At 48.0% G+C, this 144,179-nt stretch overlaps 1 protein-coding gene across 5 annotated transcripts; it reads right to left on the bottom strand.

The window, feature by feature from the left end:
- Window positions 1-30,256: 30,256 nt before the first annotated feature.
- LOC119373336 (zinc finger protein AEBP2) lies at window positions 30,257-94,738 on the bottom strand. Of its 5 annotated transcripts, XM_037643363.2 has the most exons (8): window positions 94,617-94,737; window positions 88,447-88,506; window positions 66,968-67,126; window positions 55,838-55,996; window positions 49,193-49,351; window positions 43,252-43,410; window positions 36,611-36,769; window positions 30,257-30,391 (listed from the first exon to the last, which is right to left on the bottom strand). In XM_037643363.2, exons 1-8 carry the CDS (start codon window positions 94,654-94,656, stop codon window positions 30,375-30,377), a joined length of 912 nt encoding a protein of 303 aa, XP_037499291.1. In that variant the 5' UTR covers window positions 94,657-94,737; the 3' UTR covers window positions 30,257-30,374. The 5 variants fall into 5 exon arrangements, with proteins under 5 accessions (XP_037499291.1, XP_049276431.1, XP_049276429.1 ...); XM_049420474.1 differs by lacking the exon at window positions 43,252-43,410 and having other exon boundaries at window positions 94,617-94,738; XM_049420472.1 differs by lacking the exon at window positions 49,193-49,351 and having other exon boundaries at window positions 94,617-94,738.
- Window positions 94,739-144,179: the final 49,441 nt, after the last annotated feature.

Genomic DNA, 144,179 nt, shown 5'->3' with positions numbered 1-144,179 from the left:
GCATAGAATTACTCGCTGACTGCTTCGCATGAAGCAGATTCCCACAACGCGTGAGATCTGCCGATTTTTTCTGTCTTTTCACTTTCTTAGTCTTTATTTCCATAATTTCTCTCTATTTTTCTCTTCGTCTTTCTGCCTATGGCTGCTGTCTTTCACTGTCTTCCTTGCTCTCTATTTTGGCTTGTCTCTTTCTCGCGTGTTTCTTTTTTCGTTTGACACTCGCAGCTGCTGAGCATGGTTGTTAGTTTTGCCCAGTCCCGCCCGAGAAGTTTGCGCGACGGGGCACAAGTTACCGACAGCTTTAACAGTTTTACTATAAGTACATTGATGCGAGCAGGTGCCGGTTCATAGTGGTGACAGTTTTTACGCCGGATCACAAGTTATGCACAACCTAAAGAGCTTCGCTGTTAAAATTCTGTTGTTAACAAGGACCAAATTTATTGTCGACGATGGCGTGTTTTTTTCGCTGTTGTGGCAGGACGAGCTTTAAAATACGCGAAACAAAAGTTCGTCTTGCTCCGCATGCGCAAAGGCGCCGAATGTTTCGGCGTGGAAACGAAGCAACCGAAAATACGTCATCGTTCATAGCTTTGGCGAATTGAGCAGACACGAAACTATGCTTACACATTTAAAGTCATTTTTAAGTGCTTCAGCTTCCCTTCAAACTCGACGCAAAGTGTCTGAATCATTTTCAATGTCTCTTTCTGCTCTTCCAGTGTGATAAAGACTGTCAACCAGCTGTGGTACATACACGCATATTATTTCTCGTGGTATGTACGTTATCTGTCAGCGAAATAATCGCCTGAATAGTTTCCTGAAAAAAACATCTCCTGAACAAATGCCAATTCGGCTTCCGTTCTGGCAGTTAAACCTCCTCAAGGTAATCTAATTAACAGATAACATTAGGAATTCCATTTACAAAGACGTTGTTGTTGGTTCCGTATTCTTTGATTTCTCTGAGGCTTTTGATACAATTAATAAGGGCATATATGTCACTAAACAAGTTAGAAGCGTGAGCAATAACATGTCCAGCGTTATTATTTTTGGGAAACTATTTGTGAGACAGAAGCTAACAGTTTCTTTATCTCGCAAGTTTTCAGACAGTAAAATAATTAATGAAGGTGGTGTTCCACAAGCCTCCATCTTGGAACCATCATTATTTATTCGCTATATACTTGACCTTCCCCAACACGCCTCACCCTCACAGTGCATGTTATACGCTAAATGCACCACTGTCCCAGACACGGATGCATTTTTATCATTGTTAAGAAATAAGCAAACAGTGCATTGCTGATTGGTGTCACAATAATTATTTGATTTTAATCCATACATTTACATTTTCCGTTCTCAAAGACGACTACAATTTTCACCTCAGCTAACCCTGACCTTCCCACTCCTTTTCGACTTGCGACTGCTACATTTATCCCTGTCTATATCGATGGACAACTAAAATTTCGCAAACAGATTTCAGAAGTTTTCTCAAGTTTCACATTTCTGTGCCATCTGGTACAATGGTTGTACAGTGGTGCCCTCGAGCTTTGTTAGTGGGGCAGCGCGTACAAGTGCCACATTTGGCAATACATAAATCCCAAGGTCCGTAAAATGACCCAAGAAACGCCTGAAGAAAATTTCTATACCGCAAATGCATTAAATAGCTATTCCCGATCAATTTTTACAGTTGATGACGGAAAACATCTTCAGGTAGAAATTAGAGACGAGAAATCTATTCGTATTATTCGTATCAGAAGCGGGAGCCTAACTTACTATTGAAGTTGGATGGCAAAAAAACTTCCGGCCCGGACAACGTACCTAACACTTTTTTAAAAGCTCATGCCGAGTTGATATCCAAATACCTGTGCCTGCTTTTTAATCGATCATTGTCCTTGCGTACCCTACCAAGAAATTGAAAAACAGCAAGACATTTTTATACATAAGTTCGGAAATAAAAGCGAACCTTCCAATTATCGGCCCATCTCATTAACATGTACGGTTCGTAAACTGATCGAACACATAAGCTTAAAGCACATAACGGAACACTTTGAAAAACACAAAATGCTATCCCCTTTTTAACACGGCTTCCGCCAGGGCATGTATACAGTAACAGAACTCATTGAAATGGTCCATGACGCCTCATTAAGAATCGATCATCAAAAACAAGTTGATCTTATTCTCCTAGATTTCTCCAAAGCATTTGATCGGGTGTCGCATAGCAAACTCATCATGAAACTCCCACTTACTCTAGGCAAGGGCCAAATTCTTGACTGGATTACTAACTTCCTCGGAGACAGGTCACAGTTCGTGGAAATGATCCATGTCCCATCTTCAATCGTACCGGTGACCTCTGGCGTAGCGCAAGGCAGCGTTTTGGCGCCGGTAATATTGTTACTTTGTATTAATGATCTGCCTTCATCTGTTAATGTTGGATGCAGGTTATTTGCAGGTGACTGCATCCCGTACAAAATATCAACTCACACGATGACCACATCGCCTTAAACACGGCCCTAGAGGCGGTTTGAGCTTGGTACAGTGACTGGCAAATGAACATCAAGGAAAAAAACTCCGCGCTCTTATGCATAAATAGAAAAACAGCATTCATTCGAATTCAATGGCGTCACCAATTCAGCTACCCTCAGGTCTTAAAGTCAGAGGGGTCCGGGTGGGGGGCGGCCCCTCTCCATTTTTTAAAGTGCCCGCCCCCCCCCCCTTTCGTAAGCCCATTTGATAAGCGCTGGTGCTTATTTTGTTTACCAGTAGTAATTTGTGCGGGGAAATTATAACTCCTTAATTGTCCGAATGATGATTGAATCGCGAATATTTGGTTGACTAAACACGTATTCTCGTAGAGCTGAATGCAGTTCCCTGAGGCACTGCACACCACAGGCTAGCTCCCTGCTCGAGTAAGCTCCTGGGCACAGCATACTGTTTCACGAGGCACCTGAGCGTGGAGCTACCTCGTCATGAATCAGTGAAGGTTCTCATTGGTCTCAGCGGGTTACCAGTCAATTTTCATTCCTTTAGTTGTGCATTACCAGCCTGGTATAATGGCAAGGACACATGCATTTTGCCTATTTTTTATGCAAGTAGGCGTGAAAGAAATATAGTGCTGTGGTGCCTGGGGTTCTCAGTGCAGTCAGTCAACTAATGTATGTTTTGCGTTGCAGCTAGAGAGCTAGAATTATCTGCTTTCACCTCATATATCTTTAAGTTATGAGGCCAAGAGTTGAGAAAAATGGTTTTAAAAGTGATAAGCACTAGAGACCACATTATAAAGCACACCTTTTTAGCAAATGTGAGCATTACAATGCAAGTCCTATTTTTTGTTATCACGAAGGTCGCGGGATCGAATCCCGGCCGCGGCGGCTGCATTTCCGATGGAGGCGAAAACGTTTCAGGCCCGAATACTTAGGTTTAGGTGCACGTTAAAAGACCCGACGTGGTCGAAATTTGCGGAGCCCTCCACTACGGCGTCTCCCATAATCATATCGTAGTTTTGGGACGTTAAACACCAGATATTATGATATTTTTGGTTATTTTTCACAATTGAAAATTTCATTAGAAATGGGCCTCACGCGAGCACTCCTAACACAAATTAATCTCAATAAAAACCTAATTTTTGTAGCGGTTTAATAGAAGCTGTGTTCCGTGCAATCAAACCAAACAAATGAGATCAGATAAGTATTAAACACATAGTGATTAAGTAACCAAAAAATATGCACTATCACTAAGGGCACCTGCGTGTAACAGGCAGCCATATTTTTTTTTCTTTTTGCACGATTTCGCCTATTAAAGTTAATTGAACGCCTACTAATGTGATGAAGAAGTGTGCTATGTTTGAATAAAAAAATGTTTAGCAGAAAGTTATCCTTCGCGTACGGAAAAATGCAAAAAGTATCAGCTCTGGGAAAATCAACAAAAAAATTTGAAGCAGTTGCAGCGCTAAAAAAAGATGATCAGGAGCGCTAAAATCCTTGATATTTGTAGCTAGTTCGATCCTGGACCTTGCTCTCCTCTGTCTTTGCTCGAGCGGCAGTTCGCCATGTTTTTTAGCCCGCTCTGCAGCATCAGTGCTGGGATGGAAGGTTTTCGCGATGCGGTGCCAATCATTTGTGAGGCAAGCATTAGCAGTATAGAGGCCAGGCTGGATATGCCAACTTGCTTCAAAATATCAAATGTGCTTCTGGTGCCATTACTGAAATAACACACAGCGTCATACAAAGCAAATTTGATTACTGACAGGCATGTACTGGTCCTTGATCTTAAAGAACACATGTACGATGCTTCAGGTCCATCTCGTTGATGTACAACTATTATGATAAAACGTTATGTGTTGACAATGCTATTAGAGCATTATTACATGCTCGCACTTGATATATGATTGTTAAATAACCAGCAAAATATTACGGATCTAGCTAATATTCTGATCCACACAAACTGGCACTTTCAGTTTCGGTTTCGTAGATGACGCGTGGTCTGAAATTTTTGCTTGTTTCTTTAGGAAGAAACTGCGTAAACAGATGCTTTATGAAGCAAAATGATGGGCGATAAAATGTACATATAAGGAAACCAAACCTAAATGATGGCGCTTTGAAAAAAATCGCTTTTTCTACTTGCCCTCATACTGTAATGATATACATCCCGAGGTATTTTTAAAAAATCGTATCCACACACCAATGGTTTTAGTGCTTGATTCCATCGGCACATTGAATAAATGCTGGAAATATGCTACGAATAATAACTTCATTTGTATAACCTTCGTATGCGCTTCTTTTGTTCTAGAGACAGTTGGCACCTTCTCTACACTGTGATCGTCCCAGACAAAATATCTGTGGCCTGTCAGAATGGCGACTACACACGCACGCACACACACACACGCACGCACACACACACACACACACACACACACACACACAAACACACACACACACACACACACACACACACACGCAAGCACACACACACAGGCGCGCGCACGCATCAGGCGTTTCAGCTGAATTGTGCGAAGGATTAAATTATACAATATTACAGGCAGTGGAGTCAAATCAGTTGCATATTGCTGACAGCCACCTTGCGCACTGCAGATTTTTTTTTGTAATTATTAATTTGCTAAAATGGGTTATTCAACTAAATTTCTAAATATTGATTTTAGGCGAGAAATGGGATTTGCTAGTTTGAGAGCGTCTTCCCACCCCCCGGTGCATTATATGCAATGAAGAAAGTGTCACGTGTACCATTTTCCAAGCTGCGAAGAAAGCCCTCGACATACAAAAAGAACACGTGACCAGCACATACACACACACACACACACACACACATATATATATATATATATATATATATATATATATATATATATATATATATATACATATATATATCCGAACCACACACATAGGTTCGTTTCGCTGTTTGTTATTTATTTCGTGTATGTTCTGACCCCGCCTATACTCTACTCTTCACAGAGTGCAATGCTGTGAGTGTCACATTGTATGCGTGTCGCTCTCTCCCTGGGATTTGTTTGCTGTTGTTGTTCTGGCCCCTCCCATGTCATGGTCCAACGAATCACGATGGTGTGTCTACATCTATGTATTGTGGGCATTTATTATGCACATCTTCATCATGTGTACATTATCATCATCATGATGCATTTGGTTATGCATCCTCATCTTCGTCGTGTATCATCATCATCAGTGTGGGTTGGTCGTGCCTGTTCGCTGCCGGGTCTTCGGGCCAAATAAACGTCTGCCCTACCAAGACCTCATACGTGGTGGAGGTTGCTTCTGGATCCCCCGTCCTCTACTCGTCCGCTCTACCTCCTGAAGCTTCGCTCAGGTCGCCGTTTGCGCCAGCTGTGCAGCAATATGTCACAGCACGAGCAGGTCGCTGCTGCTGCCGTCCCCACTCTGGCACGCAAGCTACGCCTTCACACGTCGTAAACAGCCCCCAGCGCGAACCCCATCTCTTCGCTGGTCTGCGCGGAGAAGATGTGGAGGACTGGCTGGACGATTTCGAGCGTGTCAGTTCTCCTTCTACCTTACCGGTGTGGCGAAGACGTGGTTCTTCAACCACCTGATTGACATCCCCGACTGGGCTACCTTCAAAGAACAGCTGCGCCAATTCTTTGGCACACCGGCCGTTCGGTCGGCTCTCGCCAAGAAAACCCTCGAGGCTCGGAAACAACATCTCGGCGAGTCGTACACGTCCTACATCGAGGATGTTCTTGCGCTCTGCCGACGTGTCAATCCATCAATGTCAGAGTCGGACAGGGTACGCCACATTCTCAAGGGCATTACAACTGTCGCATTCAATGCTCTTGCCATCAAGAATCCGGCTACCGTTGCTGAAGTTGTCACAACGTGTCAGCGCCTCGACGAACTCGAGTCTGTTCGCCTCCCACCGGACAGTGACGAAACACGTTCTACTACGGACGCAGACCTACGAGGCATGATAAGGGCACTGATACGTGACGAATTGCGATCCATGGGATTCTCAGTGCCTACACTGTGTCCCAGTCAGCCTTCCGGCACGGCCTTGCGTAATGTCATCAGGGAGGAGCTAGCGTCCTTGACTCACTCGGCGCACATTCAACCCGCTGCGTCTCGCCTCTTACCAACATTCGCGCAAGTTGCTGCCACACCTCTAGGGAACGCCAACTCGACGTTGCAGCCATCAACATACGCGTCGGTTGCTGCCGCGCCCCTGCGAGCTTCCCGTCACCGCCGGCTGAGCCCTCCTCTGCCCATCTGACTGCGCTATCGCCCGGTGCCCCAAACCCTGCCTACTACCCGCCTTGGCGATCATCTCGCCCTACGTGCTACTATTGCGGCTATCGCGGCCACATCTCACGCTTTTGCCGCAAGCGCCAGCAGGATGAGCGTCGAGGATACGACATGTGCGAGCGTGACTTCCCCGGAGGAGCCTTTTACCAAGGCCGCCGTTATTCGTCACCTCCGCGTCGATCACCATCTCCGCCCGCATCGAGTGAAGTGCGCAATAGTTATCGGCCAACCAGACGCCGTTCACCTTCGCCCTTCCGTCGCTCCTCGTCTCCGCTTCGGCCTGCCTCCCTCACCTCTGACCACCGTCCGGAAAACTAAGCGATGCAGTTTTTGGAGGAAAAACTGCATTCACACACAGGACTCAAATTCCTCCAGCACGCCCTTGCAATATGATTTCTGTAATAGTTGAAGGAGTGCACGTCGATGCCTTGGTGGACACTGGTGCTAGGTTTTCTGTTCTTCGTGCTGATTTGTGTGCCCGTCTCAGGAAAGTGATGACGCCTTACGATGGACCTACACTGGTTGCAGCCCAGGGGAACACAATTCGCCCTTCCGCTCTGTGTACTGCCCGCGTGCTAATCGATGACATTCTTCACCACATAGAGTTCGCTGTGCTGTACCCGTGCTCTCACCAACTCATTTTAGGATGGGATTTTCTGTCGTCTGCTTCCGCGGCTATTTGTTGTGGCCAACGTGTCGTCCACCTTACCGGCACAGACTACTCGCTCGGCGACGACATCTACAAGCCACTTCGCCTCGTCGCTGCTGCAGATACCGAGCTGCCACCACGTGAACAGCGAACCGTAACGGTTGTGTCCAACGACGTCGACTCTGGTGACGTATTCGTCACCCCGTCACCCCGCTGCCTTAGTAAAGGCATAGCTCTTGCATCGGGTGTCGTTCGCTTCCACAATGGTTCAGCTCTCGTCGCCGCCACGAACGCAACATAGGAAAAGATTTTACTTCCGCGGGGCACCACGGTAGCCTGCGTTGCCGATCCGGAGCCTGTATGCGTCGTGCCCCTTACGCCTGTCTGCTCCTAAGGCCACTCTACTGCTGATCGTACTTCTTCCTCCGCCCTTACAGCAGTCATCAGCAGTGACTTGACAGATGCGCAGAAGCAGCAGCTGGTTGCTTTGTTGAACAAGCACGCAACCTCTTTCGATGCCTATTCGTCCACCTTGGGCCAAACTACCGCTGCAGCACATCGCATTCAGAACGACGGAACAACGATTGTGCACCGCCGCCCATACCGCGTGTCTCTAGCCGAGCGAAAAATCATCGAAGAAAACGTAGCCGACATGCTGCAACGGGACATAATCCGCCCCTCAGCCAGCCCTTGGTCGTCTCCCGTTGTTGTGGTGCGGAAAAAGGATGGTTCCGTAGGCTTTTGCGTAGATTACCGGGCGCTCAATAATATCACTAGGAAGGACGTATACCCTATGCCACGGATTGACGACGCCGTTGATTCCCTACAAGGCGCGGAATACTTTTCGAGCCTCGACTTGCGTTCCGGCTACTGGCAAATCCCCATGCACGAAGATGACAAAGAAAAAACAGCGTTTGCCACTCCGGACGGCCTATATGAGTTCAACGTGATGCCTTTCGGGCTATGCAACGCACCCGCGACTTTTGAGCGTATGATTGACACCGTGCTGCGTGGCCTGAAATGGAAGACTTGCCTGTGCTACCTAGATGACATTGTTGTCTTTTCATCAACGTTTTCTCAACACCTGCAACGCTTTGATGAAGTTCTGACGTGCCTTGCGGGCGCTGGTCTTCAAATTAACACCAAGAAATGCCATTTCGCCAGCAAGTCCATTAAAGTCCTCGGTCATGTCGTGAGCAAGGACGGAATACGCCCTGACCCCGACAAAACCGCTGCTGTGCTTCGCTTTCCTCGCCCTGAGAAACCTAAAGACTTGCGAAGTTTCCTTGGCCTCGCGTCTTACTTTCGTCGATTTATACGAAACTTTGCCTCCATAGCTGCACCACTACACAAGCTACTTGTCTCCGGTACGCCCTTTGAGTGGTCTCAGGAATGTGAATCGGCTTTTGACATGTTGAAGGATGCCCTCACGACCGATCCTGTTCTTTCCCATTTTGACGAGGCCGCTCCGACTCTCCTGCACACAGACGCTAGCGGCCGCGGTTTAGGCGCCGCTCTTCTGCAGCGCGACAACTCTTCGCGAGAGCGAGTCGTTGCATACGCCAGCCGCGTACTCTCTCCAGCCGAGAGGAACTACACGATCACCGAGCAGGAATGTCTTGCCGTCATCTGGTCGGTGCAGAAATTTCGTCCTTATCTGCACGGCCGTCATTTTACTATTGTCACTGACCACCACGCGTTATGTTGGCTTTCCACACTCAAGAACTTATCGGGACGCCTCGGTCGCTGGATTCTGCGTCTTCAGGAGTATGAGTTCGATATCATCTACAAGTGTGGCAAAAAACATCAAGACGCCGACGCTCTTTCTCGCTGCCCGCTACCTACGGCCTCGCTCGGCGCTTCCGCAACCTCCTCGCATACCAAACACTGCGAGCCCACTTTTACATCGGTCCCCTCTCTGGCCTCTATAGACCACCTGCCTCCGGACAACGACCAAGAATTTGCCTCTCGCCAGCTGGCTGACCCGTACTGTCGACGGATCATGGGCCATCTCTCTGGAACTTCCTGTCCACTTAACGCGCGGCTACGTCGCCAACTCTCGCAATTTAAGCTCGACAACTCCGTGCTGTACCGCCGAATTTACCATCCTGACGGTCAGCGCTGGGTGGCCGTTCTACCTCGCTCTCTCCGCTCTCACGTCCTCACAGCCTTCCACGATGATCCGACTGCAGGTCATCTCGGTTTTCATAAAACCTACGACCGCCTTAGAAGTCGTTTTTACTGGCCTGGCATTACTACTAGCGTAGCCAGGTACGTCGGGTCCTGCACTATCTGTCAGAGTCGAAAACTCCCGACATCTGGTCCTGCCGGTAAACTGAAGCCTCTTCCGTGTCCCGCGACACCATTTGAAGTTGTAGGTGTCAATCTTTTCGGCCCCCTTCCAGTCACTGCCGCCGGCAAACGATGGATCGTGACAGCTGTGGACCATTTGACCCGCTACGCTGAGACATCTTCTGTGGCTACTGGTTCTGCTTCTGAAGTTGCCGATTTCGTTCTCCAAGCCATTATACTCCGCCATGGTGCTCCGCGTGTTCTGATCAGTGACCGTAGAAAGGCTTTCCTCTCTCAACTATTGAATGAACTTCTCCGATCCTCCGGCACCACTCACAAGACCGCTTCCAGCTACCATCCTCAGACTAACGGCCTGACCGAGCGATTTCATCGCACACTTGCCGATATGATCTCCGCCTATATTCAACCAGACCACAAAAACTGGAACGCGATTTTACCATTCGTCACTTTGGCCTATAACACAGCCATTCAGCGGACAACCGGCTATTCACCGTTTTACCTGGTTTACGGACGTTCCCCTACTTCCCTTCTGGACGTTTCTTTCTTTACCTCCAACGTAAATCCGTCGCCATCCTCTGCCGAGGAATACGTTTCACGACTCGCCCAGTGCCGCCAGCGTGCTCGCCTGAATACCGAAGCCAGACAGCAAGACAGGAAGATTGTTTATGATGAAGCGCATCGTGCTGTCTCTTTCCGACCCGGTGACGAGGTCCTGCTCTTGACGCCTCTTCGCACACCTGGTTTGTGTGAGAAGTTTCAGCCACGGTTTATCGGGCCGTACACAGTTCTGGAACAGACTTCACCTGTGAATTATCGCGTGACGCCACTTGTAACCCCAGCAGACCGCCGTTACCGTACTACCAAGATTGTTCACGTCTCCCGCATCAAGCCCTTCATACGACGTTCCTCCTCTCCTTGACCTCCAGCGGCCAGGCTGGCCGCTTTCACGTGGGGGGAATTAGTGTGGGCATTTATTATGCACATCTTCTTCATGTGTACATTATCATCATCATGATGCAATTGGTTATGCATCCTCATCTTCGTCGTGTATCATCATCATCAGTGTGGGTTGGTCGTGCCTGTTCGCTGCCGGGTCTTCGGGCCAAATAAACGTCTGCCCTACCAAGACCTCATAGTATTGACAAAATCTGCACTGAAACCCGTACGCCATGTACGAAGGCATTCTTTGATAAAGGCTGGTCCCCGGCCGAAAGCTCAGAATAAATATTATGTTTTTCACTGTGACTAGTTTTCTTTCATATAATTACACCAATAGCCAGGAGCATTCTTTCGATATATTCTACCTGACCGGCGTTGCCAAAACGTGGTATTTCAACCACGAAACTGACTTCGTCGATTGGTTGACCTTTGCCACCAAGCTGCGACAAATCTTCGGATGCTCATCAGGTCGCTCCGAAACCGCCAAACAGAAGCTGGCTACGCGGGTTCAACTTGCACACGAGACATACACTTCATATATCGAGGATGTTTTGGCCCCCTGTCGCCGTGCGAACAGCGATATGACGGAAGCCGAGCGCGTTCGCCACATCCTTAAATGAATTGGCACGATTGCGTTCAACGCCTTGGCTGTTAACAGTCCAACTACGGTTGAAAACATCATTTCCACATGCCAGTTGCAGTCCCTCCGCCTTCAACAAGACAGCGTCCCTCGCCTTATGCCTCCCTCTGATTTGAAAGCTATTATCCGCGCCATCATCCGTGAAGAACTTCGAGACCTGGGACAGCAGCGGCCCACTGCCGTCTCAACTCCACCCGCACCGTTCGACCTGCGGAATCTTGCGAAGCATGAGTTGGCGGCCATGACAACACCGACAGCGCCGGTCGCTCCACCAGCAAGCCCGCTGCCCACATACGCTGATGTGGCCTCCCTGACGACACCGACAGCATCAGTTGCTCAAACACTGATGCCCACATATGCCGATATAGCTGCAATTCCGCCTGCTGCGGTCACATCTGGGCCTGCTGACATTACTTGTGGCCATTTGGCTTCTGTGCGAGGTGCGGTACCTTCTCCACCCTCGTCTCCTCAGTGGCGTCCGTCCCGTCCTGTTTGTTTTTACTGCGGTATCCGAGGCCACATATCCCGTTACTGCCGTCGCCGCCAGTAGGATGAACGACGAGGCTATGCTGAGTTCGAGCGGGACCGGTTTCGAAGACCCGATCATTTTGGTCCAGACTCCTACCCATTCACGCAGTACCGCTCTCCGTCTCCTCCCGCGTCCCCGCGTCAACATCAGGACTACCGCTCCTCCAGACGACGCTCTCCATCACCCTACCGCCGCTCGGCATCGCCGCTTCGCCCCCTCTCCCGCACTCTTGAACAACATTCGGAAAACTAAGGATTGCAGTTTTTGGAGGGAAAACTGCGTCCCGTCGATCATCAAAAATGCCTCCCGTTTCCCCGGCTAACCTGTTGTCAGTGACTATTGAAGGTGTTCCTGTGCAAGCGCTTGTTGATACCGGTGCCGCTACTTCTGTTATACGTAGTGACTTGTGCTCGCGGCTCCGTAAAGTCAGAACACCTTATGTAGGACCTGTGTTGCGTGGTGCAAATAACGTACTCATCCAACCTGATGGACAGTGTACGGCTCGCGTTTTCATCGACGGCATACGTCACCACATCGAGATGATTGTGCTACGCACGTGCGTTCATGAGCTTATCATGGGTTGGGACTTCCTACATTCTGCCTCCGCTGTCATATCATGTAAAGAACACGTCGTTCACATCACGGATACATCGGATGCATCTATGTCAGCCCCGCCTTCATTGATCTTCAACTTGGCTGTCGCTGAAGACTGTGTTTTGCGCCCTGGTCATGAACACGTGGTAGCTGTTGCATCTAGCCAAGTAGCCGATGGTGACGCCCTAGTTGCCCCTGCTCCTCGCTGCACCTCTCGTGGAATTCTCGTCGCCTCCTGTCTCCTGTGGTTGTCCCATGGCCGCGCGCTTCTGCCCATTTGCAACACAGCGGCAGAATCTATGATGTTGCCCAAGGGGATGACTGTAGCGACGATACAGTCATCCCCGAGCAGTAATCGGCTCCGATCTAACCTCTGCACAATCCACAGCGTTATTGGCGCTTTTGGCTAAGCATAAGGCCTGCTTCGATAGCTGTGCCACGACACTGAGTCAGACTCCCGTGGCCGTACACTGCATTGAAACGGATGGTTCTGGTGTTATACGCCGTCGGCCTTATCGTGTCTCAAAATCGGAAAGAAAAGTCATTGAAGAACAAGTTGATGATATGCTATCACGCAAGATAATACGGCCATCTTCCAGTTCCTGGGCTTCTCCGGTCGTCTTAGTGAAGAAAAAAGATGGCTCCGTTCGTTTCTGCGTTGATTATCGAGCGCTGAATAAGATCACGCGCAAGGATGTATATCCTATCCCTCGAATAGATGACGCCTTGGACACACTACAAGGAGCGCAGTATTTTTCCAGTCTGGACCTACGATCGGGGTATTAGCGAATCCCTATGAATGAGGCTGACAAAGAAAAAACCGCCTTTGCTACGCCGGATGGACTCTACGAATTTAAAGTAATGCCATTTGGCCTGTGCAACGCTCCGGCAACATTTGAGCGAATGATAGATACTGTTCTTCGTGGCCTAAAATGGAAGACATGCCTCTGTTATTTAGATGATATTGTTGTGTTCTCATCTACCTTTGCCCAACACCTTCAACGATTAGACGAAGTACTTCAGTGCCTTTCAAACGCTGGCCTTCAGATAAATACCAAAAAGTGCATGTTTTCCAGCAAAAGTATGAAAGTCCTCGGTCACGTCGTTTCCAAAGACGGAGTCCGGCCAGATCCCGACAAGATAGCCGCTGTATTGCAGTTTCCTCGGCCTTCCACCCAAAAGACGTTGCGCAGTTTTCTTGGCCTGGCGTCATACTTTCGCCGCTTTATACGCAACTTCGCGACTATAGCGGCTCCCCTAAATAAGCTATTAGTCGCTGGTGCTCCTTTCGCTTGGTCCGACGACTGCGAGATCGCATTTGAAGTCCTTAAAGAACGCCTGACTTCCGGGCCAGTGCTTCGCCACTTTGACAAGAGCGCGCCTACTATCCTCCACACTGACGCAAGCGCGCAAGGTATTGGAGCAGTACGTTTGCAGCGTGATGCCGCCTCTAAAGAGCAGGTTGTGGCATACGCCAGCCGGACTCTGTCGACAGCGGAGAGGAACTACACGATCACGGAGCAGGAATGCCTGGCTATTGTCTGGTCGATACAGAAATTCCGCCCGTACCTCTACGGTCGGCACTTCACTATCGTCACAGACCATCACGCACTGTGTTGGTTGTCCTCGATGAAGAATATGTCAGCACGTCTAGGGCGCTGGGTCCTGCGCTTGCAAGAGTATGACTTTACCATCACATATAAGTCTGGCAAATGTCATCATGATGCCGACGCGCTGTCCCGATGCCCACTTTCACTCACTCTTCACAATACGTCCTCCGCATCGCCTCCTGAGAGCTCCGACATCCCGCCTGCCTCACGACACCTGTCGATCACCTCACTGGACCAAATCCAACCTTCTTCGCAAGCCGGTTTCCGTTCACTTCAGCGGGCCGACTCCTACTGTCGAACTTTCCTTGACTACCTTCGGGGCATCACTAAACCACCTAACAGCCGCTTGAGACGCCAGCTTAGACAATTCCGCCTCGACGACGGTGTGCTCGAACGCTATATTTATCATCCCACGGGTAACAAGTGGGTGCCGGTCCTTCCCCGCTGCCTTCGTCTTCGCGTTCTAGAAGCATTTCACGATGACATTGCTGCTGGTCATCTAGGTTTTCGAAAGACCTACGACCGCATCAGGACCCGCTGTTTCTGGCCCGGCTTGTCCACGTCGGTAGCCAAATACGTGGGCTCGTGCGCGTCATGTCAGCACCGTAAGCGGTCCACGTCCCCACCCGCCGGTTTTCTGCAGCCTCTTCCCTGTCCGACAACACCTTTTGAATTTGTCGGAATCGACTTGTATGGTCCCTTGCCGTTGACGTCTAACGGTCACCGTTGGATCGTAACTGCAGTCGATCATTTGACAAGATACGCCGAGACTGCGTCTCTTCGGTCCGGTACTGCTACAGAAGTCGCCGACTTTTTCTTGCAGTCCATCGTCTTGCGCCATGGAGCTCCTCGCGTTCTTCTGGGTGACCGGGGCGAAGCCTTCATTTCGCACGTCCTCGAGGAAGTCCTACGGGCCTGTAGAACGACGCATAAAACCACTTCTACGTACCACCCACAGACGAACGGTCTTACTGAGCGCTTTGACCGAACGCTCTCTGACATGATCTCCATGTACCTACGTACGGATCACAAAAACTGGGACAATATTTTGCCATTTGTCACCTTCGCACATAATACCGCGACACAAAGATCTAACGGCTACAGCCCTTTCTTCCTTGTGTATGGACGATCTGCATCATCAGTCTTCGACACGGCATTCTCTTTTGGTCCAGCTCCGTCTCGCGCAATGCCGTGAAATTGCTCGGCGCAACACGGAAGCCACTCAAGAAGAACGAAAACGTCGCTGCGATAGCAAAAGACGCGACGTGACATTTCATTCCGGAGATAAGGTCTTACTATGGACCCCGACTCGAGCGTCAGGGCTCTGCGAGAAATTTCTTCACCGGTACGTTGGCCCATACACCGTTCTACGACGAACTTCCCCAGTGACCTATCTCGTCACCCCGCTTCACTCCGTCACTGACCACCGTCGTCGCTGCACAGAAATTGTTCACGTGTCACGCATGAAGCCTTTCATTACTCGTTCAGCTGATCTTTGAGTTGCGGCCAGGCATGCCGCTTCGAATAGGTGGGGAAATTAGTGTAAACACATTTATCGTACTTCATCGTTCTCACTTGTACATATCCATCATCATCGCCATTGGGTTGGTTGGTTGCTCTTCTGAGCCGAGGCAGACATCGCGGAATAAACGCTGCTGCTGTCCCTGCCTGGTGAAGTCTTCCTGCGTTTTTCAATATATATATATATATATATATATATATATATATATATATATATATATATATATATATATATGTATATATATGTCGCCGCCCTAAGCGGGCAGCCCCCCCCCTTCAATGAAGGGCGACTGGATACTTTAAGCCCTGACTAACCTTTCAGAAGTCACGCAACATAAGTATCTAGGGGTCATTCTGTCACATGACCTACGGTGGGACGCTCATATTCATTACATAACATCATCTCCGCTAAAAAGACAGTTATTTAAAACAAGGTGATTACAGCAAGCACCACCACACGCAAAGTTACTGGCCTATAATATACAATATTGTTGAGCACTAACAGACACTAATGCCAAGGAAAGTATACGGGATGGTATTAGTGGTAAATGTAAGGTAAATATGAAGAATAAAAAGTGGACGAAAAGATAACTTGCCGTTGGCAGGGACCGAATCTGCGACATTCGAATAATGCGTCCGATGCTCTACCAACTGAGCTACCGCGGTGGCCACCCTCCCCCCCACCCCTCCACTTTATAGGGTATATAAGAACATTTAAACGTAGGAGCGTCAATCAGCACCACCAGTAGCCATGACGGCGAGTGTGGAACACTCTTTTATTGCCATAGCAATATGGACAGCCTCGGCTGAATTTACCGTCGCCGTCGCCATTCACCGTATATGTGTAAGTATGTATGAGGCGTTTTTTTTTTAAATGGGTCAAATCCATCCAAAGAGAATTTGAGAAAACGGCAAAAATTTGCTATGCAAACTAAATACAACGCTGTCAAAGCTATTCTATGATATGTTTTACATGTCGGCTAGGGGAAGTTTCTGGCCACAATCAATTAAAAAATATGCAGGGATTTTACTATTATTAGCATGATAACTTTGGATTTGGCTCATTTCGAATTGAGACATGGAATTCAATGCGGTATTCTTGAAAAAAACTTTATTGAAATTCGGGCAGTGGCACATTCTTGCTTCGTCGGCGTCGACATTGCTTCTGTTCACGATGTCGTCGACGTCTCGGGACCGATCTCTTGCCGATCTCTTCACTTCCACCAGAATCCATGATAATCCAGCTCCGAAAGGGCAAAAAAAACTTGCACAAACACCCCGAAAACAGGCAGAGTAGTCAGGCTAGGCGGGAAATCACACGGAGGCTTCCACGTTCGCCGAATCACGGGATCGCCGAAGCGCTCTACTATCGGCATACTGGATTTGACTCATTTAGATCCATACAGCGCATGGATCTGGCTCAATTTCGTTTTGAAACGGGATCTGTGAGCACACGTAGCTGTTGGTATTTCACTCATTTCGTTCAGATCTCTCTTTTAGAGGAAAGTTGAGGGAATGTACTTGCCAATGAAGCAACATTTGAGCTAGTTTCGGTTTCTGGATTTAGCCCACGTATGTATGTATATATATATATCTATATATATATATATATATATATATAAAGTATGAGAGGTGGCACTTCAAGAAAACTGCATTTATTACGTCGACGGAATAAATGAAGTTTTCTTGAAATGCCACCTCTCATACTTACACGGCAACCAATGGCAACCACTCCTTCAACTATGCATATATATATATATATATATATATATATATATATATATATATATATATATATATATATGCCCCAAAGAAAAATACCTCAGAAAATGCCTCTGAAGCGCGGAATCGAACCAGGGACCTCTTGCTACGCTTCGAGTGGCGCTAACCACTACGCCACGAAACGCAGATCCTCCACGTAGCTAACGGCGAGCGTTATATGCACACCCTTTGCCACTGGACGGACTCACAGACGGCGGGCGCTTATAAGCGTTTCTTCATTACCAGCGAGATGGCGCTAGGAGCGCGAGGGATGTTTCAAGCTATCACCGTGATGTCCACGCTCATGTTACGAAGCGTACGAAAGTCACTCGACCTGAAGGACGCCGCTAAACGAACAAACAGAAGATGAGCGCGAACAATCAAGTGTCACAGCTCGACACTTGAAGCACGCTAGTTTCCTTCGAACCATTAGTTTCTTGCTATCGCATTCATTGATTCGCCTTGCAGCGAAACTGTGACTTTTTTTCTGCCTATTGGCAGAAAAAGTGTTCCATTTAGTGGTTTGCTCCAACGTAAAGGTTTATGTTTGCGCAGCTAAATAAGTTTACTAAAACTCGAGTTCCCGTAAAACGGTAAACGTAATTCGTTAGCGGTAACGTAAAGAAGTATACGCTCAAGCTAAAACTCCCTATTAACTAAGCTCGTATATAAAAGTGAAGACCTTCCCTTAAAGGCAATGCTCTCCATGGAAGCTCACAAACACGAATGACTTTTCAGGGTGATGATATCGGAAAAAGGCACATAGCAGAAGGCGCTTAGCGGTCTTTAGGATGTACTCTGCATAATTCATATTGATGAGCCGGTAGTTCCCAAATTTCGAAAGATGTTCAACAATTCTAAAGAACGCATACTGACACAAGTATTTCGGCCTGCTATAGTGACGAAAAGAGTTATATTACTCCATGCCCCAGAAACTAGTTTTACAGTGTGTGGAATAAACTCACCGTTTTCCAGTAGTACCCTGTGAAACGAAGACAGGTAGCATGTTCTTGAGCGTGTTACTTTTAACTAAGGTCAGCCTATTTTGAATGTGATGAAGAGATCTACCGTGAGGAAGAGGGAGTCTAATTTGGTATTCTGTGGTGCCCATTTTAATTGACGTCTTGGCCCACTATAACAAACATATCGAAGCGTGCATGTGAGTGGTGAAACTCACCAAATTATTCAGATATGTAGACAATTAACCTGTATTGATTCACTCCCCTCAACATGTAGGTGGTTTAATTGACCTTTTACTCATTTCCTTGAGAAACTGGGGATAACACGTTACCTGCCTGTTAATATTGTAACAGAGTTTTTAGACTTAAATTTTTGTTTTCTGTTTGAAAATTATGTTTGTTGTAATTAACACAAGATGCTGCTTCCGTATCAATCATCTCACTCGAAGCTTGTGAAAGAAGCAACTGCTAATCTTTGTTTTGACAACGCGGTTGGCAAATATTGTGCACATGAAATGTCTTCTAGTTTTCATAAATAAAATAAGGGCCTTTCGCTGATCACGTTCTTAATTCAATGGTAGAAAGAGCCTTTAAAATGTAAACAGAAAGACGGGCACGTGTGCGAGCATTTCTGACAGTATGACGGAGGTTGTCGAGCCGCACTTGCAAAACATGCCACATGCATTAAATAAACTCGAAAGAAGGGAAAGGTACATGGCCTGTCATCTGCTTCACAGAAATTATTTAGTATTCGCAACATCCCGGACACGTTAGATAAGAGACGCGCAGGATGTGTAAACGAGCATCTGCGTATATTCAACCTATTGACGTCTGGGCTAAGGCGAACACATGAGAGAAGACAGGACAAGTGTTCATCTTCCTTAGTGCAAAAATCAAGATGCTATGTTTTCACCAACTCGCCCAACCACAAGTTGTTATTATCTCGATTTCTTTCATGCATAACGAAGGTGGTGTACCGCTTCTGTTTTCATGCGAGAAAGTTTGCATTGGGCATGTTGCAAAATAGTGCGGAACGGAGCAACTTGGACCATGCCGGACTCTATCGAAGACGAGAAAACCGAGGCGGATCGAGGGCGCGTGCACGTGGCCGGTGCAGCAGTTCGCCTTTAGTATTACCATTAAACGGACGTCTCTCTTTCACGTCTGGGGAACCAGTCATTTCGTGTCATTTGGTGCTGCGAAACCCGGGACTGCCCCTCGAGAGACGCCTTCACGTCACGGCCATGGCGAACTCGGACCAGCTGCGCAAAAAGCGTGGTGCCATAAGGACTGGCGTCACGAGAGCGCTCACGCTTTTAACGGACCTGCTGCAGCAACCGGATCCTGACGCCTCTCAGATTAGCGGCCACATGGATTACCTCAAGGACAGGGAGAAAGCACTGTCGCAGCTCGACGACGTCATCCTTGCGACCACAGACGAACAGAACCTCGACCAGGAAGTAGGAACGGCGCAGGAATACAACGAGAACATTCTGTACGCAGTATCACGCGCCAAGTTCTGGCTTCAAGAACGTGTGAGGAATGCCGGTACTCAGGCTCGAGCAACTGAACCCGGGCCTAGCTACCTCGGATCTCCGAACTCCGGCGACGCAGCAGGCCAGGTGAGAGAGCACCGTCAGCGTTCAGTTCAACTACCGAAGCTACAGATACCGACTTTCGATGGTAGTCTGCGTGGATGGCAGTCTTTTTGGGACCATTTCGACGCCACCATCCACACGAACGCTGAGCTACCGCGGATTGAAAAGTTCAAGTACCTCCTCACCTACTTAACCGGCAGCGCGAAGCGGGCTATCGAAGGCATCCGCTTAGCCGAACAAAACTATGACCTTGCGATCAAGACGCTCACGGACCGCTTCGGACGCCGGGATCTGCTCGTGAACGAACATATCGATCATCTTCTCGCGCTAAGCCCAGTGAAATGCTCATCAGAGGTCCAGAAGCTTCGTCTGCTGCACGACAATGTCCAATTTCACGTCAGCACCTTAGAAGGGCTTGGAGTTTCGCCAGACCAGTACACCGTGGTGTTAAACCGTGTCCTGATGCGATGTCTGCCAGAGGAACTCGCCATCATATTGTTACGTGAAGAGACGTAGACTAGAGGCTGCAAACAAGTGTATATACAGGAGAGTGCTCGGGCAAGGCAGCGGCACACAACAGTCTCCAAATCGTCGTCGTCGTCTTCAGCCTAATCGTCTTTTGATGGCTGTCCGCAGCATGACCCCCGGCGGTAAAAGCGCCGTCCCGGAGCTTTTAAAGTTAAGGGTCAGATACACTGGAGTAGGCCTTGTGTCGACTGACGTGCACGATGTCACTTGACACCGCGGCAGAGGGTGAAGGAGGACTGACCAGAGTAATCTCGTAGGTTACGGGTGTTACTTGGCGGATGACGCGGTAGGGTCCTGTGTATCTAGACAGGAGCTTCTCCGAAAGTCCCACATGACGGGAAGGCGACCAGAGCAGCACGAGCGCGCCAGGCGAGAACTGTGCGTCGCGGTGGCGGGCATCGTAGTAATGGCGCTGTGTGTCCTGCGAGGCAGTCAGCCGAGTACGGGCAAGTTGGCGCGCATGATCGGCAAGTGCTATGGCATCACGTGCGTACTCGGTAGTTGGGGTGGCAGCCGAAGGAAGAACAGTATCAAGGGGCAGGGTGGGTTCACGACCGTACAGTAGATAAAACGGCGAAAATCCGGCAGTGGCGTGTCGAGAAGAATTGTATGCGAACGTGACGTAAGAGAGAGCAATATCCCAGTCATGGTGGTCATTTGACACGTACATCGACAGCATATCCGTGAGGGTTCTGTTGAACCACTCCGTGAGACCGTTCGTTTGCGGATGGTATGAAGTGGTCAATTTGTGCTGAGTGGCGGAGGAACGCAGAATGTCGGCGATAACTTTAGAGAGAAAGTTACGGCCACGGTCAGTGAGTAGCTGTCGTGGAGCACCATGGAGCAAGATGATGTCATGTAACAGAAAGTCCGCGACGTCGGTGGCGCAGCTGGTGGGGAGAGCCCGTGTTATGGCATATCGGGTAGCGTAATCAGTCGCGACGGCTACCCATTTGTTCCCGGTGGATGACGTAGGAAAGGGGCCGAGAAGATCAAGTCCAACACGGAAGAACGGCTCTACGGGAACGTCGATTGGTTGGAGATGACCAGCAGGGAGCATCTGGGGCGTTTTGCGACGTTGACAGGAATCACAGGCAGAAACGTAGCGTCGAACAGAACGGAGGAGACCGGGCCAATAGAAGCGACGGCGGATGCGGTCGTACGTGCGCGATACACCTAGGTGTCCTGCAGTTGGAGCGTCATGAAGTTCAAAAAGAACAGTTCGGCGTAATTGTCTCGGTATGACTAGAAGAAGTTCCGGCCCGTTTGGATGGAAGTTACGACGGTATAGGACACCATCCTGGAGGACGAAGTGCAGCACTGAAGCGTCATTGGGCGATGTCTGCAGACGGTGGATGAGGTCTCGCAGCGAAAGGTCGCGTTGCTGCTCGTCTGAGATGTTCTCGAAAGGAGACAGAGAAAAGATGCCATTGGGTGCCTCGTGGGCGGTGTCTTCGGCCTCATCTACCGGATAACGGGACAAGCAATCGGCGTCCATGTGCAAGCGACCAGACTTGTAGATGACCGTATAAGAATATTCTTGAAGGCGTAACGCCCAGCGACCAAGTCGTCCGGTAGGGTCCTTCAGTGAGGACAACCAGCAGAGCGCGTGGTGGTCCGTTACGACTGAAAAGGGTCGGCCGTATAAGTATGGGCGGAATTTCGCAACCGCCCAAACTAGGGCCAGACACTCACGCTCCGTGATAGAGTAGTTGCGCTCCGAAGTTGTGAGGAGCCTGCTGGCGTAGGCGATGACGCGATCAGTACTGTGCTGTCGTTGTGCTAGTACTGCGCCTATGCCGTGCCCACTGGCGTCGGTACGAACTTCAGTCGGCGCAGAAGGATCAAAGTGGGCCAGAATGGGCGGCGTTGTAAGAAGCCGGATGAAATGAGCGAACGCGGAAGCTTCGGCGTCGCCCCATATAAATGGCACCTCTTTTTTCAGAAGGTCAGTAAGTGGTCGTGCTATGTCCGCGAAATTTTTCACAAAGCGGCGGAAGTACGAGCATAAACCAATGAAGCTGCGTACATCTTTTACACACTTAGGCATCGGAAAATTCGTAACAGCGCGGATTTTGGATGGGTCCGGCTGTACTCCATTGGAATCAACGAGTTGGCCAAGCACTGTAATCTGGCGACGACCAAAGTGGCACTTCGATGCGTTAAGTTGCAAACCGGCTCGGCGAAAAACTTGCAGGATTGCAGATAGGCGCTCTAGATGACTCTCGAAAGTTGGGGAGAACACTATAACGTCATCCAAGTAGCAAAGACATGTGGACCACTTGAATCCTTGAAGGAGGGAGTCCATCATGCGTTCAAATGTGGCCGGTGCGTTACATAGTCCGAATGGCATCACCTTGAATTGATAAAGACCATCAGGTGTGATAAAAGCAGTTTTCTCGCGGTCCATATCATCCACAGCGATCTGCCAATAGCCAGAGCGTAGGTCAATAGACGAAAAGTAGCGAGCACCATGTAGGCAGTCAAGGGCGTCGTCTATACGAGGTAAGGGGTAAACGTCCTTTTTTGTTACTTTGTTGAGATGCCGGTAGTCCACGCAGAATCGCCACGAGCCGTCTTTCTTTTTCACTAAGACAACGGGTGACGCCCATGGGCTGCAGGATGGCTCGATGATGTTCTTGGTGAGCATCTTCTTGACTTCTGCTTGAATCACTTGACGCTCTGCGTGTGACACTCGATACGGACGCCTATGAACAGGAGCGGCATCGCCAGTATTTATGCGATGTTTCACGGTCGTAGTTTGTGCCAAAGGACGGTCGTGAAGATCAAAAATATCGCGGTACGAAAATAGAACCCGGTAGAGGTCCTCAGCATTCTTTGGGGGTAGATCTGGCGCAATCATTCTCTTCAGGTCGTCGAGAACAGATGCGGCGGACTGCGAGTGGTCGGTGTGCTCGGTAGTACCATCCTCCAACGTAACTGATGCTATCGAGGGATCGTCGAAGGCGCTGATATGTGCCAAGGATATCCCTCGTGGCAGCACTTGCATTGTCAAGCCAAAGTTGACCACTGGCAAACATGTGCGATTGGATGTAATAGATAATACAGAACGAGGCACTCTACCCTGGTAGAGAAGAACATCCTTGACAGGAGTCGCAATGTACTCCCCGTCGGGCACTGGTGAGGATGGTACCAAGTCAACGTAGGTCAGAGCTGTGGGTGGTAAGCGAACGAAGTCTGCGGCGGTTAGGCGAATGGGAGGCGGCGCAGGGTGATCTGGAAGAGGAAGGTCAAGGCGGAGAGTACCGGTAGAGCAGTCGATGAGCGCCGAATGAGCAGAAAGGAAGTCCAAGCCAAGAATGACGTCGTGGGGGCAGTGGGCGAGTACGGTGAAAACAACGATGGTAGAGCGATCGGCGATGTCGACTCGAGCTGTACAAATGCCAATTGCACGAGCTGTTCCGCCGTCGGCGACACGAACAACTGGCTTCGCGGCTGGGGTTAGAACTTTCTTCAGGCGAGTCCGAAGAGTAGCACTCATCACAGATAAATGGGCGCCCGTGTCGATTAGAGCACGAACAGCAACACCGTCGATGTGTACTTCAATGAGGTTCATATTGGTCGAAAGGGTCAGTAGAGGATTTGGCAGCGTAGGGAGCAATGCAGCGGCACCTCCGGGCGCTGCAATATCTAGTTTTCCGGTTGGGAGCGTGCGTTGAAGCTTGGCGAATTGGAGCGACGGGGCTGGGGTGAGCGGGACTGCCGGCGTAGGGGCGAAGGTGAGCGTGAGTACGGGCGGCTAGGAGCAATAGATTTAGTGGCAGCGTGATCTGTACGTGCTGTAGAGGGACGGTAAGAGCCATAGGCCGGTTGTAGTCAGTGTACGTGTACTGTGCAGGAGAGTTCCAGCGATTGCGACAATGCCGAGAGATGTGTCCAATCCGGTGGCAGATGAAACAGATGGGCCTGTCGTCAGCAGTGCGCCATTCAGCGTTGCGGAAAGGTGGTTGGAACTGGGTCGGTGAAGGGGGTGCAGTCGGAGGATACGGCCGAGAGTCCACGTGATTTACCGAGCAGACAGAGTGGAGTCCCATGCTTGCAATCTCCTGACGGACAACTGCCTGGATCATCGAAACCGGAACTGCAGGGGGAGAGCAGGTGCTGGGCTCGCAGGTAGCCGGATAAGCAGCTTCAATTTCTCGTCGCACAATTCGGGTAACGTTGGCCTCGTTGCTTGTAGAACGGGGAACATCGGCACAGGACGACGTCGGCGCTGTGTTAGGCAAGCGAGCAAACTGCGGAAGAATGCGCTTGCTTTTAGCGAGTTCCAGGCGCCGGCATTCTTTGATGACCGCATCAACAGTGCACACGTTATTGAAGACGAGCAGGTTGAACGCATCATCAGCGATACCCTTGAGAATGTGAGCAACCTTCTCCTGTTCCGTCATGTGCGAGTCAACTGCACGGCAGAGAGCCAAGACGTCTTGCATGTACATAACGTACGGCTCTGTTGACGTCTGCGCGCGTGTCGACAACGCCTTCTTCGCAGCGAGCTGGTGACCGTCAGGGTTGCCGAACAACTCTCGTATCTTATCTTTGAATAGATTCCAACTTGTCAGCTCAGTATCATGCGTCTCATACCACACTCGCGGGGTGCCGTCGAGGTAGAATAGCACATTGGCAAGCATGAGAGTAGGGTCCCACCGGTTACCTGTGCTGACGCGTTCGTAAAGGCTGAGCCACTTGTCGACGTCTTGCCCATTAGCGCCAGAGAAGACACCAGGGTCACGAGGAGCGGTGACGTTGAAGTACGTCGCGTTGGCGGCAGGTGTTGGAGCCGGAGTGGGCGGCGCATTTTCTAGAGCCATGTTCGAAGGCTCCAGGTGGCGTCCACTGCGAAGCTTCGTGACGAAGGGAGGTACCCAGCACGTCCACCAAAATGTTACGTGAAGAGACGTAGACTAGAGGCTGCAAGCAAGTGTATTTACAGGAGAGTGCTCGGGCAAGGCAGCGGCACACAACAGTCTCCAAATCGTCGTCGTCGTCTTCAGCCTAATCGTCTTTTGATGGCTGTCCGCAGCAATATACAGGCAGAAGACCAAGGAAACAAACTGCGCACCCAGTATCGCCGAAACTCCTGAAGACAGAACGCGGCTAGCCAAGGATATGCTAACCTTCCTTCGCGTCCAAGTGGAAATCCGGGAGGAAGGCCGGCAGCTGTCGCGTCGTGCACTGCAAGACGAACCCAGGACCCACATGCCTGAAGAAATTTATGGCGCGGAACCTATACCATCAGCGTCTGCTCTAACCGGGTCCACCTTGCCTGTCAGACCAGCGTGTCCGCTATGCCAAAGCAAGGATCATACGATCGCTTTGTGTAACGCTAACTTATCGGCTGAGGAGAAGCGTGCAAGGCTGCAGTACGCTAATTGCTGCTTCCGCTGCGGAACACGCAATCACATCGCCAGATTGTGCAGAAAATCCATCAACCTCAGGTGTGGTACCTGCCATCGACGCCAGCTGACGATTCTCTGTGAATTATCGAGGCCAGCCGAAGACCTTCAAACAAGCAGTGGATCCCCGGCATTTCATGAACCACCGCCCCAACCAATGCGAAACGTCACAACCGTCCAGAGTAGTCCCGTCGAATCTACGCTTGTATTGTTGCAGACAGGCCGAGTTTGGGCAGAGTCTGGAGACCGACGACTACTCGTGCGGATACTGCTGGACAGCGGCAGTCAGCGCACATACATTCGTGCAGACGTGGCAAAGATACTTACGTGCTCGGTCGTGGGAAAAGAAGAGCTCTCCATCGTCACATTTGGTGGCTCTAAGTTACGAAGACGAATTTCTGCAGAGCGTGTCAATGTGCGACTCCGCAGCCAGTTCGGCGCCTCGCCAGTAACTCTGGAAGCCTTAACGATTCCTGAAATCTGTTCTGTAACAAGCCCACCGCTCGACCCCAACATTTTGCACCTGCTAGGTGAACGGGAGTACAACGTGGCCGACAGCTTTCAACCAACCACATGGCAATCAGAAGAAATAAGTGTCCTCATCGGGTCCGACGCCTATTGGCAAGTTACCACAGGGAAAATTGATCGCATCAACGAGAGGCTAACAGCGATCGACACCACCTTTGGATGAATGGTGCAAGGCCCTATTCAGTCCGACATCCACTTCGCATCAAGTGCACTGCTCGTCTCGAGCAGTAATTCTTCTGCAGTGGACCTCGATGTACCTTCGATGTGGTGTCTTGATGTCATCGGGATAGATGGAGCGCATTCACGAACCTTAGAGGGCAGCCACCACATGTTTGGATCGGAGCTAGGCATTTCCAAGCGCAACAAGAATTATTCAGTTGACAACGCCGTCACCAGCGGCAGGAAGGTGGAAGAGGGTGAGACGGCAGGCGAGCATGTCGACGCTCATCTTGGCCGCGCGCGTCGTCGTCACTGGTGGCAGAATGGGGGTGACGCCGCACTTGCGCAACTTGTCTCAGATCGGCTACTTTATGTGTGAGCACCACGACGAGGATCGCATCTTGGAAATTTTACACGCCGAGGACATCGTCATCAAGCACGTAAAGAACGCCCTGCACGCCATAAGAGTCGGTCCCAAGGATGGGAAGGGGTGCGACAGCCGCAAATCAATGACCGCAGTGAAGAAGCACTGCCGAAAGCAAAGCAAGCGGCGCGCAGGAATTCGTGCGCTGTCTACCGATTGCGAAAGTCCGCCCAAGAGCGTTTCGACCGCACAACACAGATGGAACGCAAGCATGGAGTTCATGAATGCAAGGGGCGTAACAGTTCCTTCGATGGCAACGTCAACGCAATGGAGGACAACTTGGCGCAAGTCAATGATCTGGACCACGTGCCTCTCTTTGAGCTTCTGCCAATCAGCGGAGAGGACACGTCCGTGGTTTCGCTGGATGAATCAAATGAGGCTTCTAAGCTTCTCGTTTGAACACTAGGACTGGAAGGGACGTGCATGGAACCTTCGCAACAATCATTCCCGAAAACTACGGAAAGTATCAGCCAACGAAAGCGAATGCCCTTAGAGGAACTGGAATCTGTGGAAAAAATGTTCGACTCAGCGAACCAACCGTTCCATATATTACCCAAGCTAACAGAACCAGGGAACTGCCAAGTACTTCCCAACAAGAATTGCGAGATTGGCATGGACACGAACGTCGTCCACGTTTACGAGAGAAATGAGAATGCGGTTGCTGAGAAGGCCATGAACTCCACATACGTCAGCCTGCCGCAGTTAATCAACGACGTCAACAACATAGGCCTCATGATCACGGACAGACCGCTTAAACCCTCCCGCTACCACTGGCTCAGTTGGAAGAGCATTAGACCACGAAGACGTCTAGAGAGCAAGCTCGACGAGCTCCAGCAATTGAACCCGTCCCAATTCCTACTGGGAAGTCGACACATCTCGGTGCCACAACGTGCTTCCGCCTCGGGGCTCGCGAATGCACTTCCATTGCAACGCAAGGCTCGTCATCGCAAGCGCCTATCAACTGAACTGAGGAAAAGACGCCAGCGAGCCTACCTATTTCTTTTGCGGCCACGTTATCGCTGCTCAAGCTGCACCACGGACGCGTGCGATTCATATTAGCCCCCCTGGGAGGATGTTGCAAAATAGTGCGGAACGGAGCAACTTGGACCGTGCCGGACTCTATCGAAGACGAGAAAACCGAGGCGGATCGAGGGCGCGTGCACGTGGCCGGTGCAGCAGTTCGCCTTTAGTATTGCCATTAAACGGACGTCTCTCTTTCACGTCTGGGGAACCAGTCATTTCGTATCAGGGCAGTCGGGGAGACTTCTGAAGGATAGGCTAAAACAACATACAAAGAAACTTAGCCACATCAGAACGATCAAGTGTGTGTTCATTGTAGTGACTGTGGATGCGATGCCTTGTTTAAAGAGTGCAGTGCTGTGATAGGAATGACGACCAAAATAAGCAAGGGATTACTGAAACTGCCCTTACAGCGTGGTTCCGTGATTACTATGTCAGCTGCCAACTACAAAAATGAATTCACATTTCTGGACACGGCATGTTTTCATCTGCGGTGATGGGGCCTTTTTTCGGGTACGTATCTACTTATTTTATTGTTTCTGACAATTAAGATTCAGTTGAAAGTTAGGAGTTTTCCATGTCTGCTAGCGCTATGCCACGTTTTCGCGCTTTCTTTTCTTTGTTTCACAATGTTTCCACCGATCAGACGGTATACTTTAAACGGCTCGCATCTAAAGCAGTAGCACTTTCGTGCTACGTAGCTCACAGGTATTGCTTCTCCATGGGCCGAGAATATGCCTCTGTCCCAAGCTCGAGTCCCGTTAAGGTGGAATTCCGACATCAGAGATCGACTCTCAAATGCCTATCACCTATATTCACACAGAACCTGTTTCAGGTCTTCTTCTCGGACGTTACATTTCAAGTCTTCTGGGACGTTACAGCTTAATTTTGCTCTTGAAGCAATTCGTGTAGGCGACGTTTAATCTGATGCGATGCAAGCATGTTTCCTCATGTCTGTTAAAGTCTCGTGGAATGCCGAAGTCACACGATGGACCAATTCTGTGAAGAGGCCCATACTGATGACTGGCATCTGTCCAGAGGGATCCAGAAAGGTATCTCGAGAAAGGTATATCGAGCATTCCGTGCGAGGCGTGTAATTATCATCCAGCAACTGGAGTGGCATGTGAGGCTAGTTGCCAGGCTATCATCTCCAGCTTTGCGTTGAAACATGTATCTCTCTCATCTCAACCCTAAAGTATTTGTCTTCTTACTTTTCCTGGTAACGTCCACCATCTCGGCCACCAAGGAATACTCTTACAAGTGCAGGAACGCAGGTCCTTTCGAAGTTGAGCAGGATGCCTCGCGTCTACTTGTATACAGTACACAACCTCTGCAAGATATATGTCGCTGCGCCTTTTCTTTTATACCATTCCTTACCACAGTTCTATATTATAACAAGATAGAGAAAAATAACTGTGATGTGAGGCTAAAGAGATGGCGCCGATGTGTCCGGGTTGCTTGAGTTCAAGCCAACTGAAGATAATGAGTAATGAAGCTGCGCAAACAGTTGCGGAAGTTCATAAAATTATTCGGGAGCATAATACACATGATGTAGGAGGAATTGTTGTAGAAGAAATAAAAATCCATGCATATCCACGAAGTGTATGATGATGAGTGGGCGAAGCACTGGGGATCAATCGGTAACCGTGAATCTCCCGTGACATTGCCCACTCGCGCCCGTAAATGAGTCAAAACGCGTGGGTACAGTTATATATACACAGTGTATTCTATTGGTCGTAAGTCGTATGTCGTGTTCAGTTACGGATTCCGATTCCCCTTCATTAATACTGCTTTGTGGTCCAAGAAATGTAGAGGCAATGGGTTTTGATCGGATCTAGCTTGAAGTTAGCAAAGACGAGATCGAGCGGCGCCGTGCCCGAGAATGATCTATTTTGGGACTATGTGCACGCTACGCGCGCTCTGTAGACCGTTTTGCTCATGTTGACAGCTGTTAATCGGTGCGCTTGATTTCGAGCAGCTTTAGAGCGGCGCCGCGCCGAGTGCGGTCTATTTTTGAGCCATATTCGCCCAATGCTCGCTCTTGCGCATGCGCTTCGATGGAAGGACGCACATTGTGAGTTTTTAGTGTTTCGCCTGTAAAAACAACACCCTGTCGGTGCGAGCTGACGGGAATATATCAGGCTAGAGCGTAAACACAACAGGACACCATAATTTCCGTTACTCTGTGGCGAAGCTGAATAGCCGCAAAACTCTGCAGCCGTTTTTCTTGTTTATAGTATAGATGAAGAACTGATAAATACACGTATGTTGACGATGCAGATAAGCACACTACATTTGGCATGCACACCAATACTTGAATTTATTTTGAAAGCACTCCACCGAATATCTTGGCAAATTGTTTCTTTATTTCTATTTTTGCCGAGTCATCCAACTTCTAAGGCTCCATTGTATTCATCGGTGATGTAAATCTGCGAGAACAAAAAATTTACATTTTCACTCATGAAATTCAAAAGCAGAATACCGAGTGCATTGCTGCAATTAACTGAATTTCAAGCAGTTCCTTATTCAATTAAGGCAACTCGAAGGTTAAAGTCAATCATTGTGGCTATTTAACCCCCGCTTTATATTTACAGCTCACGCTCACAACTTAGCGAAACTAACAAACAGTAAATACTATCATTTCAACAAATCAAGTTTATACTCAATTGTCATGATTGCATTATTATATGGTTCCTTTGATTATAATGTACACGCACAGGGTGTTTCAAGAAATGCGTCAAAGGTCCTCGACAACAAAGAAAAGAGAATATTTGTTCGATACCTGAAATTTTACTTTTTCTCTTGCGGCAGACACCTTAAGGTGCCTAGTTACATCAATTCCAGCGGAAACTGAGGTCGTTAAGTTAATTAGTTAATAATGAAGAGAGACGGTCAAGTTAGGTAGGAGAATTTGAGCCCTTCGTGTGAAGAACCCATCGGCGTTTAAAATTTCTTCCAGGGAAGCTTGTATCGACTGATCTTTGAAGCTGGTAGTGTCAAAGTTGGTGCTAGTGTTAAAAAAATACAAAGGTACAAGAACAGCCTCGCGCAGGCGCTCGCGCGTGGCGGGAAAATCATAAGCTGCGCATAACTGAAGAGGAAGCAAAACGGCATAGTCGGGCTTACCCTGCTGTCCGTGAGGCCGAGATAAGAAACATCACCTTTAAAGCGAACAGGGGTGTGCGCGAAGTGGCCCAACCCAAATGTGACCAACGCTTAACCAAGCCCCGGATTGTCCACGCTTAACACCAACCAAACCCAAGAAAGAGCAAGCACAACTCACTGGCTGACCTGGGCGTGAGATTAAATTCATACCCCACTAAAATCAGGGAAAGAACCGCTCCACAGTGCCGTCACTTAGGGTACGATTTCCATTTAATAGGGCGAAAGAAAGTGAAACGCATACGCAAAGCTTCGCATGGCCCTGTTTGGCCGGTAGCGGAAGGGTTCCTATGTTGTCATCACGTGGCCGCAGGGTAATGAAATCTGAGTAATTTTGCCACTGAAATCGAAGCTTAAACGTGAAAAAGCGCAAAAGCCATATTCTTCGGACAGACCTAGAAACACACCGAGTGCAGCGACACTGTATTTACAACAATTTAATCTCAACTTTAAATCAGCTGTCCCATAAAAATCACGCGAGAAGAAATCATATTGTGCTCTCTAATCATTTTTAGTCTTCGATAATATAAACCCTATCCACACCATCGCTTTTGTTGTATCTGCCTACAAATTTGGTGCTCAAGCTAAAAGACGAGGCTACATTTTGTACTATTACTTTGAATTGCGTCTCGCTTTGATATTTTCCAAACGACAACCCTGTTGCGCATAATACATAAGAGAGGGTAAATAGAGTCGAGCGAGTTTGCTCCTTATATAGGCCTTCTTGTGTCTATCAGAATGTTTGGAAACGGTAAACAGATCCCAAAAACTACAAATTCAATGTTGCCCCATGGTGAAAATTCTTCACCTGTTATTTCGCCATATATTGACCGGTTACTTGTGCACAGGAAGTTATTTTATCAATTCAATTTATATTTGCACTTGTTTATTATAATAATGCGATATGTTGAGGTCAGTAGCCGCGTTTCCACTAAGCTGCAGTGTAAAAATTTGCTATTGCCCCAATAATTACTTCAGTTATAGCATTCCGTACGAAAACATATTCCATTGTAATACAGAAAGATGGGGGCTATATTCAGGGTAGGTTATTACGGCGTTCCGCACAAAGGTGTACTTCTAATTACGAGTCCTCGAAGTTAATTCAGCAAAAAACCTCAGCGAACCTGTATTGTTTGCCCGAGCAGGTATTACAACGTGTTATTCCGGATTTATAAAATCCTGCGAACAATTAGCTATTTGGTTTCTAAATGTTCCATCGTATTCTGTAAATACACAGCTCGCCATTCGAATTCCGGGATATTTTCAAAGCCTCCACCTCCACAATTACCACGTGGCATTTTTGGTTTAGCAACCTCACAGTCGTCGTGGGCACCATTTTTATTGCCCTCCTCGCTTTCATAATCAGTTAGGGCAGCGTCAGATCTGCCTTGTAGTCCTGGGTAAATTCAAGCGTAATAATAATAATAATATCTGGGGTTTAACGTCCCAAAACCAAGATATGATTATGAGAGACGCCGTAGTGGAGGGCTCCGGAAATTTCGACCACCTGGGGTTCTTTAACGTGCACCTAATGCTAAGCAAAAATGCAAGCGTAAATTGTTATCATGGCCTCTTTCACAGAAGTATCTCTATTATTCACCATTATATCCGGAAAGAGGATCCAATAAAAAACGTTCGATTATACTATTTTTCGTACCGTACCTGTCGAAAAATGGCCGCGTTCGCAATACTATTTCATTTGAAAAGAGTCTCACAATCCTACGTCATTGTTCTTATTGCAATATATATTTTTGCCGTAAACGCCATATTCTAGCTTCACATATGTGGATGAGTTGCAGTGTGGGAGTTTATTTTTCGAACGTTTAGGCGGTCATTTTCGAGATAATGACTTCTCGGGCGCCATATTCTTACAGTGGCAATATACAGTGAAGCCTCGGTGATACGATCACAGCTCATAGGAATTTCGGGATGATACGAATTTTTCGTTGCTCCCGGCCAAGGCCCATTAACCTGCAATGTAATGGAGTACAGGTGTTGCGAACCGATTTTCACCCAGCGACGTTTGATACGAACGTACGCTACCGTCCAGGTACGAAGAGGTGCTGTCCGCGCTGTCGCGGAAGGCGCGCCAAGCACGTGTGAGCGCGGGAACGCAAACGTGGGCATGCGCGCCGCACCGCCAAATCATTAGAATCACGTTGTAAGAAAAACACTTTTCTTACGGTCAGAATAAACCTTCAGAGACGCGTCACGGCCTCCGAGATTGTGTGCGCGAATCATTGAGGCTCTTATACTCGCGGACAACTTTTCTTGGCAATGAAGGGAAAGCTACGGGGGCGGAGCGTCTGCACACGTACTGCTACGCGAAGTAGTCCGGTTTGGCGCGCGTCTCGTAACGCCGTGGAAAGTAATGGCTAGCGTTGCATTTCGACGCAAACGCTGCTTAGCGTCTAAAGTACTGGTAAAGGGCGTGACTTTTTCACGCTCGCAAAAACGCAAAGTGACAACGTATAAAGTAAAGAAATGCAAAGATCTGGCTTGTGTGCGCTGCGTTCCTTCTCAAAAAGCTACATGTAGAAAATGAAGGAGTATTTTATATATCTCACGCACAAAATACGGACGCAATTGTGGGACTACATTCATTAGCGGTAGGATACGTGCATTGTGGCTCTGTAGCCTTCGCTTCATTGCCAAGAAAAGTTGTCCGCGAGTATATGTGCCTCCGTGTGCCTCCGCATTTAGATTACAGAGGACATTCGCACCATGTTTTTTTTTTTTCTAATTCGTAGACGCGGGCTGCGGTCATTGTACTGTGTTTACGCGTGCCTGCCTCGTGCATCAGAGATCCCATGAAAGGTGGACGAGGACCGAAAGAAGGCGAGGACGGTCTTGTCGAAAGAGTCAGGCCTCACAACGTCAACATGCGCGACCACTGAGGTCGCACTTGTGTGGGCACGGCCGTAAATCTCCGCAAAATATCCCCAACACCTCCGCGATAAAAAAATCATAACACAGGACCGTGGTTCTGTAATTTTGGGGCCTTGATTCATCGCGTCAAAGCGCTTCTTTTGTTACTTTCGCTGCAGTACTCCGGTCTCATGCAAAAAGCCTACTAAAATTTGATAGGGGCTCCTGCTGTCGCGGGTCACAACGCACCTGGTTTATTAATTAAATACCCGCGTACGGGCGGCATATTTGAAAGTGCTGGTATGATTACCGACATCTAGGAACTTCACTGACAATCATTCAGGGTTCTTCCTAACGTTGCTTTGGCCTTGAAAAACAATAAATGAAAATGTACGCCAGCTTTCTTTTGTCGCAGGCTAATTTCCCATGCTTTCTGGTGATACGAATTTCGGATGGTACGAATATTTTTGGTGGTCCCGTGAGATTCGATCACCGAGGTTTCACTGTATTATGCGTTCATTTTACGCGAAATGTGCCTACAGAACCCATAGTGTTACGTGTAAGCTTGGCACAACCTCTCTCTTCGAAGGTAAATTGTGAACATCGCACGTTGTAGCCTATCCTAAACACGACAGTTTATATTGACGTTGGGCAGTGTGTGCAGAAGTTAAATAGCGTCTTGTGGCGTACCATGGTTGACGTGCTCATCATCATGCTTGTTAGCCTTGGTAATGGCAGGCGGATGACCTCTCCCGATGATCTCCTTTCCAAGCTGCTCCTCCGCGAGATCATTACATTGCACGCTTCCAATTTTCTTAGTTTCGAAGATCCTACGTAACCGTTTGTCGTTCAATGCTGCGCTGCCCATTTATTTGTATCCATCACGACGTTCTTATAGACAATGTGTTACCTGCCTTTCTCACGAGGTGCTCGGCTTGACTATGTTTTTTTTTTTAGATGCGAAACAGCTTTTGCTCGGGACTGTGTCCGGCGGCAGTGGTGGCGTCTGCGCTCCATTGTGCATGCGCCTACTTTATCTCCCATTCTGCACACTTCCGCAGAAGTTCAGTCACCTCTTCTCCTTTCCTTTCCCGCACTGCAGCCGCGGCGCAGCCTCTCCTCCCACGTGAAGCAGCCGCGCCGCAGCCATTGAGAGCCTGTAACCCACTCTTTCCTCTCCTTCCAACATTCCTTGTGGGCCGCGACGGCAAGCGCCCGACGCCCTACCGACTAAGCTAACTCGGCAGTTGCGACATACGGCGCGAACGCGCCTTATATCCTTCACACATTCTCTCTTTCGTACGGTGGTCACTGTCGGCGATATAGGTAGGCGGGGCGGAGCGGGGCGCTGTCGCCGTCTATGAGAGGTGAAAAGAAGTAATGCTTCACGATCGGCACTTACTAGCGCTTACTGCAAGATTGCGCGCGACATCGGAGGTCATGGTTAAAACGTATGGATACCAGCGAGGTACACTGGCCGCGCTGGCGTCGCCGAGGCACCCTTGACGCAGTTACGTCGTTACGTGTTGCGTTCTTTGGCTTTCGCTTCGTGTTAGCGTGTGTCGGCTCGTCGTAATAGTGCAGCTTCCACATGCCCTAACGAGATTTCTCCACCGCCGACTGCTTAGATTGGGAGAGCACCGACTAACAAAACTGCTGCAATACGCGGTGCAGAAAGACGCGATTTCGACGGCCGAATGTGGTGCCTTGGTGGAGCGAGACCAGCGCCTGCGAGACAGGTTACGAACTCTACCTCCCGTGTTGCTGAAGCGCAGTGTGTGGTAGTGTATACATGAGCGCAGGCGTCGGTCACCCATTGCTAGAAAGCGCACACTGTGTCGTTTCTCTCCTTAATTGACGACGCTTTGAAGAAGTGCATGCCGGGTACCAGTGTTGATTGTGAGCTTGTTGATATCATTCTTACGCGGGGTTCACGATTCGCTGTGTCCAAATATATGTTCACAAAGTCAGCTACCACAACGGTTTAATCATGATCATGGGCGTCAGTCGTCGCGATAGAGACATGCCGTCAACGTAGGTGCATGAAGTCAAACGGGGCTCTAGCTGCCCAACACGAATATACATTGTACAAGCTCTCATATATCACTACACTACACAATAAGCACTACTTCTATGAAGGGACGTTTCACTTTCGTGTTATACCGATTCCTATGACGGAGGGATCAGCCATGTTTTTTGTATTTACACTTAGTCAATTAGCTCACTCCGATATGCTGACGTCAATGGCTGCATTTTATCTGTACTGTAGCAGCGTAAGAAATATTTCATTGTATAATTCGCAATTTTCACCCACAGCGTTCCGTAAAAAAACATACTAAGTGGCAATACAGAAAGAAGATGTCTGTATCCATGGAATTTGCGGTATGTACCTCACCAACTGATACTCTGTATTCAGCGTATGTAATATTTATTACGTTGTTCTACGCAAGGGTGTGCTCGTAATCATGAGACCCAATAGTAGCTTCCGCACAGAACTTCAACGAAACTGTTTTGTTTGCCCAGGAGGATCTACGAAGGGCAATTCAGGATTTATGAATTGCTGCGAACAATTCGCTATTTTGGTTTCCGATGTGCCATCGTATTCTATAAATGCTCACCTCGCCGTTCGACTTGCGGGATCTCTTCGAAGTCTCCACCTCCTCCATTACCGCGTGGCATTTTTGGTTTAGCAACCTCAGAGCCGTTGTGGCCACCATCGTTATCGCCCTCGTCGCTTTCATAATCAGCTGGAGCAACGTCAGATCTGGCTTGTAGTTCTGGGTAAGTTAAAGCGTAAATTGTTATCATCACCTCTTTCACAGAAGTATCTCTATTATTCGCCATTATATCCGGAAAGAGGATCCAATAAAACGTTCGGTTATACTGTCATTTTTCTCACCGTGCCCGTCAAAAATGGCCGCGTTAGCATTACTATTTCGTTTGATAAGAATCTCACAATCGTACGTCATTTTTCTCATTCCTTTATATATTTTTGCCTTAAACGCCTTATCCTAGCGCCACATACGTGGATGAGTTGCGCGGCGGGAGGTTATTTTTCGAACGTTTAGGCGGTCGTTTTCGACATATTGACTTCTCGGGCGCCAAATTCTTACATCGGCAATATACATATTATGCGTTCATTTTACGCGAAATGTGCCTACAGAACCAATAGTGTTACATGTAAGCTTGGCACAACCTCTGTCTCCGAAGGTAAATTGTGAACATCGCGCGTTGTAGCCTATGCTAAACACGACAGTTTATATTGACGCTGGGCAGTGTGTAGAGAAATTAAATAGCGTCTTGTGGTGTACCATAGTTGATATCCTCATCACCATGCTTTCCGGCGTGCATTATGGCCACTGCAGGCGGATGGCCTCACCCAATGGTCTCCATCCAATCTGCTCCTCCGCGAGTTGATTACATTGCAGGCTTCCCAATTTCTTTGTTTCGGAGATCCTACCTAACCGTTTGTCGTTCAATGTTGCGCTGCCCATTTATTCGTATCCATTACGACGTTCTTATAGACAATGTGTTCCCTGCCCTTTTCACGAGGCGCTCGGCTTGACTATATTCTTCCTTTTACATGCGAAGCAGCTTTAGATCGGGGCAGTTTCCGGCGGCAGTGGTGGCGTCCGCGCTGCACTGCGCTTGCGCCAACTCTCTCTCCCATTCTCCACCTTTGCGCAGGTGTTCAGTCGCTTACTCTCCTCTCCTTTTCCTCGCTGCAGCCGCGGCGCAGCCTCTCCATTCACGTGATGCAGCCACGCCACAGCCACTTACAGCCTGTAACCCGCACTCTCCTCTGCCTCCACCATTTCTTATCTATATAAGCGCTTGGCTCGGTCGGATTCCTTCATTCTTGCTTCGCTGTTCAGATGAGTTGTAACGTCAACGTCGGCGCCACTCGTTCACTCGGCCCTAACGGAAAGCAAGGCACAAGCACAACGTAATGATAGCACAAACACTAAACACAAACCTCACACAATAACAGAAACGCCGATGGAACGTAACGGAAACTTAATGTGCGCCCACAATGCTGCTTCGCACCCCTTCATGGTTCGCTTTTTTGGGACGTGGTCTAATTTTTTTCCTACCTACTACCTCATCACCTACCACAGTTTCTTAGCTGATTGACGCTGCTGCCTCACTAGTAAAACCTATTAGTTTTTGTTCCAGTGAGTACTGGGTGGTACTTATGGCGAATTCCATTGGGAGAGCAGGAGCACTCAAAAGCACGCTGAAAGTGCTCTCTTGAGAGCCGGCGTGTTTCAGTGGTCGAACAGGAGTAGGAGCACCGTCATCCAATGGTAGAGCGAGAGCGCTTTTGCTGCGCCGAGAGCAGCGAAGAGCAGTTCAGTCTGCTCCCCGTTGAAAAGCGGAGTGAGCGGAGAACGCAGGAAGTCACGTGACTTGTTAACGTCATATCTGGTCATACCCTCCCAACAATCTTCCTCACTTGTTTGTATTTCGCTTCCTTGTGTACGGCGGCAATTGCGGCAGCGAAGCGTGTGTGGTGCTCTGGCTCCGACAATTTTGACGTCGTTGCGGTAGATTCTGGTAGTGTTCGTCCACCTTGCCTGTCGTCAGATGCACGGGGGATGGAGGCAGCAAAGCGTCGCCGTCTTGCCGAAATCCTTGACTATCTTGAATTTCAGTCCGGGACAAGCAAGCTCGGCATTTTCTGGCAAGACTAGTAGGCTAGGGTCTCTGCACACAATCGCTAATCTCGTGGCTACGCGAACAAGAATGCATGTGCGACGTGCGCGCTCAAACAAGCAAAAAAGCAATCAAATTCACTTTAGCTTCTGTAGTAGACAGTGGCTGGCGTTGCATCAAAGAAAGCAGGATGCGCTGAGCTTGCGATTCCATCATGTAATAGTAGGAAGCGGCAACATTGCAGGATGGCGAGCAAGCGAGTGCTTCCTACAGATCACCGCCACATGTGCTTTCCCCGACCGCCCGGCTCAGATCACACGAGCTTCGCAGCAGAGGATGCTGGGATGCATAACTTTTCTCCTCACTCGTTTTTTACTCTCTCCCACCTGCTATCCGGAAGCTTGCCGCATTCCAGTGGCAGATCGAGTGACACTGCTCTCAGTGCTCTGCCCCCACTCCTCACTGCACGACGCCCCTACTCCTGTTCTCTCAATGGAATTCGCCATTAGCTCCTTTAAGTGGTTCTCTGCTATTATCCAGGTTTCTGGCGAGTACGTCAGAACTATCAAAACACAACATTCGCACACTTTCCGTTTAAGTGATCGTGGCCAACTTGCGGTTTTAATGTATTCGAATATATTAGGTGTTTGAGCCACTCGGATAGGTTTTTTGACGTTCTATCGCTATTAAGAGGAGCTCTCTTTTCGAAGAGCGCTATTTCAAGAATGTGTTAACAGCCAGGCTGTCTAAGCTATCGATAATTTCTACGCCATCCTTCCAAAACTATCATCATCATGAACCGACAGGCGTTCTCGTCATGAACAGGCACGAGCTCTCTTCATTCTTAGAAGATATTTAACGGCATGTTGTGCTCCACCGTGAACAACGCCTGGGGTTGGTATGCGACAATGATATAGGGCAAACCACAAGACCCAGTATAGCAGGTGCGAATGTCAAACGAAAACAAACACGTGAAAAGCAGTGATAGAGAAATATATAGAAAATAGAAAGAAATAAAGCGAGGAAGAGACAAGAAGAAAGGAATATGATGACAAATTGCAGAGAAATAGTGGGAGTAAAGACTTAAAATTAAGAAAAGGCGTAAAAAGCATACACATAGAGAGAATGAGATAGAGAGAGAGAAGGTGAGAGAAAAAAACAGAGAGCGAGAAATTAACAAAAAGAAAGAGGTCGCGAATAATAGAGCGGGAGCGAGAGAGAAAGAAAAAAAAAAGACAGACAGAAATAGATAGTGTGAAACTGAATACAAGGAAGCAGATACGTAAAAAAGAAAGAAGAAACACAAAGACAAAAATACGATAGTCTTATGCCGGCCGTACTATATGAGTCCTCCTGCTATATCTTGAAACGCCGCATCAGGCTCAGAACATCGCATTTTCAACGTAGCCTAAAAAACACTAGCATAATCAGCAGAGGCTAAGAAACACTAGGTTCTTTAGAATTACGCTTTATGTATTTTTATGTATCATCACGAACCGCTAGGCGCTCTCGTCATGAACATGCAGGAGCTCTCTTCATTCTGAGAAGATATTTAAGCTAACGGCATGTTGTGTTCCACCGTGAACAACGCCTGGGGTTGGTATGCGCCAAAGATATTGGGCAAGCCACAAAACCCTGTACAGCAGGTGCGAATGTCAAACAAAAACGAACACGTGAAAAAAAGGGACAGAGAAATAGATATAAAATAGAAAGAAATAAAGTGAGGAAGAGATAAGTAGAAAGCAATTTGATGAAAAAATGCTGAGAAATAGAGGGAGTAAAGACCTAAAATTAAAAAAGGCGTAAAAAGCATACACATAGAGAGAAGGAGATAGACAGAGATAAGGTGAGAGAAAAAACAGAGAGCGAGAAATTAACAAGAAGTAAAAGGTCGCGATTAATAGAGCGGGAGAGAGAGAGAAAGAAAAAAAAGACAGAAATAGATAGTGTGAAACTGAATACAAGGAAGCAGATACGTAAAAGAGACAGAAGAAACACCAATAAAGACAAATAAAAAATTGGCCGCGTATCTGCGTGCTTCGCTGCAAATGTCGTGTAAAGACGATAGAAGAGGCGCTGCGTGAGATATGAACACCATCTGGCAATACGTCGGGAAACATGAATGCTGTGTTGCGGGCTGGTAGTCCCGGCGCAGTAGCAGGCAAGACCGGCGATGACGAACGCGACCGGCGGGGACGCCAGCCAGCCCGAACACGCGGTTTGGCGCGAAGCGCTGGAGCAGAAGAAACATTCGCACTCAACGAGTACTCTCCACACACACGTTTATATTCATGTCGCATGGGTAAAGCAGGAATGCCAGAGCGGCGCCCCATGGCACTCGTACAGTGCAATACTGAACTGAAACCGAAACACAAAAATGAGCTCGCGCAGAGGGCACGGTGGAAGCCAAGTTTCGGCGCAGTCGCATTTTCAGCGCAGCTTAAGAAACTAGGGCCTCTAGAATTACGTATCTATGTATTTTCTATTAAAGGAACACACCACCTAATACTTATCTACTGATGTTGCGCCTCAGATATGCGTAATGTTTACTTTTTGATCAACCATGTAGACAAGTATGAACCTAGTGAGCCGTTCACGATGGCTGGCCCTTGTGCAAGGGGTTCAACTTTGGCCGAGTGGCTGAATCGAGGGACGTGCCGACAAACGGAAAGACGGACAGAAAGACAGACAGACCAAAATTTCTGCGTTTAAGTTCCCCAAGAACGACTATCGTGTTTAAAATACGATAGTCTTATGCCGGCCGTACTACATGAGTCCTCCTGCTATATGTTGAAACGCCGCATCTGGCTGAGAACGTGCCATTTTCAGCGTAGCCTAAGAAACACAAGCATTTACAGTGCAAGCTAAGAAACACTAGGTTCCTTAGAACTACGTTTTACGTACTTTCTAGTAAAGGAACACACCACATAATACTTATGTATTGATGTTGCGCCTCAGATATGCCTAATATTGGCTTTTTCATCGACAACGTTCACAAGTATGAACGCCCCTACCAGTTCAAGGTGGCTGGGCGCTCAGCAAGTGCTTAAACTTTGCCCGGCTGGCTGAATCGTGTGAAGACAGGCAGACAGACCACAATTTCTGCGTTCAAGTATCCCAAAAAAGACTACGGCCTTTAAAATAAAGTGAAACAAGGAAGGCCCTTCAGCTCTGATGTTCCTTCAGGCACGACACAACGAGTGCGAACCTGCCATAATATTTTTAGATAATCCGCATGATTTCGTCTAACGCAGCACCCATGACTCACGAAGAAGTTTTGAAATTTCGCGCAGTAGGTTGCCCTTGTCGCCATCCACTTAAAATATTCGTAGGGGGTATGGAAGTCGGGAATAAAATGCTCGCAAATAACTGAATTCCCGCCCAGGCACACGAAAAAGGGTCGTCTAGCCGAAACGTTTTGACCAGCAACAATCAATCATCTCTAACATTCCTAATCCTACCAAGCCCTTAAAAACATTTCCGATCACAGAACGCACACTGCACACTTGAATGTTGTACTCAGAATAGAGTTTAGCGACGAATATTTCCCCACCCATTAGGAGCCAATAACCGTCGTACTTGTCAGCGCACGTTCATGTCAAACAAAGAACGTCAGGAATACATGAATTTGTCTTCATAAAAGTACGATTAACAGAAAATGCCTTAAGAAAATATTAGGGCGATGTTTGATAATAGATTTCTGAAAGGCGCGCGAACCCTTTGTTGGGTGCTTAAGACACGTTAAACAAAGTGAACGATTTATTCGGGTCCAGGCTTTTTTTTACTGTCTTTTTGGACCAAAATTACTTTTGCAAGAACATTACCTAATGTAAAGCAACCGCACGTAGCCACAGTGAACTTATGCAGGATGACGGAATCAAGGTGGGGAAGCGTTAAACATAGCACAGCCATATGTGGTACAGTATAGCAGTCGTTAGCACATGGAAGTGATGATGGCCACGACATAGCCGTGTGCTGAACAGTATAGCAAGGAGTTTATAGGAAAGTGAAGGAGGTGCAGCCATATGCAGATGAGAAGTGGGAAAAGAAAAATAGGAGAGATCACTGCTGCATCACAGACGGAGGTGTCCTATTCCGCCATGGATGCTGAGAGCGCTGCACGTTTTGAACGCCACTGCACGCTTGTCCGCCAACACGAGCGCCGCTGAAATGGAAGCGAATCACCTCACCGCACTTCCTAAAGCTTTCACGTTGTGTGCTACCGCATGCAATTTTTGTAATTACACTTAGTCAATTAGCTCACTCCGATATGCTGACGTCAACGGCTACATTTTATCTATACTGTAGGAGCGTAAGAAATATTTCATTGTATAATTCGCAATTTTCACCCACAGCGTTCCGTAAAAAAACATATTAAGTGACAATACAGAAAGAAGATGTCTGTATTAATGCAATTTGCGGTATGTACCTCACCAACTGATACTCTGTATTCAGCGTATGTAATATTTATTACGTTGTTCTACGCAAGGGTGTGCTCGTAATCATGAGACCCAATAGTAGCTTCCGCACAGAACTTCAACGAAACTGTTTTGTTTGCCCAGGAGGATCTACGAAGGGCAATTCGTATTCTATAAATGCTCACCTCGCCGTTCGACTTCCGGGATCTCTTCGAAGTCTCCACCTCCTCCATTACCGCGTGGCATTTTTGGTTTAGCCACCTCAGAGCCGTCGTGGCCACCATCGTTATCGCCCTCGTCACTTTCATAATCAGCTGGAGCAACGTCAGATCTGGCTTGTAGTTCTGGGTAAGTTGAAGCGTAAATTGTTATCATCACCTCTTTCAAAGAAGTATCTCTATTATTCGCCATTATATCCGCAAAGAGGATCCAATAAAAACATTCGGTTATACTGTCATTTTTCTTACCGTGCCCGTCAAAAAATGGCCGCGTTAGCATTACTATTTCGTTTGACAAGAATCTCACAATCGTACGTCATTTTTCTTATTCCTTTATATATTTTTGCCTTAAACGCCTTATCCTAGCGCCACATACGTGGATGAGTTGCGCGGTGGGAGGTTATTTTTCGAACGGTCAGGCGGTCGTTTTCGACATTTTGACTTCTCGGGCGCCAAATTCTTACATCGGCAATATACATATTATGCGTTCATTTTACGCGAAATGTGCCTACAGAACCAATAGTGTTACATGTAAGCTTGGCACAACCTCTGTCTCCGAAGGTAAATTGTGAACATCGCGCGTTGTAGCCTATGCTAAACACGACAGTTTATATTGACGCTGGGCAGTGTGTAGAGAAATTAAATAGCGTCTTGTGGTGTACCATAGTTGATATCCGCATCACCATGCTTTGCAGCGTGTATTATGGCCACTGTAGGCGGGTGGCCTCACCCAATGGTCTCCATCCAAGCTGCTCCTCCGCGAGTTCATTACATTGCACGCTTCCAAATTTCTTTGTTGCGGAGATCCTACCTAACCGTTTGTCGTTCAATGTTGCGCTGCCCATTTATTCGTATCCATTACGACGTTCTTATAGACAATGTGTTACCTGCCCTTCTCACGAGGCGCTCGGCTTGACTACATTTTTCCTTTTAGATGCGAAGCAGCTTTTGCTCGGGGCAGTGTCCGGCGGCAGTGGTGGCGTCCGCGCTGCACTGCGCTTGCGCCAACTCTCTCTTCCATTCTCCACCTTTGCGCAGGTGTTCAGTCGCTTTCTCTCCTCTCCTTTTCCTCGCCGCAGCCGCGGCGCAGCCTCTCCACCCATGTGATGCAGCCGCGCCACAGCCACTTATAGCCTGTAACCCACACTCTCCTGTGCCTCCACCATTTCTTGTCTATATAAGCGCGTGGGCTCGGTCAGATTCCTTCATTCTTGCTTCGCTGTTCAGATGAGTTGTAACGTCAACGTCGGCGGCACTCGTTCACTCGGGCCTAACGGAAAGCAAGGCACAAGCACAACGTAATGATAACACAAACACTAAACACAAACCTCACACAATAACGGAAACGCCGATGGAACGTAACGGAAACTTAATGTGCGCCCACAATGCTGCTTCGCACCCCTTCATGGTTCGCTTTTTTGGGACGTGGTCTAATTTTTTTCCTACCTACTACCTCATCACCTACCACAGTTTCTTGGCTGATTGACGCTGCTGCCTCACTAGTAAAACCTATTAGTTTTTGTTCCAGTGAGTACTGGGTTGTACTTATGGCGAATTCCATTGGGAGAGCAGGAGCACTCAAAAGCACGCTGAAAGTGCTCTCTTCAGAGCCGGCGTGTTTCAGTGGTCGAACAGGAGTAGGAGCACCGTCATCCAATGGTAGAGCGAGAGCGCTTTTGCTGCGCCGAGAGCAGCGAAGAGCAGTTCAGTCTGCTCCCCGTTGAAAAGCGGAGTGAGCGGAGAACGCAGGAAGTCACGTGACTTGTTAACGTCATATCTGGTCATACCCTCCCAACAATCTTCCTCACTTGTTTGTATTTCGTTTCCTTCTGTACGGCGGCAATTGCGGTGCGAAGCGTGTGTGGTGCTCTGGCTCCGACAATTTTCACGTCGTTGCGGTAGATTCTGGTAGTGTTCGTCCACCTTGCCTGTCGTCAGATGCACGGGGGATGGAGGCAGCAAAGCGTCGCCGTCTTGCCGAAATCCTTGACTATCTTGAATTTCAGTCCGGGACAAGCAAGCTCGGTATTTTATGGTAAGACTAGTAGGCTAGGGTCTCTGCACACAATCGCTAATCGCGTGGCTACGCGCGCAAGAATGCATGTGCGACGCGCGCTCAAACAAGCAAAAAAGCAATCAAATTCACTTTAGCTTCTGTAGTAGACAGTGGCTGGCGTTGCATCAAAGAAAGCAGGATGCGCTGAGCTTGCGATTCCGTCATGTAATAGTAGGAAGCGGCAACATTGCAGGATGGCGAGCAAGCGAGTGCTTCCTACCGATCACCGCCACATGTGCTTTCCCCGACCGCCTGGCTCAGATCACACGAGCTTCGCAGCAGAGGATGCTGGGATGCATAACTTTTCTCCTCACTCGTTTTTTACTCTCTCCCACCTGCTCTCCGGAAGCTTGCCGCATTCCAGTGGCAGATCGAGTGACACTGCTCTCAGTGCTCTGCCCCCCACTCCTCACTGCACGACGCCCCTACTCCTGTTCTCTCAATGGAATTCGCCATTAGCTCCTTTAAGTGGTTCTCTGCTATTATCCAGGTTTCTGGCGAGTACGTCAGAACTATCAAAACACAACATTCGCACACTTTCCGTTTAAGTGATCGTGGCCAACTTGCGGTTTTAATGTATTCCAATATATTAGGTGTTTGAGCCACTCGGATAGGTTTTTTGACGTTCTATCGCTATTAAGAGGAGCTCTCTTTTCGAAGAGCGCTATTTCAAGAATGTGTTAAAAGCCAGGCTGTCTAAGCTATCGATAAATTCTACGCCATCCTTCCAAAACTATCATCATCATGAACCGACAGGCGTTCTCGTCATGAACAGGCACGAGCTCTCTTCATTCTTAGAAGATATTTAACGGCATGTTGTGCTCCACCGTGAACAACGCCTGGGGTTGGTATGCGACAATGATATAGGGCAAACCACAAGACCCAGTACAGCAGGTGCGAATGTCAAACGAAAACGAACACGTGAAAAGCAGTGATACAGAAATATATAGAAAATAGAAAGAAATAAATCGAGGAAGAGACAAGAAGAAAGGAATATGATGACAAAATGCAGAGAAATAGTGGGAGTAAAGACTTAAATTTAAGAAAAGGCGTAAAAAGCATACACATAGAGAGAATGAGATAGAGAGAGAGAAGGTGAGAGAAAAAACAGAGAGCGAGAAATTAAAAAAAAGAAAGAGGTCGCGATTAATAGAGCGGGAGAGAGAGAGAAAGAAAAAAAAGACAGAAATAGATAGTGTGAAACTGAATACAAGGAAGCAGATACGTAAAAGAGACAGAAGAAACACCAATAAAGACAAATAAAAAATTGGCCGCGTATCTGCGTGCTTCGCTGCAAATGTCGTGTAAAGACGATAGAAGAGGCGCTGCGTGAGATATGAACGCCATCTGGCAATACGTCGGGAAACGTGAATGCTGTGTTGCGGGCTGGTAGTCCCGGCGCAGCAGCAGGCAAGACCGGCGATGACGAACGCGACCGGCGGGGACGCCAGCCAGCCCGAACACGCGGTTTGGCGCGAAGCGCTGGAGCAGAAGAAACATCCGCACTCAACGAGTACTCTCCACACACACGTTTATATTCATGTCGCCTGGGTAAAGCAGGAATGCCAGAGCGGCGCCCCATGGCACTCGTACAGTGCAATACTGAACTGAAACCGAAACACAAAAATGAGCTCGCGCAGAGGGCACGGTGGAAGCCAAGTTTCGGCGCAGTCGCATTTTCAGCGCAGCTTAAGAAACTAGGGCCTCTAGAATTACGTATCTATGTATTTTCTATTAAAGGAACACACCACCTAATACTTATCTAGTGATGTTGCGCCTCAGATATGCGTAATGTTTACTTTTTGATCAACCATGTAGACAAGTATGAACCTAGTGAGCCGTTCACGATGGCTGGCCCTTGTGCAAGGGGTTCAACTTTGGCCGAGTGGCTGAATCGAGGGACGTGCCGACAAACGTAAAGACGGACAGAAAGACAGACAGACCAAAATTTCTGCGTTTAAGTTCCCCAAGAACGACTATCGTGTTTAAAATACGATAGTCTTATGCCGGCCGTACTACATGAGTCCTCCTGCTATAAGTTGAAACGCCGCATCTGGATGAGAAGGTGCCATTTTCAGCGTAGCCTAAGAAACACAAGCATTTACAGTGCAAGCTAAGAAACACTAGGTTCCTTAGAACTACGTTTTACGTACTTTCTAGTAAAGGAACACACCACATAATACTTATGTATTGATGTTGCGCCTCAGACATGCCTAATATTGGCTTTTTCATCGACAACGTTCACAAGTATGAACGCCCCTACCAGTTCAAGGTGGCTGGGCGCTCAGCAAGTGCTTAAACTTTGCCCGTCTGGCTGAATCGTGTGACAGACAGGCAGACAGACCACAATTTCTGCGTTCAAGTATCCCAAAAAAGACTATCGCCTTTAAAATAAAGTGAAACAAGGAAGGCCCTTCAGCTCTGATGTTCCTTCAGGCACGACACAACGAGTGCGAACCTGCCATAATATTTTTAGATAATCCGCATGATTTCGTCTAACGCAGCACCCATGACTCACGAAGAAGTTTTGAAATTTCGCGCAGTAGGTTGCCCTTGTCGCCATCCACTTAAAATATTCGTAGGGGGCATGGAAGTCGGGAATAAAATGCTCGCAAATAACTGAATTCCCGCCCAGGCACACGCAAAAGGGTCGTCTAGCTGAAACGTTTTGACCAGCAACAATCAATCATCTCTAACATTCCTAATCCTACCGAGCCCTTAAAAACATTTCCGACCACAGAACGCACACTGCACACTTGAATGTTGTACTCAGAATAGAGTTTAGCGACGAATATTTCCCCACACATCAGGAGCCAATAACCGTCGTACTTGTCAGCGCACGTTCATGTCAAACAAAGAACGTCAGGCATACATGAATTAGTCTTCATAAAAGTACGATTAACAGAAAATGCCTTAAGAAAATATTAAGGCGATGTTTGATAATAGATTTCTGAAAGGCGCGCGAACCCTTTGTTCGGTGCTTAAGACACGTTAAACAAAGTGAACGATTTATTCGGGTCCAGGTTTTTTTTACTGTCTTTTTGCACCAAAATTACTTTTGCAAGAACATTACCTAATGTAAAGCAACCGCACGTAGCCAAAGTGAACTTATGCAGGATGACGGAATCAAGGTGGGGAAGCGTTAAACATAGCACAGCCATATGTGGTACAGTATAGCAGTCGTTAGCACATGGAAGTGATGATGGCCACGACATAGCCGTGTGCTGAACAGTATAGCAAGGAGTTTATAGGAAAGTGAAGGAGGTGCAGCCATATGCAGCTGAGAAGTGGGAAAAGAAAAATAGGAGAGATCACTGCTGCATCACACACGGAGGTGTCCTATTCCGCCATGGATGCTGAGAGCGCTGCACGTTTTGAACGCCACTGCACGCTTGTCCGCCAACACAAGCGCCGCTGAAATGGAAGCGAATCACCTCACCGCACTTCCTAAAGCTTTCACGTTGTGTGCTACCGCATGCAATTTTTGTAATTACACTTAGTCAATTAGCTCACTCCGATATGCTGACGTCAACGGCTACATTTTATCTATACTGTAGGAGCGTAAGAAATATTTCATTGTATAATTCGCAATTTTCACCCACAGCGTTCCGTAAAAAAACATATTAAGTGGCAATACAGAAAGAAGATGTCTGTATCCATGGAATTTGCGGTATGTACCTCACCAACTGATACTCTGTATTCAGCGTATGTAATATTTATTACGTTGTTCTACGCAAGGGTGTGCTCGTAATCATGAGACCCAATAGTAGCTTCCGCACAGAACTTCAACGAAACTGTTTTGTTTGCAAAGGAGGATCTACGAAGGGCAATTCGTATTCTATAAATGCTCACCTCGCCGTTCGACTTCCGGGATCTCTTCGAAGTCTCCACCTCCTCCATTACCGCGTGGCATTTTTGGTTTAGCCACCTCAGAGCCGTCGTGGCCACCATCGTTATCGCCCTCGTCACTTTCATAATCAGCTGGAGCAACGTCAGATCTGGCTTGTAGTTCTGGGTAAGTTGAAGCGTAAATTGTTATCATCACCTCTTTCAAAGAAGTATCTCTATTATTCGCCATTATATCCGCAAAGAGGATCCAATAAAAACATTCGGTTATACTGTCATTTTTCTTACCGTGCCCGTCAAAAAATGGCCGCGTTAGCATTACTATTTCGTTTGACAAGAATCTCACAATCGTACGTCATTTTTCTTATTCCTTTATATATTTTTGCCTTAAACGCCTTATCCTAGCGCCACATACGTGGATGAGTTGCGCGGTGGGAGGTTATTTTTCGAACGGTCAGGCGGTCGTTTTCGACATTTTGACTTCTCGGGCGCCAAATTCTTACATCGGCAATATACATATTATGCGTTCATTTTACGCGAAATGTGCCTACAGAACCAATAGTGTTACATGTAAGCTTGGCACAACCTCTGTCTCCGAAGGTAAATTGTGAACATCGCGCGTTGTAGCCTATGCTAAACACGACAGTTTATATTGACGCTGGGCAGTGTGTAGAGAAATTAAATAGCGTCTTGTGGTGTACCATAGTTGATATCCGCATCACCATGCTTTGCAGCGTGTATTATGGCCACTGTAGGCGGATGGCCTCACCCAATGGTCTCCATCCAAGCTGCTCCTCCGCGAGTTCATTACATTGCACGCTTCCAAATTTCTTTGTTTCGGAGATCCTACCTAACCGTTTGTCGTTCAATGTTGCGCTGCCCATTTATTCGTATCCATTACGACGTTCTTATAGACAATGTGTTACCTGCCCTTCTCACGAGGCGCTCGGCTTGACTACATTTTTCCTTTTAGATGCGAAGCAGCTTTTGCTCGGGGCAGTGTCCGGCGGCAGTGGTGGCGTCCGCGCTGCACTGCGCTTGCGCCAACTCTCTTTTCCATTCTCCACCTTTGCGCAGGTGTTCAGTCGCTTTCTCTCCTCTCCTTTTCCTCGCCGCAGCCGCGGCGCAGCCTCTCCACCCATGTGATGCAGCCGCGCCACAGCCACTTATAGCCTGTAACCCACACTCTCCTGTGCCTCCACCATTTCTTGTCTATATAAGCGCGTGGGCTCGGTCAGATTCCTTCATTCTTGCTTCGCTGTTCAGATGAGTTGTAACGTCAACGTCGGCGGCACTCGTTCACTCGGGCCTAACGGAAAGCAAGGCACAAGCACAACGTAATGATAACACAAACACTAAACACAAACCTCACACAATAACGGAAACGCCGATGGAACGTAACGGAAACTTAATGTGCGCCCACAATGCTGCTTCGCACCCCTTCATGGTTCGCTTTTTTGGGACGTGGTCTAATTTTTTTTCCTACCTACTACCTCATCACCTACCACAGTTTCTTAGCTGATTGACGCTGCTGCCTCACTAGTAAAACCTATTAGTTTTTGTTCCAGTGAGTACTGGGTGGTACTTATGGCGAATTCCATTGGGAGAGCAGGAGCACTCAAAAGCACGCTGAAAGTGCTCTCTTGAGAGCCGGCGTGTTTCAGTGGTCGAACAGGAGTAGGAGCACCGTCATCCAATGGTAGAGCGAGAGCGCTTTTGCTGCGCCGAGAGCAGCGAAGAGCAGTTCAGTCTGCTCCCCGTTGAAAAGCGGAGTGAGCGGAGAACGCAGGAAGTCACGTGACTTGTTAACGTCATATCTGGTCATACCCTCCCAACAATCTTCCTCACTTGTTTGTATTTCGCTTCCTTCTGTACGGCGGCAATTGCGGTGCGAAGCGTGTGTGGTGCTCTGGCTCCGACAATTTTCACGTCGTTGTGGTAGATTCTGGTAGTGTTCGTCCACCTTGCCTGTCGTCAGATGCACGGGGGATGGAGGCAGCAAAGCGTCGCCGTCTTGCCGAAATCCTTGACTATCTTGAATTTCAGTCCGGGACAAGCAAGCTCGGCATTTTAAGGTAAGACTAGTAGGCTAGGGTCTCTGCACACAATCGCTAATCGCGTGGCTACGCGCGCAAGAATGCATGTGCGACGTGCGCGCTCAAACAAGCAAAAAAGCAATCAAATTCACTTTAGCTTCTGTAGTAGACAGTGGCTGGCGTTGCATCAAAGAAAGCAGGATGCGCTGAGCTTGCGATTCCGTCATGTAATAGTAGGAAGCGGCAACATTGCAGGATGGCGAGCAAGCGAGTGCTTCCTACCGATCACCGCCACATGTGCTTTCCCCGACCGCCCGGCTCAGATCACACGAGCTTCGCAGCAGAGGATGCTGGGATGCATAACTTTTCTCCTCACTCGTTTTTTACTCTCTCCCACCTGCTATCCGGAAGCTTGCCGCATTCCAGTGGCAGATCGAGTGACACTGCTCTCAGTGCTCTGCCCCCCACTCCTCACTGCACGACGCCCCTACTCCTGTTCTCTCAATGGAATTCGCCATTAGCTCCTTTAAGTGGTTCTCTGCTATTATCCAGGTTTCTGGCGAGTACGTCAGAACTATCAAAACACAACATTCGCACACTTTCCGTTTAAGTGATCGTGGCCAACTTGCGGTTTTAATGTATTCGAATATATTAGGTGTTTGAGCCACTCGGATAGGTTTTTTGACGTTCTATCGCTATTAAGAGGAGCTCTCTTTTCGAAGAGCGCTATTTCAAGAATGTGTTAACAGCCAGGCTGTCTAAGCTATCGATAATTTCTACGCCATCCTTCCAAAACTATCATCATCATGAACCGACAGGCGTTCTCGTCATGAACAGGCACGAGCTCTCTTCATTCTTAGAAGATATTTAACGGCATGTTGTGCTCCACCGTGAACAACGCCTGGGGTTGGTATGCGACAATGATATAGGGCAAACCACAAGACCCAGTACAGCAGGTGCGAATGTCAAACGAAAACGAACACGTGAAAAGCAGTGATAGAGAAATATATAGAAAATAGAAAGAAATAAAGCGAGGAAGAGACACGAAGAAAGGAATATGATGACAAAATGCAGAGAAATAGTGGGAGTAAAGACTTAAAATTAAGAAAAGGCGTAAAAAGCATACACATAGAGAGAATGAGATAGAGAGAGAGAAGGTGAGAGAAAAAACAGAGAGCGAGAAATTAACAAAAAGAAAGAGGTCGCGAATAATAGAGCGGGAGCGAGAGAGAAAGAAAAAAAAAAGACATACAGAAATAGATAGTGTGAAACTGAATACAAGGAAGCAGATACGTAAAAAAGAAAGAAGAAACACAAAGACAAAAATACGATAGTCTTATGCCGGCCGTACTATATGAGTCCTCCTGCTATATCTTGAAACGCCGCATCAGGCTCAGAACATCGCATTTTCAACGTAGCCTAAAAAACACTAGCATAATCAGCAGAGGCTAAGAAACACTAGGTTCTTTAGAATTACGCTTTATGTATTTTTATGTATCATCACGAACCGACAGGCGCTCTCGTCATGAACATGCAGGAGCTCTCTTCATTTTCAGAAGATATTTAAGCTAACGGCATGTTGTGCTCCACCGTGAACAACGCCTGGGGTTGGTATGCGCCAAAGATATTGGGCAAGCCACAAAACCCTGTACAGCAGGTGCGAATGTATAACAAAAACGAACACATGTAAAAAAAGGGACAGAGAAATATATATAAAATAGAAAGAAATAAAGTGAGGAAGAGATAAGTAGAAAGCAATTTGATGAGAAAATGCTGAGAAATAGAGGGAGTAAAGACCTAAAATTAAAAAAGGCGTAAAAAGCATACACATAGAGAGAAGGAGATAGACAGAGAGAAGGTGAGAGAAAAAACAGAGAGCGAGAAATTAACAAGAAGTAAAAGGTCGCGATTAATAGAGCGGGAGAGAGAGAGAAAGAAAAAAAAGACAGAAATAGATAGTGTGAAACTGAATACAAGGAAGCAGATACGTAAAAGAGACAGAAGAAACACCAATAAAGACAAATAAAAAATTGGCCGCGTATCTGCGTGCTTCGCTGCAAATGTCGTGTAAAGACGATAGAAGAGGCGCTGCGTGAGATATGAACGCCATCTGGCAATACGTCGGGAAACGTGAATGCTGTGTTGCGGGCTGGTAGTCCCGGCGCAGCAGCAGGCAAGACCGGCGATGACGAACGCGACCGGCGGGGACGCCAGCCAGCCCGAACACGCGGTTTGGCGCGAAGCGCTGGAGCAGAAGAAACATCCGCACTCAACGAGTACTCTCCACACACACGTTTATATTCATGTCGCCTGGGTAAAGCAGGAATGCCAGAGCGGCGCCCCATGGCACTCGTACAGTGCAATACTGAACTGAAACCGAAACACAAAAATGAGCTCGCGCAGAGGGCACGGTGGAAGCCAAGTTTCGGCGCAGTCGCATTTTCAGCGCAGCTTAAGAAACTAGGGTCTCTAGAATTACGTATCTATGTATTTTCTATTAGAGGAACACACCACCTAATACTTATCTACTGATGTTGCGCCTCAGATATGCGTAATGTTTACTTTTTGATCAACCATGTAGACAAGTATGAACCTAGTGAGCCGTTCACGATGGCTGGCCCTTGTGCAAGGGGTTCAACTTTGGCCGAGTGGCTGAATCGAGGGACGTGCCGACAAACGTAAAGACGGACAGAAAGACAGACAGACCAAAATTTCTGCGTTTAAGTTCCCCAAGAACGACCATCGTGTTTAAAATACGGTAGTCTTATGCCGGCCGTACTACATGAGTCCTCCTGCTATATGTTGAAACGCCGCATCTGGCTGAGAACGTGCCATTTTCAGCGTAGCCTAAGAAACACAAGCATTTACAGTGCAAGCTAAGAAACACTAGGTTCCTTAGAACTACGTTTTACGTACTTTCTAGTAAAGGAACACACCACATAATACTTATGTATTGATGTTGCGCCTCAGACATGCCTAATATTGGCTTTTTCATCGACAACGTTCACAAGTATGAACGCCCCTACCAGTTCAAGGTGGCTGGGCGCTCAGCAAGTGCTTAAACTTTGCCCGGCTGGCTGAATCGTGTGACAGACAGGCAGACAGACCACAATTTCTGCGTTCAAGTATCCCAAAAAAGACTACGGCCTTTAAAATAAAGTGAAACAAGGAAGGCCCTTCAGCTCTGATGTTCCTTCAGGCACGACACAACGAGTGCGAACCTGCCATAATATTTTTAGATAATCCGCATGATTTCGTCTAACGCAGCACCCATGACTCACGAAGAAGTTTTGAAATTTCGCGCAGTAGGTTGCCCTTGTCGCCATCCACTTAAAATATTCGTAGGGGGTATGGAAGTCGGGAATAAAATGCTCGCAAATAACTGAATTCCCGCCCAGGCACACGAAAAAGGGTCGTCTAGCCGAAACGTTTTGACCAGCAACAATCAATCATCTCTAAGATTCCTAATCCTACCAAGCCCTTAAAAACATTTCCGATCACAGAACGCACACTGCACACTTGAATGTTGTACTCAGAATAGAGTTTAGCGACGAATATTTCCCCACCCATCAGGAGCCAATAACCGTCGTACTTGTCAGCGCACGTTCATGTCAAACAAAGAACGTCAGGAATACATGAATTTGTCTTCATAAAAGTACGATTAACAGAAAATGCCTTAAGAAAATATAAGGCGATGTTTGATAATAGATTTCTGAAAGGCGCGCGAACCCTTTGTTGGGTGCTTAAGACACGTTAAACAAAGTGAACGATTTATTCGGGTCCAGGCTTTTTTTTACTGTCTTTTTGGACCAAAATTACTTTTGCAAGAACATTACCTAATGTAAAGCAACCGCACGTAGCCACAGTGAACTTATGCAGGATGACGGAATCAAGGTGGGGAAGCGTTAAACATAGCACAGCCATATGTGGTACAGTATAGCAGTCGTTAGCACATGGAAGTGATGATGGCCACGACATAGCCGTGTGCTGAACAGTATAGCAAGGAGTTTATAGGAAAGTGAAGGAGGTGCAGCCATATGCAGATGAGAAGTGGGAAAAGAAAAATAGGAGAGATCACTGCTGCATCACAGACGGAGGTGTCCTATTCCGCCATGGATGCTGAGAGCGCTGCACGTTTTGAACGCCACTGCACGCTTGTCCGCCAACACGAGCGCCGCTGAAATGGAAGCGAATCACCTCACCGCACTTCCTAAAGCTTTCACGTTGTGTGCTACCGCATGCAATTTTTGTAATTACACTTAGTCAATTAGCTCACTCCGATATGCTGACGTCAACGGCTACATTTTATCTATACTGTAGGAGCGTAAGAAATATTTCATTGTATAATTCGCAATTTTCACCCACAGCGTTCCGTAAAAAAACATATTAAGTGGCAATACAGAAAGAAGATGTCTGTATTAATGCAATTTGCGGTATGTACCTCACCAACTGATACTCTGTATTCAGCGTATGTAATATTTATTACGTTGTTCTACGCAAGGGTGTGCTCGTAATCATGAGACCCAATAGTAGCTTCCGCACAGAACTTCAACGAAACTGTTTTGTTTGCCCAGGAGGATCTACGAAGGGCAATTCGTATTCTATAAATGCTCACCTCGCCGTTCGACTTCCGGGATCTCTTCGAAGTCTCCACCTCCTCCATTACCGCGTGGCATTTTTGGTTTAGCCACCTCAGAGCCGTCGTGGCCACCATCGTTATCGCCCTCGTCACTTTCATAATCAGCTGGAGCAACGTCAGATCTGGCTTGTAGTTCTGGGTAAGTTGAAGCGTAAATTGTTATCATCACCTCTTTCAAAGAAGTATCTCTATTATTCGCCATTATATCCGCAAAGAGGATCCAATAAAAACATTCGGTTATACTGTCATTTTTCTTACCGTGCCCGTCAAAAAATGGCCGCGTTAGCATTACTATTTCGTTTGACAAGAATCTCACAATCGTACGTCATTTTTCTTATTCCTTTATATATTTTTGCCTTAAACGCCTTATCCTAGCGCCACATACGTGGATGAGTTGCGCGGTGGGAGGTTATTTTTCGAACGGTCAGGCGGTCGTTTTCGACATTTTGACTTCTCGGGCGCCAAATTCTTACATCGGCAATATACATATTATGCGTTCATTTTACGCGAAATGTGCCTACAGAACCAATAGTGTTACATGTAAGCTTGGCACAACCTCTGTCTCCGAAGGTAAATTGTGAACATCGCGCGTTGTAGCCTATGCTAAACACGACAGTTTATATTGACGCTGGGCAGTGTGTAGAGAAATTAAATAGCGTCTTGTGGTGTACCATAGTTGATATCCTCATCACCGTGCTTTGCAGCGTGTATTATGGCCACTGCAGGCGGATGGCCTCACCCAATGGTCGCCATCCAAGCTGCTCCTCCGCGAGTTGATTACATTGCACGCTTCCAAATTTCTTTGTTTCGGAGATCCTACCTAGCCGTTTGTCGTTCAATGTTGCGCTGCCCATTTATTCGTATCCATTACTACGTTCTTATAGACAATGTGTTACCTGCCCTTCTCACGAGGCGCTCGGCTTGACTACATTCTTCCTTTTAGATGCGAAGCAGCTTTAGATCGGGGCAGTTTCCGGCGGCAGTGGTGGCGTCCGCGCTGCCCTGCGCTTGCGCCAACTCTCTCTCCCATTCTCCACCTTTGCGCAGGTGTTCAGCCGCTTACTCTCCTCTCCTCGCTGCAGCCGCGGCGCAGCCTCTCCATCCACGTGATGCAGCCGCGCCACAGCCACTTACAGCCTGTAACCCACACTCTCCTCTGCCTCCACCATTTCTTGTCTATATAAGCGCGTGGGCTCGGTCGGATTCCTTCATTCTTGCTTCGCTGTTCAGATGAGTTGTAACGTCAACGTCGGCGCCACTCGTTCACTCGGCCCTAACGGAAAGCAAGGCACAAGCACAACGTAATGATAACACAAACACTAAACACAAACCTCACAAAATAACGGAAACGCCGAGGGAACGTAACGAAAACTTAATGTGCGCCCACAATGCTGTTTCGCATCCCTTCGTGGTTCGCTTTTTTGGGACGTGGTCTAATTTTTTTCCTACCTACTACGTCATCACCTACCACAGTTTCTTGGCTGATTGACGCTGCTGCCTCACTAGTAAAACCTATTAGTTTTTGTTCCAGTGAGTACTGGGTGATACTTATGGCGAATTCCATTGGGAGAGCAGGAGCACTCAAAAGCACGCTGAAAGTGCTCTCTTCAGAGCCGGCGTCTTTCAGTGGTCGAACAGTAGTAGGAGCACCGTCATCCAATGGTAGAGCGAGAGCGCTTGTGCTTCGCCGAGAGCAGCGAAGAGCAGTTCAGTCTGCTCCCCGTTGAAAAGCGGAGTGAGCGGAGAACGCAGGAAGTCACGTGACTTGTTAACGTCATATCTGGTCATACCCTCCCAACCATCTTCCTCACTTGTTTGTATTTCGCTTCCTTGTGTACGGCGGCAATTGCGGCAGCGAAGCGTGTGTGGTGCTCTGGCTCCGACAATTTTGACGTCGTTGCGGTAGATTCTGGTAGTGTTCGTCCACCTTGCCTGTCGTCAGATGCACGGGGGATGGAGGCAGCAAAGCGTCGCCGTCTTGCCGAAATACTTGACTATCTTGAATTTCAGTCCGGGACAAGCAAGCTCGGCATTTTACGGTAAGACTAGTAGGCTAGGGTCTCTGCACACAATCGCTAAACGCGTGGCTACGCGCGCAAGAATGCATGTGCGACGTGCGCGCTTAAACAAGCAAAAAAGCAATCAAATTCACTTTAGCTTCTGTAGTAGACATTGGCTGGCGTTGCATCAAAGAAAGCAGGATGCGCTGAGCTTGCGATTCCATCATGTAATAGTAGGAAGCGGTAGAGAGAGAGAGAGAAGGAATGTAGGAAAGGCAGGCAGGTTAACTAGACAATGCGTCCAGTTTGCTACCCTACACATGGGGAGGGGGAATAGGGGAGTAAAAGAGAGAGATAGACTTTGCAGGATGGCGAGCAAGCGAGTGCTTCCTACCGATCACCGCCACATGTGCTTTCCCCGGCCGCCCGGCTCAGATCACACGAGAATGCTGGGATGCATAACTTTTCTCCTCACTCGTTTTGTTACGCTCTCCCACCTGCTCTCCGGAAGCGTGCCGCATTCCAGTGGCAGATCGAGTGACACTGCTCTCAGTGCTCTGCCCCCCACTCCTCACTGCACGACGCCCCTACTCTTGTTCTCTCAATGGAATTCGCCATTAGCTCCTTTGAGTGGTTCTCTGCTATTATCCAGGTTTCTGGCGAGTACGTCAGAACTATCAAAACACAACATTCGCACACTTTCCGTTTAAGTGATCGTGGCCAATTTGCGGTTTTAATGTATTCGAATATATTAGGCGTTTGAGCCACTCGGATAGGTTTTTTGACGTTCTATCGCTATTAAGAGGAGCTCCCTTTTCAAAGAGGGCTATTTCCAGAATGTGTTAACAGCCAGGCTGTCTAAGCTATCGATAATTTCTACGCCATCCTTCCAAAACTATCATCATCATGAACCGACAGGCGTTCTCGTCATGAACAGGCACGAGCTCTCTTCATTCTTAGAAGATATTTAACGGCATGTTGTGCTCCACCGTGAACAACGCCTGGGGTTGGTATGCGACAATGATATAGGGCAAACCACAAGATCCAGTACAGCAGGTGCGAATGTCAAACGAAAACGAACACGTGAAAATCAGTGATAGAGAAATAGATAGAAAATAGAAAGAAATAAAGCGAGGAAGAGACAAGAAGAAAGGAATATGATGACAAAATGCAGGGAAATAGTGGGAGTAAAGACTTAAAATTAAGAAAAGGCGTAAAAAGCATACACATAGAGGGAAGGAGATACACAGAGAGAAGGTGAGAGAAAAAACAGAGAGCGAGAAATTAACAAAAAGAAAGAGGTCGCGAATAATAGAGCGGGAAAGAGAGAAAGAAAAAAAAGACAGAAATAGAGTGAAACTGAATACAAGGAAGAAGATACGTAAAAGAGACAAAAGAAACACCAGTAAAGACAAATAAAAATACGATAGTCTTATGAGTCCTCCTACATGAGTCCTCCTGCTATATATTGAAACGCCGCATCTAGCTGAGAACATGCCATTTTCAGCGTAGCCTAAAAAACACAAGCATTTACAGTGCAAGCTAAGAAACACTAGGTTCCTTAGAACTACGTTTTATGTACTTTCTAGTAAAGGAACACACCACATAATACCTATGTATCGATCTTGCGCCTCAGATATGCGTAATATTGGCTTTTTGATCGACAACATTCACAAGTATGAAATGCCGCTACCAGTTCAAGGTCGCTGGGCGCTCAGCAAGTGCTTAAACTTTGCCCGGCTGGCTGAATCGTGTGACAGACAGACAGACAGATAGACGGACAGGCAGACAGACCACAACTTCTGCGTTCTAGTATCCCAAAAAAGACTATCGCCTTTAAAATAAAGTGAAACAAGGAAGGCCCTTCAGCTCTGCTGTTCCTTCAGGCATCACACAACGAGTGCGAACCTGCCAGAATATTTTTAGATAATCCGCATGATTTCGTCTAACGCACCACCCATGACTCACGAAAAAGTTTTGAATTTTCGCGCAGTAGGTTGCTCTTGTCGCCATCCACTTAAAATATTCGGAGGGTAGGGAAGTCGGGAATAGAATGCTCGCAAATAACTGAATTCCCGCCCAGGCAAACGAAAAAAGGTCGTCTAGCCGAAACGTTTTGACCAGCAACAATCAATCAACTGTAACATTCCTAATCCTACCAAGGCCTTAAAAACATTTCCGATCACAGAACGCACACTACACACTTGAATGTTGTACTCAGAATAGAGTTTAGCGACAAATATTCCCCCACATATCAGGAGCCAATAACCGTCGTACTTGTCAGCGCACGTTCATCTCAAACAAAGAACGCCAGGTATCTATGGCTTAGTCGTCATAAAAGTACGATTAACAGAAAATGCCTTAAGAGAATATTAAGGCGATGTTTGATAATAGATTTCTGAAAGGCTCGCCGACCCCTTGTTGGGTGCTTACGACACGTCAAACAAAATGAACGATTTATTCGGGTCCAGGTTTTTTTACTGACTTTTTGGACCAAAATTAGTTTTGCAAGAACATTACATAATGTAAAGCAACCGCACGTAGCCACAGCGAATTTATGATGAGGATGACGGAATGAAGGTGGGAAAGCGTTAAACATAGCACAGCCATATGTGCCGTAGTATAGCAGTCGTTAGCACATGGAAGTGATGATGGCCACGGCATAGCCGTCTGCTGAACAGTATAGCAAGGAGTTTATAGGAAAGTGAAGGAGGTGCAGCCATATGCAGATGAGAAGTGGGAAAAGGAAAATAGGAGAGATCACGACTGCATCACAGACGGAGGTGTCCTATTCCGCCATGGATGCTGAGAGCGCTGCACGTTTTGAACGCCACTGCACGCTTGTCCGCCAACACGAGCGCCGCTGAAACAGAAGCGAATCACCTCACCGCACTTCCTATAGATTTCACGTTGTGTGCTACCGAATGTAATTTTTGTATTTATATTTAGTCCATTGGCTCCCTCCGATATGCTGACGTCAACGGCTGCATTTTATCTGTAATGTAGCAGCGTAACAAATATTCCATTGTATAATCCGCAATTTTCACCCACAGCGTTCCGTAAAAAACATGTGGGATGTTGTGCCGAAGGAACGTAGCATCCCAACATAAAACATAACAGCGTTTATTAACGCGTTAGTAGCAGCGGGGCGAACATGCCGATGCTGCGCTCGCTGTTAGATAAACAAGGAGGATCTTGGTAGCTTGCAGCCGAGTTTTTGTAGGCGCCGCCGGTGACGTATGCCTCGGATGATTCTGCTCGGCGCTGTGGCTTATCGGATTGCGGTGCGCATCGTGCAGCCGTGTCACGCCGATCGAAATGATAGCGAGGTGTAGGCTGCGTGGTGGCTGCGCAGATTGTGTCGCCACATCACCCCCCTGCGGAGTGGAGAGCCCTCAGGGCTTGTAGAAGTCCGGGAGGCGTAAGGAGTTCCACCAGTTCCGGTGGACGGCACTGCGAACCATGCAGCGGGCGAGGACCACGATGATTGTGCGTGGCTCGCGGCAGCGAGCCAAGCAGAGGGATGCGTTGGCGTTGCCGGTGGTGAGGGTGGTTTAAATGCAGTGTCGACGCAACGCCAACAATCGTGCGTTGGACGCATCACAGTTGGACGCATCACACGGGAGGTGTATCGTATGTATGGTTCTTGATAAAGACAAGCGCCGGTTCTGTTAACATGCTTACAAGTTTTGCGCATGCCCAATAACAACAAACACGCGTCAGAAGATTATCGTGAATGTGTTCCCTATCCTACCAAACGTATAAATAGCTGGGAAAATAAATCAACCTTGTTCTTTGTTGACTGGCACTTGGCTCGATTGTATTCTTGGCACGAACCCGACGAAACATGGTGTCAGAAGTGCGGCTCAGCCACATGCAACCGTGATCGAATTCTTAAAGCCCCCGGAGCCATTACGTCTAAGTGGCGACATTGCCAAACAATGGAAGCTTTTTGAGCAGAAATTTGAGCTTTTCCTAACAGCCTTGGCATCAACAGAAAAGCCTCGGGATGAGAGCACGAAGACGGCCCTGCCGGTCAGTTTGGGAGGCGACGATGTACTGGAAATCTACAACAACTTTACTTTCACTGAAGACGCTGAAAGACAGGACTATGCGACCGTTATCGAGAAGTTTGACGAGTATTGCGCGGCGTATGTGAATGAAGTATATGAGCGGTACTTATTTCGACGACGAGTGCAAGCAGAAGGTGTGCCCTTTGAACCATTCGCAAGGGACCTTAGGCACCTGTCCAAATCATGCAACTTCGGCGTAATGGAAAGTTCCATGATCCGCGACCAAATTGTATTTGGAACGAGCGACGACAAAGTGCGCCAGAAGGTACTACGGGACAAGGACTTGACACTTGTGAAAGCTGAGCAGGTATGCAAAGCCGCCGAGTTGTCAGAGGCACAAAATCAAGTTTGGGCACGGGAGCAGTGCCAAATTGACCCAGTCCAGACCCGGCCAAAGGAAACTGGTGGCTCGAGAAATCGCCCCGCGTTTGGACGCAACTGTAGGCGGTGCGGAGGCAAGAACCACTTTGCTGTGCGATGCAAGAGCAAGAGACAAGTGGACGAGGTCAGGACTGATGAAGACTTCACGATTCTGGACGTATCCGTGGATGCCGTTGCAAGCCATCGTGACTGGGTAATGGAAGCAAAAGTGGGCGGGAAGCGCATGAAGCTCAAAGTGGATACCGGTGCCCAAGCCAACCTTTTGCCGCATAGTGTGTACCGCACACTACAGCCGGCAGCGCAAATAAGAGAAAGCAGCTCCGTGCTACGCTCATATGGGGGAGGAATCATCAAGCATTTCGGAGTAGCCAGCCTGAAGGTCACCGTTGGCAAGGCGGCGATTGAAGTCGACTTCTTCCTGGTAAAGAAAGGACGCGCCATTATTGGTCTTGAAGCAAGCGAACGCCTGGGACTCTTCGTCAGGTCAGTCAATGCAATAACAACGGGACCTCCAGAGTTCATGCAGGAATACAAGGACGTCTTCACCGGCAACGGATGCCTTCAGCGGCCGCACAATATGATGTTGCGACAAGACGCCGCACCTACTGTCCAGATGGCTAGACGAGTACCCCTGGCCCTGCTGAAACCACTGCGAGCAGAACTCGAACGGATGCTCAAGGCCGGCATCATTGCCAAGGTTGAAGACCCGACGGACTGGGTAAATCCATTAGTTATCGTCAAGAAGAAGGACGGTCAACTACGGATATGCATGGATCCTAGAAAAATCAATGAAAACCTGAAGCGGGCGCACCTACAGATGCCTCGTCGCGATGATATAGAAGCCGAGCTGGCGGGAGCGCGGTACTTTTCACGACTAGACGCCAAATCCGGATTTCATCAAATACCGTTGCACGAAGAAACGTCCAGAATATGTACGTTTGCGACCCCGTTTGGCCGTTATCGCTTCATCAGGCTTCCTTTCGGCATCTCCTCAGCATCCGAAGTGTTGCAAAGATACATGAACGAAATCTTTGATGGGATTCCTGGCGTAAGTGTGTATGTCGACGACATCCTAGTGTGGGGCTCTTCAAGAAAAGAGCACGACGAAAGGCTAAGAGCAGTCCTCCAATCCGCGCGTAAGGCGGGATTAACATTCAATGATCCAAAATGCAAAATTGGTGTCACAGAAATTTCTTTTCTCGGCGATGTAATTTCCGAAAAAGGTATACGGCCAAGTCCTGATGCCGTCGAATCAGTTTTACATATGCCGCCGCCGAACGACAAGGGAGTTCACCGAATGCTAGGTGTCATCAACTATTTCGCAAAGTTTGTACCAGCACTTGCATAAAAACTAAGTTGCTTCTAGACCTGATCAGGAAAGACCGTATTTTTGAATGGACGGATAACCGTGCCAGAGGATGGAACGATATCTGTGTCACTTTAAGTAGTCAGCCTGTTCTGGCTATCTTCGACCCAATGCGTGACACTAAAATCTCTTCAGATGCATCCCAAAACGGCATCGGCTCAGCGTTGCTACAGCGTTACGGGGATGCTTGGAAACCTGTCGCGTATGCTTCACGAGTGCTCTCTGACACCCAGAAGCGTTATTCCCAGATTGAGGAGGAGGCACTGGCTGTGGTGTATGGGTGCGAGAAATTTCACCATTTCGTGTATGGGCGCACGGTAATCCTCGAAACAGACCACCGCCCCCTGAGCAATATTGCGAAAAAGGCAATCGCTGACATGCCACCAAGACTGCAACGTTTCTTTTTACGTTTGCTAAAATACAATTTCAAACTGCATTTTGTTCCAGGAAAGCAGTTCGTGTTGCCTGACCTGCTGTCACGTGCTACTGTCGGAAAACCGAAAAAGGATGAAGCAGACGAAGACGTTGAAGTTCACGCCGTAAGTGTTGTGTCGTCACTTGTAAGCGGTGCTACGTTAGAACGCCTATCAAAAGAAACTAGAAATGACAGTCACTTGCAAAGAGTCGTCACTTGCCTCCAGAACGACCAACCTGTGCAGGGGCAGTTTAAGCAATTCGAAAGTGAATTGTCGACTGTGAGCGGTGCTACTAAAAGGGTGCAAAGTCGTGGTGCCAACCAGTATGCGCCAAGAAATGTTGCAAAGAATCCATGATGGCCATATGGGACTGAATAAGAACAAGGAACGCGCGCGCCGTTTGGTTTTCTGGCCTCGTATGAACACTGATATTGAAAATCTGGTAAAAAAATGCTCAATGTGCCAGAAGCACGCATACAAGCAACATAGCGAACCGCTTCTTATTCGCCCAGTACCTGCGCACGCATAGTGTAGGGTAGGTGTAGACATCTTCCAGTATGCGGGCAAGTCATATCTTTGCGCGTATGATGCCTTATCTAATTTTCCAGAGGTAGAGCAACTGCAGGACACGTCAGCAGCCGGTGTCATTGATAAGCTAAGCGCAATATTTGCAAGGTACGGCATACCTGTGCAAGTGTGCACTGACAACGGACCGCAATTCTCCAGTCGTGAGTTCCTGGTACTTTCAAAAAGATACGATTTCGAGCATGTCACTTCTAGCCCGCGGTTTCCACGCTCAAATGGTTTGGCCGAAAAAGGAGTCCAGGTGGTTAAAAGAATCCTCAAAAAAACAGCCGAGGGTAGAGACGACTTCTGGCTTGGATTGCTCGGTTACAGGTCCTGTCCCCTGGAAGACTGCCGATCGCCAGGTGAACTGCTGTCTGTCCGACGGCTGCGAACGCCATTGCCGGATTTCGCGGAGGTTCCCAGCACGCCTGTGCGGAAGCATCGACAGGCGGAACAACCAAGACGACCCCTGGCTCCATTGCAGCAAGGGCAAGTAGTGCGTGTGCGCGGAGATCGATGGGAGACCAAAGCCAGAGTGATGCGAGCGGAGAAACCAAGATCCTACCGAGTGGAGACACAAGACGGCAAAATGCTGCGTCGAAACCGGGAGCACCTTCTTGCGACAGCCGAACCGTTCAGAAGGGAGTCATCCACCGAAGATAAAAGCGACGACGAACGCGACAACGACGGCAGTGTAGGCCAACAGGCGTCTTCGACCGAGCGTGCACCGGGGATTTCAAATGAAGCAAGTCCATGTTTGAGGAGATCGACACGCCAAAAAAGACCGCCACAGCGCCTGTATTATGGAAGCAATTTTGAGCAATGTTCTTAACTTGTGGCAATATTTTCACTTTTATTGATTGTACAGAAAGGAAGATGTATCGTATGTATGGTTCTTGATAAAGACAAGCGCCGGTTCTGTTAACATGCTTACAAGTTTTGCGCATGCCCACTAACAACAAACACGCGTCAGAAGATTATAGTGAATGTGTTCCCTATCCTACCAAGCGTATAAATAGCTGGGAAAATAAATCAACCTTGTTCTTTGTTGACTGACACTTGGCTCGATCGTATTCTTAGCACGAACCCGACGAAACAGAGGGTGGTCTCCGTCACATGTGTAGCCGGTTGTTATCGGCTGGGAAACAGTTCCGACTGGCCATGGTGCGGGATCGTTTGCTGCTGCGGGTTCGCCTGCTGCCGCGGGTGCCGCCGGCTCGTATGCCGTCGCGGGCGCCGCCGGCTCGTATGCCGTCGCGGGCGCTGCCGGCTCGTCTGCCGTCGCGGGTGCCGAGGGTTCGTCTGCCGAAGCGGGTGCCGAGGGCTCGTCTGCCGAAGCGGGTGCCGAGGGCTCGTCTGCCGTTGCGGGTGCGGGCACGGTTGCTGCGGCGGGTGCGATGCCGTAAAACTCGAGCACGGCGTCCCGCTGATCATCGTAAGGGCGAGGGCGCCACGCGAAGTAGGTGAGGCTGCGTTTGAGGTCACGCGGAAGATGGTACTCTAGTACCTCAAACATGAATGCTTGCAGCCAGATGCTGTTAAGCTCTAACGCCGCCGCGAACTCCCCAAACCAGGACTCGAGGTTGTATGTCCGGAACGGTGGCAGAGGAGGGTCGAACTGTGGCTGCCAGGCTTCAGCAGGCTGGAACATGGCAGCGGAGCTCGGTGGTAGTGGTGCAGCGCCGGTTGCGTGTTCGAAGGTCTGGTTCACCAGATGTGGGATGCTGTGCCGAAAGGAACGTAGCATCCCAACATGAAATATTAAAGCGTTTATTAACGTTTTAGTAGCAGCGGGGCGAACATGCCGATGCTGCGCTCGCTGTTAGATAAACAAGGAGGATCTTGGTAGCTTGCGGCCGAGTTTTTGTAGGCGCCGCCGGTGACGTATGCCTCGGATGGTTCTGCTCGGCGCTGTGGCTTATCGGATTGTGGTGCGCATCGTGCAGCCGTGTCACGCCGAGTGAAATGATAGCGAGGTGTAGGCTGCGTGGTGGCTGCGCAGATTGTGCCGCCACAAACATATTAAGTGGCAATACAGAAACAAGATGTCTGTATCCATGGAATTTGCGGTATGTACCTCACCAGCTGATACTCTGTATTCAGCGTATGTAATATTTATTACGTTGTTCTACGCAAGGGTGTGCTCGTAATCATGAGACCCAATAGTAGCTTCCGCACAGAACTTCAACGAAAGTTTTGTTTGCCCAGGAGGATCTACGAAGGGCAATTCAGGATTTATGAATTGCTGTGAACAATTCGCTATTTTGGGTTCCGATGTGCCATCGTATTCTATAAATGCTCACCTCGCCGTTCGACTTCCGGGATCTCTTCGAAGTCTCCACCTCCTCCATTACCGCGTGGCATTTTTGGTTTAGCAACCTCAGAGCCGTCGTGGCCACCATCGTTATCGCCCTCGTCGCTTTCATAATCAGCTGGAGCAACGTCAGATCTGGCTTGTAGTCCTGGGTAAGTTAAAGCGGAAATTGTTATCATCACCTCTTTCACAGAAGTATCTCTATTATTCGTCATTTATCCTGAAAGAGGATCGAATAAAAACATTCGGTTATACTGGCATTTTTCTTACCATGCCCGTCAAAAAATGGCCGCGTTAGCATTATTATTTCGTTTGACAAGAATCTCACAATCGTACGTCATATTTCTTATTCCTTTATATATTTTTGCCTTAACCGCCTCATCCTAGCGCCACATACGTGGATGAGTTGCGCGGCGGCAGGTTATTTTTCGAATGTTTAGGCGGTCGTTTTCGAGATATTGACTTCTCGGGCGCCAAATTCTTACATCGGCCATATACATATTATGCGTTCATTTTACTCAAAATATGCCTACAGAACCAATAGTGTTACATGTAAGCTTGGCACAACCAGTCTCCGAAGGTAAATTGTGAACATCGCGCGTTGTAGCCTATTCTAAACACGACAGTTTATATAGACGCTGGGCAGTGTGTAGAGAAATTAAATGGCGTCTTTTGGTGTACCATAGTTGATATCCTCATCACCATGCTTTGCAGCGTGTATTATGGCCACTGCATGCGGATGGCCTCACCCATTGGTCTCCATCCAAGCTGCTCCTCCGCGAGTGGATTACATTGTACGCTTCCAAATTTCTTTGTTTCGGAGATCCTACCTAACCCTCTGTCGTTAAATGCTGCGCTACCCATCTATTCGTATTCATTACGACGGTCTTATATCTGCCCTTCTCACGAGGCGATCGGCTTGACTACATTTTTTCTTATAGATGCGAAGCAGCTTTTGCTCGGGGCTGTGTCCTGCGGCAGTGGTGGCGTCCCCGCTCCATTGCGCATGCGCCTACTTTCTCTCCCAGATTCCACCCTGGCGCAGGTGCTCGATGGCCTTCTCTCCTCTCATTTCTCTCGCTGCAGCCGCGGCGCAGCCTCTCCTCCCATTGATACAGTCGCGCCGCAGCCAATTACAGCCTGTAACCCACTCTCTCCTCTCCCTCCACCATTTGTTGTGTATATAAGCGCGTACGCTCGGTCGGCTTCCTTCATTCTCGCTTCGCTGCCTTTCAGATGAGTTGTAACGTCAACGTCGGCGCCACTCGTTCACTCAGACCTAACGGAAAACAACGCACAAACGCAGCGTAATGATAACACAAACACCGAATACAAGCCTCACACACTAACGGAAACGCCGAGTGAACGTAACGGAAACTTGGTGTGCGCCCACAATTCTGCTTCGCATGCCCTCATCGTTCGCTTGAGTAGGACGTGGTCTAATTTGTTCCATACCTAGTACGTCCTCGGCTACCACATTTTCTTGGCTGATTGACGCTACTGCCTTACTAGTACAACCTATTACTTTTCGTTCCACTGAGCACTGGGTGGTACTCAGCTCCTTTAACTGGTGCTCTGCTATTATCCAGGTTTCTGGCCAGTACTTCAGAACTACCAGACACAATGTTCGCACACTCTCCGTATAAGGGATCGTGGCAAATTTTTGGCTAAAATATAAATAAAATTAAATAAATTAATTATAAAATAAAATAATATAATATAAATTTTCGGCTAGGGCTTTGAGCTGCTCGGAAAGGTTTTTCGAGGTTCCATCGATATGAAGAGGAGCTCTCTTTTTGAAGAGGGCTATTTCAAGAGTGCTCCAGTGTGAACAACGCCTGGGGTTGGTATGCGCCCAAGATATTGGGCAAGTCACAAAACCCTGTACAGCAGGTGCGAATGTCAAATGAAATCCATTTCGAAAACTATATCTATTTTTGCCTAAAACGCCGTATTCTACTGTCACATTCGTGGATGAGTTACTTGCGGGACTGTTGATTTTTTTGAACGTTTCGGAGGTCATTTTCGATATATTGAATTCTCGTGGCCCAATTCGTACACCGACAATATACATACTGTGCACTCATTTTACTCGAAAAGTGCCTACATAAGCAGTAGTATTACATGTAAGCTTGGCACAAGCTCTGTCTTTGAAGGTAAATTGTGAACATTGCACCTTGTAGCCTATCCTAAATATGACAGTTTACAATGACGCTTGTAAGTGTGTACAGAAGTTAAATAGCATCTTGTGGCGTACCATAGTTGACATCCTCATCATCATGCTTTTCAGCCTCTATTATGTCCACTGCAGGCGGATGACCTCACCCAATAATCTCCATCCAAGCTGCTCCTCCGCGAGTTCATTATAATGTACGCTTCAAATTTGTTAATTTGAAACATCCACTAACCCTTTGCCATCCACGGTAGCGCTTGCCATCTATTGATATCCATTACGACGATGGTATAGGCCATGTTGACGTGACCTGTTCGACTGCTATTTTCCTTTATCTTATGTACTTTGTTATCCGCTGCCCTGTTTTTTTTTCTTTATTCACATTGCTGTCTCCCTATTCAAAGCTATTACTTTTTTTCAATGAGTGTTGGGTGGTACTTAGCTTCTCTAAGGGTTTATCTACTATTATCCGTGGTTCTTGCCCCTACGTTATAACTGGCAAAACACAACGTTTGTACACTTTCCGTATGAATGATCGTGGGAAATTTCCGGCTTTAATGAATTCGAATAGATTAGAAGGTCTATGAATCGCTCGGAAACATTTTTTGAGTTTTAAGCGATATGACGGGCAACGCTCTCTTCCAAGAGGGCTATTTCTAGCATGTTTTAACAGCGAAGCCGTTGAAGCTATCGGTAACCCATGCGCCGTTGTAGCAAACATCCCCATGAACCGACTCGTGCTGTCTTCGTTCTCTTAAGAGTTAAGCTGTCTAAGACATCGATATCTTGTGCTCCGTCGTCAACCACTCCTCAAATGGGTTTGCTTACAGGAATGGGACAAAGCCACCACCGCGTACATGATGTTCCATTGTAAAACAGAAACAAGTACGTGAAAAAGACACAGAGAAAAATGAAGAGAAAAGAGAGAAATAAAGTGAATAAAGACATAAAAACGATAAAACTAGAGAAAAAACATAGACTCAGACAGAAACATACAGAGAAATAAATAGAAAAAAAAGCATGGTTGATCCCTCCGTCATAGAAATAGGTATAACACGAAAGTAAAACGTGTCTTTACAGAAGTAGTCGAGGTTTACTGTACATTGATATCAGAGAACTCGCACAGATAGTATTGTTGCTTGACACCTATAGCGCCTTTTAACGTGGATGCACCGACGTTGACGCTTGGTCGCATACATCCATCCCGACGACCTACTCCCATTATCAATGATTAAACAATCCTTCGTGGTAGGTGTAGTAGTTAACGGTGAGAGCGTAATCAGAGAAAACGGTATGTCAGCCAGAAGAGCGTCGCTGATTCGACGCAGAACTTAAGCTAACGCTGCCACCCCGCCGCATATTAAAGAGTTATTAGGCAGTTTTCGAATAGCGTACGCTAAGTTAGCGTTAGCGTTTGCGGCCCGCTATGTCGTTCATTAACGGGAGACCGCCAGCGGTTAGCGTACGAGGCATGCCCAGTTGCGCGAAAAGGTAACGCAAAGCTTTGCGTACGCTATTCGAAAACTTTCTCAAACGCTAAAGCTAACTTAGCATACGCTATTCGAAAGCTGCCTATAGACGGTTTCAAGACTGCGATAGTAGCAGCACGTGTTGAACCGCAAGAATTTTCCGGTTCTTCATTTATCACTCTTTAAAATCGAAGCGGAAAGCGTGTTTTTAAGTTACGTCAGAATAAGGAAATACCCTTTTCCCGCCTTCGTATAAATGGAAGGCGCATAAGTTAAGGACGAACTCTTATAATGTTGGGTATTGATTAGAAGCATCTTTATTTGAAATATTTGGCTAGGCACAGGGTGAGAAGTGTTGAAAATCTCCTGGCTATCCGCCAAGGCTTTTGTTCCCCGCCAATGCTACGTCAGTGCACGAAAACGGAAGCCGTCACATCGATCCGAAAGAATTTAACGTGCCGGGACAGTGGTACGTTAGCAAAAAAAAGGGGAAAGCGGCCCCCCTAGAGAACAACGAGGCACGCCAAATGGAACGCCAGGCGGAACGCGACATCGAGCGGCAGCGCGCCGCTGACAAACGCGCAGGGAGAAAGATAGCGGCGAAGTCGGTTGAAAGGCAAACTGCCCGAATTCCAGACGGTGCCGAAAATATCATCATGAGACCTCGCGGTGGCCTCGTACGTCTGCTGAAATATGGAAGTGCCTATCTGGCTGACGCAATACTCTGCGCGGCGGGCGTCAGCCTAGACGCGGCTGGAGAGGACGTCTTCTCGATGAACTCGAAACAGCATAACATTCTCGTCGCCCCCATCAACGCATAAAGGAAGAGAAAATACGCCGACTTGAAGCTCCTCATGTTCGAAGGGGAAAAGATCGAAGTGACTACGTACGTCGCTATGCTGGAGGACTGCGGAAAAGGCGTCGTGCATGAAGTCCCTTTGACGTACTCCGACGCCGATATCTTGCAGCGGCTGCGAACCTACGGGAATCCTCCGGTCCTGGGAGTAAGAAGACTTGGAAAAACATCGAGAACAGTTTTGATATTATTTGAAGACAAAGAGGTGCCACGGTGGGTGCGACTCACACCCATGGCGCAACGCTGCGTAATTTACCGCAAGAAATACGAAGTTTGCATCGCCTGCGGACGGCTCGGACACCGCGATGACGTCTGCCCGGACCCCGCGAAAGTGAAATGTGGTGGCTGTGGCATGGAGCAACCGCCACAAGGCCATTCATGTGAGCCCAAGTGCCAACTGTGCGGGAAAGGACACTCGCTCGGTGACAGAAAATGCAGAGAACTTTACCGCGTCCCCTACGAGGTGAAGAAAAAGCAGTGGGAACGTAAGATCAACATGCGACAACAGCAGCAACTTCAGAAACAGCAGCCAGCTGGGGAGACCGCTGAGGGGACTCCCCGGGGTCGTTCTAAGGAGAGGCGCGACCACGAAGACTTTTGTGCCACAACGGACCGTGACTCCTTCCCGAGGCTGGAGGAGACCACGGAGCAGCAGCATGGCCGCTCGAGCTCCCACACGCGGGGCCGCTCTGGATCCCGACCCAGGAAGAGATCGAGCTCCAGAGACCCGGCGCAACCGTGGCCAAGGAAGCGGAGCCAAAGCAAGGACCAAAACAGTGTAAGCTTTGGCAGTGGGGTTTCCCAGGCAAATGATAAGCAGGCCGAGGAGATCGATAAATTACGGAAAGAGGTTGGGGCGCTTAAAGAGGTCATCGAAAAGCTCACTCAGGAGTTTCATAGACCAAAACTGCAGGCGCGCACGGGCTCCCCCTCCCCCCAAAATGTGCAACCCAAATTGGTATCTAAACCCATCCCCCCGGCCCCTGCGGCTGCACATTATGCGCAACCTGCAGCACCGGAGGAGGAAAAGATGATCGTAGAATCAGCTAGACCACCCCCAATGAAACGCAAAGGGGAAGACGTTGATCCGTTGGTGGCACTAGAGAAACGATTAGAAGCCAAAATCGATGCTAAATTCGATTCTTTCATGGCCCAAATTATGGGAGCAATACGACAGACTCAAAGTCAGATTAACGGCCTTACCGGCGAAGCACAAAAGCACAGGGCAGAATTAGTTGCCATCGGAGAATGGCAATTAAAAGCGGAGGAAAATTTTGACCAGCTCCAACATGGCCAGAGGCGCACCAAGTGAGTCTTTGATCTGGCAGTGGAACTGTCGCGGCTTCCAACGCAAGCGAGCGTTAGTGCAACAACAGTTGACGCTATTAGATGAGAAACCGCTAGCTATAGCCCTACAGGAGTCGGGCAAGGCAGCAAAACTTTCGGGATATCAAGCGCTTTCCAGTGACAAGGGAGATAAATCTCGCGTCACAACGTTGATTAAGCGGAACATTGCGGCGATCGAGCACGAAGTCAACTCGAGAGAAATTGAGGCAGTACTCTTAGAAATTCTTACGGGCCGGAAAGATGAACCGAGCGTATTCCTCTTAAATTTATACAGTACACCGCGGCAGAGAAAGGTGCGATTCAGGGCCCTGTTTCGCAAAGTGATTGAGGCAGCCGGGACGAACCCCTTGTTAATAGTGGGTGATTTTAATGCAGCGCACCCGGAATGGGGCTACTCTAAACAGGATCCAAAAGGCAGGCAGCTATGGGAGGACGCGCACGAGCTCGGCCTCACCCTACACACGGACCCTAGTAGTCCGTCACGGGTGGTTAACAGCGTGTGCGCCGACACCTCCCCTGACCTGACCTTCTCCAAGAATGTGACAGATCTGAAATGGACGAATTCGGAGTGCAATTTCGGTAGTGATAGTAAAGTTTCGATGGTCCTTCGTCGTCGTCGATCACGGAGATCTTCGTTGATGATCGGCAGCGATGATGCATTCACACGTAGGCAGCAGTGGTGGTTAGATGAATTTAGTAGTTTATGTGAACGTAAAATAATGGATACAACTGAGCTAGAAATATACAAGAGATTAAACAGGAATAACACACAGTCTCACTCTTCTACTTATTGAAGAAGTTAGAGCCCAGACTGTCTTACGTTGCGTTCGCCGCTAGCCTCACTGATCTATCAACACATGATTTCAGCCCAGGCTAGCCTTACGTACATAGTACGGAGCCTCACCGATCTATCAGCAACGCTGATTACAGCCCAGACTGTCCTGCCGTACTCGTGCAGCTCGATATCTCCTGCCAAGAACAAAGAAAATGGGCGGTGGCCGCTCTTTGTCCATCCCTTGACCACGGAGGCCAACCAGAGCGTAAGTATTTCTTGGCCCCCCGCCCACCGGGCAGGGCCTAAACGGAAAGCCCAGATATTCCGAGAAACACTGCTTTCCTCCTTTCTCTTCCACGCGTGTTCATTCACGGTGTCAGGAGCCAACACCACGTGCGCAGAATTTATCGCTTACACATTCCACTCCTCGGCCAGCAAGCAGACCGTCGCCTGCGACTCGGCGCGAACATGACACCACAGGGGGTATTCTGCAGTGTGTCCCCGTGGCCGGCAGATGCCTTCAAACAGCGCGGCCAGCGCCTCGGACCCAGTCCGTGTTTTGACCGGAATTCCTGGAGCTCGAAAACCAGGCCGCCGCGGCTCTGGGCCAGATGTCACGTCCAAACGGGAGGCAGCACGCACTTGCCCGCATGGCGCCACCGCAGACGGCTCGTCCGTCCTGAACGCTCCCGAACACAGCGGGAGACGGCGCAGACCCCTCTCGGCCTTCCGCGAACTCGCGGTTCATTCCTTGGCGCGAAAACCGCAGCCACCATCGGCGTGCTAGCTAAAGGGCCTCTGCCCTCTCGCCTTAACGGCTCGCAGCCATAGAGCGGCCTTACACGCCCCTCCAAAACAGTATACTGGGCTCTAAACGTGCTCAGCTATACTACAAATTAAACAAAGGCCGCGGAAGCATTACGTCCGGGCTCCATGAAAAATTATTTACATATCCATGAAAAGCAGCCCTTTCGTGCGGAATAACGCTGAGAATGATCCACTCAATAAAGCATACATGTAAAATGGGCTATACAGGCAAGGTAACACGACATATTTCATTTCACTATAAAGCACAACACTCGCAAAGAAACAAAAAAGAAATCTAGTATGCACGTGGCACAAGCGCTCTAGATACAGCTACCTATATCTACAAACAGTCCAATGCACCACGAAGAGTACCGTGCAGTTCTATAGTTCAGCACACACCACACTTGAGGTGAACGGGAACATTCACGCCCGTCCAAGCTAGCATGGCTCGTTATTGAGCTGGCTCCCATGAGCCATTCTGAAGCCTTGACAGTGCATCCGCATTGGCATTATGCGCGCCTTTCCGATGGCGCACCGTGACATTGTATCGCTGCAATGAAAGTGCCCACCTAGCTAGCTTTGCTCCCTGCGGAGTGCTGGTGGTCAGGTAGGACAGAGGGTTATGATCAGAGACCACATTCACCACTGCTCCAAAGAGCCAATAGTCAAATTTCTTGAGCGCCCATATTATCGCAAACGCCTCCCTTTCTATCGTTGACCAGCGCCCCTGTGTCGGGTTAAATCGATGGCCAGCGAACGCTATCGGCTTTTCTTTCCCGTCTGCCGACATTTGAGCCAAACAGGCTCCGGCTGCCGTGGCCGACGCATCCGTGAAGAGCCAATATGGCTGATGAGGGTCAGGAGTGTTCATGGCGACAGCCTGGCACAACGACGTCTTTAAGCTATCGAACGCCTCCTGGGCATCTTCTCCCCATGGGATTTCATTTGGCACCCCCCGCCTAGTTAACGCTGTGAGCGGGCCCGCGACGTCCGCGTAGTTCGACACATACTCGCGGTAATACCCACAAAGCCCCAAGATGCTTCTCACTTCCTTCTTTGTGCGCGGCGGTACAAGGCCTTTGATAGCAGCTATCTTTTCTGGGTCTGGGCCGTGAGTTCCCGAGCCAACCACATGTCCTAGATAACGGATATGTGTCTGCGCTACCTGGCATTTTTCAGAGCTTGCTCTCAGACCGGCATCACCAAGAATCCTAAGCACGGTGTCCACATGGCGAAGGTGTTCCTCCCATGTGTCTGAAAAAATTGCTATATCATCAAGGTACGCTGATGCATAAGCCTGGTGTGCTGACAGCAATGCATTAACCATCCGCTGAAAGGTAGCTGCTGAGTTCTTCAAACCGAAGGGCATTACCCTCCACGCGTACTGCCCATCGTGTGTCACGAACGCCGTGAGATATTCACTTTGGGGATCCATTGGCACCTGCCAGTACCCTCTCCTGAGGTCAACTACAGTTATGAAATTTGCGCGCCCCACTCTGAAAATTAGCTCTCGCGGATTAGTCATTGGAAAGGCATCCACGCGCGTGACAGCATTCAACGTCCTATAATCAATGCACATGCGCATTGACCCGTCTTTCTTACCCACACACACAACCGGGTGTGCGCATTCACTTTCCACTGGGTATATGAGCCCCAGATCAAGAAGTTCTTCAACCTGCCGACTAACCTCTTTCTTTAACAGCTCTGGAACTCGGTAAGGGAATGTCCTTTTGGGCTTACAACTCTCCTCCAACTCAATACGATGCCGACCTACCTGAGCCATCCCAGGCTTTCCATCAAAAACACAGCGATGTTTCTGAAATACCCTCTCAATCTCCTTCCGCGCGTCAGGACGCAAGTGATCCAGCTTTTCGGGGGGTATCACACTCTCTCTATCTGCAGTAGGCAGCGCCTGTGGCGCGTACTCCACGTCACCAAACTCTTCGTCCTCCTCGAAGACCACCCCAACGTGGCTTACTCTAGCATAGTAGGGCCTGAGCCGATTTGCATGTACCACCGAGGACTTTCCGTCATTCATTTGTAGGCGATAAGAGTGTTCCCGCTCTTTACCTGTTATCGTGAACGGCCCCAACCACCTGGCCGCCATCTTTGTTGCCCTAGCTGTATCAAATAGCAGCACTTGGTCTCCAACATTAAATTCTTTACTTCGCGCCCTCCTATTGTACACTTCAGCATATCTGCCCTGGTGTGCAGTGCTTGTCAACTCCGCTACGCTCGCGGCAAGATCTAGTTGCTCACGCAGTTGTTGCAAATACTTCGATGGTTTCTCTCTTAGAGTTGCCGGCACAATTACTTCACCCGTCCAGGTCTGTTGCAAAATTGATAGAGGCCCGGTCGGGTTTCTGCCATACAACAGCCTGAATGGCGACGCCCCTGTGGTGTCATGTGGCACTTCGCGGTACGCCCACAGCACAAATGGGACAAGCTTGTCCCAATTCTTTTGGTCACGTTCTATTACATGATACAGCATATTTTTGAGAACCCTGTTCCATCTTTCCACCACGCCATTGCTCTCGGGGTGTTCAGGGGTGGAAAACCTTGGTGAACAGCCCAATTTTTCCAACATCAGCTGTGTCATTTGTGACTTAAAGTTTGTGCCCTGATCAGAACAGACCATTTCCGGAACACCGGTGCGACTAAAAATTTCCAGTAATGCCTCGCATGTGGCCTTTGCAGTCAACGATCGGAGTGGCACCACCTCAGGCCATCTAGTGCAAAGATCAACGAGGCACAGGGCATATCTGTGGCCTCTCGCCGACGGCACATCGATAGGGCCGATGACATCTACATTAACCACCTGGAATGGGTGTTCCGGCCGCGTGAGTGGCGTAATGGGTATCTTGTCACTTTGCCTTCTATCAGACCGCGTCTGGCACTGATGGCATGTCTTACAATGCTCAACAATATCCCTTTCCATTCCTGGCCAAAAGAAACTATACTTTATGCGTTGCCTGGTCTTTTTCGACCCCAAGTGTCCACCCCATAAGGACTCATGCGCCAGCTCCAACACCTCGCTGCGCCTTTCAACCGGCAGGACTAACTGTCTGACCTTGACTCCCGCTAAAGCGTCCTGATGGTATAAGAGCCCGTCTGCCACAAACATGCCAGCTTTCTTTTTTCTTGCATCCTCCCATGACCTTCGAAGACTATCATCTGAAAGCTGCTCAGCTCTAAATTGCTCTCGCTGATTAGTGACCTGATCGGCAAAAGCGGGACCACTTTCTCCCGATTCTTGAACCTCATCAACCGTTTCACCGCGGCCACAGTTTAAAACTGCTGTATCGCTGTCTTTCATTTCACTTGATCGAAGTCCCACTGCACTGACGACATGCGTAACACTTTCCCGTTCACTCCCATTGTCTTCCTGTGCATGCAGTAACTCCCAATCCTCTTTTGACAGCAGACAGTTAACTCCATCCGCGAGCTGGTCAGTAATAGCACACACCAGATCAACCTTCTGTGGTTGTCCCACCCCTCCCGGGTAGTTTAAAGCTATTGGCAATGTAGCCAAAGTTGCTTGGATGGTTTTTCCAAACGCCGACTGGAGCCTTACTGCGCCCGATGAATCCTTTACCCTTTGCGGAAGTATCCCTTCACGTATCACCGTTATTTCACTGCCTGTGTCCAGCACAGCTTCAGTAGTTATGCCACCGCACGTGATCGGGATAAGTTCCAGTTTCGACCGGCCCGAGCCAGCACTTCGCTCGAATACTTCCACCCTCGCACTCAGCACCCTTTCCTGCTCGGGTGGCGGTAACTTACCAACAATGGCGACATTGTGGACTCTCTGTTTAGGCACAGTGGTCAACTTCGCCTGCTGCTCCTTACTTGAGGCCTGAGGACAATCCCTAGCCACGTGACCCTGACCGCGACAAATGTAGCACCTTACATTGGCCTTTTCTATGCCGGTCTGCCTGGCTAACGGCGGAGCAGTTGGCACTCCAACCGTCTTAGTTGCTCGACCCTTTCCTTTCGCCTGTTCAAAAGTCTCGAGAACTTTAGCAACCTCTACAGGTTTGAACCACTTTTCGCCCTCCCGCAAAAGAACATACTCTAGACCTTCCGGGCCCAAACTCGCCTTCATTCGGTCAGCGACCATTAGCTCAGCAACCGCTTCCTTAGTATCCGCATTACGAGATTGCAGGTAATACGCGAAGTACGTTCTGGCCCGAGAAGCGAACTGAGCCCATGTTTCCTCTCTTTTCTTCGTCACCTTTTGAAACCTGTCTAAGTACTCAGCTGGGGTGAGCTTAAGTTCATTTAGTACCGCACGTTTCACGATCTCATAATCCACACACTCCTCTTCACTCAAGCTACACAGCATATAGCGGACTCGCTCAGACAGCGCAGGCATTATCAAGTGTACTCGGTTCTCTTCCGGTACCTGGAAGGATGAAAACAGTTTTTCCACCTCATCGAACCACATCGGGACATCCGCGTCGCACGGCAACCTGTATGCCTTCAGCATCTTAGCGCATTGTGCTACTCCGTCAATGCCGGTATGGCGGCGGTCGTTCGTTCCCGACATCGAAGGCGACCTACTCGATTGCTCAATCTCTGCTCTGCGTAGGGCTACGCGTTCACATTCAAGCTGTAGGCGTACTTTTTCGAGCTCGAGCTGCAGGCATCGTACTGCCATTCCCTCTGGATCTGACCTATCCGGATCTTGTAGAGCGCCTAGCGCCCCACTACCACCCCCGGTGACCGACTGCTCAGACTCAGTCTCTCTGAAGCTCGGTAGCTCCTGCTGTCTCTGATCTTCTCTCTGCTCAGATGCACCATCCTCGCCCACACTAGACCCCACAGCGCTTGCCATTCTGCGCGTGATCATCTCTAGCCTCACAGAGCAACAGCCATGCCAACTTAGACAAAGCGTAAGGAATCCCGCTCACCCGTTTCTGCTGGGGGCCTCCGCTGTGGTTCGGCTCCCGACGACTTTCGATGGCGATGGGACTCGCTGGCACCTCCTTGCAGTCGGCGTCTCTGGCTCGATGGACACCTTGCAGTTGCTCTTCGTGTGGCTTGCCGATCCTGTCGGGCTGCGCCAGTAAAGTTTCGATGGTCCTTCGTCGTCGTCGATCACGGAGATCTTCGTTGATGATCGGCAGCGATGATGCATTCACACGTAGGCAGCAGTGGTGGTTAGATGAATTTAGTAGTTTATGTGAACGTAAAATAATGGATACAACTGAGCTAGAAATATACAAGAGATTAAACAGGAATAACACACAGTCTCACTCTTCTACTTATTGAAGAAGTTAGAGCCCAGACTGTCTTACGTTGCGTTCGCCGCTAGCTTCACTGATCTATCAACACATGATTTCAGCCCAGGCTAGCCTTACGTACATAGTACGGAGCCTCACCGATCTATCAGCAACGCTGATTACAGCCCAGACTGTCCTGCCGTACTCGTGCAGCTCGATATCTCCTGCCAAGAACAAAGAAAATGGGCGGTGGCCGCTCTTTGTCCATCCCTTGACCACGGAGGCCAACCAGAGCGTAAGTATTTCTTGGCCCCCCGCCCACCGGGCAGGGCCTAAACGGAAAGCCCAGATATTCCGAGAAACACTGCTTTCCTCCTTTCTCTTCCACGCGTGTTCATTCACGGTGTCAGGAGCCAACACCACGTGCGCAGAATTTATCGCTTACACATTCCACTCCTCGGCCAGCAAGCAGACCGTCGCCTGCGACTCGGCGCGAACATGACACCACAGGGGGTATTCTGCAGTGTGTCCCCGTGGCCGGCAGATGCCTTCAAACAGCGCGGCCAGCGCCTCGGACCCAGTCCGTGTTTTGACCGGAATTCCTGGAGCTCGAAAACCAGGCCGCCGCGGCTCTGGGCCAGATGTCACGTCCAAACGGTAGGCAGCACGCACTTGCCCGCATGGCGCCACCGCAGACGGCTCGTCCGTCCTGAACGCTCCCGAACACAGCGGGAGACGGCGCAGACCCCTCTCGGCCTTCCGCGAACTCGCGGTTCATTCCTTGGCGCGAAAACCGCAGCCACCATCGGCGTGCTAGCTAAAGGGCCTCTGCCCTCTCTCCTTAACGGCTCGCAGCCATAGAGCGGCCTTGCAGTGATCATTTCATTTTGGCCTTGATTCTTAAAAAGGGGGTGAAGACGCGTCGTGCGCGTCAACCGAGGATCACGGACTGGGAGTTATTTAGAGATAAGAGAGATCAATCTGCCACAGATAAGATCGAAAACATAGATAAGTGGACAAAGACCCTCGCGCGTCACGTTGAAGAGGCAACTAAGACGCTTGACGGAGACGATGCCCCTGAAATAGCCGATAGCAAACTCCTTCACATGTGGGAGGCGAAACGTTGTATGGAGCGCAAACTAAAGCAACAAAAATGGAACCATAATCTTAGAAGGAGGATTGCCAGACGTAAAAAAAAATATTGAAAATTATGCGATCAAATTATGCGAACAGAATTGGTGCAGCAGATGCGATGAGATGGAGGGGGGCATGAGCCTTGCCAAAACGTGGGGTCTGCTGAGACACCTGTTAGACCCGACCAACTCGAAAACCCAATCGGGAATTAGACTGTCAAAAGCCAGGCACGCGTTTGAAGGAACAGACGCGGAATTTATGAACAAGCTAACCGCCCTGTACATTGGTGATATTCGCAGTACCGCCCTCCCGGAATATAACGGGGCTCCCAATGAGGAGCTCGACGCACCCTTCACGGAGGCGGAGGTTAGGGCTGAAATATTGGGACTAAAGACGAAATCCGCCCCGGGACCTGACGGGATAACGAACAAAATTTTAAGAAACCTCGACGACGCTTCCATCAGCGCTCTGACAGAGTACATGCAAGAAATTTGGACTAAAGGCGTGCTACCCAGCCAGTGGAAGTCGGCAACTGTAATTCTAATTCCAAAGCCAGGCAAACCCGCGGACAATAGAAAATCTAAGACCTATTTCTCTAACCTCGTGCATAGGGAAACTGATGGAGCGCGTAGTTCAGACCCGACTGACGCACTTCATGGAAGAAAACGGCCTGTGGCGGCAGGAGATGGTTGGCTTCCGACCGGGCTTGTGCACGCAGGACGTAATGCTCCGACTCAAACACGATATAATCGAATCGCGTTCCAGAGACGCTAAAGTAATTCTTATCCTGGACTTGACCAAGGCCTTTGATAATGTTACACACGAAGCTATCCTCCGCGGTCTTCAAGAAATCGGGATAGGAGCACGAACATACGATTACATTAAGGATTTTTTGTCAGACAGAACTGCCTGCTTAAAGTTCCAAAACATTGAATCGCCACCAATTCACTTAGGGAGCAGGGGTACGCCGCAGGGCTCGGTTCTCTCTCCGTTCCTATTCAATGTGGCGATGCGGGGCCTCCCCGACGCATTGAAAAACATAGAGGGACTAAAATTTAGTATGTACGCGGATGACATCACCCTCTGGACTAACCAGGGGAGCGATGCGAGCATCGAGGAGCGCCTGCAGGTGGCGGCCGACACTGTCGTAAACTATGCTGCCAGTAGGGGTCTTTCATGCTCTCCGCAAAAATCGGAACTATTCGTCTATAACCCAAAGTCACTCCGTTGCAAGCACAGCTCGGAATTTGATATTAAAGTAGAGGGGAAACCCGTCCCAAAAGTGAACCAAATCAGAATCTTAGGACTATTCATTCAAGAGAATGGACATAATGATGGGATAATAAAAAAACTGGAGGGATTTGCAACGCAAGCCCTTGAATTATTAGGAGGGTTGCGCTGAAAGGTCGTGGCCTGAAGGAAAGAAGCTTGCTCAAACTAACCCAAGCATACGTATTAAGCCGTGTGAGCTATGCCACGCCTTTCTTGGGCATCAGGTCTGAGGAGAAGAGGAAACTCGACTCGCTCATTCGACGGTGCATAAAAAGGGCCTTAGGCTTACCAATCAGCACCTCCACAGAGAAGCTTCTCTCTATGGGAGTGCACAATACTTGGGACGAAATAGCGGAGGCTGTTAAAATTTCACAGCTCGATCGCCTAAGCCGAACGAGCACAGGCAGAGCTATCCTCGATATGGTAGGCCTTCAAACCGATAGGGGACCACGAGGCAAATCAAATATCCCGAAAGACTGCCGAGGAAATCTAATTATTTCCCCCCTCCCTCGAAACATGCATCCCATATTCCACGCAGAGAGGAGGGAAAAGAGGGCGCAAACTCTAATCAAACGCTTTGGACCAATGGACCACAAGTTGGTTGCGTACGTGGACGCGGCAAGTGGCAAGTCGGGCGCGGCGGTCGCCTCGGTGGTCGACGGCCAAGGTGCCCCCGTATCGGCCGCCACCATTAGAAGCCGCAACACGGAGACGGCTGAAGAACTTGCAATAGCGCTCGCTTGCGTTGGAACGGAGGCTCATTTTATAATTAGCGATAGCAAAACGGCCATCTGGAATTTTGGAAAAGGTCAGATCTCGCCCGAAGCGGCAAGGGTTCTGTCCGGTAGACGGCTGAACAGAAAAATCAGCCTAATTTGGACCCCAGCACACACGTCCGTTCCTGGCAACGAGGCGGCCCACGAGTTAGCCCGACCTCTCTACTTCCGGGTGACTGTGGAGCCGCCCGACTGCCAGAACATGGACGAGCGTCTGCAAAGTTACACCGAAATCGTTGAAAATTATCGGCTACTTCGCAGAGTGGTGCCACCACCGTATAAAAGCCTGAACAATAGGGAGGCAGTCGCATGGCGGCGCCTGCAAGCTGGCAATTTTGTAAACCCGGTCTGGGCATATCATGTTCAGAAAGATGATAGGCCAAACGAAAGGTGCAAGCACTGTGGGGCGAGAGGGACCCTCGACCACATAATCTGGGAGTGTGGTAGCTCCCCAGGGGCTAAATCAAATATCAATTGTAGAGAGGCCTGGGAAGCCCTGCTGCGGAGCGAGGAACCCGCTTCACAGCAACAAGCCATCCGCCTGGCGGAAGAAGCCGCGAGGAGTCAAGACCTCTTCGCCTGCTTCTAATCGCGGAGGTGCCGGCCCCCGTTGCCTAGGCCTGTGTGCCGAGGACGGGGAGTAGGGGGCCTCCTTTTCTCGCGGAACAATAAAGTTGTTATCATCATCATCATCATCACGGAAGCCGTCGAGGGTCTGTGTTTGTAAACAGCAAAAGGCGGAACTAGAGGAAAACGCAACGCGCGTCCTGCGTACCCTCTAGCCCGGCCCCGTCTTTTCTCGGAGAGAGCGTAAGCGGGGAAAGCTGTTTCGCAGCCAGGCGAGGAAGTCGCGCGTCGCAGATCTATATTTAATATGGATGAATGCTATGAGCGAGGCTGAGGCTAGGGATAAAGGCGCCACCTTGCAGTGTGTTAAAGAGTTGACAAAATCGCACTTCTATTGGAGACGCGCCAAAAGGGACCGACGCGTAGCAACGACACATTGCAGGAGCTAATCGCCGAAGCTGCGGTCATAATTTATAGTACATCATTTTACCGCTCCGAGACGGCGACACCACCCCGCGGACCTAGCGCTGCGAGAGTGATAGATATAAAAAGCGCGTTTGTATTACCTACAGAGTTTGTTACCGTGGCGCAGTGAATAGCGCGCCTGGCTTCTGCTGTTGCGGACCGAGAGGTCGTGGGTTCGGCGCACGTTGATGGAACTTTTTTTCTTTTAAGCTTTTTCTTGCCATCTCATCGCGCGCATTTTTTCGACGTCATTTCTGTGACGGAAATACGTCACTAAAGTCTTGGTGGGCCCCGGCATGAAACACGTTCGTGTTAAAAATTGGATACATTAGGGGGAGATAGCGAAAGGAAGAGAAAGACATAAATAAGAAGCGAGAAGGGGAAGAAATGGATATATTGAGAACAAAAGAAATAGAAAGAAACAGATAAGAAAAAGAAATACAAGAAACAGAGTGAAAGGACGATAAAATCTTTTAGGACGTTTGAGCTTCGCCTTCCGGATTGGAACGTGCTAGCGTAATCGGGCCCCAGGCACATCACCTGGGCATGGTTATCGGTGCAGGCCTGAACCGTGCCGTGAGAAAACTAACGATTGTGCGCGTAACAATGGCTTGAATACCTACTGCAACTAGTTAAGTGCCCACTAAGCCATAATCTTCCTTTTGTAAATCAGAAAAGGGAAGCTTTGTAATGGGTGGGCCTTTAAAACAGCCACTTTCAGCACAATTCACAAGTTTCGACGCCTAGTGCGATTCTACGCTTCTGCCACTCAATATTAGATGCCTTAAGGAGACTGTTTCCATGACATTCATGAACGTTAGCCTCTGTAGTTTCGTAAGACGCGTGACGCAACTTGTCAGAGCAGTATTGGGTATTGCAATGTCCGACTCCCTTGCAAACTTTGCTGTGGGGCCAGGTGCAGCCAACGAGTGTTAAACAATGATTCAGGTTATTATTGGGGCGTGTTTGCGCATTAACGCTCTGAAAGAGAGCTATGAATCTCTCTCCGCTAGTCGGACGCGCCACCGAACCGCAAAGTATTGCTTGCTCGATCGCTTGCCAAAACGACGGCGTAAACAAAAGCAGGCGCGCTGCGAAGAAACTCTGCAATCGACACTACTGTTGCGTTGTAAATTGCCACGGACGTGAAAGACTGAATGACAGCGCTCCGCTTTGCCGATTTTTATAGCTGTCGTACGAAGGAGGATGGCGAGAGGACTTGATCAGGCCCGAACATTTGCTAAGATTTGCTAATGCGTTGGGTAAGCGAATTGCTTACGTTCTCCACAGCCAGTAGCATGAGTAACTGTGATAATAGACGTCAGACTCTGGAGTTTCCAAGATGTGTGGCGCCACCTGTCGGAGAAGTATTGAGTAGTGCATAGACCGACTCTCTCGCACGGTTTGGGACCAGGTGCAACTAGCGAGTGCGAAACAACGATTGATCTTAATATCGCGTGTGTTTGCGCATTTAGCACTCAGAACGAGAGCTGTGAATTGCTCTCCGCTAGTCGGACGCGCCACCGAGCCGTCGTGAAGTGCTTGCTGGATCACTCGCCTGAACGACGGCGAAAACAGCAGCAGACGAGAGCCCTCCGCACGCTACGAAGAAACTCCGCAAAAGACGCACTGTTGCGTTGTGAATTGCCACGGACGTAAAAGACGGAATAACGACGTTCAGTTTTACCGATTTCCATAGTTGTCGTACGAAGAAGAAAGGCGAGAGCGCTGGATACGGGCCGTTGCGAGCGTGTTGGGTAAGCGAAGTACCCGCGTTCTCCACAGCCGGTGGCGTGAATGTGTGGCTTTGCTGTTGTTTTGCGCAGCCATGATGCAAAATCGTGGTAACCTTGACTATGAAGCTCAGCAGAGGCTCTGACCGCGGTGCTTGTCGTGTAACACGAAGTGAGCAGCTAGAGGCAGACTGGAGACGCGTGATACGCACACCGCGACGAGTTGGTCGTCACAATACAGCATCGCGGACGTATGTACGTTTTGAAGGCTCAGAGTTCTGGTTCTAACTAGCTAACACCACGTTCGTCATACAAGTAAATCGCAGAATGTTTGTCGTGACCCCCTTCAGGTTTGTTTCGCCCGTGTCCTCCGCGGTTGCCGTAGCTATCTCGGAGGCCACGGTTTTGCCTTTGGTTGTACCCCGCGAAAGTGGACACGCACGTATCCCCATTTGCAGTACATACAAACGGAAGACGACCATCAAGAGACCATTTGAGGATGCGTAATAAAACACTCCAATGCACAGGAAGCGAGAGATGAATTACGGGGGAATACAACTGAAAACGCGAAAATCGCCGGAGCCATTCGCCCCTGATGAACCGAGTTTTGCACCACTGATCGTAAGATGCATAGCTAAGTAAATTGATCGTGTGTGTAGGTACTTTATTGCTGTGGCATACATATATACCCGATTTTAACGCATTTAGCCTCTAGAGAACGGATGTCGGAGGGCTTGCCCCGAACTCGGTGTCGTGTGATGCTCGCTTGTACTTGCGAGTTGCAGCGAGCGGGAATAACTAAAACTTATTTCGCATTGTACTCGCAGTTCGCTTTGATCAGCTTCCTTTGTTTCTGAAGCGCGGATTGGCGGAAGAAGCTTTCCAGGTCCTTGATTTTCAGGAAACCGCGCCTCGACACCAACGAAAGAGGAGGATTATATTGCGGCCTAGGCACATTCGATTGCGGGCGGCTCTTTTTGCACTACCCAGTTAGTGCCAGGGCTACGATGAGGGCGCTGATGGCGGTGTTTTCGCAGCGCCGCCTGGGCAGAGTCTGACGTCTATGCGGTTCAGCTGTTATTGGTTTGAGTAGCCCTACGAGGGTGGCGATGCGGGCTTGTTGGTTGGTCATACTTGAATGAGTTGAGCGCATACGAGGACACGGACAGAAGGAAGAGACGTACACACACTGGCGCCAGTGTGTGTACGTCTCTTCCTTCTGTCCGTGTCCTCGTATGCGCTCAACTCATTCAAGTATGAGTAGCCCTGACAGAGACCCGTGGTAACATTGATTATGCAGCTCAGCGGTGCCTTACCGCAGTGCGCGCCGTACACGCAGAGTGAGTAGCTAGAGGCAGACTGAAGACCGCCCATGCGCCGCGGCTTCTCCAGGGATGTACACTTTGAAGGCTCAAGGTTAATTCCGTTTTTAACTAGCAAAAGCTAACATGAGCGTCATTCTAGTAAATCGTAGAATGTTGGTCGTCACCCCCTTCAGGTTTGTTTTGCCCGTGGCCTCACCGATTGCCGGAGTTAATCTCGGAGGCTAATGTTTTGCATTTGGTTGTACCCTGCGAAAGTGGACACACACATTTGCAGTATATATAAACGCGAGAAAACTGCAGACAGAACATTCAAGGGTGCCTAATAAAACAGTCCAATGCAGAGTAAGCGAAAGACGATGGCAGAACGCAACTGAAAAGGTTAAAATTGCCGGGGCCTTTCGCCCCTGATAAAGCGACCTTTGTGCCACTTATCGTAAGATGCATAGTTACCAAAATGTAGTGAATGGATCAGCGACTAATGCACGGCTACTTACGGCCCTCACAGCAACGTTTTTTGTGTTGCATAAGTGCTATAATGGGGCGCAACCCTTCTGGCACAAGATGTGGCGGGAATCTTGTGTAACGTGCAGCTTCGCTGGTCATCCGCCTTCACACAGTGAAATATCCTTCTCAGGTAACCTGTTCTTAAAATGCTAATACTTGGGGTAAACTTTGAGGGGAATGTATAGCGTATCTTCTTGTGAGGTTCCTGGGGCTACGGTAGGCTTCTAAGGAGATGAGGCCTGTGTTGCCGGGAAACAAAATAGCAAGAAGGTCACACCTGTAGTTAACGCCTAAATCTTCAAACTGGTTCATAGCGATGTCAACGCCACGACCATTTTGGTTGTGCGGCTCGCACTGCCATGAGCAGGATAAACATTTACGTAAGTGACGTAGGATAGTTGTATGTGAATAACAGTGGTGCTTTCGTGTTTTTTTGTACAAAATACGTTTGTAAGTGCGTTCGTGTCATTCTATGCAACGTGTCGCTGTATGTAATATTCAATGCACGTAACAGCACACACATCCAAAATGCAACACCAATGACATAGAAACTGAAACCGCATAAACAGTGTATTTGCCTCAAAACGTGATGATATCAGGTTAATGACAACATTATTAAAACTGTGAGCATTTGTCGGTTTTCACAGCGCGATTTTCTGACACCCTGTACAAAAATTCAAATAAATTGAGATCTTTCATCTGAACTAGACCAATACCCTTAAAACGGCTTAGGTAAAAAGCAATGTCAAGTGCATACAATTTATATTAGAATGACAAATAAAGCATTTACAAATTGCACTAAAGAGTACCAAACATCTCTGTTCCGATGAAGAATTCAGAAGACGCCGAGGAAAGAATACTAGAGCAATACCATTTCTTCAAGAGTCGCCCATAATTGCACACATTGATTGCAAAACGCGCTCTTCAGAAAATAGCCAGGCTCGTGTGTGTGCATTTTTTGTGAAACAATTCCACAATGTCAGATGATTGCTTTGATCTCCCTGCAACACTACGTCGGGGATGTTTTCGCAAATACATACCCTTATTGAGCGCTCGCTGCCGCAGAATTCTTCTTGGCATGGCTCCGATATTATCAGCGGCTGAAAAAGAGAGCGATGCTTATTAAAATGAGAAACCGCCAAGCTTTTTTTAAGGGACATTTAACTTAATTATATGGTGAATTGACTAAACACCTACGTTCATATTTAATTATTTAAAAATTAGTACACGCATTCAGGAGTGAAACCGCACACGGGAGAACGTGTGAGAGCGTACACAGAAATTTAAAAATGGTGGCGAAGATCGCGCCTGCTGGTGGACGCGAGGGTGTTTCTCGACCATTGTTTTAGCGTGTATAGGTTATGCAATGAAAAAAAAAATGTGGTTTGATTGCTTGAATATATTCAAGACCTGCCGTTTTTCCATGTTGTGATTGCAAATTTTCCTGCAAAGCATGCTTTCGTAGCGGATATAAACACAGTGATTGGATGTTGTCGTAGCACTTTCCACCCGTCTTTTTAAAGTCAAAATTTAGATTTTGTCATGATCAGCTTTTTTTTTACTTTCTTGAAAGTTGGCGTACCTGTTTTGAGAAATCTTCTGACCACTAACACTGACAACATCTCATATTACCAAGCTGTCTAAACCTAAAACTAAAAAAAAAACAAATTTCAGTTATAAATGATACAACATTATTTGTAAGGTCCCTTTTCTAGTACGAGACAGGTGAGTGCAACAATTTGTTTCTTGCAATATATGCGCAGAAAAGCATTCTTTCATAGGCGTTAGAGCCGCGATCATGTGTAACTAATGCGCAAAATTTCATGGTCATACCGCTTCTTGTCTCTGAGAAGAGGTGCATTACACCCCAGCCTAAAATTTCGTCCTCAATGAGTGAAAAATTAATAAAACTTGCCGTGAAAAAAATTACGGAAAGTGAGAACCGGAATCATTCAACTTAGCACGCAAAACTTGCCATTATTATATGCATGCAACTGTTGTTGAGACATAAAGTTGAAGTCGCACCATTTTGAAGAAAAGTACTGATATGTTGTCTTGTTTAGAAAGAAGAAAAACCGAGGAGTTCTCAGTGTGGCCCGCTGTGTTAAAGTGAAAGCAGAGCGCCGAAAGCTTTAATTAGTGACGTCATGTGTCTCAACAGAACAGTTATTCGACACACATATAAGCGGCGACCAGTGTAACCACATGCGTAAGGCCTTGAACAGCGCTTATAACACTGTAAACGCAGCGACTGTCACGAGCCATGGCAATTCCTGTATAAGCTGCGGTAAATCTCTGCAACTGATACGGACTCTGGCTTGCTCACATCATTTTGGCATGGAAGAACCTTGGTAAGCCTTTCTGGCGTACTTTCACCGCATAGCGATGGCAAAAAAAAGTTTGAGATGATCTGTCGTGTTGTGACATGGTTGCATTGTAAAATGTTTCATAAAATACGTTCGCACTTGTTCTGCTTGGCAGACAGTAATGCCGAAGGGAGAGAAACCACCTGCGATCACGTAAGCCACGGAAAGCGAACGCATGGGAATCGTAGCCTGCGACTTAATAGACCCGTATCCCTCATAGGAAAATTGAATTTACCTGTCATCAGTGGCCATTTATTGAAGTTGGTTGAATTTTAACCACTACGCAAGCTACATTCTAAGGTAATCAGTTATTGGCTGTTGGCAATATTTTCCCATTTCAGTTTCCCAGCGCAGCTGATCACAGACAATGCCACATAGTATTTCAAAGGCAGGATACTCACGAGCCCCTGCAAACCTCTCGGCGTGCAGCACAAAGGAGCGACAGCCTACCATTCTCAGCCTAACATTATCGAACAGGTCTACAGCAACCGAGAGACAATGCTGCTAGCTTCCTCGGGCAACTGATGTTTCCTATTTGACATTATTTTACCAATTGACTGTGCATTGTCACCCTGCAACACTTGAAGTGCACGCACAATCTTCCGAGTTGAGTGACGGAAACTCTGAAGGAGGACAGGGATACGTTCGACCTCACACGAGCATGATAACGAAACCAATGCAGCAAGGGCAGGCGGCCCGTAGAGTTTCCAGTCGGTGACTAAGGGCTTGACTGCACGAAACCACTCAGTGACTAAGAAAACGTTTGCTGCTTTGCGCCGCGATGGGACAACTGTCAGGTAATCGCGAAGCAGATATTCAGTTAAGCGTCCCTTCTGTACATTCAATGAAATGGGTTAGCAATAGGACCCGTAAATGCGCACACCCTCTCAGCTTTTTTAAGAGCTCATGGTTAAGCACTTATTCATAATGGAGATGTTACGCGAGATCAAAACGTCGGTTTGGTGTAGGCTGTATCCTTTTCGCAGAACACGCGAGAACTCCAATGGGTGCCATTCACGACGGCACCTGGCCCACCAACACTTGCGTCATCTAGCCTCTTCCCGAGGAGACCAATGTACTGTGACATGGGTTGTCTGAAATGCGCACAATATTCTCAATAGGCCCATGCGTTGAGCCGAGCTAACAAACTAGAACTTCAGCATGACTCTTAGCATGGATCGCAGCGTGAGGCGCTGCAAACGATGGTAAATGTCGTCTTCTGCTCCACGTCTACAGGGTCCTCAAGACGAGCACACGCAGACGCCATCCCCAAACGTTCGGGCTCACGACGAATGTGGTGCGTTCGTTTACTACTACTCCATATCAGTGGGATTCCTCGAGAGGAAGAAACTGTGCAAATTGATGCTAGTTTGCTATTATGAAAAAGCAACTTACAGTCGGTTCGATCTGACCCCTTTTTCGTTGCAAACCTTTTCGTATTTGCTTCTTTGCCGACCGTGTGTCACATGGAGAAATTTCCAACCTTTTAAAGGTGTAAAACTCATACACACGCTTTTTGTAGAAGTTTTGTTCGGGCTCGGCTAGAGAAAGGTTACACCACAGAGTGGTGAAAGAGCTGGGATTGGAAAAAGCGCATGTGAGCAGCAGCTAAATATTGATATTTCGTGGCCACAGCGGTTGAAACTACTCAGATAAATAGTTTAAGTCTCACCAGTTGTCGTTGTTTACCTACCATATCGTTTATATCGTAGAGATTGCATTGAAACGTTTCTACATATTGGCTGATGTGCAAGAATCGCTCAAATGAGACACGACTCTCTATTGCAACAGCAGAGATGCTCTAGGGATGGACATGATGAGAGATGAGTGTCCGCGTCGCGTCGGCGAGTAGTAAGATACGCCCATAGATGGCAGAACTGTCTCGGTGGTGGATGAAACGATAGTCCCTAACTGAAACGGGGTAGGGGCAGCTAGAGCATGAGTAGGGCCTGAAGTCTCTGTAGCAGCGCCAGGTATAATAAGGACTGCCACACGTCGCTTCCCGTGCATCTCTGTTCTACAACTAGCGTAATCCCAGACACCCACACAAAACCACAAAATGTACACAAAATCACAAGGTAAACCTAAGAGAACCGCAGCTCCATTGTTTCTGCAGACTCGCTGTTTCTGCAGATAAGTGGAAGTCAGGTAATTTTAGTTTTCTGTCGAGGACTGGAATTTTGATTCATGTATATGAGGCTTGAGCTCATTGAACTTGTGGCCTGCCTAAGTAAAACGCTGTGCCACTGCTTTCGGCTATTCCTTCGCCGTGGCGAAAGTTCCTCAGCTTACCCCAGATTACATTTAGTACATTAGTTTATATGAAAGAGAATGAGGAAACGCCATGACCTGGTTTCATCGGGGAAAGGGGCATGAAAGGGCAGCCGGTGTTGAGGGTGGCGGGGGGGAGGTGGGCGTCACTGTAGCACACTGTGTGCACTTTCATAATAAGGAAGCGCTCGCTAACTCGAAATGCGTCAATAGACGGCTCATATACGCGTTGTGCTCTCACCGCTAACTTCGAGTTGAGACGGCAGACAGCACGAAAACCAGTTCGCTTCCTCTAGTAGGCGTACTCGTTTAAACCAGCGTTTTGTAGAGTCATGCGACAACGGATCCAAAAGAGTTCGTGCTAACCTAACTTCGTGTAACACTCCAGTTTTTTTTCCGCTATCGCACACATTGATTCGTCCTTTAGGCGAAACTGGGATTTTTTTTTCTTTTTCTAGCCTAAAGCAGGTAATGAAATTGTCTAGCACGGACGAGCACACACAAACCAGTGCCTTGCCTACCGCGTTCACGCTGGCGGCAACTCCCCTGTGCAATATCAGGCGCCGGCAGCACGCATTAAATTACGTGGCTGCGTGAAGCAAATATTCGTAAAAAGTGTCTTGTGCCCTATGGCTTGTGACGTTTTCGTTTAAGCAATACGCAGCCGGGCAGTCTTTCCGGCACAAATGGCAGCTGTGATTACCATGCTTACCATTTCCAGCACCAAATATTGGCTACTACGCGCTGTGTTTCATAATTTTCGCACACTTGGTTATTGTTCATGTGAGACGATTTTTATAGCGAGCCGCTTGGCATCGGTGATGAGACCAATGAGAAAGCGGCTCGACCGCCCCGCCCTAACTAGACCTCATGATGATGGCGTTTACGCTTTGGGCGTTCCTACTGGCTGCTACGTGGCAGCCACAACCCAGCATCATTCAAGCTGGTCGAGCGTGAGCGCGTGATCGAATGACGTATGGTGTCAGAACCTAGTAGAAATCTGTTCAGTGCGGTTGTTGGCACATCCCTGGCTTATTGTGTTCAACATCGCACAATATGTCTCGCGCTTGAAGCCACGAAACCATCCTTCCCTTTTTTGCACTTTTTGATAGTGCTCGTTTTTTATAGTGCCAGAGGAGATCTTATTGTTCCTGCCCTGCGTGTAAAGCCCAGGCTAGAATTATGTTTGATGAGACTGCGGAAATTGTGATTACTATATGCACCGCGTATGCCGTGTTCATGCGCCTTTTCAGTGCATCAGATAATTTAGATATCCGCTATTTCAGCTTTGTACGCACGCTTGGAGAGTTTGATTCGACTTCACATGGCCACAGAGTCATCAATGTGTGAGTTGTTCTGTTTGATGCATTTCCCGCTTTCGTTTTGCAAACATTGCGGTAGAGTATCTGCTTTGGCTGACATGGTCTCGCAGTCGACTCTCACATACATTCGCAGGTATGCACAGGACACTCCGTCGGGGTGGTCAAAGTGCGTGAAGTTGCACCGCAGCGCACAACCTCTTGAGAAGCTCCTCCCACTGAAGCCCTTATAACTAGAGCGTTATGCAAAAACACACGTAGTAAACCCACCCACAAGAATGCCCTTGCGCACGCCTATACACACGTAATACGCACGGGGAAACCGGCAGCCGCTGGTTGGGGGAATCCCAACCAACGGCTGAATGCTTAAGCTGTAATTTGGCTCGTTACGGTGCAAGGTAGATTTCAATTTAGATAGGAAGTGAGAAGCAGTTTTAGGGGCGAATCACCTCAAGACCTCACAATGTCCGTTAGTCCGCCGTAGTCTACAGTTGAATAGGAGGTGCAAAACAGCGGTGCATAAAGCGTCTACACAGCCAGCACACCACGCGTATGGTTTAAAAATAGACCGTACTTGGTGCGGCGCCGCTGGAAAGCGGCTCGAAAACAAGCGCATTGATTAACTGGTGACAACATGCGCAAAACCATCTACAGTGCGCGCGTAGCGCGCATATCTATAGAGACCGTTCTCGGGTGCGGTGCTGCGCGACCTCGTCTTTGCCATCTTCATGCTCCATCAGATCGAAGAACCATTGCATCTACACTTCACGGACCACAAAGCAGTAATAATGAAGGGAAAACGGAATCCGCAACTGAACATGACATACGAGTTATGACGAATAAAATACATTGTATATAACTGTACACACGCATTGCCACTTATTTACATGCGCGCGTGGGCAATGACACGGGCGATTCACTGTTACCGAACGATCCCCTGTGTTTTGCCCCCTCATCATCATTCACTCCGTCGATATGCTTGGATTTTTCCTTTTTTTCATCAAAATCAGTCGTTGTTTTCAAAAATAAATGCCACTAAATTTATTAAAACATAACACATTTTCGCGGAAATGCAAAAATAGCCACAATATAATTTATTTGAATAAATGCAGACTTGCAAAATACACAACTATGCACTTGTTTGCAATGGTTATTTGATATAGATTACTTAGTTACTTGGGTATTCTCTTACCGTTGTACACAATTGATAAACTATTGCACTTTGGACTTCCAGGGAAGTTGAATTGAACTTACCAATGACCACAAGCAAAACCAAAATCAGCACTTTCTCCATCGTGCTTCCTCTACGTGATGTACGTCCTCACTGCTATCGACGATTGGGCGTGCAAATTTATACCCCGCTTACGGAATGCACACACAGGCAAACTCGGCATGTATTATTTGTATTTTAAAAAGCGAGGCGCCTACATGTATGCTTGAAAGTAGAAGGACAGGAAGTGCTCCGCGAAACAGGTCAGACTGATAGCTTTGACGTCGATATTTATTGTTAAAGCCTACGATCGCAGCACTGCCGTGATACAGAAGCGGGTATAAAGATGGCTGATCTCTCCGTCAAAGGTATCGGTATAACACGAAAGGGAAACGTCTGGTCACAGAAGTATATTGTTTGTAGTACATTGGTATATGAGAGCCAGTACAATGTCTATTGTTGTTTGGCAAATATAGCACCGCTTGGTGTGGCCACACCTACGTTGACGCCAAGTGGCACATCTCCGTACCGTCGACTAACGCTCTTGACCATTGCTGACTTAACCACTGCGGTAGCTGAAGTTGTCAAGATATACCTGGACACCGAGTATGGTGACTCCCACGCAAAGATGTCATCAAGAAGCACACAGTAAACATTGATACTCTATATGCACTCCTTCAAATCGTCATGAAACGCGATGAGAAACGCGACGAGCATCGTGTACCTCTAGCCTGGTCGTTAATTATCCCAGCGCAAGCAGGGAATGTGGTGCGGCAGCCAAGCGAGCCTCGGAGATCTATAAGCACATCGTAAACACCGATACTCGATATGCACTCCTTCAAAGCGCCGTAAAACATGAATAGATTGATGAAAAACTTTATTCAATAAATAAGAGAAATGAGGGAGCAGGAAGGGTGGGTCCCTAGTCCAGGACTCCAGTGGCCGTTGCTGTGCGCTCTTCCTGATCCAAGAGACCCTTCTGGGTCTTCAAGTTAGCTCGAGCGAGGACTGCCTCCCAAGGCTCCCTGAGTGATGTCTGTACCAGAGGAGAGTTTATATTTGTTGGCCTAGACATACACTCCCACATATTGTGGGAAGAGACGGCCGCTCCCCGCACCATGGACATTGACTGGCGTATACCGCTGGCCATATTGCGTGTCATAGGCGCAAGTGCGGATAGGTATTTTTCTGGATTTTTCTGTATTTCCGAGCGTCTCCTACTCCGAGCTGCGGATGCGGAGACGCGCAGATTTGTCTTCCGCGACGCTCGTGCTCAAGGATGTCGTAGGGGCTGTGGTCTTTTCGCATTTTACTCGGGGCGTCGTCTGCTCGGTTCGCTAGTTCGGTTTCCTGGGACTCCGGAGTGCCCCGGACACCATGTTATGCTGTGTGATTCGCGGAGTACTTCGCCTAGTAGCTTGATGGTTATGCCGTGGTAGACGTCCGTTTATGAACATTCGGGACGCCGCATGCGAGTCTGTCATGACTTCTATGGAGTTCCGTTTTGCATCTGCTTGTCTGATTGCTAAAGCTATTGTAGTCGCTTCAGTTGTGCTCGTACAATGGGTGCGCATGAGGCCGAGATATTATAGCTTGAGTGTTTGGAGTCGTTTACTGCCGCTAGGATGTGACCAGTGATCGGACTTAGCGACGTCCGGTAAATGACGTTGCGTTGCCTGCCGAAATGTTCAGTGAGTCGTCTCGCTCTAGCCGCGCGCTTTGCGCAGTGGTAGAGTGAACTCATGTTTTTCGGAATCGGGGAAAGCTATCTCTTGTTCCCGTAAAGTCTCGGGTACAGAAGCGAGGTACTCTTTGCAGTAGTGCAGTCGCAGAGGAAAGTTTAAATCAGCAAGAATCCGTCTCCCTGCCTTTGAGCGGTCGAGGCGTTCCCTTTGCCCCAGCATAGTCGCTGCCCTCAGCTCCTTGAAAGTGTTATGAAGTCCGAGCGCCTGTAGTCTCTCAGTGGGTGTGCTGGGTGGGATCCCCAGTGCTGCTTTATGCGCCGTCCGTATGATCGCGTCCACATCTTTGGTTTCGCTAGGGCTGAGATCTTGATACGGCAGGCTATATGTGACCCTACTGAGAACAAACGCGTGTACTAGTCGGATGGCTTCCGTCTCTGTTAGACATCTGCCTTTTCTTGACACTGTTTATCATGCGAGCTATTTGTTTGGTGGTCGCTTTCAGCGCTTTGAAAGTGAAGTCTGCTCTGCGGTTTTCGTCTAGCCATAGACCTAGGACTCGGATTTTTGTTTTTCCTGAATTTTCGTGTTGCCTAACCACAGAGTAACGATTTGGTCTTTCCAATAATTTCGGCCGTGTAACCTTATCAATTCGGATTTGTTTGGTGCGCAGGACATGCCGCTTTGTTCTGCAAAATCATTTGCTGCTTCTATTACTTCTTGCAAGATTGTTCATTGTACCCCAGAGGGCCTGTTGTCGCCCACAGGGTGATGTCGTCCTCATACGGCGAGAATTTTACGTCTGGAATTTGTTTAATTGCCTTGCTAGCCTGTTCATACCAGGCATATCGAATTTCTCTGACCTGATGTATTCTAATGCTATCGTGGCTTTCCTCTCGGTGAGGAAAAAGCGTATGTAATTGTACGTTTTCCCCACATTCTACTTTTTCTAGCTCTTCGAGTATGAGTGTGTACGACATTGTGTGGAAACCCCTTTTGAGGTCTAGCGCTAATACCATATGCTCCCCTGCCGTAGGTATATTGCTGAGAACCTCCTCCTTAAGTCTGAGAAGTATGTCCTGAGTGAACAGGTGTCTCCTAAAGCCGCACATGTAGTCTGATAGGAGACTACGATCTTCCACGTGATTCATGAGCCTCGTGTTAATTACTTTTTCGAAGAGTTTCCCAAGGCAGGATGTGAGGGATATCGGGCGTCAGTTCTGTAGACTGCGAGCTTTGCCGGCCTTTGGCATAAGTATGAGGGTGGCGTCTTTCCACTGTTGCGGAAGGCGCCCTGTATTCCAGATCTGCTCGTTAAAATATTTAACTAAGCACTCAATCTGCTCGTCGCTTAAATTGCGGAGCATGGCATTGATGATTCCATCTTCCCCTGGTGTAGAATTTTTCTTATATGCTTGTGTGGCTACAAAAAGTTCTGCCTTAGTTAAAGGGGCGTCTATCGCGTCGTTTTCTGTACCTGAGTAAGCGCGTCCCTAAGTTCCTGCAGTAATTTGGCTTTGTCGCCTTGGCACGTGCCCGTTAGTGTTCTGGGGGCTCGCGTAGTTTCAGTCTTTGTATTTTTGAGATCCAGCATGCTTCTCAGTACGGCCCATATTTTCGCTGTCGATAGGGTTGCCCTTTAGGAATCAGTAAACTGGGTCCAGTTTTCCGCTTGTAAATTACGCGCGTATTCGTTCGCCTGGTCCGATAGTTCCGCGATCGTTATTCTTAATTTTCTGTTCAGCCTTTGCTGCTTCCATTTTTTGGTGAATCCCCGTACACAGTCCTACAAATGTGGCAAATGCGAGTCGACCACTGGGTTTTCCGTAGGTAATGTAATTTTCCTGTTAGAGGCTTCGTAAGCCTCTTTAGGGCCTACGCCCATTCTTCCTCATTTGCAGGCGCGGTTAGGGAAAGTGGGTAATAATGAGCTTCTCCACCACCACTCAAAAGCGGGCTGGTTTCCGCGTCTATAACGGATTGACCGCAAACATGAAGAGAAACGCAAAGGGCGTCGTGTCTTCCCTCTAGCCTGGCCGTTAATTCACACAGGGCGAACGGTTAACGCGGTGCGACAGCCAGGCAAGCGTCGAAGAGCTATTTTTTAAAATCGATTGATGCTATGAGCGAGGCTTGTGCTAAAGCCGCCATTTCGCGGTGTGTTAAAGCGTTCACGAAATTACGCTTTTCTTATTGGTATGAGACGGTCGCTGCAACGGCGCGTCGCCGGAGTTAATTGCGGAGGCAACTAAGGTTTTTTTTTCAAGCCTGCTGGGTCACATGTCACCACGCCCTAGTAAAAGTGGGTGGTGGCATTCATCCATCTATCCATCCATCCATCTATCCATCCATCCGTCAATCCATCCATCCATCCCTCTATCCAGGTGTACTGCGTGAGGAAAATGTGGATGATAAATGGCGCGTTCATGTAGCCTCCGTTATGTGTTTGGCGGTAGCTTAGTGGGCTAACGCATGCCAGCTATTGTCGCGGACCGAGAGGTCGCGGGTTCGACTCCTGTCAACGGATATTTTCCTTATAGTTCCTTTTCTTTACCATCTAATGGCGTTCATTTGGCTGACGTTTTTCCGTGACGGCTATAAAAATCCTCGTAGACCCCAGCATAAAACACTTTCGTGTTAAAACAATTCAGCGTTCACCGTGTGGGGGCGATCAAGAAAATGCAGTGTGCTCGTGCGGAGCCTGCCGTGTGGAGCTTTCCGTGGTTCAGGCTTCTCGTAACTGAATCCAGGTAACTCTCGCTGGATTCTCCGTGTAGGGAACCCCAGATCAACAACTACCACGTACTCCGATGCCACGTACCACGTACCACGTACTCCGAAGTCACTACGGTGAGCAGCCTTGGGGCAGGGGTTGTCCCCACGGACAGTGCTGAATTGGAGAGCAGTAGCTGGAAGCTGCTGCGCGGCTACGACACCTGTTCTGGTTACAGTGGCGGGTGTAAAAGCCACCGAGCGTCCAATACTTTCGTCGGTTGACCGACGCTGTCTTAACCTCATTGACACTTTACTCATCGTAACGTGAATCGGCCTTGATGAACTAACGACGACGGAAAATAAACATGACAGACCTTTGAGATGAGAAAGCATCTTATGCTCGGGGCAGTGTCCGTTCTGCGGCGTCCACACCCATACTGCGCATGCGCCAACTCTCCCCCCTCTCCTCGCTTGAGTAAGAGGAGATGGGGTGGAGGAGGTGGCGTGAGCGCTGCCTCCGCTTCGTTTCTCCTCTCCCGTTTCTCTCTCTCCGCCGTAGCTGTGAGCTCGTATATATTGCGGACGCTGTCGCTCCCGTTGCACTCTCCTTCGCAACGGCGCTATAGACGCTCGCCAAGCTGAACGTAAGCGGCAACGCCGGCAAGCAAATCTCTAAGCTGCGAGGCTGCGAAAGCACGCGTTCGCTGTGCTTCCGTCATTCTCTCTCTGCCCAACGGTGTGCGAAACGCCATGAACAACGCCAACGTCGGCGCTAGTTGCAGCGGCAGCACCACCGCCGCGGAGCAGGGGAAGTCTCGGGGAGCCGAACGTGAACGTCAGCGTCGGCAAGCGGTAATTCGAGCGCCTCGACAACCACCTTTTCACAAGTCACATAAAAGAAACAGAGACTCGATGCGCACCCCCCCGCGATGCTTTCGCATCCCACTATAATTGCCCGTAGGGGGAGATGATGTGTAATTTTTTTCTTTTATAGGAGGTAAATTGTAGCAGAAGCCTTAGAACTGAATCTATTGCATATTAGCACCACGTTGTTCATGTGTCTAACATCAAGCTTGTATTTTGTTCTGTAATATAGATTGTGTGTTGTTTGTGTGCTGGAGAGTGCTCCTTGGTGAGCCAAACCTGACATTCCAGCTCCTGGGCCCAAACCTGACATGTTTGCGCGATTTTGAAGCAACATAAACTTTTGTTGCGCCTTTATTGGAACCTTATTATGAACCAACAGATAATGAAACCAGGGTATATATAAGGGGTTTTACTGTAGTGTTTCTGATGTCGCAATTACGATAGAGATATGAAGAAAGTAAATTGGGTGAAAAGCAACTCCGAAGGTTGCATGTTCGGTCACTGCCGGCGGCGAGTTCTGTTTTCGTCCACTTCACTTTCTTCAAATCTAGATGATAATCAATACAGTACACTTAAAACAGTACAAATAACGTCCCCCAGGATTCCTTGGCTTCATTATCACTTGGTTCTCCTTAAGCTTGGATCAGGCGAAGGAATGAGCCCTCGAAATTTTCTTCTTTCATATTTACCAGCTCACTTTTATTAACACTCACATTTTGACCACCTCCCTATTTATGCGTGCTAGGTATAACACACAATTTCTGTGCCCATCCACTTTGCAAGTATTCGTGGGCGGGTGGAAATTGCCTGACTGAGTCAATGGGAGCATCATTCGTTACCAGCGTGTTTGCGGAAACGCGGCATGAAGTGGCACCTAATCCTTGTTTGTCAATAAAAAATGATAATTGTTGACCTCTGCCCTTCCATGGTGCATCGTGTGGCTTTGTGCCGCAGTGCGGAAGTACGCGCTTGCTTGGAAAGAGCCGAAAGAGCATCGATAGAGAAATACTTGAAGTCAGTTGCATAGAGAAAAAAAAAGTGATTCTTGTATCAGGGACATCTCGATAACCAAGCACAGAAACGAATTTCACCTAAAGTAATTGTTGAGGTTATTGGCCTGGTTGCGATAGCCAATTTAACTGCCACCGTTGGTAATGGTTTTTCATGTAGGGTGCATTTCCTTCTTTTACAATGAAAGTGGTTATCAAATCACAATCACAGTAACGTAGTTCTCCACCGCCGCTGTCACGTAACCACTATCGCACGAAACACGAAAAAATAAAATGAGGAAAAAATGCCCTGGATCGAGTGGGATTTCAACCCCTGCCCTCTGCGTGGCAGTCGAATATTCTATTACAAAGTCACGCTAGTCCTTGTAACTCCTTTGCAATAAGACCTATACTGGCGTCATGTCAGGCAAGGAATCGCACTACTACGTATATTATAGCGTAGCAGAACAGTAAAATAAAACCGGCTGTCACACAATAATATTTGCGCAACGAGTGTGTGGTTTAAAGCTTCCCACCCACTGCAAAGTGCCCAACCATACTTCATTGTCATCAGCCACACGCAGCATCAACAAATCGGACACCATTCCCTACAGATCTGTAGCGGGTACCGCAGAAAGGCGAATAATGACATAGTGGGGGCTTCCCAACATCACAAAAATTGCGATTTTTGGCTTAGTGCATAGCTTGTATATGTACTTCTATTAGTTTTCCCAAGAGAGTTTCGAACGGGCTCAAGAAAGGCCGCTCTTCCAGCTGTCACTGTGCTGCACGCTCCACGCAGGGCTGGCGTCTTTTAACACGAAATTGTTTTATGCGGGGGTCCACCAAGATTTCAGTGACGTATTTCCGTCACGGAAATGACGTCGACAAAATATACACGAATACACGATATACAAGAAAAAGTTCCGTCAACGGGCATCGAACCAAGAAACTTCTCAATGTGGCGGGAACGTTGTCTGAATATTTAGTGCTCCTAGTGATTATAGGCCATGTACCGCATTTACATGCCCTTCAATATACAAACCACTGAGATAAAGAAGTGCTACGTCATGATTCGTTTCAATATAGCTGGGAGAATATAATTTTATAATTATAAAGATTGATCATTTTTGAAAGATCGTGAAGCCAAGACAATAACTTCGACGTGGGGGAAATTTTGAAGTATGATTATTGTTGTAGATTTGGAAACGATGGTAGTAAGACACATATTAATTTCTCAGTGTAAATAACAAGAAATGCTGACCTATCTAAAAACTATATTCTGGTTCTTGCTATTGTATAGGAGATATCCTGAATGAAGACAGCAGCACATTTGGGTTCACTCAACCCTGACAGCGAGTGTAGTTCCGGTAGCAGTAGGATATTTATATCGTCATTTAAGCAGTCAAGACGTCTGCAGATTACAATAAGCTTTCCATTGTGTCTTTTAAAAGCGACGAAAAGTCACTACTTCTGTAAGCATTTTGACCCGTCATGGAGGCATTTTGGAATAAACTGCGGAATGGCCATACATGAACTGCTTAGAAAGCACTTACAAACACCACCACCATCGTCATCGTCATCAGAAGTAGCAGCTGCATTATCAGCCTATTTTATTCCGCTGCAGGACTAACACCCTACTTGCAATCTCTATTCTGTGGAACCCTACCCTATTCTAACCTACAGCATTCTGTGCTACTCTAATTCATGTGTTGCCATCGAACTTCATTACTTTGCCACTCCATCTAACCCTCTGCCGCGCTCGCCTAGATCTGGAGTTATATGATGTCCATTCAAAAATCCGTAAATAGTGGGCGGGTGCTCAAGCGGACCTTTCGACAAGTGGACTTCTCTTGTTTAAGGCTCGAACTGATCTCCTTAGTGCTCGTGTGTAAATGCTTCGTGCCCTCCTGCGCAGAGTAGTAGAGGAGGGCAAATGTGAAAGCGGGGGTAAGGAGAATTTGTATTCCGCGAGAAAAAAACAAGGAAAAAATTGACCGCGTATCTGCGTGCCTCGCTGCAAATGTCGTCTAAAGACGATAGAAGAGGCGCTGCGTGAGATATGGACGCCATCTGGCAATACGTTGGGAAACATGAGTGTTCCCTTGCGGGCTGGTAGTCCCGGCGCTGCAGCAGGCGAAGACTGGCGGTGACCAACGCGACCGGCGGGGACGCCAGCCAACCAGAACACGCGGTTTGGCGCGAAGCGCTCAAGCAGAAGAAACTTCCGCACTCAACGAGTACTCTCCAAACACTCTTTTATTTACACGTCACCTAGGTAAAACAGGAATGCCAGAGCGGCGCCCCATGGCGTTCGTACAGTGCAATACAAAACCGAAACCGAAACACAACAATGAGCTCGTGCAGAGGGCACAGAGGAAGGCAAGTTTCAGCGCAGCTTAAGAAACTAGGGTCTCTAGAATTACGTATGTATGCATTTTCTATTAAAGAAACGCACCACCTAATACTTACCTAGTGATGTTGCGCCTCAGATATGCGTAATGTTTGCTTTTTGATCGACAATATACACAAGTATGAACCTACTCAGCCGTTCAAGATGGCTGGCCCTTGGGCAAGTGGTTCAACTTTCGCCGAGTGGCTGAATCGAGGGACGTGCCGACAAACAGAAAGACAGACCAAAATTTCTCCGTTTAAGTATCCCAATAGGGACTATCGTCTTTAAAAATCCGGCAGACCCCACGCACTGCGGGAATCGATGGTAATGCGAAGCAGACAGCAAACAGCTGCATACGTGGCCTTGTTTGCCTTTGAGGCAAATGAAATCATTCATACCATAGCATCTAGTCAACTATATATCGCATATTTGTCATGAATGCATGCACGTTGAATCTGGTATATACCATGCTAATGAAGCGTATATTATGGTATACACAATGCATGACCTGCCATTTATGTCCATCACGCACTCGTGTGATGTCATACCAATTTTGGCATATATCAAGTGTCTACAATGGCCGAATGTGCATCATGACACTGTCATGTAAATCATACCGTACATCACATGCATGTCATAATTCGCATGTCAAGACCTGTAATCTAAGTTCGTCATACAGTCACGTCGCGCAAATCGAATTCATCGGTAATGTCAAGCCAGCGAAACGGCCGCGACCGCACCAGGAGCGTGGCATATAACTAATGCCGAACATGACACGCATGCCATGATTTTCATGTTATCACGTCACGTTTACGTTCGCCTACAGTCACATCGCGCGATACCAATTTTGGTGTATATCAAGCTAGCCAAAGGGCAGCGAGTGCACCATGAACGTGGCATGTAAATCATGCCATACATGACATGCATGTCATGGTCTTTATCTTACCGCCAATTATTATATTCGTCATACAGTCACATCGCGCAATACCAAATTTTGTGTATATCAAGCGAGCGAAACGGTCTCGAGTGCACCATGAGCGTGGCATGTAAATCATGCCATACATGACATGCACATTATGGTTTCCAGGTTACCACCTGTCATTTATGTTCGTCATAAATTTACATCGCGCTTTAGCACTTTTGGTGTATATCGAGCAAGCGAAACGGCCGTGACCATGTTATGTAAATCATGCTCTACATGACATGAGTGTCATGTTTTATGCCTTAGCACCTGGGGTTTATGTTCGTAATGAACTCTTGTCAGGACATATTAATCCTCATATATATGAAATTGAAGAAACAGCCTCAAAAGCCCCCAAACGGGGCATGTAAACCATGCTGTTCATGACATGCAGGTCATGATTTTTATGTTATGACCTGTGATTTATGTTCGTAACATGGTCATGTTATGTCGTTCCAATTTTCGTATACATCCCAGTAACAAAACGGCCAGGAGAGTATAAAGTCTTGGCGGCTAGATAGATAGATAGATAGATAGATAGATAGATAGATAGATAGATAGATAGATAGATAGATAGATAGATAGATAGATAGATAGATAGATAGATAGATAGATAGATAGATAGATAGATAGATAGATACGCTCAAAGTCGCAGACGTTCGCTGAGAAATGCTTCGCATTTAAAAAACGCGGGAGGAAGGTTCTGGCATAGGTATACCTCTCGCTGAATAATGGTTGTCAGAGAAAGCACCACTTGTTATTGTAGGTTAGAAATTCCTAAAAGCGGCTTAATAGGCACCGCACACTGACCAGATGGAGCTGCGTTGCTCACACTGCCCCGTCTCAAAGTCTTCGACGTTCACCGTTAGGGGCACGCAGAAAATAGACGTGTGCTCGCGTCCCCCATGTATCCCGGCCACGGATCCCGGCCACAATCCGCCGACAGATGCAGGGCGCGAAACGCGCGCGTCGCGTTCCAATTTCATTGAGGCCGTCTCACGGTTGCTTTTTTTATCCGCTAGGCTATGTATTCTGGCGCTGCAGTCAGACTGGCAAACTCGACTGAACGGTGCCTATAGGAACACCGGGGACACGCTACTACTCCGGAATCCAGGGCGTGGGAAGCGGCGGCAAAAGCGGTAAAAACGACCAACGGGAGATTCGCAGTTACCGAACGATCCCTAGTGTTTCGCCCATTCATCATTATTTACTTTGTGGATAGGCGTGAATTTTTTCCTCTTATTGTCAGCCTCAATATCAGCTACCACTGTGCTCTCTTCCTATTTCTTAAAGGTACACTAAAGATCAAAAGTATTTGTCTCATATTAGTATAAACTACTCTTTCACGATACCAGAAACACCCCGCTTGCTGCGAGAAGACGCTTAGTAAGTGAGAAAACGCGCAAAAGCAAAATGTGGGTAGCGCCACCATCTCGAAATTTCTGCACCATTCGCCGTGACGTCGCATGTTTTGACGGCGCCTGCTAGGGAATAAGTAGTTCGTAATCGGTAGAAATGAAGTACAATGTCCTCTGAAGGGGCAGTAGACATAACATACAAAGTTGGGGGTAATTTTGTTGAGCGAATGGCGCCAAAATACGATAAATGCACTTTGAAATACGTGATGTCACGCGGGGAGATTTTAGCGCAAAATTTAAAAATGGAACTTTGAACATCATTTATCAGTAAACCTATGATTGACATCTCTATTAGTAAACCTATGATTGCGAAGTTAACGACATTAGATTTCTCCAAGTACAATTTATCGATCTAAACCAATTCGTTGTTTCTCATTGGTGTCCCTTTAAATGTATGAAAACATTTTTTCCTTCCATTGCCTGTTGCTTTTTAACACGACGTATTTCCGTCATGGATATGACATTATAAAATGTGTAGACGAACAGACGGCAAAGGAAACACTAGAAGAAAATGTTTCGTCACCGGAAGTCGAACTTAGGACTCCTCGGTCCGCCGCGCGTGGCGCGAAACGACTCGGCCATACGCGGCACGTTTTTCACCATACTTACGGCGAGCTATCTATATACACCATTTGCCGGTGGCGGTACTCAGAGATCAGTGGCACTTCAGCGTGTTTACGTTATCACTAGCGAGATGGCGCGGAAGGGCGCACTTTAAGGGCCATCGGCCGACTTTTTGCGACAAGCGCCGCCTGTATAGGGCGTGTACGCTCGTGCACTCGCGCTTATCTCGTTGTGGTGGTGGTTTGGACGTCTTGTGCTCTCACCGCAAGTTTGCGTTGTAGCTACCGAGAGAACGAAGGTCACTTTGCTCACTGCAGTGGCCGCTTTTGCGAAATGTGTGGGCTGCTAAAGCACAAGTAAGTTACAACTGCAACAGTTCGCGCTCATCATGAGTATACTTGTGCGTTCTTTTTGTGCATCCTGCTTTGCGTTTGCGCAGCGCGCTTTAACTGTAGAGCTGTGACAGTTGTTAGCGCTCATCCTGTGTATGCTCTTTCCGTTCGCCCTTTTTGCTTGAGCAGTGCGTTGCAAGTTTTGAGCTGCGCGCCATGCTTCCCGTGACGTTACAATTTGTTCCTATAGTATTCATTTCATAGCCCTGGTGGTGAAACAATGCACAACAAAAGCTCAACTACGTCGGTAAAGACACGTTTCACTTTCGTGTTGTACCGATTCCCATGACAGAGGGATCAGCCATGTCTTTTTTTTTCTTAACGTGTCGAATGTCTTCGTTAGCCTTCATGTTTTGGTCCCATGTGTTGCTACTGGCTGTGTACAATGAATATTTAGTTTCCCAGTTTCCCATTTAGAGACCGCGGCAAATTGCCTGTTCCTATTGGGGAATGTATACCATAAGCGATGCAGCATCTCTTTGTCCTTTGGCAGATTGCCTTGTCGTGGCTGGGCTCCCATGTCAGTAGTCGTCGTAAGCAGCATCCTGCTGTACTCATTCGAGAAATGACCTGGCAAGGTGGTCTAGTGGTTATTGTGCTGGTGTGTTCATCCGAAAGTCGCGGGACGCAACCGTGGCCACGGCGTTCGCATTTCAATGGAGGCAAAATAATAGAGGCCGCCGTTCTTTTCATTTGGTTCAGGTTAAAGACCCTCAGGTGGTTGAAATGTCTCAAGGCTTCCACTAGGGCGTCCCTCTTAATCAAATCATGAATTTGGGACCTCAAAACCGCACAATTATTACACTCTACGTAAAGTTTGTCGATCAATGTGTTTTTCTCCTTCACTAGACTGTTCATCGCTATCTTTGTTTTTCGCTCGTTCATATTCCGCCTTAGTTTAATACTTCTTGATTTTAGGGCTGGACGAAACTTTGCAATTATCCATCATATTGGTGAAGCGCACATCCGTCTGCAAGTTGCAGGTCGCTAGGATGACTAATATTCGCGTTTCTTCCAGCCTCATTGTTTGTACACTTCTGCTCAGTTTGCAGTGGCCAAAATATGAGAGATTGCATCTCCCTGTCTAGCCTCTTTCTCTATTACAATTCGATAGATTTTCTTCCGGAGTTGCACTTTCGCTGTGGAGTAAATGTGGATGTTGGCTAAGCTAGATATCTGGATTTTAAGTACGCATTGGTGGAGCAGTACTTCCGAGACTGCTGGTATCTCTACCAGGTCGAGTTCCTTTTCCTAGTCTGTGAGAGTTATATAAAGATGTTTATTGTACTTAGCAGATTTGTCTATCACTTGGTTGATCTCATGGCTCTGATCCCTTGTATAGTGCCCCTTCGTCATACCGGCATGCTCCCGAGATAGGTTAATCCAGTCATTCGGTTATCCTGTTTGAAATTAGTGTCAATAATACTGTGTGTATTACTGGAAAGAAACTGACTCGCCTATAAATTTGGAAGTCTTTTGTGTCTTTTTACATGTGTAATATTATAATGATTGCCTTTTTTCAGCTCACTGGCACCTTGATGCTTTGAGCTGTTGAGTGAAAAGTGCCGCGAATTTGTTCCATACAAAATCTTCTGCATTTCTTATCGAATTCATTGTTATGCAGTCTTCTCCTGATGCTTTCGATGCCCGTTGTCGGAACTTTTTTTTCTTTGCCATCCGACCGTGTATATTTTATCGACATCATTTCCGTGACGGAAATACGTCAATGAAGTCTTGGTGGACCCCGTCATAAAACACTTTCGTGTTAATAAAATAGACAAGTAATACATATCGATGCGTTAGTACACTTTTACAGCGAAAGCTGTTATGAGATCATTTCACCGGCCGTTTTTGGCGCCGTAGTTGTCCGCCGCCGCCGCCGCCGCCGCCGCCGGTGTCCGTAACCAGTATCGATCGAAATAAGAAAAAAACGAAATAAGAAAAAATTCCAGGATGGAATGAGGTTCGAACCTGGGCCCTCTGCGTGGGAGCCCAGTATTCAACCTCTGAGCCATTCCGGTGCTTGAAACTGCTTGGCAAAAAGGTCCTATACAGGCTTCATGTCGGGAAGGAACCACATTAGCATATGCAATATAGCGTGGTAGAAGAGTAAAATAAGCACCAAGCGTCGCACAACGCGAATTCTGCAACCAGGCGTCACACAATGCGAATTGCGCAACGAGTAGGTTGTGAAATGCTTCCAACCCATTACAAAGATATCTACCATAATTCTTCGTCATCAACAAACAAAGTGCGCATAATGCCTTACATGCGTTTAGCAGGTACCACGGATCTCCGTAAAATGACGAAAAATGGCAGAGTGCCTGCTGCCCTACTTCTCAAAAATTAGAATGATTTAGAGCGTAGTGGGTTCCTCGCAAGTGCACTTGTATTGGTTGCCAAGGAAGCCTATAAGCGCAGATCCATTTCCTCGGGGTCTCAGTAAAATTACAATGCTTTATAGCGTAGTGGGTTCCTCGCAAGTGCACTTGGATTGGTTGCCAAAGAAGCCCATGAGCGCATGGTCCATTTCCTCGGGGTCTCAGTAAAGTTCTCCGCCCCCGCCCCCGTCTCGCTCCCACGTCAACGTATGTTATACAGCATGACGGGAGAGGGAAATAGCGAGCGGGCGTCACCCAATGCAAATTACATAACTGGTGGGCCGTTTAAAGCTTCCAACCCATTACAAATGGCTGAGCCATAATTCTTCATCGTCATCAGTCGTCGCGTCAACAAAGTGCACATAATGCCTTACAGACCGTGTAGCTGGTGCCTCGCTTCTCCGCAGAATGATGTATAATGGCTTAGTAGGTGCTTCCCAACTTCACAAAAATTGTGATTTATGGCGTAGTGGGTACCTTTCTAGTCTACTTGTATTGTAGCCCCAAGAGAGCTTACAACGGGCTCTAGAAACGCCGCTCTTCCAGCTTTCGCTGTGACTGTGCTGCGGTTTCAGGGCAGGCCTGGCGTTTTTTTTTTCCTTTCATTTTTGCTCTAGTAAATTGAGAAATAAACATGGAAGTAAAGGCAATGAAGAGAGAGAGAAAGGTTAAGTGAAAGGCAGGGAGGTTAACCAGAAGTTTTTCGGTTTGCTAACCTGCACTGAGGAAGGGGTAAGGGGGTTAGAAAGGTAAGGAAGGAAGGCAATGAAAAACTTATAATAACAGATAGCTGAGCTAGTTGCTGGCTATTCATTTTAAAGAGACACTCCTTGCAAACACGGGCAAAAGAGAGAATAAGGAGCAGTTATCTCTCACGTAGGCCTCCGCGTGCACCTGACTGATAGGTATCGCCTCTTGTCTGGGAATGCGCACATAATTATATGTGTTTACCTTGTTTTCCGCAGCTGTACGAGTTTTCAGTTGTTAGCGTCGTTTGTGGTTTCTTGACTACTCTATTGTGTCCGTGTTTGCCCGCCGTGGTTTTTAAGGACCCCAAAAGAGCCTCTAGAAATACAAAATTGAGCGCGTTATTCTTTCCTGGCGTTTGTCGTCTTTTTGGCACACTTCGTGACGCCAGAACGGTGATTCACATGACATCATTAAGGCACATACTTTCGATTGGTCCATATGCGAAAAATATCAGTTGTGAACTGCCTTCCACCCTGCTTTTCCATGCAGTCACCCACCCCTTCTTCCTTGTCGCGCATGATTTCGCTCCATTTTGTGCATTTCTGATTGCACAAGGCGATATAACAGGGTATAGCCGAAAGTGCGAAATCCTGATAGACTCAATACTAACAGCTGACATTGCACGCGTGCTTTATGAAGAAATATGACTGGGGCGAGGTGATATCGCCGGTAAGAAGGGCAGTGAAGGCGAGAACGAAACCATTGGAAAAGGCGCCGGATTTCTTCATTCTTCCAACGGACTAACTTTTTACAGCGAAGACGATGCAGCTCTGGAGAAAAAAAGGCGAGCCGCTTCCATGGTTTTTGTATATTGATTGCGATAAATATTATATGGACACTGTGCACATATTTTCACCGTCACCGCCATGTTCCGTATAAAGTCCAAATCGATAACATTGCTCCGCCCATCGTATGCTGTAGTCGCGAGTAAAAGCTGGTGAGCGCTGGTGAGGAACATTGCTGAAGCCGAGATGAAACAAGCCGGCCATCTCCATCGCACGGAGGCCGCATGCAATAACATCATCCTGCGTGCGAGGCCAGCCGTCGATTGCTCCTCAACCAGAAAAGAAACGCCCCGCCCGTCTTTCGCTCGACGAAGAAACATGAAGGGACACCGGGGTAGGGTGTGCTGCGCGGCTCACGCAGCAACCGTGAACGTTGACTTTAAGGACGTGTTGGTGAGCGCTGGCGCGCGTGCTATCTCGACAGACGTCAACAAACGGCTTGTACGCCCTTCTGCGTGCTGGGATCTCAACGCTTCATGCTGCGACTAGTCATACGACAAACTGCACGAAAACCGCTCCTCTTCCTGTAGCGGCTGTATTCCCATAGACCAGTGATTTGTAGAGTTACGCGAGGTCGGATCAAAAGGCTTTGCTGCTAGCCTCAGTTCGTATAACATTACATGTTGCTATCGCAGTCACTGCCTCGCCCTTTTGGTGAAAGGTTTCTTTCAAAATTCAAGGAACAAATTTCTCTCCCAGCACACTTTCCAATCTACTTTCCATTGCGGGGAAAAAATGCCAGGAATAGGGAACTTTCGTGCCTTCGAAAGGGAATTCTTCGGTGCTGGACGGAACACCATTGCGCGGCAGATGGTCTCAGGCCTGCACGAGAGGTTGACGCGCTGCTCTAGCAGGCGGCTTCTCGTTCGTGTGCTCCACTACTCCCCTTGGTGTGATAACCGTAGCGCCGCTGGCATGCGTACTCGATCGGTCTTGCGGAGAGACCCCGACGGCCCGCAAGCCCGTGATTGTCGCACTGCGCTGCACCTTGGGTTAATAAACCCGTGTTTGTTGACAACCTGCATCGAGTGCCTTTTCTGCGCCGTGACGGAGAGTCGATGAACCCGCCCGTAGCGTCTTTGTTCGCTGTGGCAGTGGAGAACGTCGCGTCCCTTCGCAGTTGCCTCGTGGGGTGAGCTTCGTGCAGAGCCTATCACCACATAGCTGGCGCCCAACGTGGGGCCCGGGCCCACGACCTTGAGATTTAGTCTCATGCTCTACCGACTGAGCAAATACGACCCTACAACGGCGGCGCCTGCCTCGGAGCAATTACCGCTGCACAGAACTGCGGCGCGGCTCCAGGTAAAACATTGCGTTCCATATCACGAGCATGCAGCGCCGCTGTTTCGTTCGGCGCGGCGCGGTTGATTATGCGCTAGGAGAATCGCGCGCGCCGACAGCGATTTGTGCATCTCCCTGGTCTTTCTGTGCCCGTGAGTCTTGGTCACGACTTTCTCGCGCGCGTGGGTGTCGTGAACGACTCCCCAAGTGGTGGCTACTGGTCGTCCTTCTAGGCGCCCTACAACCACTCGCATCCTCGTAGTAGCTACCACTGCCATTAAGTAAGGGACGCCACTTGAGATTTCACTCGCCGGATGCTTGACTGCTATGTCAATGGAGTGCCATTGGTGGAGAAAACGAACCACACGGCGCTCGTGAGGCATTAGTACTTGCGCGAGCCCTCGGGCCGCCTCGCGCGCTGGGCGTTGACTTTGCAGCAATACAACTTTGTTGTGCGCTACCGGAGAGGGAGTTCGAATGTCGTGGCTCACGCCTTGCCACGTGTCCCCGTTTTGGCGTGTGGCACTTGTGTCTGCCACTCCCAAGAGCTATCGCACCAAGTAGACTCCGGGGCCCATTGGCTCCTATGGGTCGAAACGCGCAAACACCGACGGCGAAGTGACTTTCGAGTCGACCGCCTTGGGTGAGCACGTCACTTCCGCCGGTATCGTCATAAGCAGAGAACAGGTACCAAAGGCACAACAGTGCGATCCATTTTGTCACCGGTACGTTGACGGGCTCCAAGAGTCGTGGTCCCAAGAAGCGGACGCGTATTGACTGGCTGGCATTGCTGTCAGCACCGTGTGCCGTTTACGCAGGCTGGTATTGCTACGGGCACGTTAGATTTGCATCTGTTTGTCGCTGGCGGAGTTCTCCTACGCTAAACATCCCACCAGAAGAAGCTACCCAGGATCCTTTCATGTTTGGGGTACCCCGAAGTCTAAGGAAAGCCACCCTCGGCTATTTCCAGGACTCGCGGTTGGCCGCACATGTGAGTGGCCGTAAGACTTTCGAAATGTTGTACCGCTCTGCTACCTGCCAGGCATTAAACGTGACTCTCTTCACTCCACGTGTGGCAATGCGTGAAGTCTCGTGCGGGCAAGCACCCGGGCTCATGCTGCCGCCCTCAAACCGTTTCGTTGCCCGCAGCAACGACTTGGGAGACGGGAGGCGGTCCCCAAACCGCAGGAAGACCGTGAGAAGGCTGGCCCCAAATCACGCTTCCGGTACAACCTGCGGAAACGCACTTAAGCAACATTTCTCCCACTAACTGGTAGCTGGACTCCACTCCATACCATGGTAGTGAATGGAGAAATACCGCTAAGGTGCCCAGACGCACGTCCGGAAGTGGTAGAATGGCCTCTTGGCCAAAAATACATCCCGCTGTATCGTCCAAGCCATACCCTGGCAAGCGCCCCCTTTTGTTGGGCAGCACTGTCAGGCAGGCACCCTTTTTCGCAAGCCGGCTATCCCGGGGGCACTCCTGTCCACTCCTGCGTCGCCCTGTTGTCTCCCTGCACCTGGCTCTGCCATGCCACGAGCCTGTTGCTGAACCTGTGGCCTGACGTTCCCTGGTCCTCCCAGCTGTGGCCTGCTTCCTGCCTTCAGCCCTGCAGCCACCTCCACCCTGCCTTACCCAGCGAGCAGCCTCGACAGCCGACTTGGCGGCTGGTCCACCCACTCAAGCTTTGGCCCAGGTCTGAGCGTAGTGGCTCCGGCCAGCCGTTCCTGGTCAGCCCCCGTCCCAGCGACATTCGGCGGTTTGCTGAAGCACGCAACTTGCAGTCACGCCTCGTACTTTCGCGGCTACCAACCTTTCCCGACCGGCGAAATTCAAGCGGGCTAGCTACCCGCCCTTGTGCAGTGTTCCCCGTTCCTCGTGGACTGCAAGACATTCTAACGAAAGTGGGCTTTCCCGGGTGGTGGAACTTTTGTTGGGACGTTAGGTATGACCATGGCCGACTTTTGGACTCGTACCTTCTGGAAGACGACACCACCCTTTTGGACATTGCCTCGTTAGTCAGCACCCTTGCGGCTGAACTGACGTTGCCACTTGGCCTTGGACAGACTCTTTCACTGGCTTATTGTTTTTGAGTGTCGCGAAGAGTAGTTCAGCAGGGGCTTTTCTGATCGCGGACTGTATGACCAGCACACATGGTCCGGCCTACGTGTTAACGACAAATTTATAATCTGAAGTTGCCTGTCGCTTGGTTATTCCCAAGTAAATTCTAGCCGCCTGCTGCATTCCTTGAACACTTTTAAGATATCAACTACCGTTCTGTCAATCACACTGTGTTTTACAAAAACCAAATAATCATACAGATAACGAAACATTTTATTGCAAGGCCATTTAGGTGTGCTTCAACTTTTTGGTTCACGCATCCCATGAAAATTGTACTGAGTACCGGAGCCACCTCTGACCCTCTACATATTCGAGACTTTTGTTTATACAGTTCCCCATTCCATTCGACAAAGGTAGACTGGAAGTAAAAGGATAGTATTTCAAGAATTGTTCCTACTGACCTGCCACATTTGTTGACAAATACCTTTTCGTCATTATCATCAGTAATGCACTGTCTTACAATTGACAATAAGGGGTCATGTGGTATGCTCTATTATGTCCTGGACATCAATGCTAAAGCAATTACAGTTACCAGGGTTTGAGGCTGTTAAGAAGCCAACCAGAGTCAGAGTCCGGTACACAGAAATGGTCCAATACTTTCAAGGTAACAAGCTGAGTTTCAAGAAATGTCGAAACGTTAAGTTGTCATGAGTCTCCTGACACGATAGACAACACAATGGATTGGGGTTGCAACCCTCTATTCTCTGAAGCGGAAATACCTCCAAATCACAAGGATCAGCTGACCAGTGAAGTGATCGAGGCCTTCCATATCACAAAAAGAAAAGACGATTGCATCAGCCAACCATCCGTAGTTCTAAGCGATTGCGAATTGTCTTTTTTGGAAAATCACCGAAAACCGTTGTAACATGAAAGTCATTGTCACACGTGGTACGCCTGCATGTATGTATATAAAACGGTCATTAGCAAAGAAAAATCTGATATCGCAGAACACCATAAACCTTGTAATATTACCATCGGGTGGTCTGTATTTTGTCAGACTTGTTTTAAGTTCAACAGGCAAATTTCAATATCATCAATGCACTGAGATCATTGAAATAGGCATGAACAACTCATATCATGTTTGGGGTAGATACATATACAACAACATGTTCTTATTTTTCTATTTAGGTGCACATTACTATAACCGTCGATAATAGTACCGTCCGAGTCATCACGGTACCACGTTTCTGTAAGCATGACTGCTAAAAATGCCAATTTAAACTTAACAAGAAGAACAAAAGTCGAATTCTTTGCTAGCGGGGAGGCTGCATATTAATGTTAGGCATCGCTAGGGGTGATGGCCATGTTTGAATAGAAGTGAGTTGTCTTTGTAAAGGCCAGATCCCATCATAATCATGTTCAGTAGAAAGCAGTGGTGATAATGTATATACACAGGCATTATGTGTACCGAGTACACCAAAGCAGCAACTATTGACATGTCGCAGAGCTGTATTTTGGCTGTGCAATAGTTGAAAATGTAGCAGCGTTAACAGAGCCGTGATATACGCTTTATAATGGCACTTATCTGGCTTTCAGCGGTATTACACGAATAATATAAATGTTCAGTTGCCTAGAGCACATTAGAAGTTGAGGAAATGGTTACACAAAATCTCGTTCACTATGCGAAAACCCCGCAGCACAAGCATCAGTAATAGATTTAGCTGTTTAATAAAGCCATACAAAATACAAAGAAATATTACATGCAGCATCACAACTCAGAAATTCACAATTCTCCTGTAGCAATCTATTATTCTAATCTACTTGCGTCATGTTCTCCTCGCATGTTATGCACAAAACTCGAGTTCTTTATAATTTCCTCATGACAATCTTGCCTTGTGAAACCCAGATGGACTTGCATTTTGCAGAGTTAGCTACACTGGCCTAGCCGAGCCAGTTTCGCGTGGATCCTCAAGAGCCTTGCTGCGCATGCGCGAGGATCAGTGAGGTCGCGCACCAAAGCCGGCAGCTCCCGCGCACTCCGCCGCCGCCGCGCGCGACTCGCCGCCGCCGGTCTACGCTTTCCACAGGAGTGACGTCGTAGCCTCGGCAGACGTATTGGCGCCGGCGCGCGAGCAGCTATTCGCATTCGCTGTGCAGTCACCGCCTGACAGTGCGCTGGAGCCGCTCGATAGCGCCTCTGACTGGCGCATGCCAGTGTGGTATAGCCATGGAGAAGGAGAGCGCAAATGCTGCTCAACGGCGCAGAAGAGCGGAGAAGATTAACTCATCGGATCCCGAAGTAGTTGCCTGGCTCAATAAATATGCATGCGCCATACAATACGTATACCGTGTGTGTGTGTCATTGGAGCAGCAGTAAGCATGATAATCAAGCTAATCCTAGACAATCAGGAAAGCTAAGAATAATTAACTGACCTTTGCCAAAACTAAGTTACCTGGCATAGCCGAGCTAAGCCACTGCACCATTTTTTTCAATTTCTTATCTTGTTTCGCTGTAGCTAGCAGAATTTTGTTTTCGCGACAGGTGTTTTATTGAGGTAGATGGAACTGTCTTTGTGGTACCCATATTCTCTTGCATTGAGTTTCAGTTTTCTTTCACGCCCAAAGCATTCTGTATCTGACAGCTCTCCAACGAAGCTCTATGACCAGATGTGTTCTACTTCTAGCTTGAGATGGCAAACTGTATACAACGTCTACGTAATTCTCTATTATTCAGAGCCCGCAAGTCTTCCCGCTCCTGAAGGATAATCCTCCTCTGGGACAACTGAAAGGCCATGAATATCAATATTGATATTTCTCGAGTACTGTCATCGCTCAGTTATCTCACTCCTAGCCTGCTTCAATTTTTTAAGGAGTTCACTCAACTCGGCACTGCTCAATTTCAACCTGTACCATTGACAGCTCAGCCCGGAAGGCATGTACGTCAAGTTTGAATTTGTTTAATGACCACTCAATAGTTTTACAGATATTTGAACATTTATAGAACGTGTTGCGCAGGCAGAGTAACTTGTGCGTCTCCTCCTGCGATCTTCTGAGCACGCTTCTGTTTCACCTATTTCACTTACCCCCGTTTGCGTATCACGTTCCCTGCTTTGTCACTGTCATTCAATCTCGGCCTCGCTGTGTGTTCGTTCTCTCTTGTTCTTTCCTCTGTAAAATGGTGTGATCTGTTATGCCCGCGCGGACGATGCAAAATGACGAAGAGTCATATAACAGCTGGGCTCTCAAACGTCTGTAATTTTCAGGAGACAAAATAAGGAATGTCAACCATTTGTTGTAACATTGAGCAGAGTTGCTTGTTCCAGGACGATGGGGTTTGTGCTTCTTACCATCAGTTAACAAGCACATTGCTTGAAGAGGTGTAGCGTTATGCACACACTTCAGCAATTTGAATGTTATGCTATCTTTGGCACCCCCTCCTTTTGTGTCACTAGTTCAATAGAAACAAAAACTCAACGACAAAGGGCCTGGAGCACCGTTAGAGTCTGCGCCATGAAGTCCATTAGTACCTGCATTATTCCAAACCTACGCTGAAGCTTTCGGCCAGGTGCATAATTTTATTTTCGTTTCAGAAAGGGCGCAAGGTTCTCCAGTCTCAGTGCCGTTATTTAACGATTATTGACGTAGACAGTGTTCTATAGATTCAATTAAAGTTCTATTGAGTGCCGTTATTTTCCGTTTATTGAGGTAGAATGAGTGCGCTCAATATATTCAATTGAAGTACAGTTTTAGTGTCGATATTTCCAGTTTATTGACGTAGAAGAGTGCATCCTATAGATTCGTGTGGAACGTAGGCGCTGAACTGTCAAACGCAAATGCCGCTGTTATCAACTTCTTCCAGTATGCACTTGCGAAATTGAAAGCGTGTGTGTGCCGTTCCAGTGCTCGTTCGTATGTATTTACATTCATTTACACACAATAGAGTTCTTGGGGGGAAACTATTAGTTCGGCTAAGAGTACGAAAGCAATGCGAAAAATTTCTTTTACGCAAACGCTGAACCTATTTCACTTTTAGAAATGGTATTTGAAAAGTATGCTTCTAGCATATGTTAACACTGATGGAAGCTAGGTTGACACACAGGATTTCAAATGACAACACTGGAGGATTATATGCATTTACTATATTTAGTTAGCTGTTTCCCTTGCCGATAATGATGTTTTTTGTGATTATTTTATTCCTGGGTCCTCTTTACAGCTTTCGTTCGTTGTTCAAACTTCACAACTTATTGCAGGCATATAACGTCTGTTATGATTTCCACAAATCGGCTCTTGCGAATAACGCATGTAGGCGTAACTGTCCTTGCTATCTTCGACCATCTTCTCGGCGTGACTGGCACCTGCTTTACCAGAATGACACTGAAGGCGGTAGCCTCCAGGAAGGCGCACATTATTACTAGGAACACTTTGCCGACTTTGAGCATTGCACCACACGACACTCTTCGTTCTTCATGCTTTTACAATGTAAACCTGATTTTTTGCTGCGGCAACGACGATGAATTTCATTCGTATTTTTTACGCACAAGCGAAGCGTTAAGTTCTAACCAGGATACCAATGTGGGCTCCCGCGTCCTTCATTTTGGAGTAGCTTACAGCATATTTCATTGGGAAACAAGGGCACAGGACGGTACTAGAAGTCGACACAAGCGCTATCTCTCAGCAAAGAAACCTATTTTTGTAATGGTTGCTGACACCATGGCCGCGGGATCGAAACCCGGCAGCAGCGGCCGTATTTTTGGTGGAGGCGAAAATGCTTGAGTCCCGTGTATTTAGATATACGTGCACGTAAAACAACCCCAGGTGGTCGAGATTTCTGGAGCCCTCCACTACGGCGTCTCTCATCATCATATCGTGGGTTTGGAAGCATAAATCCCAATTAAAAAATATTACCTATATTTCCGTAATGTGATATATATTCGTAAACCAAACCATCTCACAGCAGTATCAGGGCTTTTTCTATCATACGATACCAGCAATGCAAGCTTAAAGTTAAACATAATTTAACGCAGACGCCACGCACTATATTAATCGATGCTGTGGGAACCGGTTCGGAAGTACATAGCTAAAGTACAACGGTGCGTTATAATTTGATGGAACGTCGGCTTTCGCTCACATTGATAAACAAGAGTAAACAGTTGGTCAAGCCGTGCTGCCTTTGAGGTACTAAATGTGATAATATATAAGCACCTAATTATTAAATAGCGACATGACATACATGGCAAGGTATTTTTGTACTGTAGTTATTGTATGGCGTAAGTAATGAGCTGTCTCATCTGAGATGATGGCTGAAATGATATCTTGTAATGTTTTTTAAATGATATCTTGTAATGTTTTGTAATTATCAGTCCGTGTAGTCACGAAAGCCTACACTTTGTAGCACACATATAGAACTCGCCGATAACTGGTCACCAGTGTCCGTTCTGTAAAATTAAGTACTAAGCACCATATCACATGTATATGGTGCTCAGTCAATTATTTACTTCACGCATATTGAGATATGCCAGATAATGAAATGGTATCAATGAGACCTTCATATCTAGGAGATCTATGGCATGGCAAGGATGTAGTTTAAAAACCACGAAAGGGACCTCAGCTCTTGGATGGTGTTCCGGAAGAAACTCGCCCAAGCTTTCCCGAATACCATTCGCACAGAACGTGCCGAATTCCAGCTTGAGAGAAGGATATAACGGCCTACCGAGAGTGTTACAGTTTACACTGAAGAAATGAAAGGTCTCTTCCGCTGCCCAAATCCAGTAATGCCCGAGGCAAGCCGTCATCTCTTTGGCGGCATCATAGAGCTATTTGCAGGCCTGGTGCGAAACCCGCCAACCATCATCGAAAAGTTCATCAGTGATGGGGGAATGATCCAGATTGCGCTCTCCATCGAGGACGAGAGTACGCACGCCGCCTAGAAGCTCACCAAACCGCGGATACTGCCTTGAACGGTATAGATACAACCAGACTTCGACATCTAATGCGCGCTATTATTCGTGAGGAACTGCGGAAGCACTGACCAACAGTCTAACCACAAGTGTCTCTGCCCGATGTGATCATATAAGAGCTACAACACGCTCTTGCATCAACTCAGCGGGCACCACAAGCATCACAGCCGAAAAGTCTGACACCCGAAGTGATGCCTACACCGCTGCACTACGCAGCCAAACGCATACGACCAGCTCGCGATGGGAACCTTACACGCCCCCGACGCACTCTCGAACTTACCGGCCGCCATAACAACCGTAACACTACATGCGGGTGCCACTACAGCAGACACCTTTTCGCCATCGAATGCTTCGCTAAGTACACTACGGAAAACCGACGTGTAGAGCACACCGGACCACAGACCCCCTGCTTCTTCTGCCGTGAAGCTGGGCACCTTCGCAGAGTGCCCCTACCGCAGCTTAGACCTTCGTAGATTCTGCGTTAACTCCCCACGCCTCAAACCAGGCGAAAGGCCTCGAGACATAGAACCGTACCTCTGAGACACGGAAGAAGCGACCCCTGGTCGCTCGAGGTCTCCGTCACCGTATGGGCGACGCTCCCCTTCGCCACACTCACGATACAGTAACGCGGGGAAATTTCGCCCAGCCCTCGTAGGGGAAGTGGAAGGTTGCGACGTCTGGAGGTGACGCCGCTTCAGAGCTAAACTCAAGAGACCCTCCAACGACGACACCAAGACAAGAGAATACAATTGAATCCAAAAACGATGTGGCGCAAGACACGACGATGAAACGTGAGACATCGACGATTGTTCAACTTAACTACGCATCAACGCCCTTCTGTGCAGCTCACACCAGACGTAGCCGTGAGCGGAAGAAACGACACAGCACGCAGTTGATGATCGAACAACGCCGAAGCAGGACGCCAAGCGCCGATTTGCACGTGATCATCGAACGACGTGCGGTTACCGCGCTTGTCGACACTGGAGCTGATTATTCAGTAAAGAGCGCGCAATTTGTAGCGCAGCTCAGGAAGGTGACAACAACGTGGAGCGGCCCGCAAATTCGTACAGCGTCAGGTCCTCTCATAACGCCGTTAGGAAGGTGTACAGTGCGGGTGACTCATAACACCGTTAGCAAGGCGTAGAGCGCGGCCTGGTAAGTGTGACCCCTATCCGTGGTCACATTTACCAGGCTATATTCGTGAGCCTGCTGCAGTGCTCTAGAGACGTTATCCTCGGGATGTACTTCGTCAGCGAAATCCATGCGATGATCACTAGCAATCTCCGTCTCTAACTATGTCTGCGGAACAATTAGCAAGACCAACCTTGTGGCACGCTTGCCATCATTAACGAGCAGGTCAGCATTCCACCCTATGCCAGCATCTCGGTCTCCGTGAAAGCGGACGAAAGCTCAAGTAGAGAAGCTCACGTTGAAACAAACACGCAGCTCTTGCTGAACCATCAAGTAGGCGTCGCACGTGCGGTGGCAAGCCTGTGTCAAGGCCGTGCAGAAGTGATCATAACCAACTTCAGCTCGGAGCGCAAGGAACTTACAAGTTCATGGCGGTCGCATTCTTTGAAGATGCCGCAGAAGCAAGCTATTCATTCGCTTTAACGGAAAACCGAGAAACACTGGTGGACGCCGATGATATAAAATTCGACGTCAACAGTGATATTCCGCAACACAGACAAAATGCTACGCGGCCTTATTACCAATACTCCGAATGCTTTTCTATGTCTACAAAAATCCAGCAAACGCCGCTTGCGAAACATCGCATAATCCCCGACGAATCTGTACGCTCCATCCGCCGGAGCCCATACAGCGGTTCAGCCAGAGAACGAGGTGAAATAAAGGAAGAAGTCGACGAAATGCTTCGTAATGGCATCATCCAGCCGTCCAACAGTCCATAGTCATTTCCTGTCGTGATCGTGAAGAAGAGAGAAGGCACGCTGCGGTTTTGCGTCGATTATCGAATCCTTAATTGTGCCACAAAAAAGACGTCTACCCATTCCCAAGAATCGACGATGCGCTCGATAGACTCAGCAGCGCGAAGTATTTTTCTTCGATGGAGATGAGGAGTGGCTACTGGCAAATCGAGGTCAACGAAAGAGGCCGCGAGAAAACTGCTTTCTTCACACCGGATGGACTCCGAATTTACGTGCAAGTTTAATCAATTGTGAAGTTGAATACTATTTATTGTTATTTCTGTGCTAAGTAATCGCGTCTTCCCGCTGTCTCTGCGTACGCGCTGAGCCTTAGTTCTACTAGTTAGCTTGCACAAAGTGCTCATACTCCAAACAGCCTACTTCCCTTCTGGTATCAAATTATTCGCGTGTAAATATGGCGCAATTCACACACGCACACACAACACATACCGGTAAGCAAAACACGTACAGCGCTGTACGTGTTTTGGTTTTACGTATGTGCAGCTGTGTGCGTGTGTGAATTGCGCCATATTTGCGCGCGAACAATTTCAAAGCTAAATGAACTACCAACTTGCCCAACAAGTTCATCTGTCATGCTGTTCCTTGCAGCGAAGTTGAGCGTCTGGAGAAGTGTGCGAGAGCCGGATGAAGCCAAGCAATTAGAAGAAAACTATTTTACTCGTGATCAAACCTACACTCTGAGCACGCTAAGGTCTGAAATCTACATTCTGAGCACGTACCTTTACGGATTGCGACGCATGCAATCGGACCCTTTACTCAATCCGCGGAACGGGAAAGACATTCTGGAAACTTTCATAACTGTCAGAAGGTCGAAGTCATTCGCTAAATTTGCCCTTAAGGGCGGATTTAATTGCTGTTTTAAATTTTGAGTGTACTGAACATGAAAAAAGTAACAGTTTCGCCTCAACGGCGAAGCAACGAATGCGATAGCAAGAAAGTGAAATGTCACAGGAATAGCACACAGGAATAGCAAACTTCCTGTGCGCTGCTCAAGCACAAAGGACGCAGGAAAGGAAAACACACAAGTCGAGTGCGAACTAACAACTGTCACAGCTCGACACTTGCAGCGCTCTGCTCAAACACAAAGACGCAGGCACGAACAGAACGTGCAGGTACACATAGGACGAGCGCGAACAGTCAGAGTTCGTACTTCAACTAACCCCCACTTTGGCTCTTGTAAATCTCAGATCACACCTTTCGCAAACTCGGCCGCTGCAGCGAGCAATGTGACGTTCGTGTGATCTAGAGCTTCAGCCCAAACTTTGGGGTGAAAGCACAAGACATACAAAGCTCCCCCTCAAGAGATAATCGGGCGAGCACGGACGACCACGCCCTGTATATCAGAGTACAAGTCAGAGTACACGCCTCTCTCCATGACAATGACTGCGCTAATGAGGTAGATCGAGAGCTCACAAACCGGGTGCAATCGGAAGAGCTATCCAACCCAGACGATGCACCAACAAAACCACTCTGAAACGCTACAACATTACCGACGAAGCCACATGTACTTCCCACCACCACACAAATCACTCAACCGAGAGGACGCTGTTGCCTGGCGGCAGCTTCAGAATATTTTATTCCCCTGCCTTTACATCCTTCACCTCTTAAACCCCACGCAATATCCCTCATACTGCCCCTATTGTGGAGCGAAGCCCACGGTGTATCACTGCAGCTGCGACTGTCCACAACCACCGGGCTGCCGCCCTATTCCTTCACCTTCAACGTCCACCTTGGAGACTGCGCTGTCCAGCTCAGAGCCGCAGGAGCAGCGTCTGCGGATCCAGCGGGCATGTTGTGTGGCGGGGGCTCCACCCAACGAGGACGACCCTTGAAGCCTGCACAAATAAAAGTTTATTTCTCTCTCTCTCAACGCTTGCATCGTTCATTATTTTCTACGCGGGTGGCTTGTTCCTTTCAGCTGTAATTTTAGCCTCATCATTTTTGGTCGCGGTGTAACTTATATACCGTGATTCTGGTTCAGCCGCCTACGTCTGAGTGATGTGTAGTTAAGTTAAACAATCGTCGATGTCTCGCGTTTCATCGTCGTGTCTTGCGCCACATCGTTTTTGGATTCAGTTGTAGTATCTTGTCTTGGTGTCGTTGTTGGAAGGTCTCTTGAGTTTAGCTCTGAAGCGGCGTCACCCCAAGACGTCACAACCTTCCGTTTCCCGCGTTACTGTGTCGTGAGTGTGACGAAGGGGAGCGTCGCCCATACGGTGACGGAGACCTCGAGCGACCAGGGGTCGCTTCTTCCGTGTCTCGGAGGTACGGTTCTATGTCTCGAGGCCTTTCGCCTGGTTTGAGGCGTGGGGAGTTAACGCAGAATATACGAAGGCCTAAACTGCGGTAGGGGTACTCAGAGAAGGCGCCCAGCTTCACCGCAGAGGAAGCACTGGTGTCTGTGGTCCGGTGTGCTCCACACGTCGGCTTTCCGTAGCGTAGTTAGCGGAAGCATTCGATGGCGAAAAGGTGGCTGCTGTAGTCCTCTCTCTCGTCCTCGAATGGTGTGCGCAATCTGGATCATTGCCGCATCACTGGTGAACTCTTCGATGGTGGTTGGCGGGTTTCGCACCAGGCCTGCAAATAGTTCTATGACGCCGCCAAAGAGATGACGGACTTGCTTGTCCTCGGGCATTACTGGATTTGCGCAGTGGAAGAGACCTTTCATTTCTTCAGCGTAAACTGTAACACTCTCGGTATGCCGTTATATCCTTCTCTCAAGTAGGAGTTCGGCACGTTCTGTGCGAATGGTATTCGGGAATGTTTTGGGCGAGTTTCTTCCGGAATTCCATCCAAGAGCTGAGGGTTTTTAAACCTTTCGTGGTTTTTAAACCACATCCTTGCCATGCCATCGATCTCCTAGATATAAAGGTCTCATTGAAACCATTTCATTATCTCGCATATCTCAATAAGCATGAAGTAAATAATTGACTGAGCACCATACAAATTTGATAATATGTGCTGTACTTACTTTTACAGAACGGACACTGGTGACCAGTCATCGGCAAGAGTTCTATATATGTGCTACAAAGTGTAGGCTTTCGTGACTACACGGATTGATAATATATCAGATCAATTGCATTTCATGCATACGATAAATGACATTCTAAACATCAGAAGATATCGTTTCAGCCATTATCTCAGGTGGGACACCTCATTACTTACTCCATACAATAACTACAATACAAGAATACCTTGCCATGTATGTCATATCGCTATTTAATAATTAGGTGCTTATATATTATCACATTTAGTACCACAAAGCCAGCACGGCTTGACCAACTGTTTACTCTTGTGTATCAGTGTGAGCGAATGCCGACGTTCCATCGAAATATAACACACCAATGTACTTTAGCTATGTACTTCCGAACCGGTTCCAACAGCATTGAGGTCGCGCTGCCCTCAGCAAACGATGCCCTCAGCAAACTACGAACTCGCCCAACTTGCCGATTCGATTAAAATAGTGCGTGGTGTCTGCGGGAACTTATGTTCAGATTTAAGCATGCGTAGCTGGTATCGTATGATAGAAAAAGCCCTGATACTGCTGTCAGATGGTTTAGTTTACGAATACATATCACATTTTACATATCACATATCATATCATACATATCATATCATACATATCACATATCATATCATACATATCACATATATTTTTTAATTGCGATTTAACCTTCCAAACTCACGATATGATGATGGGGAACGCCGTAGTGGAGGGCTCCAGAAATGTACACCACCTGGAGTTCTTTTACGTGCACGTAAATATAAAACACGGGCCTCAAGCATTTTCGCCTTCACCGAAAAAACGGCCGCTGCTGCCGGGATTCGATCCCGCGACCATGGTGTCAGCAGACATTACAAAAATAGGTTTCTTTGCTGACAGTTAGCGCTTGTGTTCATTGGTAGTTCCGTCCTGTGTCCTTGTTTCCCAATGAAATATGCTTTAGGCTACCGCAAAATGAAGGGCGCGCGAGCCCACATTGGTATCCTGGTTAGAACTTAACGCCTCGCTAGTGCGTAGAAAATGAAAATGAAATTCATCGTCGTTGCCGCAGGAAAAAATCAGGTTTACATTGTAAAAGCATGAAGAACGAAGAGTGGCGTGTGGTGCAATGCTCAATGTGAGTAAAGTATTTCTAGAAATAATGTGCAGCCACATCACGAGGCAAAGGTTCGAGCTCATGAGCGGTATTGCAATTGCGCCCTGCCGGGGCGACTGAGGCTACCGCCGTCAGTGTCATTCTGGTAAAGCAGGCGCCAGTCACGCCGAGAATATGGTCGAAGATGGCAAGGACATTTCCGCCTACATGCGTGATTCGCAATAGCCGGTGTTTGGAAATCATAGTAGACGTTATTCGCAATGCCCATAGACTGTCGCGCCACCGAGCGGAATTCAGGAGCGTCCTCTCGAGGAGGGTTAGTAGACGACAAAATGGCGGCACTATGCAGTCGCTCCCTTGTTCGGCTGTGCTAGCCTCAGTGTTAACGCGTTGGCAAGAAAGGAACACTACGACTTTGCATGTTCCCTGCATCAGTGAACAAACCGGGCCCTCCGCGACACGATAAATCTGATTCGTTCCTGCGAGACGCGCAGATTTCGTGAAAATACGTGGCAATTCGCGCTTTCAATGCTAGCCCACAGTGTACACATACTATCAGCTTCGCGAGGCTTACTGTAGCCACGTAGGTAAGTTAAATGTTATCGTCTGACATATTCAGTTGAAGCTCATCCTGTTTTACTTGTATATATAATTGGTCAGTGTTTCTTGTAGTGCATGAGTCCCATAATATTGTACGCGGGAGGGAGGTCGCGCGGGCTCGCGATGTGCTCAGCCTCATGTATATCTGAGCGATCTCAAGTTGGAGATACATGAAAATAGGGCCTCTATCCTTTGTCAGCAAAGCGCTGTTACGAATCGTGCGAGCGACGTTTCAATCATTCGAGGACGCGTCTGCTCGACGCCTTTCATGGAGCGAACGCTTTCCATCCACGCCGTCCTTCGCCAGTGTGTTGGGTTTCGTAGCCACCGCTGCGCCGCTTGTTTTTGTACGTTTGTTGATAGGTGGCAGCACACTGCAAGCGATTTGCTTGTTGACCGGCCTGAGAGCAAAACGTTCTCCGCGCCCAGACGTCTGTCTAATTGTAAACGTGGTGACGCGGAGTGGTCGAAGTCGTTCGGCGGAGGAAATTCTTCAGATTGCTTTCAGCAGTGATGTTGAAAGAAACCATCTTGACGACGAGGATTTTTCACTGGACATAGAAGACTGAAAGCACCGAGAGTGACAGCGACGATGAACCACCAGCTGCTAACTCACGAGGAGCGAGTTGCACTTCACGTCCCCTCGTGCGTTAATGTTCTTTCACGCTCGTAAGTCACTTTGATTGTATTTAATGTATAATATCCTTGAGCGAGATCAAAATAAAAGCATTGTTCCTCTTGTACATTGCATGTATCGCAATTATTGTGGATATTATGGAGCGCCGCATGCCGCCAACACGCTCGAGCTCGACCAGCGAAGCGAAATGGTTAGAGCGATGGAACGTGCAGTCACGGCCGCAATCCACGCCTCTCGGCGAACTTCTTCGACGTTGCGAAAAGCATACATGTGCGTTCTTTTCGATATTCATGTTTCGATCGTGCTGATCGAACCTGCAACATGCGAGTGAAGTACACACAGCTAGAGTCTCAGCATGGCTGTGACACAAGCGCTACTGAATGGCATGTTAGATGCTTGTGTTCCGTTGAAGACGTAAATCCGCGTTTCCGACTGCGCAAGTAATGACGACGGGGTATTATCACAGAACACTTTTATGTTTGCAAGCCATCATCACGCGCAGCAGCGATGGCGCTACTCGCTGGCGGCCTACTACTGCGGCAAATCCGTCAGGCAGGCTCGGTACGTACTACCTCGGAGTGCCGTTCAGCTCATACGTCAATTCTAGTTCATACAGGTTTATGTAGCACGCACAGGATTTCGCAAAGCATCGTTATGCACGATAAAGGAGCTGAAATATAACCTTTCACTTCGCAGCAAATAATTAGGTGGCGAGTACTTAGCACTTTCCATGGTTTGGGAAAGTATTTTAGTCTATCCATTTCAGCGCAGCTCGTGAATTCATCCGGTGAAAGTGGCACGGTCCGTACGTCCGCACGTCCTATCTGCGCCTATGCTAACAAACGGGTTGACCCTCCTCCTGGCGCCATCTTGAAAAGCACGGCGCGCCACCTATAGTTCGTGGGCATTGCGAATAGGCCTGCAATAAATTGTGAAATCCGAACACCGAACGAAAGCTGTAAAGAGAACCCAGGAATAAAATAATCACAAAAGATTATTATCAGCAAGAGAAACAGCAAACTAAATATAGTAAATGCATATAATCCGCCAGTGTTGTCATTTGAAATCCTGTGTGTCAACCTAGCTTCCTTCAGTGTTAACATATGCTAAAAGCATTCTTTTCAAATACCATTTGTAAAAGTTAAATAGGTTCAGCGTTTGCGTAAAAGAAATTTTTCGCATTTCTTTCGTACTTTTAGCCGACCTAATAGTTTTCCCCAACGAACTCTATTGTGAGTAAATGAATGTAAATAGATACCAACGAGCACAGGAAGGGCACACAGACGCTTTCAATTTCGCAAGTGCATACTGGAAAGAAATGTCTGTAAGTTGATAACAGCGGCATTTACGCTTGACAGTTCAGCGCGTACGTTCCAGACGAATCTATGGGATGCAATCTTTCTACGTCAATAAACTGGAAATATCGACACTAAAACTGTACTTCAATTGAATATATTGAGCGCACTCATTCTATGTCAATAAACGGAAAATAACGGCACTGAACAGAACTTTAATTGAATCTGTGGAACGCAATTTGTCTACGTCAATTATTGGGAAATAACGGCACTGAAACTGGAGAACTTTGTACCCTTTCTAAAACAACAATAAAATTATGCACCTGGCCTAAAGCTTCAGCGTAGGTTTGGAATAATTGAGGTACTAATGGACTTCATGGCGCAGATACTACCGGTGCTGCCAGGCCCTTTATCGCTGAGTTTTTCTTTCACTTGAACTAGTGACGCAAAATGAGGGGGTGCCAAAGAGCGCATCGCATTCACAAATCGCTTAAATGTGTGCATAATGCTACACCTCGTCAAGCAATGTTCTTGTTAACTGGTGGTAAGAAAGCAAAATCCCCATCGTCCAGCAACAAGCAATTCCGCGCATTATTACAAGAAATGGTTGACATTCCTTATTTTGTCTCCTGAAAATTACAGATGTTTGAGAGCCCAGCTGTTATATGAATCTTCGTCGTTTTTCATCGTCCGCGCGGGCATAACAGAGCACACCATTTTACAGAGGAAAGAACAAGAGAGAACGAACACACAGCGAGGCCGAGATTGAATGACAGTGACAGCGCAGAGAGCGTGAAGCGCAACCGGGGGGAAGTTCAGCAGAACCATGCTGAAAAATTCGCAGGAGGTGACGCACAAGTTACTCTGCCTGCGCAACACGTTCTATAGATGTTCGAATATCTGTAGAATTATTGAGTGGCCATTAAATAAATTCAAACTTGGCGTACATGCCTTCTGGGCTGAGCTTACAATGCTACAGGTTGAAATTGAGCAGTGCCGAGTTGCGTGAACTCCTAAAAAATTGAAGCAGGCTAGGAGTCAGATAACTGAGCGAGAAACAATACTCAAGAAATATCAATGTTGAAATTCATGGCCTTTCTTTTGTCCCAGAGGAGAGTTATCTTTCACGAGCTGGAAAACTTGCGGGTCTCTGAGGGCCGACATAATAGAGAATTACGTAGACGTTGTATACAGTTTGCCATGTCAAGCTAAATTTAGAACACATCTGGTCATAGAGCTTCGTTGGAGAGCTGTCAGATACAGAATGCTTTCGGCGTGAAAGAAAAGAATATCTGAAACTCAATGCAAGAGAATATGGGTAACACAAAGAGAGTTCCATCCACGTCAATAAAACACCTGTCGCGAAAGCAAAATTCTGCTAGCTACAGCGAAACAAGATAAGAAATTGAAAAAAATGGTGCTGTGACTTAGCTCGGCTATGCCAGGATAACGTAGCTTTAGCAAAGGTTCAGATAATTATTCTTAGCTTTCCTTATTGTCTAGGATTAGCTGATTATCACGCTTACTGCTGCTCCAATGACACACACACGGTATGCGTATTATGTGTCACATGTATATTTATTTTGCCAGGCAACTACTTCGGGATCCGATTACTTATGCTTCTCGGCGCATCTCCGCATTTGAGCAGCATTTGCGCTGTCCTTCTCCATGGCTATACCACACAAGCAAAAGTCAGTCAGAGGCGCTATCAAGCGGCTCATTCGCAGTGTCAGGCGGCGACTGCACAGCGAATACGAATAGCTGTGCGCGCGCCGGCGCCAATACGTCTGCAAAGGCTACGACGTCACTCCTCTGGAAAGCGTACATCGGCGGCGGCGAGTCGCGCGCGGTGGCGGCGGAGTGCGCGGGAGCTGCCGGCTTCGGTGCGTGTTATCACTGATGCTCGCGCATGGGCAGCAAGGCTCTTGAGGATCCAAGCGAAATGGGCTCGGCTAGGCCAGTGTAGCTAACTCTGCAAAATGGAAGTCCATCTGTGTTTCACAAGGAAGATTGTCATGAGAAAATTAGAAAGGACTCGAGCGTTGTGCGTAACATGCGAGGAGTACATGACGAATGTAGATTAGATTAATAGATTGTTACATGAGAAATCTGAATTTCTTAGTTGTGATGCTGCATGTAATAATTCTTTGTATTTTTTATGGCTTTGTTAAACAGTTTAATTTATTACTGATTCTTTTCCTGCGAGGTTTTCGCATAGTGCACGGCATTTTGTGTAACCATTACCTCTACTTCTAACGTGTTCTAGGCAACTGAACATTTATATTATTCGTGTAATACTGCTGAAAGCCAGATAAGTGCCATGATAAAACGTATATCACGGCTCTGTTAACGATGCTACATTTTCAACTGTTGCACAGCCAAAATACAGCTCTGCAACTTTTCAAGTTGCTGCTTTGTTGCTCGTTACACATAATGCCTGTGTATATACGTTATCACCACTTCTTCCTAATGAACATTATTACAATGCCTTTCCAAAGAGCCTTACCAAAGAAAACTCACTTCTATTCAAACATGGCCTATCACCCCTACCGGTGCCTAGCATTAATGTGCAGCTTCCCGCTAGTAACAAATTCGGCTTTTTTTCTTCTTGAGGAGTTTAAATTTGCCTTTTTAGCCGTCATGCTTACAGAAACGTAGGTACCGTGATGACTCGGGCGGTACTATTATCGACGGTTATAGTAATGTGCACCTAAATAGCAAAATAAGAACATGTTGTGGTGCATGTATCTACCCCAAACATGACATGAGCTGTGAATGGCTATTTGAATGATCTCAATGCACTGATGATATTGAAATTTGCCTCTTGAAGTTAAAACATGTCTCACAATATACAGACCACCCGATGGTACTATTACAAGGTTTATGGTATTCTGCGATATCAGATTTTTTTTGTTAATGACTGTTTTATAGGGTTGTACTGGGAGGCGAGATGGATATTCACATACCAGGAAGCACAAATAAGCAAAATGATCTGTCCACGCTTCTTGTATATCACTTTTTATCAAACTTTATTGTAACTACTACTGGTATTACTCAATCAAGTGCAACACTAACAGACCTGTAGGTTAAAAAGTTGCCCTCAGATTACATTGTTTCGGGAACCTTTTATTGTACCTCAATCCCATTACCCTCTTAGATAGGCTGCTTTATATATAATATAGACTGTAAATTCAACACCTTAACGCTGACTGAAAAAAGAAGATAGCCAATTTCGGTTATTTCTAGTTAACCGAAATCCACATGATTTGAATATGTTCAAAACATATAAAAATCGTGGATTCATTTTCAACTGGAAGCAGAAATAAATTATTTTCATCCCATGTCCCAGAGGGTCACAGATAACAAACAAGTGTGGATTAGTTTACACTACGTCATATCTACCGGTAGAGCAAGTAATAGTTTAGAACTTCTAGTTGATAGTGAAGTTATTAAATACAAATGATTAGTGAATAAATTTATTGAATGGTGCACACCGTTAACTGAAAGCTCCCATCTAAAAACGCCTTCGAGACTTACCTGCGTCCCCGAAGGAGCGAATGTTTCTTTGCCCAACAGATGAAACAGAAGCAATAAGTTGATTTGAAAGTGTGAAGATGAATAGCAGTTACGATATAAAGGATGCAAATATGCAGCCTATCAAATATCTGAGTGATCTGCTTAGCCCCAGTCACAAATTCTTTACAACCTTGCCTTAAACAAAGGCATTTTTTGGAGAATATAAGTATGCTATTGTGACGGTAATTATTAACAATGGAGATGAATTATTTTCACTGACTGTAGACTCATTTTATTCCTCGCATTGTTGTTTTTGAAAGAATTATTTATGCAAGGTTAAACATGCCTTTTACAAACATTGTGTTGTAACTCAATGACAATATGCATTTAGATCAGATTTCTCATTTGAAAATGCTCTGCTATGTCAAAACAGTTCGGTCTCAAAAATATCGATGCCAAAAAATTCACAGGTGCAATATTTTGGAATATTGCCGCAGGCCACGAACAAAATTATCAAAGGGACATCATGAAAGCTCCCGTGCAATGGAGTTCACGGTGTTGCCCTTGACATACTTCAAAGCTGCTTAAGTAATAGAGAGCAGTGTGTATCTATAAGCAGAGTATTGTCCTTTATGCAAACTTAAATTTGGTGATGCCTAAGGCACCCTATCAGGACAACGTTTGTTTATCAAATTTATCACCTCTTTCTCTGCCAGCAGGAGACATACCTCCCCATTTTCCTTTTGCAGAAAATTTTTCTCCCACCTCACCTGTCACAATTAGCGCTACTCGAAGTCTTACCTATGACTATGACAGCACGAGAAAAACTTTTTCACCTCAGTTTCGGAACGTCGAAGTAGTTCCACAATGCCGCTTAAATATGTTCCATGTTTTATGGAAGCTTGTACATTTTCCCCTCGTTCTGATAAAACAACTGTGGGTGGCAGTAGTTCCACAATGCCGTTGATATTTATTTCTTTTTAATGGAAGCTTCTATATTTTCCTCTCGTATAGACTCAAGAAAAACTCATTTAAAATGCCAACTAATTTTCTTTTTTCTGGTTTTCTAAGGAGGTATTTCAGCCTCCAGTCTTAATGTGTTTTTGTAGACTTGTGCAGCAACTTGACTAATAAATGCATCGAAGCACAGTTCTTCGCAAAATTACCACGCCACTTGTTAAGTCTAATTTGTGGATAACGGTACATGGGAAAAGTTTTCTTGACATATACCTGTTCAAAAGTGGGCAGATATTCAGGCGCAACATAAGTAAGTACTCGATAATTTCAACAGCGGAAGAAGGGGCGAATAAATCGACAAAATGTGTTTGGGTTATCCGGTGAAGCAAGCTTTACAGAACATACTACATCCCTATTAAGGTTTGTAGGGCTAATGTGCAGGTGCTGTTTTGTTGCTGGAAATGAGCTTCACACAAGTTTCCCCTGCACAACTTGAAAAGTGTTCCTCTGCGCCACTTATTGCGGCCGTTTAATCCCAAATACCAGATGATGTAATCGCATGAGGATACCTGCATGAGTCAAGGGGACATATGTTTCCCACGTTTTTCCAGCAAAATATTGGCTTTATTTTGAATAAATTAGTTTGATACTAATTCTTGCGGTTTAAATATATGTACCAAAGCCGGCTTTTATACCATCGCATCAAATATGTAGGCGAATCTACAAAGGTTCATCCTTCAGCGTAATACACACTCTATGCTGACGATGAAAGGCAATTCCTTTCAGGTGCAAGCACAAATCATCTTATGAATAACAGCAAAAATGAATTTTGTTTTACAGCAAAATCAGTAGGCATTATTTTTCATAAATTTATGGGATAAAATTACCACGAGGAACGTTATTACAATAAGCATTCCGAGGTCTTAGGTGTATTGAGCAAATGTCAGCGTGTGTTGCCAGTTCCTCAAAAGCTTTTGATATGAATTGCGCTTTTTACATAATATCTGCTTTATTGGAAGTTATTCTGGGGAAATAGAAAGAAGCAATCCATAAATTATCATGTTAGTCGACAAATATAGCTCTCCGTACTCTTGCAAACCTTACATTTAACGCCCACATTTCAGAAGTATTCATTAAATGTAAAATAAGTAAACTAATCCGGCTATACGAATACACCTTGTTTATCTTTTTTAAATATGATATCGCAAAAAGTCGTGGTTATATACACAGTTTAGCTAATATGCAACGGAATTCTTCTACGCGCGTAAAACGACACTATGAGCACCAGTATGTGGTTATGGTTATGGTTAATTACGGTTTTGATGCATGATCTTATTGCTTGACGAACACACTAAATACTTTCAAAATAACTTATGAGAATGCGCGCACACTTCCTAATGCTTCCCTTTTGAATATGCTGGTAGTATGTGCTTATCGGTATACTTTAAAAAGCGTGTCATAGTAACATTTGTTATTGTGTATACCATTTTTAACGTATCATCATCATCACCAGCATGTCTACGCCCACTGCAGGACAAACGCCTCTCCCATGTTCGGCCAATAAACCCGGTCCTGTGCTTTCTGCTGCCGCGTTATACCTACAAACTTGATTTGATTGACTGTGTGATTGAGGGATGAATGAGACGCCTAATTTCTGAAGCCTAATAGGGAGCACGGCGCAGCGTCTTGGGGCGGGGGAGGATGGGAGAAAAGGGGATAGAAGTGTTAATGATGTTGTTGTGGCTCGGACATGGTAGGAGTCAGCAAACCGGCAGCAAAAGCAGGGGTGGAAGCGACCCGCGCTCAGTGGTAGGCCGCTATTCCCGTCTCATCCAGGAACTCCGCCAGGCTCCGGAGCGCTGGCAGATGAAGACGAGACGGGAAGAGGAAGTGCTCCAGAGTGGAGGCAGGTAGGCCCTGTCTCCTGTATGCCGTGTTGACCCTCGAGCGTTCCTGTGCCAAACCAGGGCAGGCACAGAGGAGGATGCTCGAGGGTCTCAGTGTCCCCGCAACGGCTGCAGGCCGGCGAGGTGCAGTGAGCCCTTGGCATGACGGCAAGCCGCGGTCCAGACGCAGCCGGTCCGTAGTCGCAACAGGGTCGCCCGTTTCTTCCTGGTGAGGCCCGTCTCTGGAAGAAGCTTTCGTCCTCGCCCTTTGGCCACCCTCGTGTCCGGGTGGACTGTGACGAGGACTGGGCCACCACTTCCTGGGAGACGGGGACGCCAGGCGGGTGAGCTGCCTTGGCAAGGGCGTCCGCCTCCTCATTTCCAGCAATGCCCACATGGGAGGGCAGCCAGTGTAAAGAGACGGACATCCCGGCGTCGGTGAGAGCCCGGAACATGGCTGTCACCAAACTAATTTTCTGCCTACCCCTCACGCGTTTGCCACCTCTTGGAATCCATTCAATTACCCTTAATGACCCCCGGTTATCCTGCCGACGTGTTACGTGCCGGGCCCACATCCATTTCTTCTTCTTGATTTATATTATGATATCCTTAACCCCCGTTTGTTCCCTGACCCACTCTGCTCTCTTTCTGTCTCTTAAGGTTACACCTATCATTTTCCTTTCCATCGCTTGCTGCGCCGTCCTCAATTTAAGTTGAACCCTTTTTGTAAGTCTCCACTTTTCTGCTCCGTAGGTAAGTACCGGTAAGATGCAGCTGTTATATACTTCCTCTTGAAGGATAGTGGTAGACTACCATTCATGATTTGATAATGCTTGCCGAATGAGCCCCATCCCACCCTTATTCTTCTAGTTATTTCACTCTCATGGTTCGGCTCCGCGGTTACTATATGTCCTAAGTAGACGTACTCCTTTACAACTTCCAGTGTATCGCCACCTATCGCAAAGCGCTGTTCTCTGCCAAGATTTTTCCACATTACTTTAGTTTTATGCATATTAATTTTCAGACCTACTATTCTACTTTCCGTATCCAGTTCAGCAATCATGAGCTGTAATTTTACCGTATACCATGCCGCAAAGAAACAACGTTACCAGTGCCTACTAGTGCGTCTCAGTGCACTGAGGGGAACAGGAAGCACCGTACAGTATGTCCCACTGTATAACAGCGCGCAGGGAGGCACTGGGAGACACTGTACAGCGTGGCCAGTACCGGTCAGTGCACTGAAAGACACTGGGAATACTTTACATTGTGGTCAATTGTCTCACAGCGCACTCGAGGCACCGAAGACACTGCTCAGCATCTGCTCAAATACTCGGAACTCTTGTGGCACATTGGAGAAAACAGGGCACCCTTGATGGGCTTTGTATAAAAATTTATATTGAATATCGAGCGTACTATTTATGCAAGGTTTTCAAACTATTATTCTATCTTGTGGTCAACGGTTATCTAGATTCAGTTTTAATTAGGCGACGGACGTACGTATGCGTTATGTTGTTGTTTTCCTCTAGACATAACTCATAGCCAGTTGAGGAGATTGGCCGGGTAGTGGGTGAATTCACCAATATTTTTTGTAGTTTATTATTCGAAGAAGCTCTAGTTAATTTGTACATTGATTTGAAGTAGCAGTTATTGATAATGAATGATAAACGGTCATATTGTTACAAGAAAACGTATATTTACAAATATATACAAGCAGAAATAGACGCTGAGACAATGGCGGACCGGAGCCTGTCCTTTTAGCACTTCGTCGTTGTCCCCCTTTCAGAGTGGGTCCCACTACCACCTTGAGCCACTGGCCCACTGCTACCTTGTGACACTACCCCGCGGCGTAAAAGCGCCGACCCGGCGCTGGTCACGGAAGTAGTGAGGTGGACGGCACATATGGTTTCAGTCTTGCGACGTGCACAACAGTGGATGGCGTTGGCGTTGACTGCACTGTATGGGCGACTCGCTGTATTTCATATGTGAGGTCAGTGACCTTCCGCAGGACTTTGTATGGTCCGTCATAGCGAAATAACAGCTTTTCTGAGAGACCGATGCGACGACATGGGGTCCACAATAGGACAAGTGAACCGGGTTCATAAGAGACATCTCGGTGTCGGCGATCATACAGGTCTTTTTGAGAGGCCTGAGATGCTGTGAGGCGCTCTCGGGCAATCTGTCGTGCTGTGTCGGCTCGGGCAATGGCATCGAGAACGTATGTGACAGGCGAGTTCGAGCCAGTGGGAAGCAGCGTGTCAAGAGGGAGGGATGGCTCACGTCCATACAGAAGATAAAACGGGGAAAAACCTGTGGTGTCATGCCTGGAGGAGTTGTAAGCGAATGTGACGTAGGGTAACGTTGCGTCCCAGTCGCGGTGGTCGGCAGAAGCGTACATCGACAACATGTCGGTGAGAGTGCGGTTCAGGCGCTCCGTAAGCCCATTAGTTTGCGGGTGGTATGCCGTTGTGAATTTGTGGTTCGTAGAACAGGAACGAACAATGTCCTGGATGACGCGGGACAAGAAGTATCAGCCTTGGTCGGTGAGAAGCTGGCGAGGAGCACCGTGATGCAAGATGATGTCATGCAGTAGAAAGTCGGCGACATCAGTTGCGCAGCTGGTGGGAAGAGCGCGGGTAATGGCGTAACGTGTGGCGTAGTCAGTCGCTACGGCGACCCACTTGTTCCCGGATGCAGAAGTGGGGAATGGTCCGAGGAGGTCGAGCCCGACGCGGTAGAATGGTTCGGCGGGGATGTCAATAGGCTGGAGGTGTCCGGCTGGAAGCATTGTTGGTCGTTTTCGACGTTGACAGAGGTCGCAGCTGCTGACGTACTTTTGCACGGAGCGATAAAGGCCTGGCCAGAAGAAACGGCGCCGGACGCGATCGTAAGTGCGTGTAACTCCAAGGTGACCGGCGGTAGGTTCATCATGGAGCTGGCGAAGAACATCTGCCCGCAAATGGGAAGGCACGACGAGAAGGCGTTCAGGGCCGTGGGGGCGCATATTGTGGCGGTATAGAACACCGTCGTGAAGGCAGTACAAGTGTAGAGAACTGCTTGGAGTTCCGGAACTCAGACTGTCAATGATGGGACGTAAAACCGAGTCGCGGCGTTGCTCACAACCTATATCGAGGAAGTCTGATATTGAGAATACCCCAAACTCAGCGGGTCCCTCTGCGGTGTTGGGTGGATCCACTGGGTACCGTGACAGACAATCGGCGTCCTGATGGAGTTGGCCGGATTTGTAAACCACCGAGAAGGTGTATTCTTGAAGGCGGAGAGACCAACGACCGAGGCGGCCCGTGGGATCTTTGAGCGAAGAGAGCCAGCACAGGGCGTGATGGTCAGTTACAACAGTAAAGCTGCGGCCGTACAGGTATGGGCGAAACTTAGCAACTGCCCAAACTAGAGCAAGGCACTCTCTTTCGGTGATTGAATAGTTCTTCTCCGCAGTGGACAACAGTCGGCTGGCGTAGGCGATGACGCAGTCTCGTCCGTGTTGACGCTGAGCGAGAACAGCGCCAATCCCATGGCCACTCGCGTCGGTGCGAACCTCCGTCGGGGCGGTGGGATCAAAGTGGGCTAATACTGGAGAAGTTGTGAGGGCTGTAACGAGCGCCGAAAACGCAGCAGCTTGAGGCGAACCCCAAGTAAAGTTGACGTCTTTCTTGAGTAGTTCTGTGAGAGGACGCGCAATATCGGCAAAATTCCGGATGAAGCGGCGGAAATAGGAACACAACCCGAGAAAGCTGCGGACATCTTTAGCCGAACAAGGTACGGGAAATTGTGTCACTGCGCGAATTTTGTCGGGATCAGGCTGGACGCCAGCTGCGTTAACGAGGTGACCCAGTACAGTTATTTCACGACGGCCAAAACGGCATTTGGAGGAGTTCAACTGTAGACCAGCTTTGCGGAATACCTCGAGAACAGTGGAGAGCCGCTCAAGATGGCTTGCGAATGTTGGTGAAAAAACGATGACATCGTCCAGGTAGCACAAGCATGTTGACCACTTGAAGCCGCGTAGAAGGGAATCCATCATCCGCTCAAAGGTGGCGGGAGCATTGCAAAGCCCAAACGGCATGACCTTAAATTGGTACAGGCCATCTGGGGTTACAAATGCGGTTTTTTCTCGGTCTTGCGGATCAACAGCGATCTGCCAATAACCAGATCGAAGGTCAATGGATGAGAAGAACTTGGCGCCATGAAGGCAGTCGAGTGCGTCATCGATGCGTGGCAAGGGGTAAACGTCCTTCTTAGTGACTTTGTTGAGGTGCCTGTAGTCAACGCAAAATCGCCATGTATTGTCCTTCTTCTTTACAAGCACGACAGGAGATGCCCACGGACTAGCTGATTGTTCGACGACACCTTTGGCGAGCATCTTTTCGACTTCTTTCTGGATGACAGCGCGTTCGGCAGCGGACACACGGTAAGGGCGCCGGTGAATTGGGTTGGCATCGCCGGTGTTAATGTGGTGGGTCACAACCGATGTCTGGCCTAAAGGGCGGTTGTCAAGATCGAAGATATCGGCATAGGATGTCAAGAGACCACGCAGGTCTTGTGCTTCAGTGGGCGGAAGATCGGGCGCTATCATTTTCTCAATGTCAGTGCGTGCAAGGTCGAGTGCAGTGAGCGAGTTGGCATGGTGACTAGGAACACCTGCTGATAACTGAGAGATATGGCAATCTTGCAGTGACGACACGACGCCGAGCGTAATACCTGCAGGCAGCACATGGGTGGTTAGACCGAAGTTCAAGAGAGGTAAACAAGTCTGGTTGCGGCATACTGTGACCACAGTGTGCGGTACGGCAACAGAATACTTCAAGACGACGTCGGTAATCGGTGAAACAACATATTCACCATCGCGCACAGGTGGATCAAGGATAAGCTGGACGTACGTCGCGGCTTGAGGCGGAAGATGCACAAACTCCATGGCACATAGGCGACTGGGAGCGTCATGGTCAACGTAGGCGTCTAGAGGGAGTTCCAGCTGAAGAAGGCCCGTCGAGCAGTCGATAAGAGCGGAGTGCGTCGAAAGAAAGTCGAGACCGAGGATCACGTCATGTGGGCACTGCGCAAGCACGGTGAACAATACGATGGTCTGACGGCCAGCAATACACAGGCGAGAGGTGCACATACCAAGAACTGTAGATGTGCTCCCATCGGCAACTATTACTGCACACTGAACAGGAGGCGTGAGCACTTTGCGCAGTTTTTCCCGGAGAGCAGCACTCATCACTGAAATCTGTGCACCAGTGTCTATTAGGGCTGTAACGGTAACGTTATCCACCAAGATTTCTAAAATGTTTCGGCGTGTAGGAATCGTCAACAGAGGATTTGAAGTCCGGGTCGTTGTCGCAGCGTCACCTCCGGGAGCTGCATGGACTAGTTTCCCGAGGTCGAGGGGCCAGGCCGTGTAGGGGACGTTGATCGACGAACAAGCGGCGATAGAGATCGACGGCCTTGGGGTGACGGGGATCGGCTGAACCTTCTGCTTGGAACGTGGACATCAGTAGCCTGGAGATCGGAACGATGAGAAAGCCTGCGCGAGTTGCCTTCAAATCGGCGCCATGTCCCGGTGTTCCAGGAAGTCGACGACCACCGATTGCGACAGTGGCGCGCAATGTGTCCTACGCGAGAGCAGTGGAAGCAGATTGGCCGATCATCAGTTGTCCTCCATTCAGCAGGGTTTCGGTAGCGCGAAGGGTACACTGGGTTCTGGTTGACGACGGCAGGAGTGCTCTCGGGAGTGCGAATAGAGCAAACAGGTGCTATGCCGAGATTCGCAATCTCTTGGCGTACGACTGCTTGTATGAGCGATACGGTGGACGCGTTAGCCTGTGGAACGTCAGCAGGAACCATTGCTTCCAGTTCACGACGGACGATGCGGGTGACATTTTCTGACGACGTAGCCTGCGTGAATGTGGGGGGGGTCTTGGCAGGTCGATGTGGCTGCAGTATTAGGTAGTCGTACGAAATGGCGGCTGATGCGACGACTCTTGGCCTGCTCAAAACGCTGACATTCCTTGACCACGGCGTCGACGGTGGTGCAATCCTTCACAATCAGTAGATTGAACGCGTCGTCGGCAATCCCCTTCAAGATATGGGCAATCTTGTCAGCCTCCGTCATGTTCCCGTCAGCTTTTCGACAAAGACCCAGTACGTCCTGTATGTAGCAGACGTAAGACTCTGTCGACGTCTGAACGCGGGACTCGAGATCTTTTCTTGCGGCCTGCTGGCGACCAAATGGCCTGCTGAACAACTCGATGAGCTTCGACTTGCAGGTGTCCCAGGTGGTTAATTCCGACTCGTGCGTCTCGTACCAAACGAGTGCGGTATCCCTGAGGTAGAAGACCACGTTGGCGAGCATCAACGTGGGGTCCCACCTGTAATACTCGTTGACGCGCTCGTACAATGCGACCCAGTCCTCCACATTCACCTTGTCTTTGTCAGTGCCCGAAAAGGTTCCTGGGTCTCGAGGAGGCAGGAGAACCACATGGGGCTGCTGCTGCTGCGCCGGCGAACCTCGGTCAGTCATTGCAGGGAAAGGGAGGCGACGACCGCTCCGAAGTTCCGTGTTGGTTTTCCGAGAGGAAACGCAGGCACGCAGGTGTACCCCGCACCTCCACCAATAATGTTACAAGAAAACGTATATTTACAAATATATACAAGCAGAAATAGACGCTGAGACAATGGCGGACCGGAGCCTGTCCTTTTAGCACTTCGTCGTTGTCCTCCTTTCAGAGTGGGTCCCACTACCACCTTGAGCCACTGGCCCACTGCTACCTTGTGACAATATATAGAGCGCGCGAACTTCCTCTCAAGTCTGTGATCAAATGTCGTGAATTTTGTTCATAAAACTGCATCGAAAGAAAATATCATTCCCAACGCAATATGAAATTAGTAATACTTCTATAATTAACATCAAGCTGCTCTAACAGTCAGTACTTCAGTGTGGGTGTGCTGCTGAAAGCCGTACGTCATCGGCAGCACTTCGCCGCTAGAAAGGAATATTTGTTGGAGACGTACAATCTCGGCGTTTATAACTTCTCATTTGTGTTGTCTAATAAGCAACTGTCACGCCGCTTGAGTCAGTTATATTCCAAACTGCTTTCGATCGGTTAAAAATACATTCGTATTTGAATATCAACGTTCTTCACAGCGATCGTCGCGCATGGTGTACAGCTCTAAGCCTAATGGTCGGTTCGGTTAGAGTGTAAACCTACGCGTGTGCCCGTAAGTAGCACAATGCGTACATAGTGGGACGTGTAAGTCCTCAAAGACTCGCACCGAGGTCCAGCCAATACATATTTGCTGCTTACTGATTAAGTTATTAAAGTCCTGAGGGGAAACCTCGAGTACATGAGTATAGTTACCGCTTCGTTCCCTGAACGAAGTCCTCAATTTTATAGCATCTACATCCAAATGTAAGTCTGAATTTCTGGTCACCATCGCCTCTACAAGACCGCCCGGCGTGACATCCGGGTCTACTCCAACCAATTTGACGTGCGGACGTCGCTTCTGAGGAACACGTACGACAATCGTGTTCCTAGTCATCTGACATTGATCTATTGCCTTTTTGAGATTGTCCACTGACGACTTATTTTTAGCTAGGACTGTCACTCCCAGTCTGGTAGATCTTAACGTGACCTGTCCTACTCCTGCCTGAATGGGATCTATGTTGCTCTTTAATAAGGAGAGAACGTCCTTTGCAGGAGAGTTCGACTCACCAATTGGAGTTAGAAATGCAACATGGTCGTGCAGAGACAAGGACTGTACAGAGGGCCCGTTGACAGAAGAGACGTGAGGTCCTCCGAGACCCCGGTCCACGACGTCCGGAGCGACCGTGACAGGCCCACCAAGGACCGCGGCCGAAGCCGCAACCGCGGCAAAGGACCGGACCGGAGGCACGGAGGCACCAACAGCCAAGCGAACCCTGAGGTCCGCCGCCTCCTTTCTGGCGTCGTCGAGCTGACGACGCAACTCCTGGACGACTCCGTCACGCCAAGCCGCAGCCGCCTGGAACTCCGCGCTTGCCTTGACGATGGCGTTGAGTTCCGTGATGACCTGCGCTCTGATGCTGTTTGAAACTTTCGTCTTATCGTCAAATAGGATGTGTTCAATCTTATTCTGGTGTGCGACGACCTGCGTCCAAAGGCGCAATAGCGCGATATCCACACCAGTGGACTGGGTACCGGAACTCAAGTTCGAGCCATCTACAACACCCGTTGTCTGCGAAGAAATGCCATTTTCGTTCGCGAAATTGCCAATGACATCGTCTGCCGTGAAGTCCTGAAAATTATCCTCACCGCGCGGCGAAATGCCAACATCCTGTGCCGTTGGCGAGCTTCCCGAACTAGGAATATCTCCAACAGACATGACTGCAGCGTAGCTAGAAATTAATCTATCTACCGGTGGCTCATACCCGAATGGGCAGCCATGATGGCTACCCCGGCTGAAGGCCGAAAACTGAAGACACGGAAATTAATCTAAATAAGCGTTCCCGATCACAGAAACCGTGTCGTGTCGTGTCTAGGGATCTTTAAAAACCTCGTACTACCAAACATGCAAGTAAAGAAAGGTGAAAAACTCACGAAATACCAAAAACCAAGCAGGACCGACGCAGCCACCGACCAGGCAGAAGCACGAGCCGCTCGTGCTACTGAAGCTGTAGTACGCGGAACGTAAACAAGAAGTCCAGAAAATATGTCCAAGCGGGTGACGAAAACGGGTGTACAATGGGCACTTGAAAAGTACTATGATTTCTACATAGATGCGACTGTCCGCTCAGCGAGTCAGTGCGAATGCAGCGCACATCTACTGTTACGCTACTATATTCCACAGGAAAACGTGCTAGATGGACGTTTTTATCCTGGGCAGGACATAACAAACAAATTAACTATCTTCTGTTAGAATGGCGTGAGCACGGATAGATTGAAATCTGCCTTTCTAAACGGCAAATGAAAAAAGCGCGCCACCAAAATTGGTTAAAACATGAAAAAAAAGCACCGTCCATCGTCTTGCACGTCTGTCCTACCAGTCCGGTGTAACTTGGTGAGGTGCTCGACATCACCAGCTTTCCTGGATGATGAACTATCTCTGCTCTACCGCACATTGTTAGCTGTAGAGTGTTTGCTTAGTAACGCATACGCTGTTATTGTAGCTATATTATTGTACTTCACACAATTTCTGCCCTATTTGATGTGCATTCTAATACGCATTTTAATAATTACCTTGAAAGTAAGAAAACAAAAATTGAAATGCGGGGTAGTGCTAATGTGTCAGACGCGTAATGTGAGGTGCATCATGGGGGTGGGTTCGAATCTCGCACGCGTGCATTTTATTTTCACTTTTTTTAAAGTATGTCACAGTGGTTGTGCTTTAGTCGTAGTTTCGATCCCGAGATTATCAAAATTCTCCAAAGCAATTCAAAAGCCGGATTTCGGCCCCCAACAGGTGTCCTAGTATGCTGCACGC

The sequence above is a fragment of the Rhipicephalus sanguineus genome, chromosome 11 (genome assembly GCF_013339695.2).
Source record: "Rhipicephalus sanguineus isolate Rsan-2018 chromosome 11, BIME_Rsan_1.4, whole genome shotgun sequence".
Taxonomy (NCBI): Eukaryota; Metazoa; Arthropoda; class Arachnida; order Ixodida; family Ixodidae; genus Rhipicephalus; species Rhipicephalus sanguineus.
Note: the sequence above shows the minus strand (reverse complement) of the source record. Positions and strands in the feature narration are given on the sequence as shown.

Excerpts from the sequence above, each read along its gene's own strand:
- LOC119373336 (XM_037643363.2), bottom strand. The coding sequence starts at position 94,656 with ATGGAGAAAGTGCTGATTTTGGTTTTGCTTGTGGTCATTG. Across the intron at positions 88,507-94,616 it reads GGTTTTGCTTGTGGTCATTG|CCGCTGATAATATCGGAGCC; the intron begins GTAAGTTCAATT and ends TCTCTTTTTCAG. Across the intron at positions 67,127-88,446 it reads GCAGCGAGCGCTCAATAAGG|GACTACAAGCCAGATCTGAC; the intron begins GTATGTATTTGC and ends TAACTTACCCAG.